At 42.8% G+C, this 144179-nt stretch overlaps 1 protein-coding gene across 2 annotated transcripts; it reads left to right on the plus strand.

Moving 5' to 3' along the window:
• Window positions 1–15846: 15846 nt before the first annotated feature.
• On the plus strand, window positions 15847–107751 carry LOC144496608 (mast/stem cell growth factor receptor Kit-like). 2 transcript variants are annotated; one of them, XM_078217211.1, is made up of 21 exons: window positions 15847–16024; window positions 36379–36618; window positions 41054–41344; window positions 52111–52247; window positions 57648–57810; window positions 60981–61167; window positions 62775–62890; window positions 65492–65606; window positions 67435–67622; window positions 71458–71564; window positions 71656–71782; window positions 74435–74539; window positions 74627–74737; window positions 80301–80442; window positions 91794–91882; window positions 94660–94787; window positions 95045–95167; window positions 96024–96135; window positions 96232–96331; window positions 102259–102364; window positions 106506–107751. In XM_078217211.1, the coding sequence occupies exons 1-21, from the start codon at window positions 15946–15948 to the stop codon at window positions 106662–106664; spliced, it is 2925 nt and encodes a 974-aa protein (XP_078073337.1). In that variant the 5' UTR covers window positions 15847–15945; the 3' UTR covers window positions 106665–107751. The 2 variants fall into 2 exon arrangements, with proteins under 2 accessions (XP_078073337.1, XP_078073338.1); XM_078217212.1 differs by having other exon boundaries at window positions 60987–61167.
• The last annotated feature ends 36428 nt before the right edge of the window (window positions 107752–144179 follow it).

Here is a 144179-nt window from a genome sequence, read left to right on the forward strand (position 1 = left end):
ATGTCTGGAATCTTACTATCATTCACGCCGGCGGGATTTTCCCATTCCGCTGCAGTGAATGGAGATTTGGCTGGCTGCCAAATTCTCTGATCTTGCTGTAGTGGGAGCGTGGTGTGAACGGCAGGTAAGATTGCACTCTTAGTCTAAACAGGAGCGTTATTGACAGTGCTGTTTAAAATGTCAACAGCACAAGCTTCCAGCTTACTTTTACTTCCCCTTTTTGGTAATCGCATCCAGACTTACTGACAGCACACAGAAGAGAGAAGAGTCAACAAACATGCATAATCAAACACTGAACATTCGAACAATTGAATAGTACATCTGGCAATTTGTTGTCGAAATAACATCATTGCTTTCACTTACATGACAACCTAGAAAAATGGTAATAGTTTAACAAAGACCCATCAAAACATCTTCAGAATAATCCTCAATATAGGCATTGAGATGCTTGAAGACACTAGTTACACTGAAAATGCAATGAAATGTAAGTTTGTCATAACTTAAGCTATAGGTGTTTCCATTGTGAGGGGACTAAGAACTCACCCTGTATATTTTTTATAAAATACGCATAGGTATTCTTATGGAAATTTATAAAATTGTAAAGTGGGCAAAGACCTTTTAAAATGGCTGAATCCGTGTTAGATGTGACCCCTGAACAAAAGGAACTATCTGGCAGTTTCAAAGAAAGTTACAAGTTGTTATTTGTGAAGAAATATTAACAACACATTGTGGTCTACAGAAATCAAATTCAAAGAGAATGGAAGGGTCATCCAGACTCGAAACATTGGCCGCGATTCTCCCATCATGACCCACAACTTTTCTGTCGGGTCACGGTGGGAGATGTGCGTCGCCAGCCTTGTATCAGGATTTGCGCTTGCGCCGGGAACACATATGCATTTCCCAGAGCCGGCGAACAGCCACCAGTCAGACCATGCTGCAAACCAGCGGGAAGACAGGTAAGCCATTTGAATCTGTTTGAATTGTATTTTAAATATGTTTAGCAGGTCATTATCGGGAACTTTCAGGTCCTGATCAAATCTCCCACCTTGCCAGGAGTACTCCATTCCAGTGGGGTTTAGAATAGCTCCCCATTTTCGGGGAACTAGTGGGAGACACTGTCGGAATGAAGGGGGAGCAATCGGGACCCTCCAGAGGGTCAGACAGCAGGGGGGGGTGGTGCCCCCTAGGCATGGGCACCCTGGCAGTGCCAGCCTATAACCCCTGCCACTGCCCAACAGTCAAAGTGCCCATGCCCAGTGGGCACCTTGGCACTGCCCACTGGGCATTGGGCAGTGCCATGGGGGTGGGGACTTGTGGGTAAGGCCCAGGGGCGATTTGTGGGGATGGGGGATCCCGCTGCCACTTTGCAGGCAGGATCGGTCTGGGATGGAAGGAGGGCAGTGATTGGGGCGGGCTGGGGGGGGTGTGGACTGCCAGGGGGGCCTGCCTCCCGGGGGTGGGTCTGACCCCAGAGGGGTCAATGGCGGGGGTCTGCCAGGGTGAGGGTGGTGGGGGGATCGCCACTGCTGGGGAGATGGGCTGTGCATCGGGGCATTCTGGGATGTGGGGGGGGGGATCAGGGCTCGCCCGGGAATTGGTGTGGGAGCTGCGATCAGGCTGTGGGGGGTGCTGGAGGGGCAGCACTGTGATGGTCCTGGGCGATTGAGCTGGCCAGCAAACGGGAAGTCTGACAGATCGGGGCCATTGAGCATGCGCAGAGTTCCAGAACTGTCAAACTCCAGCGTGAATAGGCCCCCCGGGTTTTTAATGAGGTTCACGACTGGGACCTCTGCAGTGCACAGAGTGCGGAGATTCAGGTGAGAAGCTGAACTGACAAAACAGTCAGGATTTAGAACAGTTTTCCCGCCAATTCAGCACTTTTGGGAGAATCACAGCCATTGGCGCTATTCTCTCCCCACAGATGCTGTCAGACCTGCTGAGCATTTTCTGTTTTTGTTTCACATTGCAATGAGTCTGGAGTCACGTGTTGGTCAAATTTCCTCCCCTGAAGAACTTTAGCATCAGCAATAACTTGCATTTTATTCCAGATTTATTTAGCTAATTGAGTTTAAAATCACCTGCTCTCAGGGTGACCATGAAGCCATGCCTTCAGATCCAGGCTTCTGGATTACTTGGCAAGCCACATTAGCACTGTGCTACATTGCATTGACTTAAACTTTTGAAACAAATAATTTTTATTTTAACGTAACGTCAGTGAGTCTGAGAAAGCCAATATGATATTCTACTTGTAAAATCTTAATTTATCTGAGGCTACAAATGATAAAAAAACTCAGCACATTCTTTTGTTTGCTATTAGAATGCCAGCAGCCTGACTGATTCTGACAGCTCTGCCCTCCCATTGATCCTAGAGACAAATCTCTATTAAAGTGAAGTAAAACTGGTTTATCTCGTGGGAAACTCATTGCCATTTTCCTGGGGTGGCCAATTAATGGCCAGAGGGTTGGTTTGCTGTCCAATTAGGGCCGGTGATGGGCTCTCAAAGCTGGAGGCCTTTCACTACAATGGTAGGATGCAATGGAAGGTAAGCCAGAGAATGGGCACTTCAAAATGGAGGACGCCCGCTCTCTCACTAACATTTTTTAACTGCAGTCAGGTGGGGTGGGCAGGGCTCTCCTGTACTGGGGGGCCTACCGCTATACCCAAACAAGGAGGAGGGGCCTTTAAATCTGCCTTGGATAGGTCACCTCCAGACAGCTAAACTGTTCCCTTCTGATTGTGGGGATATAGAAACCGACTGGGAAATCCTCGTTGGCCACCTTTAATTGGTCTTACGTTGCTACCCTCCCATGTGCAGTTGGGTAGCCCCAGCCTCCCCAACCTCCATAAATGGCTGGGGGTAGGATGGAGCTGGGGAGCTAGCATGCTGGCCAACAGGGTTATTTTGAGTGCCCTCCCCCACTTCTGCTCCTGGTCCCAAGAAATCTGAAAATAGGGAGCGAGGGGGAAGATTTTTTTTAGATGACCACGACAGTTTGGCTGTGATCTTGAAGGTCACAACCCTTCCATCAGATAGCCTGTGGTTGTATCTGTGTCCCAGCCAATGGCCATTACAGGTGTCTGGGGTCCCTTATAGGTTCCACTTATGGGTAGGAAGCTGTTTGTAAGCGGACCTGACCTCTCTGAAAATGGCTTGGCATCGGGATTACAATGCCAGGGCACTAGGGGACAGTGCCAGGGTGCTAGGGGACAGTGCCAGGGCGCTAGGGAACAGTGCGAGGGTGCTAGGGGACAGTGTCAGGGCACTGCCTGAGCATGCCCCTTCCTGGCTATGTGTACCCCTGGCATGGTTATCACAAAGTGACTCTTGTTGACATGACACACCAGTTAGAAGGGAAGATAAGTAGTGGGTTGAAGGAGCAGCATCAAGCCTGCTAACAATATTATAACGTATACAAATCAGACTCGTGTCTTCCTGGGTGTGAACCTCATCGCGTCATCGGAGGGGAGCGGAGAAGATAAATCATAGCCCCTAAATCCAAACCAGAATCCATTGAGGTAGAGGTGAGGTCTGGGCCTTAAATTATGGGGGCTTGACTGCACGAGGTGAAGTACGAGAGGATTCTGACCGTAATTACATGGTGAATATCAGTTATAGGGTTACTACAGGCTACTGGGAGCTTGTGGTGCAGTGGAAACTGCTCCCTGCTCCTGAATCCCACCTCAGGACTGGATGTCCAAGGAAGATGTGTTCATAGTGTGATCAAAGCAGGCTGAGTATCAACCTGAAAATCCTTCCAACATATGCAAATAACCGGTGATAGGAGTGGGAGAGATTTCTGGTCAGCATAGCTCCAGACCACATAGCTCCAGACCACATAGCTCCAGACCACATAGCTCCAGACCACAACTTGCATGTAAAAAGTGCATGTTATCACAAGCAACTTGGATTCCCTGAGTGAACTATGACACACCACCTCCCACACAAGCAATATATTTGGGCATTACACCTGTTGCTACAAATCAAAACAGACTGGCGGTTGTTTATTACTGTTGGTCACAAGGAGAAGCTGAGAACTATCAGTATTACGATTACTTATTGGTGCAATTTGAGGGAGCTATTATTACTTGCTGGCAGAGTCACATTTCCTCCTGCTTCTGGATTCCTATGACTCCCTCCCCGACTGGTTTTTCTTCGATCTGTCATTGGCTTCTCTTCTTTGACTGCTTATCATCCTGCTTTTCAGAACATCTTGCACAATAGCTGTTAGCATCAAACAAAAAGCCAAGATACTCAATCACAGCCAACGTGACCTTCATAAAGTAAATTGAGTAACATTTTCAAACATCAGATTACACTGAAATAAAACCAACATACTGCCTATGCTGGAAATCTGCAACAAAAACAGAAGATGCTGGATAAACTCAGCAGGTCCGGCAGCATTCAGATTACAGATTACACTGTGTCACCCACGCTGTCTGGTTCAGTTTCAACATGATGGGAGATCAGATGTGTAGAGCAATGACAGGGGCCATCACTGCTCTCATAGCTGCTCCCACACAGATATGTTGAGGGAATGTCCAGTGGCGTAACTGGAATAAGTAAAGTAAGAAGTCTCACAACACCAGGTTAAAGTCCAACAGGTTTATTTAAAGTCCAATAGGACTTTAACCTGGTGTTGTGAGACTTCTTACTGTGCCTATCCTAGTCCAATGCTGGCATCTCCATATCATGGAATAAGTAAAAATGGGACTGTTACCCAACATTGTGAATTCACAGTTCATTGTGAAATCTCAGTGCCGAGTCCTTCAATTAGGCACTTAAGTGCTTAAGAGGGACACCACACCACAAGACTGAAGGCGAACCCGACATGTACAGGAAAGCAGTGCTACTCACATTTAATCCCTGAGACACCATTACATTTTGATGGGCTTAGAGATAATTTATGTCAGTTAGCTTAATAATGAACCCAATAGACATCCCTCCACAATTGGGCAAGTTTCCCACTTTGGACCATTCCCGCCTCCAAAGTAATCACAGAAATCCCCCCGCCCCACCCCCGCGAGCTGGCAGAGGGTTTGGAGGCAGACTGCTGATTTTGCAGTTCTGGCAGGCATCCTCTGGCTGGCGGAGCCTGAGTTGGCCGTGGCTGGGCACTACTCAGTCACCTCTAGAGGTCACTGCTGGTGTGCTGGCCTGCAGGTCCCAGCACGACCCTCCTGAAGTCTGCTTCTGAAGCTGAGTCACAATTCTCTCAATGGAGGCGACTGTGCACTTGGTATTAAGGGTCAATGCAGGACTCATCTGATAACTCACCTGATGAAGAAGCAGTGCTCTGAAAGCTCATGATTCCAAATAAACCTTTTGGACTTTAACCTGGTGTTGTGAGACTTCTTATTGCGCCCACCCAATCCAACGCCGGCATCTCCACATCATGGCAGTACTCATGTTCTTCATGGACACCTCCATGGCACGCAGACCCTCATGGATCTCTGCCAGATCTCCCAGTGCACCCTGTTGCGCATCTGGTATCTGCCACCTGATGAATGTCTCCAGAGACTCACCAGCTGCTTCAGACTCAGCATGGTCCTGGTCTCCAGCAGTGCTCCCACTGTCATCTCCCTGCGACCTCTCTGCCTCTGCCAGTCCCTCACATGAGTGTGATGTACCCATATCACTGTGCACTATCCACAGCGCTGACGACCTAATGTTCATTGGCGTTATCTGTGAATATCTGCGCTAGTGCCTGGTTCTGAGAGTCAGTGTGATGCTGGTGCAGGAACGAGGTCTTTCTGGGAGCTTAATGGGGGGTTTTTGTGGTCACCTGCCATTCTTGCAGATGGTGTATCTGAAGAACATAAGAACATAAGAAATAGGAGCAGGAGTAGGCCATCTAGCCCCTCAAGCCTGCCCCGCCATTCAATAAGATCATGGCTGATCTGAAGTGGATCAGTTCCACTTACCCGCCTGATCCCTATAACCCCTAATTCCCTTACCGATCAGGAATCCATCTATCCATGATTTAAACATATTCAACGAGGTAGCCTCCACCACTTCAGTGGACAAAGAATTCCAGAGATTCACCACCCTCTGAGAGAAGAAGTTCCTCCTCAACTCTGTCCTAAACTGACCCCCCTTTATTTTGAGGCTGTGCCCTCTAGTTCTAGCTTCCTTTCTAAGTGGAAAGAATCTCTCCACCTCTACCCTATCCAGCCCCTTCATTATCTTATAGGTCTCTATAAGATCCCCCCTCAGCCTTCTAAATTCCAACGAGTACAAACCCAATCTGCTCAGTCTCTCCTCATAATCAACACCCCTCATCTCTGGTATCAACCTGGTGAACCTTCTCTGCACTCCCTCCAAGGCCAATATATCCTTCCGCAAATAAGGGGACCAATACTGCACACAGTATTCCAGCTGCGGCCTCACCAATGCCCTGTACAGATGCAGCAAGACATCTCTGCTTTTATATTCTATCCCCCTTGCGATATAGGCCAACATCCCATTTGCCTTCTTGATCATCTGTTGCACCTGCAGACTGGGTTTTTGCGTCTCATGCACAAGGACCCCCAAGTCCCTTTGCATAGTAGCATGTTGTAAATTTTTTCCATTTAGATAATAATCCAATTTGCTATTATTTCCTCCAAAGTGAATAACCTCGCATTTGTTAACGTTATACTCCATCTGCCAGATCCTCGCCCACTCACTCAGCCTGTCCAAATCTCTCTGCAGACCTTCTACGCCCTCCACACGATTCACTTTTCCACTTATCTTTGTGTTGTCTGCAAACTTTGTTACCCTACACTCAGTCCCCTCCTCCAGATCGTCTATATAGATGGTAAATAGTTGAGGCCCCAGTACCGATCCCTACGGCACGCCACTAGTTACCATCTGCCAACCAGAAAAGCACCCATTTATTCCGACTCTCTGTTTCCTGTCGGATAGCCAATCCCCAATCCACGCTAACACCCTACCCTCAACTCCGTGTGACTCAATCTTCTTCAGCAACCTTTTGTGAGGCACCTTATCAAACGCCTTTTGGAAATCCAAAAACACCGCATCCACCGGTTCCCCTCCGTCAACCGCACTAGTCACATCTTCATAAAAATCCAACAAATTCGTCAAGCACGACTTTCCCCTCATGAATCCATGCTGTGTCTGCTTAATCGAACCATTCTTATCAATAAATTCAATCATCGCCACTACGCTTGCTAGGCAGGCTGAGAAGACATGGTGCCAACTGCATTGGAACTTCCATGGGCACTCCGGCTATGACAGTTCACTTTCTGATGGGAGGATCCTGCAATGTTTCCCGTGTCTGTACCCGTATCTGGGACCTACCTACACCCTTACCTTCATCTGAGACCCTGCCTAATCACGAACAAGAGAGTGAGATGGCCAGTGTCAGCACAATTGGCCTTTATTGGCTTTTTTCCATAAAATGTATCAGTACTTGAGCAAAAATTGCAACTCACATGTAATAGTGACCTAGTTTATTCAGGACAGAACCTTTCAGAATGTGGGACATTGTGATCTATTAGTAATATTTTGTAAAATTCATTTATGGGATATGGGCGTTGCTGGCTAGGCCAGGATTTATTGTCCCTCACTAATTGCCCTTCAGATGGTGGTGGTGAGCTGCCTTCTTGAACCATTGCAGTCTCTGAGGTGTAGGTACACCCACAGTGCTATTAGGGGGGAATTTCAGGATTTTAACCCAGTGACAGGAACGGCAATACATTTCCAAGTCAGGATGGTGAACGACTTGGAGGAGAACCTCCAGATGGTGGTGGTTGTAGGTTTGGAAGATGTTGCATAAGAAACATTGGTGAGTTCCTGCAGTGCATCTTGTAGATGGTACAACACTGCTGCTACTGTTCATCACCGGTGGAGGGATTGAATATTTGTCGAAGGGTAGCAATCAGGCGGGCTGCTTTATCTTGGATAATGTTGAGCTTCTTTCATGTTGTTGGAGCTACTGTTCATCATCCAGGCAAGTGGTCAGTATTCCATCACACTCCCAGCTTGTGCCTTGCAGATGGTGGATAGGCTTTTGGGAGTCAGGATGGCGTGTCATTTCAAGCCTGTGGGAAGCCAGACATATATTTTGCTGCGGTTTCTCTTCACTGACCTCTTTAGCATAAATGCATGTCTCATTCAGTTCATTACACTGAAACAATAGCCCTGTTAATTGCTGTAATTGAAACATTAATAATATTTGGTATAATAGTAGCTATGTTATTCACTTGCTGCAGGATTCTTAGTCTTTGACTTGCTCTTGTAGCACAGTATTCATATGGCTAGTCCAGTTCAGTTTGTGGTCAATGGTAACCCCCAGGATGTTGATAGCGCGGGATTCAGTGATGGTAATGCCATTGAATGTCAAGAGACAATGGTTAGATCTTCTCTTGTTGGAGATGGTCGTTGTCTGGCAGTTGTGTGGTACTTGCCACTTGTCAGTCCAACTAAATGTTGTTCAGGTTTTACTGCATATGGGCACAGATTACTTCAGCATCTGAGGAGTTGTGAATTGTACTGAACATCAGGGAGCATCCCCACTTCTGACCTTATGATGGAGGGAAGGTCACTGATGAAGCAGTTGAAGATGGGTGGGCCTACGAGGCTATCTTGAGCAACTCCTGCAGCAATGTCTCAGGACTGAGATGATTGACCTCCAATAATCATAACCATTTTCCTTTGTGTTAGGCATGACTCCAACTAGTGGAGAGTTTTTCCCCGATTCCCATTGACTCCAGTTTTGCCAGGGCTCCTTGATGCCACACTCTGTTAAATTATGCCCTGATGTTAAGGGCAGTCGCTCTCACCTCATTTCTTGTGTTCCGCTCTATCGCCCACTTTTGGACCAAGGTTGTTGCGAGGTTAGGAGCTGAGTGATCCTGATGGAATCCAAACTGAGCGCCAGTGAGCACGTTATTTCTAAGTAAATGTTACTTGATAACACTGTTGAGGACCCCTTCCATCACTTTTCTGATGATCAAGAATAGACTGAAAGGGGTGGTTATTAGCTAAGTTGTATTTGTGGACAAGACATACTTGTGCAATTTTACACATTGCCAACTAGCTAGATTGGATGCTGTTATTGATAGATCTCCATTTTAACAAAACCCCAAAGTGAATAGCATTACTATTTCAATCGATATATGATCAACAACAACCAGATGAATGACACATCCAGTTGCTGGAATTTGTGGATGACCTTGTCCAATAGACATCTCTATGTGATGGCGTGTCATTTCAAGCCTGTGGGAAGCCAGACATATACTTTGCTGCGGTTTCTCTTCACTGACCTCTCTAGCATAAATGCATGTCTCATTCAGTTCATTACACTGAAACAATAGCCCTGTTAATTGCTGTAATTGAAACATTAGTAATATTTGGTATAATAGTGGCTATGTTATTCATATCATGTTGTCTCTTGTATCACAAGAATGATTGGCATTGTTCTGGCCTTAAAATGTTAATGAGGTGATGCATTTTGGCGGATCAAGTTTAGGTGTGAATTATACTGTAAATGGCAGAACCCTTAGGAATATTAACATGCAGAGGGATCTGGGCAACACAGGTGATTAGAAAGCATATGCCATGCTTGCCTTCATAGGCCGGGGCATTGAGTACAGGAGTTGAGAAATCATGTTGCATCTATATAAAACCTTAGTTAGACCACATTTGGAGTATTGCGTGCAGTTCTGGTAACCACACTACCAGAAGGACGTGAAAGCTTTGGATAGAGTGCAAAGAAGGTTCACCAGGATGTTCCCTAGTCTCAGGGGTGTTGGCTATGAGGAGAGGTTGAATAAACTAGGATTGTTTTCATTGGAAAGAGGCGGCTGAGGGGAGACCTGATAGGCGTCTACAAAATTATGAGAGGCATAGACAGGGTAGATAGTCAGAGACTTTCCCAGGGTGGAAGTGTCAATTACAAGGGAGCACAGATTAAAGGTGGGAGGGGGAAAGTTAAGGGAGATGTGTAGGGGAAGTTTTTCACACAGCGAGTGGTGGGTGCCTGGAACGTGCTGCCAGAGGAGGTGGCGGAAGCAGGCACATTAGCAACATTTAAAAGGCATCTGGATGGGTACATGAATAGGGAGGGAATGGAGGGATATGAACCAGGTAAGGGCAGAAGGTTTTTTTAGTTTAGTTAGGGCATCGCGATCGACATAGGCTTGGAGGACCGAAGGGCGTGCTCCTGTGTTATACTTTTCTTTGTTTTTTGTTGAATGCCACGTTGCTTAGAAGATTGTGGAAAGCACTGCAAGTCAGGGACACCCATGTCATAGGAAAAGATTAAGGGATATGCAATGTATCTAAACAACCAATCAATCAATCAGGATTTAAGTGCAACCAATATGATGGAATGTTGAGTTTTCATAAGAACTTAAGATGGAATATAAAATTATTAGTTATACAGCAAAAACAATTAGCAAGTACTAGTCCAGATCTGGCAAGACAGCTGGCATGCACAAATAACTATTTCTCTCTTCAATTCTCTTTTTGGTATTCAGACCTTCTGGAACGCCTCATGAACATTTGATTGGAGTCTTCCTTCAGATTATGAGAGGGTAGACTGGGCCTCAGTTTAGCATCTCATCTGAAAGAAGGCATCTTAAAAGTGAAGTACTCCCTCAGTACTGCATTGAAGTATCAGCATTAACTTTTGTGCTAAATTTGGGAGTGGGACTTAAATGCAGGACCTTTAGACTGAGAGACAAAATATTATCAATCGAGCCAATAGCCTTGCATCAATTGATGTGAGAGGTAGGGATATATAACAATGGTGCTCCCCTCCCAGACCCATACTGATTTATATTCCCTGGATTATAGGATGGTTAAGAGATGATTTGACTGGGGTCTACTGAAAGCAATTGATTGGACTGATGGAGAGAAACCTTCTCACTATTGGCAGAGTCTAGGGCAAGGAGATTTAACCTGGGCATAATCTTAAAACAGGAGAGAAGTTAGGAAGCAGTTAATGCAAAGGGAATAATAGAAATGTAGAACACTCTTGCACAAGAAGAAGAATGCAAGCTCAATTCATAATTTTAACATCTGAGATAGATAGATTTTTCCTGGCCGATGGTATTAAAGGGTATGATACTGAAGTAAGAGGATGAGTTAGGACACAGATCAAACATGGTCTCAATGACAGACGGAACAGGCTGTGAGGTTGAATGGCTGTTCCAATGTTCTGCTGTTTATACTTACATTACATATGAAATTATCTGGGGAGTATTTCGGGGAGGATTCTATTTGGGTATAAAGGTCTGTTTTAGCTCCTTACACCATTTCTCAAGTTTCTGCTAACCTTGCATCATAGTTACGATAGGTGATCAGGAGACATTCAGGACAACAGAGTATGTGCTAGTGCACACAATTCTCTGATATGTACTGCCAGAAGGGGTGGGGAACATTCATTTCTGTAGTATATGTTCAAAGAACTTCCCCTACAGATTTGCCATTGATTAAAGGTGAGTTGATACATTTTTCTTTACATTTCATTCCTTGCCTCATCCAAGTCATAATGGCAGTGGTTTGCCCTTATTATAAGTCATACCTTGGCTTTGCCCTCTGCTTTTGGGGCATCTTTCCCTTCAAGCACAATAGCCTGCTACAGTTGTGTGAGGATAGTGGTGCAATTGATATAAATACGTATATATATTTTTTATGTTTATGGGGAATATTTAAAATTCAACTTTATTTTACGGGCAATCAAAATGCAGCCCCGATTTTGGGAGAGCAGAATAATTACTTTGGATAAAGCTAATAGATTTCTATTTTTGGGTGAAGATTTCCCTTGGGGTTTTTGATTAGGTTGATTCAAAGGGTCGTGAGTTTTCAATCAGTCATATACATGGATTTTAGCAAGGCGTTTGATAAGGTCCCCCATGGTCGGCTTATGATGAAAGTAAGGAGGTGTGGGATAGAGGGAAAGTTGGCCGATTGGATAGGTAACTGGCTATCTGATCGAAGACAGAAGGTGGTGGTGGATGGAAAATTTTCGGACTGGAGGCAGGTTGCTAGCGGAGTGCCACAGGGATCAGTGCTTGGTCCTCTGCTATTTGTGATTTTTATTAATGACTTAGAGGAGGGGGCTGAAGGGTGGATCAGTAAATTTGCTGATGACACCAAGATTGGTGGAGTAGTGGATGAGGTGGAGGGCTGTTGTAGGCTGCAAAGAGACATAGATAGGATGCAAAGCTGGGCTGAAAAATGGCAAATGGAGTTTAACCCTGATAAATGTGAGGTGATTCATTTTGGTAGGACTAATTTAAATGTGGATTACAGGGTCAAAGGTAGGGTTCTGAAGACTGTGGAGGAACAGAGAGATCTTGGGGTCCATATCCACAGATCTCTAAAGGTTGCCACTCAAGTGGATAGAGCTGTGAAGAAGGCCCATAGTGTGTTAACTTTTATTAACAGGGGGTTGGAGTTTAAGAGCCGTGGGGTTATGCTGCAACTGTACAGGAACTTGGTGAGACGACATTTGGAATATTGTGTGCAGTTCTGGTCACCTCACTATAAGAAGGATGTGGAAGCGCTGGAAAGAGTGCAGAGGAGATTTACCAGGATGCTGCCTGGTTTGGAGGGTAGGTCTTATGAGGAAAGGTTGAGGGAGCTAGGGCTGTTCTCTCTGGAGCGGAGGAGGTTGAGGGGAGACTTAATAGAGGTTTATAAAATGATGAAGGGGATAGATAGAGTGAACGTTCAAAGACTATTTCCTCGGGTGGATGGAGCTAATACAAGGGGGCATAACTATAAGGTTCATGGTGGGAGATATAGGAAGGATATCAGAGGTAGGTTCTTTATGCAGAGAGTGGTTGGGGTGTGGAATGGACTGCCTGCAGTGATAGTGGAGTCAGACACTTTAGGAACATTTAAGCGGTTATTGGATAGGCACATGGAGCACACCAGGATGATAGGGAGTGGGATAGCTTGATCTTGGTTTCAGATAAAGCTCGGCACAACATCGTGGGCCGAAGGGCCTGTTCTGTGCTGTACTGTTCTATGTTCTAGGTGTTGGCGTGGTGATGAGAGGAGTTAAGTCTGTAGCAGGGAAAAAACTAAAGAGTTGCAGTTCAGGTCTGCTGAAGTCAGAGATGTGTGCAGGCTGTTCCTGAGAATTCACTCTCTCTCCACAAAATCTCTCTCTAAAAGCTTCAAGACTGTTAGCACAATTTATAGCAAGTATGCCTGGGTTTGCTAACTGTATTTATTTGAAAGTGGTTTTGATCTATGTATGAATGGGACTTATTTGGAAATGGAACAGTCATAAACTAGAAAGTAAGGTTGCTTCCTTTCATTTTAAAATATTATTCAAAAGTTAATGGTTAAGCTGAATCATTTGTTAGAGTTTATTTAAACTATGTTATTAAATAAAGTTTGTTTCATTATAAAAGATCCATGCTTCGTCAATGTAATCATCTCTGGAAAGAAATATCCTTTCCTCACATTTATGGCAAAAGGAAAAATTGTTGGGGTCTAGTCTAGCTTCCTAATGTAATTTGGGATTCTGGTCCAGGATCCCAACAGTTGTCTCATCTGTCAATTAAATGTTTTTTGGGTAAAGAAAACTTGCATTGATATAGTGTCTTTCAACACAACTGGATGTCTCAAAGTACTTTACAGACAATACAGTACATTTGGAGTAAAGTTTCCTTGTGATGTAGGAAACATAGAAGCCAATCTGCACATAGTAAGGTCCTACAAACAACAATGTGATAATAAGCAGATAACCTGTTTTTTCATCATGTTGATTGAGGGATAAATATTGGTCACGACATACGGAATGATTTCCCTGTTCTTTTCAATAGTTTCATTGGATCTTCTATATCTACCTGAGAGGGCTAAGAGGACCTTAGTTTAAGATCTTATCTGAAAGAGTGCATCTTAACATTACAGTACTCCCTCAGTACTGCACTGAAACGTCAGCCCTAACTTTTGTGCTGAAGTTTTGGGAGACTTAAACCCAGTGCATTCTAAATCAGAAACAAGGGGGCTATCAACTGAGCCACGACTGATGCATGACGTAAGAACACATATTGATGCTACTGCCTCCCAGTTTCCACACTGATTTACCTGTCTAGGTGTCTTCCATTCTCTCCTTCCTTTGTTTCTACTTTAAGAAACTTCTCTTCTCAGCGATTTGAACCTACATCTGAACTCTTTAGTCTCCTAAATGTTTTCTGTCCTCCTATTCTCATTCCATCCTTTGCATTAAGTTGTTAACCCATACCCACAGCTATCAGCTGGAATTTGCTATCTTTCATTGGTTCTCTGCTCATGAGGTCTTGAATGTCGACAATGTTGTGTCTGATCATTCCTCAATTCCTTTTCCATATCTACCAATTTCTCTGCCCTCATCATCCTTCCTTGGGGGAAAAAGCTTTTCCCTATCTTTTCCAATAATTTGCTCCCTGGTGCCTAACTCCCCTGCCACTGGGTCTCACCCATGCTTTTGTGCAAAACTCTACTGTAATGGACCTGCTTTAAGTTCATAGGAACTTAAAGTTGCTTTTGGTAACTTCTTCCGCACATAGTAACTCTCTCACGTTGCCTATCCAAGCGGTTTATCAGTAAAGTTGGATCAATCTGAGCTTTTCGGTTCAAACATTGGGTCTGGGCCCAGAAGAATATTGATCTCAAGGAAGGTCAATCACCAGAACGACCAATTTGTTATTCAATGGAAGTCTTTGGTATCAATGTGCATGTATTTTTACAGCTAGCCCTTGAAGATGCAACATGTAAAATGTTTTTCCATCATCCAGGATATCTAGCAAAAGAGTAATGGAACATTGATTGAAACTCTTTGAGTATTCTCTAAAGGATGTATAGTGCGTTGCCCGACTAAGCCTCGAATTTCAAATTGCAAATTGTGCACTGCCATTTAGGAGTGTTTGCTAGTCAAAGACCATCTGATCATTAATCAAGTGAGATTTACTTCACCCTGCTCTCCATAACTATCTGGGACTGAACCAGATTATTTGCAATGTTGGTATCATAATGACCCAAGATGATCTTCTGACTACATTTCAACACCGTCATTAGCAAATTTTATTTCCACCTCTGTAACATTATCCAACCATGCCCTGACTCAGCTTATCTGTTGCTCAATCCCTCTTCCCCGAGTCTTGACTATTTCAGCATTCCCTTGGTTGGCACAGTCTCCCATCTTCTGTAAACGTCAGGTTATGCTAAACTCTGCTCTGCTGCCCACTTCTTAACTCCTACCATTTCAATCCATCACCCCTGCACTGGCTGACTTACACTGCCTCCTGGATGTGGCTTGGTGCCTAATTTTGCTTTATAATGCTCCTTTGAAGCACCTTAGGACATTTGGAAGTTGTTTTTGCTGTTGTTGAGAAGTGAGTTCCTGACTGGTGAATCAGGTTCAGGAGTGCTGAATAAGATGGGCAGAGGTTGTGTACACTGGGGAATTGTATTGGAGAGAGGAGAGACTCACAGCAGGAAAAAGTTGAGCTAGTGCTGGTTATGGACACGAGGAGGAAATGAATAATAAACCAGTAATGTAGCTGATGCAAAGTGTCTGGGATATTTTGCACTGAAAAGTTATTGTGTAAATGCAAGCCACTTCTGTTGCCTTTAATCTTAATAACTCCGACCAGCAACACTCGGAAATTCGCCGAACGCTATAACCTATTGGTTCCTAAATAATTGTAGAATATTATCAATATTACTCTTTAAGGAAACCCACCTCACATGATCACTCTTCGTGGGAAGAACTTATTTTAAAGAGCCAAGTCCAAAACAATTTTTTCAGGGATGTGTGACGGTTATGCAAATACATCCACAGCAACAAAAGCAATAGTGTCGGAGTTAACGAACAGTCTGGAGAAAGGGGGAAGCGCGTCAGAGGCAGCACGGAGTAAAACTGGTGTGGGTAGAACTCGGCGGACCAGAAGGGTGCGCGGCTGGGATTTAGCGAGGCTCCGGGCAGGTGGTTCAATGGAATGAAGGTTCAGCCGGCTCCTGCTAACATGGATCAGCGCTGGGCTCCTGCTGTATTGCTCATTCTAATTGTTCATCAAGGTAAAGAGGCGATTGTTTCTGACTTTCGGAATGATTGATCAGTTTATTATGCTTGTGTATGTGTGAGAGAAAAGGGTGCCTTCCCTTTGATTGTTTGAGAAAGGCGTGTTTTAATTGCAGAGCAAAGAAATTTCAGATTAACGATTGCCCCACATGCTGATTATACCCTCCCGGAGATTGGTCCTTCAGAGGTTAACAAAGGGCATCTGAACAAGTTTGTTGCAGTTACTTTTTTTTCAGATAACGTACTTTTGAGAAGATGTGAAAATACTAGGCAGTTAAGTTTTAACAATAATTGGAGACTTGTCTACAGATTGTGCTCTGTGAACCTAATACCCCCGACTGCTCCTGTCTATTTGACTATACCGAACTCTATTTCCAATTCTGCCTCTTTCCGAGATGACTGCTCGCTGTGCTGAACGAGATAGTTCTCACTGTGAACACCCACACTCACACAGGAACTGGGTAGTGTACTTTCTTGATGTTGCAGGGATAATTCGAAATTAATCATTTGAAATTACTGCAGTAAATGGATAGAATAACCGGTGCAAAAGATTTTAAAAAATGAACAGGAAACTTTAGATAGAGAATAAATCATATGGAAGAGAAAGAGAGAGGATGAAGGCATGCTCTGAGTCCTGCTTGAAGTTTGTTGTCTTTTGACATTCAAAGGGAACCGGGAAGTCGGGTGCTGTTTTGGGTTGAACGGGAAATTCCGGTGGATTTAAACTTACTGGTGCTGCTTTGAACTCTTGCTCCTGGGCATCTGGGCTGAGGTGATGATACTTACGAATGAAGCTCCCGCCCTCAGAACTTGTCGGCTGCAGTGACCTGTTCTGCCTGTACCGCCAATCACCTCTTACGCCTATTTGTTATTGCACATAGCAATTAGGGCAGATTTCCCTGGCGTCAGCGCACGTTTTTGTCCAAGTCAGACGTGTTATTGAAAGCTCGACATTGGAAGGCAGAATTGTTCAGAATGTACAGTTCATGCGGGTTTCACACCAACCACCTCCCACTTCTCTTCATCTTATCGAATTGGCATATCATTCTATTTCTTCCTTGTGTTTGTGAATGCTATTCTATGCTTTAGAGTTAGCCTTTGATATATTGTAAGTTGCTGTTGTTTGATTATGTATAAAATATATTAATTTATAATCCTTTTATTGCTTTATGCTGGCTTGGTGTTTAAGTAATAATAAGCCACCTGCATGCAGCTTCTATGGACATAGAAACAGTTAGGTTTTCTCTTCAGCTGACCTGTTAATTTTGTTTTCAGCATTGTGTATCTTTATTTCCAATTTTCACCAACTTTGATTCTTTGATTTTGGTTTTGGTTTATATGCAAGTCAGTTGAGTATTGGGCACAGTAAATTAGAACACTATTCGTCCAGGGGATCAGTCCAGCTCATGTAGAAGAGCTTTTTTGCTGCCTGCCTGGGTCCAATTTAATTCATTTTTGGCCACTGTAAACTTGGGTCCTAGTGGGCAAGAGAACCAAATGTTGACATTTTACTTACAGAGACGAAGAGATGGCTTGGGTGTGGAACATTGCGAGAGTGTCCCTCTGAGCTTGGGATGGATTTTCATGATCAGGAAAGAGGATAAGGAGATTTATTCTGCATTGACAAATTCATACCGTGCCTCACTTTGAGGCAATTGTAATTGAAAGTACGAAAAATAGAAATGGTTGAAGGGGAATCATAGATCATAGAATCCCTACAGTACAGAAGGAGGCTAATTGGGCCATTGAGTCTGCACTGACCACAAATCTCACCCAGGCTCTATCCTCATAACCCCACATATTTACCCATGCTAATCCCCTGACACTAGCGTCTATTTAGCATAGCCAATCAACCTAACCCGCACATCTTTGGACTTTGGATCTTATAGAGGCTCCCCATTATTAAATAATAATTGGTGAAAGCATATTTCCACTGGCTGATTAATCGGCATCAAAGAGGCATAAATTCAACGTTTAGTCCTGGAAATAAAAAGGGGAACATGGGAAGATTTTCTTCAAAGGAGAAGTAATGATGAGGTGGAATACACCACCACAAATAACTGATGAAGGCAAATTAGTAACAATATTTACAAAGGAATTAGGTGAACACTTAAAGAATTAAACTATTAATGAATATGAGAATCATAGAATAGAAACCCTACAGTGCAGAAAGAGGCCATCTGGCCCATCGAGTCTGCACCGACCACAATCCCACCCAGGCCCTACCCCCTTATGCCTACACATTTACCCGCTAATCCCTCTAACCTACGCATCTCAGGACACTAAGGGGCAATTTTAGCATGGCCAATCAACCTAACCCACACATCTTTAGACTGTGGGAGGAAACCGGAGCACCCGGAGGAAACCCACGCAGACACGAGGAGAATGTGCAAACTCCACACAGACAGTGACCCAAGCCGGGAATTGAACCCAGGTCCCTGGAGCTGTGAAGCAGCAGTGCTAACCACTGTGCTACCGTGCCGCCCCATGAGGAAAGAGAAATGATAATATAATCCAGTAGGTAGGTGCTGTAGGAGAGCTAGCTTCTGGCAAGGCAGTGATCTGGACGACTGACCTTTTATTGTGTTGAAATTTCTACTATTCCTTAGTAGTAACACTTATCACTTTAATAGGTTCCTCTTGTCCCCACACAAAGGTCCAGTCACCTGTGTTAAATTCTTTCCTACTGAGGGGTAGCCTCAGGAACTCAATCCACAGACAGGCATCAGAGAACACAAGTATTCATTGCAGCGTTACTTGCTCCACACTCCAGACGACAACTGCCCTCTCAGGGCAGTTCCTGAGCAGATCAGCCCACACACAGGGTCACCTGACCCATTCCCTTAAAGGGGCCACACCCCAACACACATAGCAACCTGGTTTCAGTATCACTCCTATCCATCAGTGGACTCTCAGATCTGTTTCTTTACTGAGAACATGGCAAAGACATCAGAGATAAAGTACAATTTTTCAATGATAGACATCCAAAAAAAAACATTTTCTTGATTCGGTTTCTTAGATTTCATTCTCCCCTAACTTGCTTTTCATATCCAATTTTATTTGGGCCATTTTCAGTCCTCCATAAACAATAAACTGCATTTATACACCAAGGTTAATGGAGAAACATCACTGGGCTCTTCACAAGTGTTAAGGCAGGGAATTTTAACTAACAAAATGTGGGCTTGGGTTGGGTTTTGTTTTTATAATCTCAAAAACCAGAATCCCAACCTTAATCCAATTCCAACATGCATACTTCCAGTTTTAATGATGGCAGGATGATGGGTGGGTGACCAATTGGCCCAAAGGAGAAGATTGGCAATTAGCTTTTCAATGTTATTTCTGGTTGGTCAGGTTTACTGAGCCTCAGGAAATCCAGGAGTCACATTCAGGTAAGAGCTTGCTGGCTCCAGGAGGTGAATGCCTTTACACTCACCTTCTGAATCCAACATGCCTGTCTAAACCAAACAGAAAACCAGGCAGTCCCTGCCCTTCCCCATAAAACCGTCAATCCCATTGCCCCTACCCGAGTCCTCCGATACCACCCTCTCCAGACCTTCACCTTGACACTATGGTTCTTATTTACTCTGCACCAACTGGCCTCTGCTCCCCTTCCCAGGCCTCTAATCTATCCCTCAGGTCTCTGACCTCCCTCTCCCAACCACTGAACACCCTTAAAATATCAAATCTTCTTTCTTTGGATCAGTGGTGGACTTACACTTTGTGGGGGCCGTGCTCACTCTCATTTTTGCCCCCTCCATGATGTCACACCCCTCTGCCCAATGACGTTTGCATTTCAAATGAGCTTTTGTGCACAGTCCTAGTCACTATCACACTCTAATACTTCTCATGCACATTCAAACGCTCCCTCACATGCACAATCCTCTGAATCTCTCTCCCTCACTCACATACATACACTGTCACACTCACTCCTCTCCACCTCTTTTTCATACAGCCACTTGTGCACATTTCTGTATAAGTAACACATTTATTCCCTCAATCTCCCTCGTAGCAACAACCAACTGTATACAAAACTCCCAACCTCAATTTCAACAGTATAGCTTAATCCATTAACATCATTTGGAATATTAAACTCTGTAAAGTCATTGACAAGGGCGGATAAATGAAAGTTGACGTTTCTACAGAGGTCTGGGACAAAAGGCCTTAGTTTGAGTGAGGTAAGCACTTGTGAAGTGATGAGCAGGAACCAGTTTCGGAGAGCAAGTGAGGGGGGAAGGTTAGCAGACTAAGGAAATGCATCCAGCGAAGAGTTGTTTTAATGATTAACATGCACAAGCAGTGTGAGGGGGCGAGAACGCAAAGAGTGAGAGTGACTGAGTTCCAGTGGAAGGGAGCTAGGACAGGGTGAGAAAATATTACTCCTTAGACTGTCCAGGCGATGGCCTAGTGGTATTATCGTTAGAAACTCAGCTAACGTTCTGGGGGCCCGGGTTCGAATCCTGCCGTGGCAGATTGTAGAATTTGAATTCAGTAAAATAAAATCTGGAATTAAGAATCTAATGATGACCATGAAACCATTGTGAATTGTCACAAAAACCTATCTGGTTCACTAATGTCCATTAGGGAAGGCAGATACCTGGTCTGGCTTACATGTGACTCCAGAGCCACAGCAATGTGGTTGACTCTTAGCTGCCCTCAGGCAACTAGGAATGGGCAATAAATGCTGGCCAGCCAGTGACACCCATGTCCCATGAATTAATTTTTTAAAAAATCGTTTAGACTGGATTTTGTGTTTTTTTAAAAAAAGACAAAATTATGAAATTTTGCTCAGTAAAGCCTCAGAGCGGAGAAGTTGGAGTGGAAAAGTGAATGTAGCATGTGCCACACAGCCCCTTGCTGGCTTTCAGCATCCCCCTGGGTAAAGAGCCGACCACATGGGTTCACACAGGTAGAAGACGGCAGGCTGTTGTTTGAAGAGCTAGCCAGCAAATGAGGAGCCCATTCTCCAGGTGGTGTGTAAATAAATGTACAGCTTACTCTTACCGCCCCGGGTCCACACTGACAAATTGCTCCGACACTGAAATCCACTTCCAAATCCACCCAAAACATCAGTGCCAGAGCATCCAAGCACTCCCTGGGAAAGGGCTGCTCCCCAGGAGCCAGGACCTTACTGTGGCAATCTAGGAAGTACAAAACGGCCAACAGCAACAAGGAATACATAAGGATGACGATCAGGCATCTGTTGTTGTCAAGCAGATCAAGCAACTGTGGCCCTAGAAGGCATGGCTTCCGACTGAATCCCCTTGGCTTTGCCAGGAGCAGTCTGAGAGCCAGCAGCAAGGGCACTCGCAGAGTGGCAGTATTGGATTGGATGAAGGCTGCCATCCTGAGATAGGGCAGCAGGTTCATGCTCCATGGGGACAATGCCACTTTCTTGGGTCAGCAGCTCTGTTGGAGAATAGATTGCTGGTCTGTTGTGAGATCATGGAAATGCCTTTGATCACAACCACAGCCAACTCATGGCAGCAATCTGAATGTTCATAGCAGCAGGTGAATTTGCAATACTTCTGTTGGAGCAGCACTCAGACACTGGGTGGTTTCTGGCTGCAAAGGAAAGTGAGACACAGCAATCAGACGCAGCATCATGGTTGGGTCCACATGTCGGGTCCTGGTGTTGTGAGACTTCTTACTGGGTCCACATGTACAGAGATGGAGTTGGCTCCATTTCCATGCTGGAATGTATGGGCTCCAAGCTCAGAGAAAACACTCCTCCATGCTCCTTGACAGTGACAACAGGGACCCTGGCAGCCTCGCTAATGCACCAAGCATTCCTGTGTTCACAGCGCTGCCACCAATGTTCTCAACTGAGTTCTCAGCTGCAGAATCTGTGTGTGTCTGTTATATACCAGATTATGTTAGACTAAGTTGCACAAAGGTTTAACTGTAGAAACCTGTGATGAGATAGAAGGAAGTGACATATACTCACATGATCTGAGAGTCTAAGGGAAAGCAGCATGGCAAGAAACTGAGATTAAGGGAGTGTTCTTGTAGTTGTGATTATGTTGTTACAGTGTCTGTAGCTGACAGGTTTCAGGAGTTATTGCAACTTCTCCAACCCAACAACTTAATATTATAGTGTGTAACATTACTCTCCAAAAAAAGGGGTGGCTCGGTGGCACAGTGGTTAGCACTGCTGCCTCACAGCACCAGGGACTCGGGTTCGATTCCTGGCTTGGGTCACTGTCTGTGTGGAGTTTGCACATTCTCCCCGTGTCTGCGTGGGTTTCCTCTAGGTGCTCCGGTTTCCCCCCATAGTTCAAAAGACAAGCTGGTTAGATGCATTGGCCACGCACTTCTGTGTACTTGAACAGGCATCGGAGTGTGGCAACTAGGGGATTTTCACAATAACTTCATTACAGTGTTAATGTAAGCCTAGTTGTGACTAATAAATAAACTTTAACTTTAAAACTGGCACCTCTGCCACCCAAACCACCCCCCCCCCCACCGCCTCCATGCCATTCTTTCCCAGTGTTTCTTCATCATCAGTTTTTCCTTGGAGCTACTGTCATAGAAACATAGAAGCTAGAAGCAGAAGTAAGCCATTCGGCACTTTGAGGCTGTTCCGCTTTTCATTTTGATCATGGCTGATCATCGAATTCAATATCCTGATCCCGCCATCCCCCCCCATACTCCTTGATCCCTTGAGACACTATTGATATGTGATCAAGGAGAACCAGATGAATGACACCACCAGTTGCTGGGATTTGTGAATGACCTTGTCCAATAGACAGTGTTAGAAGGTGCATCATACATTTACATCTCTATGTGATGATGTGTTATTTCATGCCTGTGGGAAGCCAGACATATACTTTGCTGTGGTTTCTGTTCACTGACCTCTTTAGCGTAAATGCACGTCTCATTCAGTTCAATACATTGAAACAATAGCCCTGTTAATTGCTGTAATTGAAACATTAGTAATATTTGGTATAACAGTGGCTATGTTATTCACATCATGTTGTCTCTTGTACCACAAGAATGATTGATATAGTTCTGGCCTTAAAATGTTAATGAGGGGATGCATTTTGGAGCATCTAGTTTAGGTGTGAATTATGCTGTAAATGGCAGAACCCTTAGGAACATTAACATACAGAGGGATCTGGGCGTGCAGGTCCACAGTTCCCTAAAAGTGGCAACACAGGTGATTAGAAAGCATATGCCATGCTTGCCTTCATCAGCCTGGGCATTGAGTACAAGAGTTGGGAAATCATGTTGCAGCTATATAAAACCTTAGTTAGACCACATTTGGAGTAATACGTGTAGTTGTCGTCACCACACTACCGGAAGGATGTGGAAACTTTTGAGAGAGTGCAAAGAAGGTTCACCAGGATGTTACCTGGTCTCAAGGATGTTGGCTATGAGGAGAGGTTGAATAAACTAGGATTGTTTTCACTGGAAAGACGGAGGCTGAGAGGAGACCTGATGGAGGTCTACAAAATTATGAGAGACGTAGACAGGGTGGATAGTCAGAGGCTTTTTCCCAGGGTGGAAGTGTCAGTTACAAGGGAGCCCAGGTTCAAGGTGAGAGGGGGAAAGTTTAAGGGAGATGTGTGAGGAACGTTTTTCACGCAGAGAGTGGTGGGTGCCTGGAATGTGCTGCCAGAGGAGGTGGTGGAAGCAGGCACATTAACAACATTTAAGAGGCATCTGGATGGGTACATGGAGAGGGAGGGGATCGAGGGATACGGATCGAGTAAGGGCAGAAGATTGCTTTTTAGTTTAGTTAGGGCATTGTGATCGGCACAGGCTTGGAGGGCCGATGGGTCTGTTCCTATGTTATGCTTTTATTTGTTCTTTGGTGAATGCCACGTTGCTTAGAAGATTGTGGAAAGCACTGCAAGTCAGGGACACCCATGTCATAGGAAAAGATTAAGGAATATGCAATGTATCCAAACAACCAATCAATCAATCAGGATTTAAGTGCAACCAATATGATGGAATGTTGAGTTTTCATAAGAACTTAAGATGGAATATAAAATTATTAGTTATACAGCAAAAACAATTAGCGAGTACTAGTCCAGATCTGGCAAGACAGCTGGCATGCACAAATAACTATTTCTCTCTTCAATTCTCTTTTTGGTATTCAGACCTTCTGGAACGCCTCATGAACATTTGATTGGAGTCTTCCTTCAGATTATGAGAGGGTAGACTGGGCCTCAGTTTAGCATCTCATCTGAAAGAAGGCATCTTAAAAGTGAAGTACTCCCTCAGTACTGCATTGAAGTATCAGCATTAACTTTTGTGCTAAATTTGGGAGTGGGACTTAAATGCAGGACCTTTAGACTGAGAGACAAAATATTATCAGTTGAGCCAATAGCCTTGCATCAATTGATGTGAGAGGTAGGGATATATAACAATGGTGCTCCCCTCCCAGACCCATACTGATTTATATTCCCTGGATTATAGGATGGTTAAGGGATGATTTGACTGGGGTCTACTGAAAGCAATTGATTGGACTGATGGAGAGAAACCTTTTCACTATTGGCAGAGTCTAGGGCAAGGAGATTTAACCTGGGCATAATCTTAAAACAGAAACAGACAATTCAGGAGAGAAGTTAGGAAGTAGTTACAAAGCAACAAAGAAACATAGAAACTAAAAGCAGGAGTAGGCCGTTCGGCCCTTCAAGCCTGCTCCATCATTCATTTTGATCATTGTTGATCATCGAATTCAATATCTTGATCCCCCCCACCCCCGTTTCCCTTGATCCCTTTAGCCCCTAGAGTTATATCTAATTTCTTCTTGAAATTAGACAATGTTTTGGCCTCAACACATTCTGTGGTAGTGCATTCCACATGTTCACCAGCCTCTGGGTGAAGAAATTTCTCCTCACCTCAGTTCAAAAAGATTAACCCCTGATCCTCAAACTATGTATGACCCCTAGTTCTGGACTTCTCCACCATTGGGAACATTCTTTCGGAATCTACCCTGTCTAACCCTGCTGGAATTTTATAAGTTTCCAGGAGACCCCTCTCACTCTTCTAAACTCCACTGAATATAATCCTAACTGACTTAGTCTCTCATGATATGACAGATCTGCTATCCCAAGGATCAGCCTGGTAAACCTTCACTGTATTCCCTCGATAGCAAGGACATTCTTCCTCAAATAGGGACAGCAAAACTACACACTATACTCCAGGTGTGACTTCACAAATGCCCTATACAATTTCAGATGGTGGTGAGGTGCTATCTTGTGTCGCTGCTGTCTTTGTAGTGTAGGTACATCCACAGTGCTGTTGTGGAGGTTTAGAAGTTCCACTAGTTTGACCCTGTGGCAGTGAAGGAATGCAATGTAGTCCTAAGTCAGGATGGAATGTGACTTGGAGGTGAACTTGTGGGTGGCAGTGTTCCCAAGGGTCCACTGTCTTCTTCTTCTAGATGGTAGAGGCTGCAGGTTTGGAAGGTTCTGCAAGAATGTGACATAAACTCATAGGTAGGCAGCCTATAATTTTCTGAAGTGCACTTTTGCTACATTAGGACTCAGCTAAATCTACCCTCGAGTGAAAAGCTGCTTTTTCCATGCAGAAATTGATCTGTGTGAGTGTCATGTGGTATATGTCGTGCTGAGTGGTGCCTCCTTGTGGCAGCAATTATATAGCTCATAATGATAGTGGTAGAACATTTGCTACTCTGATGCTGGACCATTAATAGTGCTGAAACTACTCTTTGGGTCCATGTGAAGTGGTTTCTCGAATTGTAAAAGTAAAGATAAAGCATATTCAGAGAAGAAAGGCAGCAAGATCTGAAGCAAATTGGTATATTGATGCAAAACATAAAACTAAAACAAGATTGATCTATAAAGAGAGAGAATGCAGAGTGGTGCAGAGAAATCACATTGCAAAACATGCCCTGTTATTACCAGCATTGATAGAAAAGAGATTTTAACAAAGTTCTGAACAGATTTACACCAAATCGCTTATAACTGAGGTTAAGAAGCATTCTTCACAGTCCTATCTCATCCACATTTATATTTTTGACTCTGACGAAGGGTCGTCCAAACTCGAAACATTGGGTGGGATTATGCAGCCTCGCTTGTGCCGAAACCATAAAATCCTGCCCAAGGTCAACAGACCTTCCCATGTTCCACCCCTCGCCCACTCCGATTCCTGTGGCGGATGGATCAGTATAAGTTTGGCCTTTATTCTCTCTCCACAGATGCCTTCAGACCTGCTGAGATGTTCCAACATCTTCTGTTTTTGTTTTATATTTTTGGTTTATTCCTAAAAATGCCATAGTTTCTTTGTGCTGGAATGTTCTTCAATCACATCCTGGTTGCGGGTGTTTAATTTTGATTTATGCGCAGGTGATGAGTGAGCCACCTTCCAATTGTCATTCACAGAAAATACAGCCCCTTAGCCATCATATGCTATTTGGCAGCTTTTGTTTGTTGACCTACTGACATGATAATACCTGATAGTTGTAAACGGTAGCTTTAAGACAGTGAGAATATTATTCTAGGGAAATAATGGCCGTGGCTTCAGTCATTAATGAAAAGGAGACTGTATGGAAGTTACAATAAGAAAATAGCCCATTCCACCCACCCATTCCTCACTAACATTTAACACGGGCAAATAGTTCTAGTCATATTCACCCACCCTGATCTCGCATCTCCTCAACCCCTTTATTCTTAATCCATCAATGCCATAATGATGTGACTTGCGCATGAGTGATATCAATCTGTAATTTCATTGGCTGAAATATATTGAACTGTTTAAAAATACTTTTTAAAAGTAAGAAAAGGCACTGACTTAAGATTACTGCCGCAAGTCACCTGGCATCTGGTGTTGCAGGCTGTCCAGTTTCCTGGCATTCAGACACACCATGACACCCTCATTCAATTCCACACCAGCTGATGTCAAGAACTCCTTCAAAAGGTTTACTAAAAACTGCACATGGTCTCACATTTGTATTTCTATTAGGCTACCTTTCAAGTGGAGACAGGCTAGAATTTTCCATTCCGAAGACAAAGTATGATGGCAGATGTGAAAGATGGCCTGGCTTCTGTTAGGCATGATGGGTTGCAATGCTGGATCATCCGCTTTTTAGCTCATTATATATGCATAAATATGCAGCACACGTATCTCATGATGAAGTGGGTTGGATTTGTTTGCCCCACCGTTTCCTCATCAGTGGAACCTGCGAGTGCCTCAAGTTGTAAGAATCATGATAGCTTCAAGAGTATCTCGCACAGACCGCACAGTCTCCTTCTGGTGGTCAGACATCAGCTGAACTTTGAGAGAGTGGAAGCATTTTTTGTGGTTGAATCATAGTGGCTGCTGCCAAGGAGCTCTTAAAGCCACCTATGTGCAGTTGATGGCACCCTGCACCTGTGGGAATCCAGAGATGGTTGTTAATCCCACTGTTCTGATAGCCTGGCTGGCTTCACCCAGGGTGAACAGGAAGTATAGCTTTGCTAGATCAGGTATTGCCAACCTCTTGGATGTATTTATGAGCAGATGCATGGGATTATGCTGCAGAGGTACCCAGTGGAATGCTTGAACGACCCTCTTACAAAAATGTTCAGTGTAGCATTCAGAGCAATGGATGGCCGCCCAGTCCCTACGGAGTCAGCTCTTCCCAGAGAATGTGCAGACGTGAGTTACCAGATGCCCGAACAAGTGAAGGCATCTACGACACTGTCTCTCATTCATCTGTAGGTATGACTGGGAAAAAATAATAGTTACGGTACAGAATGGAGAGTTTTTTAATGTGGGCAAATGCAAGTGAATTAGGAGACATGAAATGTGTATATATGTATAAGTGTTCATTAACAAATCCCAAAAAAGAATGAGGATTTGTTCGGTACAGCAGCTTTGGTCATGCCAAATGCCTTTGTGGTATTGGTTTGTCAGCCTCAGACTCTTGGTCTTGATAGGGTGCTGCTGACCCATTCTGCATGTTTGTGTAACGTCAGTCATGGAGATCGAGACGCAAGCTTACCCTTTAAAAAAAAATCATATCTTTATCTGGGAGGATTTTTAACTCAATAAAAACGAACCCCTCTTTGTTTTAGACTTAGGAAAGCCTGCCATATTTGTTTCTTTGCAGTTAGTATGTAAATATTAAAACACAGACATTCAGTAAATACCTTCATCCTTTTTTATTCAAATTCATAAAAAACCTGTCATGGTCAGTCTAGGGGAGTCATTTTGACCTCTCGGATTTTCTTGACCCCTGTGGTGTGGTTTCTGGCGGCAGAGGTGGTTCGCCATTGGCCAGCGGTGGGATCTTCCGGTCCCACTGAGTGGTTTATGTGGCTCACCTGCCCTGCTGCCGGGTGACTCGCTGTGTGTGTGTATTGAGGGGCGGGGGGGCGGAGGTGTCACCTTCGGCGGGACTGTAAGATCCCACTGGCGGAAAGAGCTGGAAAATCCCACCCATGGTTTCTGCCTCAACCACTAACCTTGAAAGTGAATTCCAGTCTCGCAACTCTCTGCAATAACCTTTCTCTGACCTTTTGTTCTAAATTTCTTACATTTAATCTTGTCGTTCCTGACCCTTCAACAACATGTATTGACCTGCTTCCATCTAACCTGTTCCATTATTTCCTAATTTAAGCATGTTTGTCATATTGTCCTGTTATCTGAATTGATCTAAATCAAGGGAGAAGAATTTTCAGCCTTTCTTCATATAATGTTTCCTCAAAGCTGACAGAATCCTAATGAATCTGCAGTGTACTTGGACAATATTTTGAAAGTAGATTATATTACTAATCACATGTTGCCACTTTTGAGAAGGGAATATCCATCAGGAACATTAAAAAGAGTGGACATTTCCATCTGGAAGTATATGTTTGGGTTGGATGTTCTAATGTTGTTGTTTATGGGTGGAATCATGTCTACAGGCAGTAAGCAGATAGACTAGTACTGAGACAAAGCTTTTAGACAAGGCAATGAAATTACATATTTAAGTGTTGATGGAGCAAGAACTGTACCAGAACGTCTGACTCCATGTAGGAGCTTATTTGAGTTTGTAATGCAGTGATATGAGAGATTGAATCTGTGGCTTGCGATTGAAAAAAGAAAGACATGCATTTATAAAGTCCTTTCTACAACCATCGGAGCTCTCATAGTTCTTTGCAGCCTATATCTAATCTAATTATTGCAAAGGTTATTGGGGGTAGATGGGAATGTGGAGCTTGAAACATAACCAGATCAACCAGGATCTTATTGAATGGCGGAGCAGGCTTGAGGGGCCAAGTGGCCTATTTCTGTTCCTATTTTGTATGGTCATATGTTCGTATTGCAATGTGCAAATGCAGTATTTACTATATTTGTCTGTATTTAGAACCGACAGTCATCTAATATACTGTTTGTACTGTCAGATAAAGACAGGGTTAGGCACAATGTTGGCAATACATATTTGGCAATACAATGTTTGTCGATTACATATTTGAGATAGTGCTAGTTCCAACTGAGCCTTATTTTGAAATTTATTGATGACACAAAGCTGTGTGGCCAGTTGAGTAGTGTTAGAGAGATCAATACCAGTTGTCAAATGACTGGGAAAAAATAATAGTTATGGTACAGAATGGGGAGTTGTTTTTTAATGTGGGCAAATGCAAGTGAATTAGGATACATAAAATGTATAATATATATATATATATATAAAATGAATAAATGTTCATTAACAAATCCCAAAAAAGAATGAGGATTTGTGTGCAATGCAAGGTTCTAATCAGTAATAAGCTGTTTTCAATCAGGGCTAATTGAGGAGAGAGATATAACTTGGGATACTTGAAAACAAGTCAAACCAACATATTGGTTATTTTAATCCATTATTTTAGATTACGATTGTGATCACATAAACAATCCTGTAATACAGTTTGGAAAAAGTGAGTATCTGACAAATTTCCCCATGTACAGTTTAAACATTCTGCACTTAAAAGGGCATCGATGTATTTCAGAGTTTTAGGAGAAGTTCAAGGAGGGTAATTTCAGCCGTAATTCAAAAGGACCCATCTATAGATTGACATAAGTGTATCATTCACTCAAACAGTGCCTGCCAGTAAACAGCCACTCTGCTGTTTGCCAGTTTACATCCTGACATTCTGACATCAGTTCAACAGCTCAAATCTTTAGATGAGTTTTGGAACAGTTCTGACCGATGCCAATCACAGGTAAAAATGCACACTTGACTGCCAGCAGTGTTTAAAGCCAGACTTCCAATGCTGGCTGCCACCTGAAGCCTCCATTGTAGAAAACCTGGCTGACCTGGGCACAGCTCAGAAGAGCAAAGCCATGCCCCCTAGCTGGCGTTTACTGGGAAGTAAGAATTTAAATGTCCCAATGTTAATTCTGCTATTTCCAATTCCATTTCACTGTCGGAAATACGATTTTCAGTATAAACAATCTTTAGTCAGCATTTCTAAGTCAGATTTCTTGCCATTCTTTGAATGAATGAATATGCAAAGACTGAGGAAAAACTTGTGGGTTTAAGGTTGCCCAGAGCTGTCAACTTCTCAAACTGTATTACCTTGTCTCCATTGACAGTGCAACTACCGCCGCCATTATTCCCTACAAAGTTCACTCCCTCCCTCAACTCCCCAATGTTCACCCCCTCCCTCAACCCCAATGTTCACCCACTCCCTCACCCCCCAATGTTCACCCCCTCCCTCACCCCCCCCAATGTTCACCCCCTCCCTCACCCCCCCAATGTTCACCCCCTCCCTCACCCCCCCAATGTTCACCCACTCCCTCACCCCCCAGTGTTCACCCCCTCCCTCACCCCCCAGTGTTCACCCCCTCCCTCACCCCCCAGTGTTCACCCCCTCCCTCACCCTCCAGTGTTCACCCCCTCCCTCACCCCCCAGTGTTCACCCCCTCCCTCACCCCCCAGTGTTCACCCCCTCCCTCACCCCCCAGTGTTCACCCCCTCCCTCACCCCCCAGTGTTCACCCCCTCCCTCACCCCCCAGTATTCACCCCCTCCCTCACCCCCCAGTGTTCATCCCCTCCCTCACCCCCCAGTGTTCACCCCCTCCCTCACCCCCCAGTGTTCACCCCCTCCCTCACCCCACAGTGTTCACCCCCTCCCTCACCCCCCAGTGTTCACCCCCTCCCTCACCCCCCAGTGTTCACCCCCTCCCTCACCCCCCAGTGTTCACCCCCTCCCTCACCCCCCAGTGTTCACCCCCTCCCTCACCCCCCAGTGTTCATCCCCTCCCTCAGCCCCCCAGTGTTCACCCCCTCCCTCACCCCCCAGTGTTCACCCCCTCCCTCACCCCCCAGTGTTCACCCCCTCCCTCACCCCCCAGTGTTCACCCCCTCCCTCACCCCCCAGTGTTCACCCCCTCCCTCACCCCCCAGTGTTCACCCCCTCCCTCACCCCCCAGTGTTCACCCCCTCCCTCACCCCCCAGTGTTCACCCCCTCCCTCACCCCCAATGTTCACCCCCTCCCTGACTCCCCCAATGTTCATCCCTTCCCTCACCCTCCAATGTTCACCCCTTCCCTCACCCTTAATGTTCACTCTCTCCCTCACCCTCAATGTTCACTCTCTCCCTCACCCCCAATGTTCACTCTCTCCCTCACTCTTCAATGTTCACCCCCTCCCTCACCCCCCAGTGTTCACTCCCTCCCTCACCCCCAATGTTCACCCCCTCCCTGACTCCCCCAATGTTCATCCCTTCCCTCACCCCCAATGTTCGCCGCCTCCCTCAGCCCTAATGTTCACTCCCTCACTCTCCAATGTTCACTTCCTCCCCCACCACCCAATGTTCACCCCTTCCCTCACCACCCAATGTTCACCCCTTCCCTCACCACCCAATGTTCACCCCCTCCCTCACCACCCAATGTTCACACCCTCCCTCACCCACCAATTTTCACCCCTCCTCACCCCACCTAATGTTCACTCCCTCCCTCACCCCACCCAATGTTCACTCCTTCCCTCACCCTCCCAAAGGCCACTCCCTCCCTCACCCTTCCAATGTTCACCCCCCCAATGTTCACCCCCCCAATGTTCACCCCCCCCAATGTTCACCCTTCCAATGTTCACCCCATCATCACCTCTGACAGTGCTGTTCCGCTCCCTCACCCCCGACAGTGCCCCTCCGTCTCCACCAATAGTGCTCTCTCCCTCCTTCATCCTCAACAGTGTTGTCTGCCTCTCCTCTCGCCCCCAACAGTGCTCTCCCCCTCCCTCATCTCCGACAGTGCTGTCCTCCCTCTGTCCCTCACCCCCGACAGTGCTGTCCTCCCTCTTGAACCCCCGACAGTGCTCTCCCCTTCCCTCACCCCTGACATGATATCGGTGCGGAGGGAAAATTCACAAGAGGCATTATATCGTTGAGAATATTGCAGACAATATCTGGATTAAGGATAATTCTTCCAGTAGAAGGAGAAGCTATCACTGTATGAATATTTCATGTTGCTGTATTCTTCCGACTTGGACCAAGGGATATCTGCCACATCAGACAATGTGTAGCACACATCCGTATGAAACAACTTGTTCACAAGAGACAACCTCTTGATCTCTTTTCCTGTGGAAAGGGGGCATTGTTGGATTGGACTCTCAATTTTCACTGGTGTTGGAGTTTGAGTGAAGAGCATTATAGATGACATTGAAGTACGCATTAGGTCTCTTCATCCCAATTCTGTGGCCAGGGGCCAAATTTGGCTCAGCAGTAGCTCTTTTGTTGCCGTTAGTAGATTGTACTTTCAAGGCTGATTCGAGTAATTGAGTACATGTTCTAAGCTTCCACTCCATTGCAGTACTGAAGGAGTGCCACCATATTTGAGCACTGTCTTTTAGATGAGATATTAAACTGAGACCTGCCTTTTTTCTCAGATGAACATAAAAGAATGCATGGGATTATTTGAAGAAAAGCAAGGAAGTCCTTCAATGCCAACATTTATGCCTCAACCTCGTGAGCAGATGATCTGGTCATTTATTTCAGTGTTGTATGTGAAACGTTGTGTGCAAATTGGCTGCCATGTTTCCTACATTGCAACAGTGACCATACTTCAAAGGCTTTTCATTCAAAAGCATGCTGGGGTGCTGTAGATAAATGCTTGTTCTTTCTTTACATGTACTGAAATGTCCATGACATCTCTTCTGAGTGCCAACTGTAACCTCGACAAACGATCGCCAGAAACCCTCGAGACTAACCATGAAAAGTGGTTTTGCTGCTTTGACATCACTTCTCTGAGGTTTCTACTGATCTCTTGCCAGAGTTATGATAGATGTTGGGCAACGTGCTGCATAAATTCGAATGCAACAGATTTACACTCAATTCATCTTTGTCTGATATTTAATCACAAAAGCATCTTTCTGCATGTCAGTAGCCTTTTTCAGATGACAGTAATAATGTCTTTACTGTGATACAGAGCCGAGAAATTGGAGAAACTTTGGGTGGATGAGAGGACCAGAACTTCCTTTTGCATCCACAGATGTCACCCCATTGAGATATTCCCTCATACCACCTGCTCAGCCTGGACATAGCAATATCTGTTTGTTGCTTCTCTCTGCTACCTTCAGCTTCAAGAGAAATGTGCTATGTAGCTTAGGGTGCGGTGAGAGAGTCTGTTTGAAAGTGTAATGATTGCACACAATGCTTCAAATGGTACTTCACATAGAGGTATGGCACTTCACAACTCGGCTCTGTGCCATAGTTAATGGGCCCCTCAAGAACTGAGTAATATTGTTTCTACTGACTTCCTCCTAACACCAGTGACCTATACCATCATTTGCCCACTGCAACGATCGTTGAGTGTGTATTGTTCGTAGTTTCAGCTATTTTGTGGCATGCGCTGCACTGAATGTAGTTCATAAGATTTGTAGTGTGCACTATAATTCAGATGGTACAGTTGGGATTCACAACATTGATGTAAACATATAATCTCTGTGCAAGTATCTACTTAAGAGCAAGATTAAAGGTTATAGGTAGCATCGTCACCAGACATATTTAGCATATTGGTACTGATCCACCATAAGAAAGTACACTCTTATGTCATCCTCCATTAATGTGCATGATGTTCTTAACTTATTGCCTCAAATTGCCCCCACCAACCACAACTAATGGTGGATTTGTAACCACCAGTACACGTGTTACACAGCTCAAAATATTTTCTCTGGATATGTTCCATTTTTGGACGGCTAAAATCTTGACTTGCTTTTTGTTGGATTCTCTTCTCAGTTTAATTGGACATAGCAAAAAAAATGCCATATTCCATAGCCTTTATGAAATCCTAGTGACAGCATTATCGACTGGAATGGTAATGAAGACAGTGAAGATGTACATTGAATAGTTATTATGGAGTTCACCTTTGGAGATCAGGAAACAATTATACTGAACTTTCCCTCAGCAAATTAAATACTTGGGGTCAAGTTTATGTTAGAGTAAATTGTACTTTATTTGTAGGTTAAGCATGTTTGAGAGTGAAGTGACCTTTTCCATCCTATGCTTTCTAATTTTCAACGATTGAAGAATTGAAATAGTAATTTGTGTTGTAAATTATATCTACCAGAGCACTAAGTGCCAGAATTGAGAGCAGGTGTGGCATGCTTGTTAAGCTACTTCAGGTTTATGCATGAAATTCTTTGCATGTCCTAATCTATACTTGTATAAACAATGTTAATAAGCTCCCTGTAGATATTGTTTGCCCCTGGGGAATCAACCTAAGTCTGCGTAGCATCCTGGCGTTATGTGAACAAATGTTTTCTCCTTAGAGACTAAATAATAGGGAACAATATGTTATTTTACATTTTTCCACCTGTCAAAAAATGTCCTGCAAATCCAGCACCAGGGACCTGGGTTCGATTCCCATCTTGGGTCATTGTCTGTGTGGAGCTTGCACGTTCTCCCCATGTCTGCGTGGGTTTCCCCCGGGTGCTCCAGTTTCCTCCCACAGTCTGAAAGATGTGCTGGTTAGGTGTATTGATCCGAACAGGCGCCGTAGTGTGGCGACTAGGGTAATTTCACAGTAACTTCATTGCAGTGTTACTTGTGACTAATAAATAAACTTTAACTTTTAAAATATTTGTAAATAATAATGAATAAACCCACACAAAAGTCAGTGTAATATACATTAGTCTTTATTTTAACAAATAAACACTCCTCTTGATTTATGAGGGTCAATTTCAAACCTTCCCTCCATGCTTGGCAGCGACAGTGTCTGCAGACTTAAGGAGATAAGATGGCAGGAATTTCATGTGGCATTCCTGTACCTTACCATTTGTACTTGCTCCTCTTCCATCCCAGAGGAGAGTAGGTTTAATATAAATGACAATGGCACATCCCAGTGACATCAATGGTGCACACATGCCATTTTAGCCATGAGCTGGATTATGACTCCATGTTCATTTGACAATTGGCTGCGGCAAGAATCTTACAGACCAGGCAACTCCTTTTGATCATAAGTTTTAAAGTTTCTGGAGTCCCAGGAGGAACAGGGTAACCTTGTGCTTCTCTGGCTCCAGCCATCCTCATCCCCCACTCCATCCCCCTCGATCGTGCACTTTCCAAACTGCTCTCCTGCTCCCAATTGCTACTTACTTGGTGGCAGCCTGACCCTTCACCAATTTTCACATGTGTCCATTAACAGTAACTTCATGTCTTCTCACTTGCCACTCACCTGAGGAAGCAGCAGCGCTCCGAAAGCTCGTTATTCCAAATAAACCTATTGGACTTCAACTGGTGTTGTAAGACTTCCTACTGTTCATTTCTTCCAACTTTGGGTGAGAGTCAAGTGTCTGGGCATGGGAACTAGGAATTAAAAGTCCAGCTGGAGAATTCCCTGCCAACTTCAGCCCACAGCCCTGATTCGGTTCCTGATTTAAAAGTAACCCTATCTTTTCACAGCAATCAGAATAGAATGTTAGCTAGTCTTGAGCTTGTGTACTGTTGTTACCAATTACAGGTTTGAAAAAGTGCCACCAGAAAGCTTTGGGCCACTGTAAATGGCTAAAATAGGTTGGAGCTTGTTATGCACAAGACATTTGTAATGGATTGTACATTACATTTATATAAACCAACAGAAAAAGAAACTGTGATCCTCAACTGTGTATTGTAATGTTAAAAAAAAACATTTTTGTGGCACGACTGTCAACGCAAAATGTTAATGATGTGTGTGCTTAAATATCACATGGAAAGCAAAACCATTTATCTGCAATGATCACTTAATGTTAGTCCTGACTATATATTGCTCAGTATATTCTGAAACCGGTTTGGAAATAGCACATGAAATCAAAGCCAAAGAGAAGTTTCAATGGGAGGAGTATCTGTCTACATGTGCCTCTCTCACGACATGTGACATAAAAAAATGAGTTGATCAGAAATAAAACCGGTAGAATATTAAGTAGCTGCTCTCAGTAATAACATTCTTCCATTTCTTTTGCAGGTGTATCTATACCCTTGATCCAACCAAAGAATAGCACATTGATTAAGAAAAAGGGCGATCGCATTAGTCTTCAATGTAATGACTCACCTGGCGTAAGATGGATAACTCCATCAAGTGCAAAAAAAGCCATCAATCAAAACCGAGTCAATATCAAGTCAGCGCAACCAAGGCATACGGGCGAATACATATGCCAAAATCGCATTTCTTTTGAGAACAGCTCCCTCTACATCTTTGTGGAAGGTAACTAGGTCCTATTAATAACAGCCTTTTTGTTGAGTGGTTTCTGAGAGGTAACCATCTAGGTACCTCGGACGTATCAGTTTGATTTTAGTTTGCCAGTGTTAATCAGTTGAAAATGCTGACGGAGTCATGCTAACCTCACGAGAATGGTACTATGTTAATTGCATTCAAATTTCATGGACAGGCCATTTGCATAATTACCTACAAATCCAGGTGTTGAATTGGACAGGTAAAGGGAGCAGATCAATGGTGGAACCAGAATACTGCAGGCAAGTGAAACGGGGACCGTTCAAGGAAATTGTGACAATAGCTTGAATAATATTCCAAAAGGATATTTTGTTAGAAAAGTTCAAAATTCATCTCAAACCTTTAGCAGCTTTTGTTCATGTTCAACAGGCCTGAGATCAAGAAACAACAGGCTAAAATGAATAAAAAACAAATTCAAGATGCAGACAGGAGTCTACTGACACATGAGGGAATGACGCAATACCCTGTGGAAGTGGTGCTGCATGAGATGATTATAGAGTGTGCCACTCTAGGGCATTATCCTCATTTGTTTGCACAAAAGCTTTTCTAGAAGCACATGGAGGTAGATTTATATTGCCCAAACTGACCAGAATTGTGACGAACAATTAGGTTCTTATGATCGACTGCGCCAATTTTTAAAATTTTAGTTGCACTGGCATTAACGGGTCTTCAAATGGAAATCCCCCTATTTGAACAGCTTGAAAGAGAGGTGTAGTAACCTAAGGTGGTTCAATGTGGCAAGGAGCAAACTAAAGGGTTTATTGATTGAGAAGAACTATATACAACGAAGGGTTTAACGGCGCAACTACTCAGGTCTACTCCTAACAACTCCCCGACTCTAACTGCAGCCTCCAGCTGGGGAATGCACACCCTCATTCCTCCAGGTTGGCATGCTCATGCTCCATTGGTTCCGACCCAGTCACGTGGCCCTGCGACGGATTGCCCATTAAAGGGGCCACACTGTTACAAGAGGGATCACTGAGGGAATGTCAGGCAGGTCAGATTGTAGGTGGATTACTGTGTGGCCACCTACTGGCTTTTAGAACACCCACCTTTTGTCAGTTCACCGACAGCAACAACAACCTGCATTATTATAATGCCTATCATGTAAATAAACATTCCAAGGTGTTTTATGGAGGTTTAAAGAAGACTCTTATTTTTGTGTCTGGGTGCCAGCATTTGCTGACAGGAATCTGCAGTTCCACTGCCTTCAACAGTTAACAGTAAAAACCAGTGCAGGATGCCTCAGGTTTGCTTGTTTTTCTATGTTGAGGTGTGAATATGCCTTGAGCATAAAGTTCTCGTAATTGTGTTTGGCTGCGCATGAACAGAAATTATGGGAATACATGTTTCCTGTTCTTGTGGGTCTGGCATTTGATGTTGAAACTTAAATATACATTTTTCACCTCAGTCCAGTGCTACTGACACACAGAAACACAGAAAATAGGAGCAGGAGTAGGCCATCTATGCCTTCAGGCCTGCTCCATTATTTATTATGATCCTGGTTGATCAGCCAATTGAGTAACCTGTTCCTGCATTGTACCCCATATCCTTTGATTCACTTCACCCCAAGAGCTATATCTAACCCCTTCTTGAAAACAAACGATGTTCTGGCCTCAACTGCTTTCTGTGGTAGTGAATTCCACACATTCACCACTCCCTGGGTGAAGAAGTTTCTCCTCATTTCAGTCCTAAATGGTTTATCCCATATCCTCAGACTGTGACCCCTGGTTCTGGACTCCCCTGACATCGGGAAGATCCTTCCTGCATCTACCCTGTCTAGTCCAGTTAGAATTTTATAGGCTTCTATTAGATCTCCCTTCATTCTTCTAAACTCCAGCGAATATAATCTTAATCGACTCACTCTCTCCTTATTTGTCAGTCCCTCCATCCCAGAAATCAGCCAATGACGGGCTGCCCCCGCCGCCATGAAACACATGGCAGGTTGTGCAGCAAATCCCACCCAATGAGAACAGATATAGAGGTGAGAGTCACACTCGATAGCAGAACTCCTCCATACCAATAATCCTTTTTTCTAAAGGGTGGTGATGATTTGTGAACTGAAGTGTTCTTATTCTGATAGTGCATGTCAGTTTATTTGAAAAAAAAACAGATTTCTTCGGGAGTAAATTGCCTCCATTTTATCAGAGTTTATTTATTAGAAAACTCGAGGACAGAAAAGAATTGACAAATCACTATGTATTCTGCACTTTGATCAATGGCCGGGATGTTGCCAGACTTTGGCAAAGGAAATAGAAATCTGATGTCCTCACATGGTCTGGTCTACATGTGACTCTAGACCAAAAGCAATGTGGTTGACTCTTAAATCCCTCTGAAATGGCCTTCCAAGCCACTCAATTATATAAAACTGCTAAAAATTCTAAAGGGAATGAAACTGGATGAACCACCCAGCATCGCCTCGGTACTGAAAATGACAATGGCAAATTAAGCCCTGTTGACCCTGCAAAGTCCTCCTTGCTAACATCTGGGGGCTAGTGCCAGCATTGGGAGAGATGTATCACGGACTAGTCAAGGAACGGCCTGACACAGTCATTCCATATGTACACGGAATCATACCTTACAGGTAATGTTGCAGACACCACCATCACTGTTCCTGAGTATGTTCTCCTAGCAGAGGTTGTGGCACAGTGGTATACAATCGCGAGGGAGTTGTCCTGGGGGTGCTCAACATTGAATCTGGATTCCATGAAATCTCATGGCAGCTGGGCAAACAAGGGCAAGGAAACCTCCTGACGAGCACCATGTACTGTCCCCCCTCAGCTGATGAATCAGTATTCCCCCATGTTGAACATCACTTGGAGGAAGCACTAAGAGTAGCAAGGGCACAGAATGTGCTCTGGGTGGGGGAACTTCAGTCTCCATCTCCAAGAGTGACTTTGGTAGCACGACCACAGACTAAGCTGGCTGGCTTCTAAACACACAACCCTGCCACAGCAACCTCTGCAAGACGTGCCGGATCATCGACACAGATGCCATCATCTCACGTGAGAACACCATCCACCAGGTACACGGTACATACTCTTGCAACTCGGCCAACGTTGTCTACCTGATACGCTGCAAGAAAGGATGTCCCGAGGCATGGTACATTGGGGAAACTATGCAGACGCTGCGACAACGGATGAATGAACACCGCTCGACAATCACCAGGCAAGACTGTTCTCTTCCTGTTGGGGAGCACTTCAGCGGTCACGGGCATTCGGCCTCTGATATTCGGGTAAGCGTTCTCCAAGGCGGCCTTCGCGACACACGACAGCGCAGAGTCGCTGAGCAGAAACTGATAGCCAAGTTCCGCACACACGCGGACGGCCTCAACCGGGATATTGGGTTCATGTCACACTATTTGTAACGCCCACAGTTGCGTGGACCTGCAGAGTTTCACTGGCTGTCTTGTCTGGAGACAATACACATCTTTTTAGCCTGTCTTGATGCTCTCTCCACTCCCATTGTTTTGTTTCTTAAAGACTTGATTAGTTGTAAGTATTCGCATTCCAACCATTATTCATGTAAATTGAGTCTGTGTCTTTATAAACTCTGTTTGTGAACAGAATTCCCACTCACCTGAAGAAGGGGCTTAGAGCTTCGAAAGCTTGTGTGGCTTTTGCTACCAAATAAACCTGTTGGACTTTAACCTGGTGTTGTTAAACGTCTTACTGGCTTCTAAAAGACATATCTGCCAGACTGTGTCTGCGGTGTGAAGGAAAGACATACTTGTCTTCATCCTCACCAACCTGCAGATGCATCAATTTGGGATGGGCAACAAATAGCAGCCAGGCAGTGACATTCATATCCATTGCTGCAACTTTAACACAAGTCAATATTTTGTGAGTCTAAAATGAAGCACATCAAGTCGGTGGATTGGCCATGCTAAATTGCCCCTTCGTGTCAATGGGATTAGCTACGGTAAATGCATGGGGTTATGGGTAAAGGGGCTGGGTGGGATTGTGGTCGGTGCAGACTCGATGGCCGAATGGCTTCCTTGTGCACTGTAGGACTCTGATTCTATAATTCTCCACTGTGGCCAAATTGCCACAAAACGTGACAAGCATATTGGACAACACCATCAGATCATCCTGAGACATAAATAGGACACATGTAAGGAGATGGCATATGAAAATAAATCTTCTGACAACTTAAACTCTGTGACTTATATATCCATTTCACTTCTTTTCAATTTACCCATTCTTGAAATGTTAATAATTTACTTCTGTACCCAGGAGCTCTGATAGTATTTCACATCTTACCGATTAATAATCTTTGCTTTGACAGCCACAGTTTATGATAACATTGTGAAAGTCATGAAACCTGAGTGCTGATGCTATTGTAGTTTCATACATGTGAGCATTTTGAAACTCTGTTTTAAATTTAATATTTTCTCTGTTTTTTTAAGATGCTAGGAATTTGTTTGTGGATCCATCACCGTGGCAGATGTTTGTTAGCGGAACAGAAGGGGCTGACGCTGTCATTTCTTGTCGAGTTACAACCCCAATGATTGAAAACCTCAGATTGGAGAGAGCTACAGGAACACCCATGCCTGAAGACCTGACCTATACCCCTGATATCTACACTGGCATAATCATCAACAATCTGAAAATACATTTTGAAGGGTATTATGTGTGCACAGCTGTATTCAATGGAATAGTGAAAAAATCAAAAAGGTTTAAACTGCAGATAATACCAGGTAATTAAGACTTTAGACTCATATACGTAGCATTAATGCAACAAGAAACAATCTACAATAAAAATTGCTAATTGGAGGCAGGCCAATTTCAATGGGTTGAGAATGGACTTAGATAAATCAGGAAAATCTGTACGGAACCAGTAGAAATGGCAGAGGTGCTTAATGAGTATTTTGCCTCGGTTTTCACAGAGGAGAAGGACCTGGGTGGATGTACTGCGGGCTTGCGGTGGACTGAAAAGATTGAGTATGTGGACTTTAACAAAGAGGTTGTGCTGGAATCTTTGAATGGCATCAAGATAGATAAGTCGCCGGGTCCGGATGGGATGTACCCCAGGTTACTGTGGGAGACGAGGGAAGAGATTGCAGAGCCTCTGGCGATGATCTTTGCGTTGTCGATGGAGATGGGAGAGGTGCCGGAGGATTGCGGATGTGGTTCCTATTTTCAAGAAGGGGAATAGGGATAGCCCAGGAAATTACCGACCGGTGAGTCTAACCTCAGTGGTTGGTAAGCTGATGGAGAAGATGCTGAGGGACAAGATTTATGAGCATTTAGAGAGGCTTAGTATGCTCAAGAATACTCAGCATGGCTTTGTCAAAGGCAGATTGTGCCTTATGAGTCTGGTGGAGTTCTTCGAAAATGTGACTGAACACATTGACGAAGGGAAAGCGGTAGATGTGGTTTATATGGATTTTAGCAAGGCGTTCGATAAGGTCCCCCATGCAAGGCTTCTAGAAAAAGTGAGAGGGCATGGGATCCAAGGGGCTGCTGCCCTGTGGATCCAGAACTGGCTTGCCCAAAGGAGGCAGCGAATGGGTATAGATGGGTCTTTTTCTAAATGGAGGTCGGTCACCAATGGTGTGCCCCAGGGATCTGTTCTGGGACCCTTGCTGTTTGTCATTTTCATAAATGACCTGGATGAGGAAGTGGAGGGATGGGGTTGATAAGTTTGCCGACAACACGAAGGTTGGTGGGGTTGTGGATAGTCTGGAGGGATGTCAGAAGTTACAGAGGGACATAGATAGGATGTAAGACTGGGCGGAGAAGTGGCAGATGGACTTCAACCCAGATAAATGCGTAGTGGTCCATTTTGGCAGGTCAAATGGGATGAAGGAGTACAATATAAAGGGAAAGACTCTTAGTACTGTAGAGGATCAGAAGGACCTTGGGGTCCGGGTCCATAGGACTCTAAAATCGGCCCCGTAGGTGGAGGAGGTTGTTAAGAAGGCGTATGGTGTGCTGGCCTTTATCAATCGAGGGATTGAGTTTAGGAGTCCGAGGATAATGATGCAGCTATATAAGACCCACGTCAGACCCCACTTGGAGTACTGTGCTCAGTTCTAGTCGCCTCATTATAGGAAGGATGTAGAAAAGATTGAAAGGGTGCAGAGGAGATTTACAAGGATGTTGCCTGGATTGAGTGGCATGCCTTATGAGGATAGGCTGAGGGAGCTCGGTCTTTTCTCCTTGGAGAGACGTAGGATGAGAGGAGACCTAATAGAGATATATAAGATGTAGAGAGGCATAGATCTGGTGGACTCTCAGAGGCTTTTTCCCAGGGTGGAAATGGCTGCTACGAGAGGACACCGGTTTAAGGTGCTGGGGGGTAGGTACAGGGGAAATGTTAGGGGGAAGTTTTTCACACAGAGGGTGGTGGGCGAGTGGAATCGGCTGCCGTCAGTGGTGGTGGAGGCAAACTCAATAGGGTCTTTTAAGAGACTCCTGGATGAGTACATGGGACTTAATAGGATGGAGGGTTATAGGTAGGCCTAAAAGGTAGGGATATGTTCGGCACAACTTGTGGGGCCGAAGGGCCTGTTTTGTGCTGTAGGTTTTCTATGTTTCTATAAATTGGAATCAAGGTTTGGCAGATAAAACTGTCAAGGAACAATGTGTACCTTTTAAAGAAGAAATGGTTCTGGTATGGTCCAGGCACATTCCCATAACGGTGAAGAGTGGAGGTCCCTGGATGACTAATGAGATTGAGAGTAGGGTGAACCATAAGAAGAGGTGTGTATGATAGATGTCAGGATGCTAATGCAAGCAGAAACCAGGTTAAACATGGGAAGTTCAGAGGACTAGGGAATTCCAAATGTTACAACTTTGTTCAGGGAAACGTGTGAGGATAGATCCAGCAACTGCAGGTCAGTCTGCTTAACCTCAGTGAGTGGAAAGGTTTAAGAAACAATATTTCAGAACAAAGTTAACACTCACTTGGGTAAGTGTGGATTAATTAAGAAAATCAAGTAGGAAATTGTTAAAGGTTAATATGTTTAACTAAATGGATTGAGTTTTACGATATAACGGAGAGGGTTAATGATGTCAGGATCATATTTACAGACTGAATAGGAGCAAAATGATTACACAATCTACATTTTATCTCAGCAGTGTAGAGCAAACTGCACTGTGAGCAGCCACCACAGTAAAATAAATTGAAAGAAATACTCTTGTATGCCAGGATTCTACCGCCCCGCCCACCACAGAATCAGAGCGGGTGAGGAGCGGACAACGGAAATGTCCGTTGACCTCAGGCGGAAATTTTGTGGTCTCATTCGAGCGAGGCCATAAAATCCTTCCCATAATCGCTGGGTGGAAATTGGAAGCAACGTTGATAAAATTTTCCAATTCAGAGCACAAACAAGAAATGGCATCATTATAGTCATCAATGTCCTGGGTAGAATTGAAACAAGGAACGTGCACGTAGCCCACAAGCAGACAGGCATAGTGAGGACCCATGTGGGTACCAATAGAAACACTTCTATTTGGAGTATGAATGGAGTTAAAGAAATGATTCAATTTGAGAACATGTTGAGCCAGGCAGAGGAGGGTGTTGGTGAATGGGGGCAAGTTGGGCAGAGGCAGAAAGATCTCAGACTGTCCTGGTGGGGTTGAAATTGTAGAGAGATTGGATGTCTATGTTAAAAAGGAGATGGTTAGAGATAGGAAATTGGAAACTATTAATGTGATGGATGACATCAGAAGCATCAGGGAAGTCCTGTTAAAACTATAGCAAGGCACTAGTCAGACCACATCTGGAATACTGTGAACAGTTTTGGTCCACTTATCTAAGGAAGAATGTACTGGCATTGGAGGCAGGCCAGAGAAGGTTCACTAGGTTGACCCTGGGTATGGAGGAGAGGTTGAGTAGATTGGGCCTGTACTCATTGGAGTTTAGAAGAATGAGAGGTGACCTTATTGAGACATATAAGGTTTTCAGGGGACTTAATTGACAGGATAGATGCAGAGAGAATCTTTCCTCCTGTGGGAGAGTCTAGGACCAGAGGTCCTCTTACACTCCATTATAATGCAATCCCAAATTAATTTGTCTTTCAGGTTTCATATGCACAATTCTTAGCTAGTTGATATAAATTGTTATTGAAGGAATCTATGCTCTTTCCCAGTCTTTGGGGATGTCTACTGAACATTGCCCTTTCCATGATTGTATTCCTTCTAAGGCTGAAAGATGTATCAAAAACTCTTACAACATCTTTGTATGTTGCCAATTGTTTATGCCCCGATTCGTCATTATGTTATCTGCACTACTGTCTGTGGTATAGAGAAGGGCCTTGGCCTGTTCCTCGTTAGGCTTCTCTGCTCGTCTCGAAGCGATTCTATACTTGCAAAACCTACAATGCCATTTCTGGGCTTGATCTTGGCCTGCCGTGCATTTGAAGCTCTCTGGTGAGGGTAAAGTGTTCACCATGGCTTTTCTTCATCCTAGCCTTTCTTTGAGTTCTGTTGATGATTTTCTCATGCTGCCTCTTCCCTCACAATGGTTTTGCTTCCTGCTTTTTCAGTCACTGGCCGATTAACTTGGTGTTTTTTCCATTTTCCATTACCACCATCTGTTATCATCACTGTGGGTCTTAGCTTAGGTTTTCCTTGGTCAGGATTGATAGAGACTGCCGGAGACAAAGCTGTTGGTAAACTTTACCTTTTATTAAACATCTCTCTAACTACATACCGGATAATGTTCAGCACGAGGCGTCACATAGAACTATTACGCAGCATGCTCTGTTGTCATGTGATCTTACATCATTAATGTTACAGACTGTTTTATTCACGCATTTAATATGAACCATTTATACTACAAAAGAAGTGAATGTAAAAGTGAAGGTGATTGAAGAAAAGTTTAGCAGTATGCCAAGCAAAAAATTCATTGCAGTGGAGGCATAAAGCAATGAAGCTGTGGCCTTGGCTAAGGACATCTCATTAGAGTGGAAGGTATTGTGAATATATGGTAAGGGCTGAGATTAGAGAAGAGATGGAGTCAGAAGGAAATTAAGGGGAAGAAGGATTCAGAGGGGCGTTGGTAAAGTTTGTAGTCCTTCAAGCCTGAAAGATAGAAAATATATTTTTTTAAATGTTGGGTGGGGTGAAGGCTGAAATGAATGTGTGGACCAGAACAGGTTTGAGTCATCTTACATCCTGTTTCTTTCCAAAGTCCAGGAATTGTTCTTCTCCTGTACCGGCTCAAATCACGTTAGTGAACACTGACCAGGAATTGAGCCATTGAATGTTATGGTCTTTAGGGTCTACAGTACTGAAATTCACACTGTGCATTGAATGATCAAGGTGATGAAAATATCAGATTTATGTGCAGCATTGATTGGAGATTGATGATGAAAATAATAGACAAAGAATTTTATACAAATGTGCACATTACTAAAATATCAAATTGCAAGCTTGTGTATGCAAAGTGTTATCACCTTAGACAGATTATGTGTGCCCAGGAATGACTGTTAGTGCCCTGTACACACCAATTCTGCACAGAGCCTGAATATCTTGTGTAAGGGTACCCTGTGTGTATGTGTGCGCGTGTGTGTGTGCACACTACATTTAAGTGTGTGTTTGTGCGTGTGTCAGGGTGGGAGGGAGGGAACACCCTTTACAGAGAGTGTGACTGTGCTCTATATGCATGTGTGGGTGCCCTGTACAGGCTGCATATACCCTATGTGTGTGTGTGCCCTGTGCAGTGTGTGTGTGCCTTGTGTATGGGTACCGAGTGCGGGTAGGAAAAAAGAAGGAATAGAATTTCAGTTATATACCTCCTTTTTGGGGTGGTAAAATTCCAGCTAAGAAGTTTAGAAAGGTGATTTTTCTGCTGCTTATGTTCTGTAAATGAACTGCACCCAGTTACATCGAGCATTGCACAGATCAAACACGTTGATGCCACCAGACTTCCTCGCTCATATTTTCCTAGTCCTTGGTTTATTCTTCATGATTTTTGTGAGAAAAGTGCTAGAGTCCACCTTCTGAAACTGGTGATGGGAGACAGCAGGATAAATACAATTATGGTTCTGTTATTTATAACCTTCTTCCCAGGCCTCCTGCTCCACCAGGCAATTTGTGCTACAAGTTATATGCTAGATGGAGCCACAGTTAGCTCAGTGTCAAATTATTGCTTGCTTTCCACTTCTTCTGATGCCTTTTGTTGGTTAGTGGCTTATTTAGGCTTGAACTTATGCAACTGAGGACATGCAGAAAATGGGTTGTTTATTGAGTTCCATAGCCGGACAGAAAGCACAGGATCATTTCTGATTCCATTTGGAGTCCGGAACAGAGGCTTGTAAGGGCATCAGTTTGTCCCTGGGCCATTTATTGAATGCTTGATTTACCCAAATGGAATGTGTTGATAATGGAGCTGGCCCGAAAAAAATCACAGGATCTGATCTGCATCCCATGCCGGCTTCTGGTTGTAATTCACAACTCTGTTGTTGTTGCATTTTAAGATCATCTCACCTATCAGTTACCTATTCTACTGCATGGCTTCACATCATTATTCTCCACCCAAATTAAACTATGGGAAACATTGTCCTTAACAGAGGGTTTCCTAAGATGTTCTTAGTGGAAGTGACGTTGCAGAAAAATAGCATTTGAGATTGTTGTGCCTTGCAGTGCCAGGCATGGGATAGAGAGATGAAGAATATGTTAACAAGAAAGCGCAAGCTTGTAACAAGGAAAAAACAAACTCCTCAGATGCTACACTCTATCCACTTTCCTGTATGCCTCAGAAACCTGGACAATAAATAAAAATCTGTGCAATAAATGTGGGCCGGGATTTTCTGGCTTTGCTGCAGTGCGTCCCTCCGTGGCAGATGTGTGAGCAAATCAAAAGACCATTGACTTTGACGGGACCGGAAGATCCTGTCCATGGATGCTGAGACATCTGTTAAAAATTCCACGTGCAGTGTATAAGACCAATGAAGAGGTGCTGGAAATAGCAAGAATAAGAAGAACTCTAAAAAGTGGCATCCAGAAAACAAAATGTCAGTATTCTGGCCATTTGATCCGAGCGAAAATCTGTAGCGGTCTCTTCTAGAGGAACCATAAGAGGGCTAAACCTTGGCAGAGTTGGATAATGGACGTGACAGAGTGGCTGCAGAAGGTCTATTGTGGATGTGTGAGGATGGCACAGGACAGAGGAGAGTGACCTATCATGACGGCAGATCTACAAGTAACAACACAAAGGCATTGTCAGGCAAAGATGAGGGGCAGGTCTGGGATATCTACTCTTGAGTTTGTAGGATTCACATTTACAAGATCCAGAGCAGGTGTTGGAATTGGTTGTGTACTCACATGTTGTGGTGTAATATTACAGACTCTAGTCTGCTTCTCACTTATGAAATTTCCTTTTGCATCCAGTGTGGGTAACTGAATCCCACTGTATCTTTTGAGATAGTAAGAAGTCTCACAACACCAGGTTAAAGTCCAACAGGTTTATTTGGTAGCAAATACCATAAGCTTTCGGAACACTGCTCCTTCGTCAGATGGAGTGGTTATCTGTTCTCCAACAGTGCACAGACACAGAAATCAAGTTACAGAATAGTAATTAGAATGCAAATCTCTACAGCCAGCCAGGTCTTAAAAGGTACAGATAATGTGGGTGGAGGGAACATTAAACACAGGTTAAAGAGGTGTGTATTGTCTCCAGACAGAACAGCTAGTGAGATTATGCAAGATCAGGGGGAAAGCTGTGGGGGTTACTGATAATGTGACATACGACACACGACAGCGCAGAGTCACTGAGCAGAAACTGATGGCCAAGTTCCGCACACATGAGGACGGCCTAAACCGGGATGTTGGATTGATAACACATTATCAGTAACCCCCACAGCTTTCCCCCTGATCTTGCATAATCTCACTAGCTGTTCTGTCTGGAGACAATACACATCTCTTTAACCTGTGTTTAATGTTCCCTCCACCCACATTATCTGTACCTTTTTAAGACCTGGCTGGCTGTAGAGATTTGCATTCTAATTAGTATTCTGTAACTTGATTTCTGTGTCTGTGCACTGTTGGAGAACAGAGACCACTCCATCTGACGAAGGAGCAGCAAGCTCCGAAAGCTTATGGTATTTGCTACCAGATAAACCTGTTGGACTTTAACCTGGTGTTGTGAGACTTCTTACTGTGCTTACCCCAGTCCAACGCCGGCATCTCCACATCATGTCTTTTGAGATAGACAAGACTTCCTGATTTGGCCTTGGCTTCTTTACAGTGTTGCATAATTGAAAGGTCTCAATTAAAAATGAGTTTCACTTAGCTTTAAAATGTATAGAATAGGCGTTAATTTCCAACTGCCGATAACATTGGGCTATTCTTTTCCAAAAAGTATACTTCATTCATAAAATTTACAAAAGTACATCACAGTTCAAATTTGAAATTACATAAAGTGCAGTACAAATTAGTTTCTTTCAATACAGTACACGAGGTACATCACTCCACTTTCATTACAGGTTATATTCACAATGTAGATTTACATTTCATTTCAAACTTTCTGTGTTGCATACAGCCTGAGAGGTTTTACACAGGTTCCCGTCTCCCTTAGTTTATTATGGTGTGAGGGTCTTAGGCCTTTGCTCATTGGGCCTTTGCAATGGTTGCCCCAAGCTTTAGTGTGTCTGTCAGCATTCGAATGTGACAGACTGCAACACTTGGTCGTCTCCAGATTTTTGCGCTGAAAACTGAGCTCATATAATGCTGTCCTTATTTTTGCAAAAATGTACTTTATCTGTAAAATACCTGACAGAAATTACAAAAAATTCAAAATGGTCATCACACAAGTGCAATTGTGGTGGTTTTAAAATTAAGTCTGTGGACCTCAGAGGCTCAAACAAAGAGATTTATTCAAAAAATGTTAACCCTACAGCCTGCTATTTTGCACTGCCCATTTTATTCATTCATTCGTGGTTTGCTCGGCCGTTTTAGAGGGCAGTTGAGAGTCAATCACATTGCTGTGGCTCTGGAGTCATATGCAGGCCAGACGAGGTAAGGATGGCAAATTTCCTTCCCTAAAGGACATTTGTGAACCAGATGGGTTTTTCCGACAATCAACAATGGTTTCATGGTCATCAGTAGATTCTCAATTTCAGATTTTTTTCATTGAATTCAGATTCCACCATCTGCCGTGGCGGGATTCGAACCCAGGTCCCCAAAACTTTGGCTGAGTTTCTGGATTAATAGACCAGCAATAATGCCACAAGGTCATCACTGCCACGCAAACAGCTAATGATACATGATTGGTCTCTTAAAGTGCCTCTATTCCACTGCAAGGCTACAAGTGAGGAAACATTAGAAATACTATGAAAACACATTTTCCTCCCCCTTTAAATCAAAGATCCATGACACAACAGTGTAACATTAACAATCAATGAACTGTCAATAGGTTAGATGTTTCGTAGGCTGTCGCTCTCTGTGTGGTGAACCCCAGACATTGGTGGGACCATAAGATTCCACCACCAGCCAGTGGCAGGCCCCATCTGCCGTGGAAAAATATGGAATGGGGGAGGCGATGGAAATTCCCGTCCATTATGTTTTTAAAAAATTTCTTGCTTGCTGAAACCTCTGGCGTCTTTGGTTGGGGTTGGATGCTCCGTGGTTGCCTTAACCGGAGTTGAAGTAGTGTTCTGAAGTTGCGTAGTGTTCTGAGGTTGATGTTAACACTACAACGGGCTGTCATGTTACACTGCCTATTTGCCTGCGCAAATGGCCAATGATATCATCAGATAAAGTCATGTCAACGGTCTCTTAAAGTGCCCCTGTTTCACTGCAAGGTGCTAGTGAGGATACGTTAGAAATACCATGATACACAACAGCAAGAATATTCCGGTTTTCTACATACATCATGTTTGTACTCTGAGGTGCTTCTGTACAGTCAAAGAAACATCACAGATATTTCAAAATGGTCATAATACTATCCTGTACCATACTAAGAAAAAGAAATAAGTACGTGAATTGAAACATGAGCCCACAGGTTATATAATCTAGTTGTTCACATTTCCCTGTTACAGTGTAACTTTTGCTGTTCAGTCATAACTTTGCATGCTTTGGAGAAAATCCAATCTTTTGTGTCTTTTTTTTCTTCCATTGTCACCCTGAGCTGATACTTGCTGGGTCAGTGAGAGTGGCCTGAGGTCAGATGTAAAATAAATGGCCTCAAACTGGGAAAGCATTTTAAACTTACAAAATCACCCTGTCCAGGTTCGTTGCCTCTCAGTAACAGCATAATTTACATAGGTTTCAATCTTGTCTACTGAGCATCATGTCATTTACCAAAACTACCCAGCCCTTCCTGCTGGCGGGATCTTCCGATCCCACCGATGGCAACCTCTCACAGTAAATTCCCTGGCAGTGGAGGGTGTGGGGCACACAAAACCCCATAGTCATTGGCGGGACCATAAGCGGCAAGCCCCTTCTGCTGCAGGATAATACGGCACAGGGGTGACAGAAAATCCTGTCCATTATGTTTTTTTAATATACAATTTCTTCCTGATAATTTAAGCTTCATGACCTTGAAGCATTATGATCTATGCTGTATTGGGACAATACCTACAGAGTGGGATTCCCAAACAACCTGAAACCAAAGACACAAACCTCTCATTCTGAGCCTCGGTCATTTTCATAGGCAGGGCGAGCAGGCTGTTCATCCAAATGATCACACCTCCAACAGTATAGCACTCCTTCACTACTGAGACCAATGTGCTAGCCTAGAATGTGCTCAGCTTCACAATGAGACTTTACGTCACAACCTCCTGACTGAGTTTGCGGGTACCGCTAGCAAATTAGCTAAGCTAAGTTTGTAATATTAAAGAGACATTCCAATTGTGATTTATTTTTTTCTGGACCACATTAGTGAGTGATATAACATTTTAGAAAAGCAACATTTGTGGAAGATTGCAGGTTTGACCTATTGGATATAATATGGGGAGGACCCCTGTGTGTGAAAAAACTGTTACTGCCTTGTGGGAAGGACAAAAATAAATATATTTTTCTTGCCGATATGTGAGGCATTTCTTTGTCTGAGAAAAGTGTGTGAAACACAATATTTCATTAAACCCTACAAAATCCCTATCGGAAGGAAACACAATTTCTGTCACGCGTGTCTGCACAATGCTGAGTTGAGGAAGTTAGCTCTCTTGTGAATTTTTCAGTTAAATCAGCAAAATTTATTGTGGAATATGCAAGCTTTCGATATTTTCTGCCTTAAATGTTAACGTCCACATTTAAGGTGCAAAATGTGTTTTTCAGCAAGTATTTTGCAATAATTAAAATAAATATTTAATTCCATCAGTTAAATAAATATTTAATTGCATGAACCAAAAGGTGAAGACTCACAATGTTTTGCAAATTCAAGTACAAAGTGCTTTCTGTTGGCTCCCAGTGGGATGTACATTCACTGCTTTGGAGCAGAAAGAGGCAGTTATTGGTGCATTATTCTATGTCAGCAATAATAACTCGTAAATAAAGTGTTCATGTAATGTTTTAGTTCCCAGGAGTCCCCCAGAAATCACCGTGCAGATAAATAAGGAATTGCTGAAAGAAGGAGAGAAGTTTCAGATGGCGTGCATAATCAGAAATATAAACCACGCAGTAACCGTGAATTGGATTCATCCACAAAACTCAGTAAGTACTTTAACATTTCCCTGTGATGAAAACAGAAAGCACTGGAAAAACCCAGTAGATCGGGCAGCATCCATGGAACGAGGAACAAAACAAAATTCATGGCATGCCTCACAGCACCAGGAAACCGGATTCAATTCCGGCTTTGGTTAACTGTCTGTGTGGAGTTTGTACATTCTCCCTGTGTCTGCGTGGGTTTCCTCCCACAGTCCAAAGATGTGTAGTTAGGTGGATTGGCCATGCTAAATTGCCCCTTAGTATCCAAAGATGTGTAGGTTAGGGGGATTAGCTATGGTAAATGTGCGGGTTAGGGGGGATAGGGTGGAGAGGAGACTCTGGGTGGGATGATTTTTTGGAGAGTCGTTGCAGACTCAATGGGCCAGATGGCCTCTTTCTGTACTGTAGGGATTCTATAGTTCTGTGATTCATTCTCCAAGTCTCGCTTGTGAAATAACATTGTTGCTGCCCGTGCTAATGACCTCCCATTCCATGCACATGGGAACCAGACTTGTTATGTGAAGTCACAGGAGTGGAGGGGATGAGTGTCCTGGTCTGTTCTCTCACACAACTCTGGTCATGTTGTGCATCAGTGACTTGCATTTTGGTTCAGCTCCTGGACCAGCCGTGGTGGGGAACCACACTTTGCAAAGCACCGGGTCAGACCACATCTGGAGCACTATGTACCGTTCTGGGCACTATATATCTTTGAAAGACCTTGGAAGGTGTGCAGGTCAGATACTAGAATATTTCCAGGGCTTAGATTAGGAGAAAAGATGACATAAACTTCTCTTCTCTTCTCTGGAATAAAAAAAATTAATCGATGTTATGATTGAAGTTATTAGGATTTTGAATGAAGTTGATAAGTTGGTTGGGATATCGAGCACAAGGGCTCATGACCTGAAACTCAGAGCCAGAACATTCAGGAGAGAGGTTAGAAAAATCTTCCGCACACAAAAGAGCGATAGAAGCATAAGACTGTCCAAGAAAAATCAACTGTAAATGCTAGCTCTATTCACAATTTTAAATTTGAAATTGAGAGATTTTTACTAGCCAAAGATATTAAGGGATATGGAGGCAAGGCGGTACAGATCAGCCATGATCTCATTAAATGGTGGAACAGCCTCAAGATACTGAATAGCTTTTCCAATGTATTAATAACACAAACAGCTAAACCCTATTTGTTACTATGTACATGGATTGTTAAAAACCCCAGCCCTTCTCGAATCAATTATTCCCCGTGGTGACCATGTATTGATATAAAAATAAATGATATGAGGAAAAGTGGTAAAAATGTTTTGCTCAACTGGGAACATAACAAGCCTGGCTAAATGAGACACACACTAATATCACAAATTGGTTGCAAAACCGTTGAGTAAGATATATGCTCACTACACCCTTGTGAAATTGGGAGTGATTCATCTAAAGCTTTTCAAAATTCTTCCATTTCTTTCTTGCAGAATGAAGGTGTAAACAACTATCTTGACTAGAATTTGTTACAGATCTGCATGGTGGGCCTTTGCAAGTGTGGAAAAGCAGATTATCACAGATTAATGATACAGACTGTAAACATGAAGACAAGGAGCTAGTTTGGGGAGGGGATGGAGAGCACTGGGTGGTCATGTGAATAAAATCGCATGTTTTTGACTCATTGATGCCTTTGCTCGGTCTCTTTCATTCTGCTGCACTGTGGTGGTTTTGACCACAGTTAGAGGGACGCAAAGTAAATGAGGCAGCAATGGAATTGCTGAGCTGAACTTAGAGAGATGAGCCACTATTTTAACCCACCTGCCTGGTTTGTATATTGGATGACCTCTTTATACCATGCCTAATACTCTCCAAAACAACTTATGCAACTCTTTTTATGCTTTTTCCACTCTTATGAACTTCCCGCATTTCCTTCCTACAATGTAAAAGCACCGAGAGCCTCTGGCAATATTATATAATTAGTCAATTATGACTGAATCTCATTCTTTTGGTGCCTGAGAACCATTCCTCCAATCTTTACCGTGTCGCCCTCATTCATGGCACCACATCCTTACTGGGTCAGGCTGAGCAAAGAAATGCCACAGTGCTATACTAATCATACCCTGTAGATAGACTAATAACATTTCATTATTACATTTAATCCCTCACTGTGGACTAATTGCACAATCAACTTAAACCTCAGGCACAGCTAAGCTGAGATTTTGATGAGGCAGCGCAGTTTAAGTGAACATCTGTGCCCTAATAGAGCTCAGGTTGCTGTTCTTAACTGAAATAATGAGTAAGTTACAAATTAATCACATTGTTCCAATTCTCTCATCGGGACCGATACTTTAAAATCGAAATTAGAACTGTTACCACCATAGCTGGTGCTAATGCTGGGCAAGTCAGGTTTCAGATTGAAATCCACCTTGGTTGATTGTAATTTTTTTTGTATTGTAGAAACATGGTGGGATAGCTACTGAACATAAAAGCACAGAACTCCGCTGATAATTTAAAAAACTTGAAGAATTTCAAATGTTTATTTAAAAGAAAAAGTAAAACTTCAACACACAAAATAAAAGATACACAGTTAGATAAGATCTCCCAAGATAACGCCCCAAAAATGCCGACACAAGAAACTAACTTTTTGGCAACAACCCTCATAGATTCTTAAATGCAAAAATCCAGGAAAATGTTAGCCAAATCTAAAAATTACCTTTCACTAGATGCAAAAATACATTCAACAACTTTTGATGTGGTTTTTCCAAAGACTGATTCAAACTGCTCCACAAGTTGTTTTCTTAATTCGCAACTTTCCTAGCTTTCCAGAAACTTCAGTACAATAAACCTGGGGTGAGATTCTCCTAAAAAAAATTCTAGGTGCCAAATTCATGTAAAAACTGGAGTAAATCCGTTGGTTTTTTCAGCGGGATTTTGAAAATGAATCTCTCACACTTTGTGCATCACAGAGTGCCCTAGCGTGAATAGTGATAAAAGTGGGCAGGGCTTATTCCTGCTGGAGAGGCTGGCAGCATAACATTGAGCGGGCCGCTCCACATACGCCAATCTGTCAGTGCTGAAATCGGCGCTATCTGTAGTAGCCCCAGACTGCCGGCCTCCCAATCGCTGGCCAGCTTGGTCGCTAACCAGCCGTGCGATACCCTCATTTCCGGCCCTCCCATGCTCCCCCTGTGGCCCAGGTCACTGACCCCCCAAAATGCCCAGGTTAGCCTCGACACCTCCCCCGCCCCCAGCCCACCCTTGATGTACCCCCTACCCGCAGCCCCGATCTCCTGACCACCCCCCCCTGCAGTCTTGATCCCCCCCTCGCCTGGCAGCCCCAATCCTCCCAGCAGGCTGACTCTCCCTGTGCAGAGTGCAGAGTGGCAGCAGGAACCCCCAATCCCCATCAATTGCCCCCAGAGGCCCCACCCCCATCGGGCCATGCCCTTATTAAGCCCTGCCCCTTGTCACTGCCCTATGACCAGTGGGCAATGCCAAAGTGCCCCCTGGGCATTGACACTATGCCCCTTGGGCAGTGCCAGAGGCCCCAGGCTGGCTCTGCCAAGGTGGCAATGCCCGGGGGCACTCCCCCCCAGTGCCCATTCCTCTGGGGGGCCTCAATTGCCCCACTCCACTCCAGTCGGGTTGGGCCGCCAGCTCCCGGCAAGTGGTGCACTGTGCTAAACCCCACTGGAGTGAACCACTCCTGGCGGGGGGAGGGGGAGTGGGGAAGAGGCCAGCAGGCCCAGAGACTTCAGTCCCGGCTTTGCTAATCATATTTAAAATACATGCAAATTAGTACTAACATAAATTATGCAGCTCCGCGTCGATTTCTGGCGTGGAGCTGACAGCGTCGGAAACCTGGCTGGTGAGGACGCGCGGAGGCCGTGGCGCCTGGCAGGGAGCCCGCAAAACGTTCTCTGCTTGAATTTCCTGGCCCGCTGCGCTACAAAAGCAATGCTGCGAACTGGGAGAATCCCCCAAAACACCTTCACTCTTCATTCCTTCGACGCCACAGACAATTTGACCCAAAAAAACCTCCTTTGCTTAACCCAACACGCATACAGCTTTCCATACCTACACAGAATATGTACGTAATACATAAAAAATATAAGCCTATCGTCACAGAACCTCAAGTGAAATGCTGAAAGGATGATATTACGGTTTAAGATTTTACGGTTACAGCAAGGCTAAAATCACTATTGACAAAACACTATTTTTGTAGGCAAATTATATTTTGAACTTCAGAACCTGTGGTCTGACAGTAAGATTTCACAATCCATCATTCTCTAGATGCATGCTTTATATTAAAATCAGTCCCATTGTATACATTATTAGTTTATGAATAATAATGAGTTAATATATTTGTTTTGATTTTAGTCAAGAAATTAAACCAAGTAGGTTAATAATCCCAATGAAAAATCTGACCATGTTAATTACAAAAACAGAAATTGCTGGAAATTCTCAAGAGTTCTGGCACAAGAACAGAGGATGCTGGAAAAGCTCAGCAGGTCTGCCAGCATCTATTCAGAGAGGAGCAGACTTAACGGTTCGGGTCCTTTGACACTTTGTCAGAACTGGCACCAGGGTTAACATTTCAGGTCAATGACCTTTCAACCATATTAACTTCCAGGCTACTATCTTCTGTTTCACTCTTTTGGTTTGTATCTTTCTTTGCTGTATTTTGTTTATCACTTTGAATCTACAAAGCAAATGGAGAAGATGCGCAGTAAGGTTCTTGGACTGATCACTCAATTATATCAGTTTCCAAGAGTTTATTTAGACTGTTATGAAGGTATTATGCCAGAAGTTTCAAGTAATTAGGCGTTTGGCCATGCAGAAGCATGAATAATGGGATATATATGTTATGATTGAAGTCTAGAACTTTGTGCTTGAAGAACGTCAATGACTTAGGCTACCAGCCTTATCTGGGATTCCAGTTGATTTGTTACAGTGTGTAACTACAGGGATTTATGAAAATCATCCATACGTTAAGACAAGAAATTCCACAAAACAGAATATAGTAAATAATTATGTTACGGGGGACAAGCTTTGTCAAGTTTTGTGAAGTGTACTGTTCGTTAGAATGTAACTGGTGATAACATTGTATCGGATGGAATGTGACTAATGGTAACAAGCTGTAAGGGCCAGTAAACCATGGAACCAATTATAGAATGATGTGATCAGCTGACCAGCTGACTCAGTATAAATAAGAACCTGCTGGGAATTGGAATGGCCCAGGGCGAGGCCCCAAGTTTGGAGTAATGAAGTTTCTTTATTAAACCTTTTCTTTGATTTATAAGTTGGAATAAGTTTTGTCATATTTTTATTGTCTGCATTTGAAGAGTTCCGTCTGGATGAACACTGTTCACTGTTGTTCAGAAAATAACAGACTGCATGAAATAAAACTATTGTCTCTCATATATTACTCCCCAGGCAGCTGAAGTGACAAAGTCATCCAACAACTTTCCTAAATACTATCAAACTGTACAAACATTGTGTATTGATTCAGTGACAGTCAATGACACAGGACGTTTCACATGTTTCGCCAGGAATGACTTTGGTGTGTCAAATGCTACAGTGTTTCTCCAGGTCGTAGGTAAAGTACTTCATTACAATTCAGCAGGAGATAAATGTTACTGAAATAGTGGATTCCGAGTTTGTAGGATATGTTTAAAAATGTCAATGTAAAGTAGTTTCTTTTCAGCATCAACACAAATTATGTGCCGTAACTTAGATATGAAATTATTCAAAGTTTATTTGAAAAGTTATTCTGTCCAATTTTAGCTAAATGAAGTTTAAAGTGGCAAATGAACTCTGCAGAATATGGCTCTATTTGTAACAGTTAATTGTTATCTTATAGGTTAATATAGCTTAGATATTACTGTGACTGGTTAGATCGAGTCTATAGCACAGAAACATGTCACTTGGCTCAATTTGTCCATGCCTTAATTTCTGCTCCACATGAGCCTCCTTCCATCTCTTGTTGTTTAACTGTTATAATTATCTTATATTCCTTTCTCCCTAATGTCTTATCGAGCTATTGAATCATTAAAGGAGAAGCTAGATGAGCAAATGTAGCACATCAGTGTTAAAGTTCTCTTTGATATTTAGAAACATAGAAGATAGAGTCAGGAGTGGGCCATTCAGCCCTTCGAGCCTGCTGCACCATGGCTGTTTCTCTGTCTCAACACTAAACTTTCACAGTCTTCACATATCCCTTGACACCTGTAAAGTCTAGAAATCTATCTATTCTCTCCTTAAATATATTCAGTGGTTTGGCCTCCACAACCTGCTGTGGTAGAAAATTCCACCACCCTCCTCGTCGCAGTCCTCAGTGGCCTACCCTGTAACCAGAGACCCCTTGTTTTAGAGCTCTCAGCCAGAGAAAACATCATCACTTCATCCAGTCTGTCCAGCCCTGTCAGACTTTATGGCTGGAATTTTACTGCCTTCCAGGATGGGTGAGACTTACAGAATGGAATTCCCAGTTGGCCTTGGGTGGGATTTTATGAGCCTCACCCGAGCGAGGTCGTAAAATCCCGTCCTATATGTTTCAAGATCCTCTCTCACTCTTCTAAATTCCAATGAATACAGGCCCAGTCAATCCAATCTCTCCTCATATGACAACCCTGCCATTACAGGAATCAGTCTGGTGAACCTACTCTGCACTTGCTCCTGTATTCAAGTCCTCTTGCAATGAAAGCCAGCATACCATTTGCCTTCATAACTGCTTGCCGTACCTGCATGCTTGCTTTCAGTCTCTGGTATACTAGGACACTCAGATTCCTTTGTACATCAACATTTTCCAAAATATCACCATTTAATTAATACTCTGCCATTTTGTTTCTCTGGCCAAAGTGAATAACTTCACACTTTTCCACATTACACTGCATCTACCAAGTATTTTCCAACTCATTCAACTTGTCTAAATCACATTGCAGCCTCTTAACATCCTCCTCACCACTCACCTTCTCACCACGTTTCATGTCATCAGCAAACTTGGAAATATTACTTTTGGTTCCCATATTCAAATCAGTGATGTATATTGTGAATAGCTGGGGCCCAAGCATTGATCCCTGCAGGACCCCACTAGTCGCTGGCTGCAACTTCGAAAAAGACTAATTTATTCCTACTCTTTGTTTCCTATCTGCTAACCAATTCTCAATTAATGCCAATATATTATGCTGCAGGCTAATGGTATTATCACTAGACTAGTCATCCAGAGTCCCAGGGTAATGCTTTGGGGACCCAGGTTCAAATCTCCCCATGACAGTCTAATAATAATCAAAGTCTCATGATGACCATGAGACCATTGTCAATTGTCTTGAAGACCCATCTGGTTCCCTAATGTCCTTTAGGGAAGGAAATCTGCCATCCTTACCCTGTCTGTACTACATGTGACTCCAGACCCACTGCAATATGGTTGACTCTTAAATCCCTCTGAAATTGCCTTGCAAACCACTCAGTTGAAGGGCAGTTACTGATGGGCAACAAATGCTGGCCTTGCCAGTAATGTCCACATCCCATGAAATAATTTTTAAAATTATGCTTTAATTTTGCACAAAACCTCTCTGAAAATCCAAATACACCATATCCACTGGTTCACCCTGATCGAGGAAGTGTAGCGAAGGTTTACCAGGGCTGATTCCTGGGATGGCGGGACGGATGTATGAGGAGAGATTGACTAGGTTAGGATTGTTTTCGCTGGAGTTCAGATGAATGAGAGGGGACCTCATAGAGACTTATAAAATTCTTACAGGTCTAGCCAGGATAGATGCAGGGAGGATGTTCCTAATGATGGGGGAATCCAGAACCAGGGGTCACAGTCTGAGGATTCAGGGTAGATCATTTAGGACCGAGGTGAGGAGACCCAAAGAGTGGTGAGCCTGTGGAATTCATTACCACAGGAAGTAGTTGATGCCAAAATATTGAAAGCATTCAAGAGGCAGCTAGGTATAGCACTTGGGGTGAATGGGATCAAAGGTTATGGGGAAAAGCAGGATTAGGCTATTGACTTGGATGATCAGCTATGATCTTAATGAATGGCGGAGCAGGCTCAAAGGGCCAAATGGCCTCCTCCTGTTCCTATCTTCTATGTTTCTATATTAATTACACAACTGTGGGAGTTCAAGAAGGTGACTCACTACCACCTTTACAAGGACAGTTAAAGATGCACAATAAATGCTGCCCTTGTCAGTAACATTCACATCCGAAGAACAAAGAAAACAAAACTTATCCTTTTGTAGTTTTGTTAGTAACAGCCTAACTTAAAAATACGTTAGTACTCTGAACTTTAGAAACCACCAGCTCTCTTCTTGTATGTTATAATTCTCCAGAAAACTGTTTTGATAAGAAAATTCAGATGTTCACTGATACAAACAAACCAATGTAATTAGGAATCAAATAGTTAAACATTGTGCTCCAAGAAATGATACAGTGGATTATTTCCTGCAAAGCTCTGATCTGAGTTCCCTGTTGCTCTGTCCTGGACCTCTTGGTCCAGTTGGCACTGAGTGCAGTATAACTCTGAAGGTAATAGTAAAATAGAGTTTGAAAGTAATTGTATGTCATTACACCATAAGCAAAAACTATTAATACATGTGTACAGCTTTCCTGTGTGTTTTTTCTTAAATATTATCATTTTAAACAGGATTTTTTATCTATTATAATTAGTGAAGAAAGATTTTCAAAAGTTGCTTTTATAAATATTATTAAATGTTTGACATGATCTTTTCTCTTGTCTTTCCTTTGTGTGGTTTCAACCAGCTGAAGGATACATAAAGTTGTTACCTCCAGAGAGCAGTGTACTTCATGTGGACAATGGAAAAAACCTTGTGCTAAAGGTGAAGTTTGATGCCTACCCAGCTCCTGAACAACAGTACTGGATTCACATGAATGAGACATTACTTAACACTTCGGATCATTTTATTAAACCTGCAAAAGTTGGAAACAGGTACCCAACATCCAAATGTGATTGCACTCAAGTAAAACAAATGTACAATACTCTTGAGTTGGAATGTTTTTTTTACCATGAATGACAATAGTTGACATTGGTGTGCCAGTTGCTTTATCTTTGTGCTGTAAGATGATAGTATTTTCAAGTTAGCAGGCTGTAACTAGTGAAACTACACAAGGATCAATTTTGTTTTTCTTGTTCTTCGGGTGTGAACATCACTGACAAGGGCAGCATTTTCCCAGTTGGGTTATGATCCAGACATCAGCCTCAGTTCTGGGTCAGAAACCTTGGAGTGGCCATGGTGGGACATTACTGACAAACTTCCAGGAGGTGCCTATCAAAGAACCTCCTCCAGAGGCCCTGTGCAATTTACAGCGGTGAGAAGCCCAGTGAAATAGGATTCCTAATTGTGATGCCCAGTCAGTAACCCTAATGGAAGAGGTGGATGCTGCTGAGACAGGCAGGAGACCGTGAGGGTGCCTCACAATGGAGCTGCTCTTTGCAGGATTATAGATGTTTAAAAATCCCTCATGGTCATAACTGTCAGGCCATCGTTGTAGAGGAAGATCACCCTTGACAGAATAACTTAGGTTTGAAGCCAAGGCCATCACATCCCAGAGGTACTGGGCTGATGGAGAGGAAGTGTCGGTGGCCCCATGGTCTGCATAAGCGAGGTGCCAGCATTGGACTAAACCTGTTGGACTTTAACTGGTGCTGTGAGACTTCTTACTGTGCTTACCCCAGTCCAACACCGGCATCTCCACATCATGGTTCCATGGTCTGCCATGGGGAGTCCAACTCAAGTTTATGGGCTCCAGCATCATTGGGGACTATTAGGAAGATCCCGGAGGCAGTGGCATCTCTCTTTCAGTTGGTCCAACAATGGGACTGATTGATTCCCTGCAATGGCCCTCCTACCTATTTTTTTTACCAGTTTGCTCTCAGTCCCACGTCATAACTTGCTTTCATGGAAACAGGTTCTGCCCAATGAGTGAATGATCACCCTTCTCATTTCACCATGTGTTGCTAATCTAACCATTCAAAGTTATTGGGATGAATTTTTTGAACAGCAGCAAACAAATGGTACCAGCCATTTGCTCCATTTGCACCAGTCCATAGACTTTCTACAGGCTTTTACAGGCAAAGCTCCTCAGCTAAATAGCCAAGAAGTGCAGCATGCTTTACAGAGCATGTGAACCTCTGTGAATAGGACAGGCAACAGTTTATCTCCTGATCCAGACAAACTGAAGAATCATTATCCAGCAACATAATCTCCAATAAAGAGAGTAAATAGATTGGAATAAAAGAGACAGAAAGAAAAAGTTTAAAAAAATTGATTGCTACTTTTAACAAAATCAACAATACTTTAAATCTGAAGGAATGAGACTCCACATTTATAAAATGCAATTATCCGTGCCAGCAAATCTCTTTGGCAGTAACTTCATTGTTACTTCTATCACAATATCTGACTTAATAATTATTTTGTATAGATATTATTGAAAGAAATGTATGTGCCAAGCTCACTCTCAATATAAAGTTGTTGCTATTCTTGCGTTTTGATCTGACAGTCACTGTTCTATTATTACCATACATGTCATTCATAGATACATTAGTGAACTTCATCTCGTTCGAGTAAAGGGAACAGAAGGTGGAATCTATTCATTTTTTGCTTCAAATTCTGATTCAAACTCATCAGTTTCGTTTGATGTTCACATAAATAGTAAGTTGAAAATATTGCTTGTCACGTGACAAATGTTCGGAAGCGATCATTGGTTCATTTCAGTCTGAATTTTCACTCAGGGCACAGAGTTGGGACAATTTCCAGCTGCGCAAACCAGACCTGGGAAAAGTTCCCCAGGGATATTATCGGTCGGGTGGCGGGAGGTGAGAGGTGGTATTGGAGGAAGAGGTGGGCTAGTGGAAATGGAAGTTGTGGTGTGGAACCCTAGAGAGAGGTTGGAGGCTGCTGGGTGTGTGGGTGAGGGCTGAGTAAAAGGCCAGCTTTGCTGCCTTGGCACTTTTTTGAGACTATGAAAATAAGCAATAAGAGAAAGAATAGCCCTCACCCTTGACACACTCCCCTTGTCCTGTCAATTCCAACCCATACCACCACGTGGCCCCCATCTCTAAGGATCCTCATACCCTCCATGACAACCTCTGCCCCTCTACCCACACCCATGACCCCTCATATCCATGCAAATCTATACCCCCCCACCCATCCCCATAGCCCCTATGCCAACCATGCATCAAATCATGCCAACTGATGCCTCCCACCCATAACATTTTGCCCTTAAAGCTATCATGCCAACTCGCCCAATATCAACTATGGACAGATCTCAGGACCCATGCTGAGATTGAATAAAGTTTTCAATTGTCTATTTCAACTCACTATTTAAAAAAAATGTAACACTGTCATGGATATGAAATACATTCACTATATTTAAATTCCTTTAATCCCTCATGAAAAACAAACATTTGTATTCATAGTTTCATCTCAAAGATAGCCATGGGGAATCAAACCCTAGTTGGATGGAGTTCGGTCATTCCACCAGACGAAGATCAGAGATGGCCACAGGGGTTGTCAGGTTCAGATGCAGGCTGTTTAAAAGGCTTGTCTTTGAACTCTGGGATCTTTTTCCAGTTCTTTCCTTAAATTCTAGGCCCTTTAGCCCTCACACCTCATTGTACCCTCTCCAATACCCCTTGCCACTATGCCACCTCAATGCCTCCATGTCCATAGCCCCTTATATAAACCATGCCCCAACCCACCACTTTTCCCTTACACCCTTGCTGCCTAGTCAGTCACTATACACCATGTGCAGACCTCAGGAGCCGTGTTGAAATTGAATAAAACAAAGATCGAACTATCTATTACAGAATTTACAAAATTAAGAAAAAACTTCCATTCATGAAAGTTCACTGAAAATTCTTATAATTAATCCTTTATAAATAAAAACAAGATTTGTATTCACAGCCCTACATCCAAAGCAACTAATCTTCTACTAACCTCTTTGAACTGTCAATCAGACTGTGAGGTTAGGGCCCCTGCTGAGATAATTATAGGTAATGGAAAACAGCCAAACATTAATGATGACATAATGATAGCCCATGGGGAAATTTCAACAATTGGCTATTGTACCTATTAGACCGGGTTTTTATTCAACTCTCACTGACACAGGTAGACTTTCTTTTATATTTTTAACAGTCTGGGGATTTAAATAACTTCATACTTTTTAAAATTAAACCTGCCCTTCATTCCTCCATGTTACTGTAAATTAAAGACACAGTCCCAAAACAAGATAATCCAAAACATTTAATATTTTGAACAAAAAAATCCTATAAATTTGTCAAACAAATTACCCATGTGATGATCCCTTATGCTATCCCTCAACACTTTGAACACTCAAAGTTAAAGCTCAAAAGTCTGAAATGTGAGGGTTCATCTCTTGTCTCTTTTGTAAAGGTAGGAATCTCATTAGCTACTTACCAACCCTTTGGAAATTTTCCTGATTCCGCCTGGACTTTGAAACATACTAAGAAGCAAATCAGAAATTCCTTCAGTTAATTCTATCAACTTCTTCAAAGGAAAATTTCAAAGCCTGGACTCACAGTTCCTTTAACTTTTTAAACTTTTCTACAGTACTTTCCATGCTGACACAAAATATTTTTTCCCCCAAATCCAGTATCTCTTTTCCCTTCCTGTGTTCAATGAAAAGTCACAAAATATGAATTAAAAATCCTACCATTTTGCTGTCCTCAGGCCCCATCTCCCAGTACTAGTGGTAAATGATCCAATTTGCATGTTCATTCTTCCTTCCATCTGGTATACCTAAAAAATGCTTCATTTTTATGTCTGAGATTGTTCTCTGCATCTCATCAGTTACTGGTGTTCCCCAGTCTGCTTTTATGACCCCCTATTCCATTAATTCCTTGTATATTTAATAATTTCTGTACATTTTCTTTCACCATATCATCTTCCATGACTTCCATGATAGTATATATGATAAATATGATAATAGATAATGTATATTATTTTATATATTATATCATATAAATATATAATATATAATTTACTGCATGGCCCTTGTTTTGTGATGGTCTAGATTGCTAAATGATGTAAATAGATTATGTACAACATACTTGTCTCATGTAACAATATGAGTAACAATTCAGAACACTTGATTTAATCCTCACCATTGTATATGCAATTTTTCAATAAAACTTGACATATTCATTAATATAGTATGCAACATTGACTCTCAGATATGTTCAATCAGTTGTCAAGAGCATCAGTAATGTTAGTTATTCTGCTACATTGCAGGCAGCCCAGAGATAATTACTGTTGAAGAATCCAAGCCAGGTAAAGTTCACTGTGTAGCAAGAGGGTTTCCAAAGCCAAAAATCAAGTGGCTTCACTGCCCTGGACCACAGAAACGGTGAGGAATCTGAGCAATCATTTGCCTTATTTAAATGATGGAAGTGGATATTATGGATGTCCTTGCATTTCTGTTCAGAACAATAAGATTTACAATTATTTTGTAGTTGTAATGTCCAATGTTTTTGGTCATGTTACTGTCGAATGGTATGGGAGGCTTGTTGCATATCTGTAATTGACTTGTATGAAATACATTAGCAGAGAAAACAGAATTAAACAAGTATATAGGTTATAATATTAGTGCAAAGAATCAAAAGTAAAAGATCCAAATGTGCAATATTTTTCTTTAAAATACTCAGACAGATATTAAAGCCATAATGGTGAACAGTGATCACCATGTTTTCCGCCAACATTTAAGTATTTTCAAAACGGTTGAAAGCTATTTGTCCATTTTCCTGGTGGTAACAAACTGACGTGAAACGGGATTGTAATTAAACGGATCACTGAAGGGGAAATCTGCTTAGTTATTTGTTCAATAAGAGGATTATTGTAGTTTTGGATATGGATCTGGGAAAGAGATATTACAGTCTGAATTATTGGATGTTTATGTGAAGCTTTTTGTTAGATCTCTTCTGCCTTTGTTAGCCGAGATGCTTCAGGTTACTCTCACCAGTGAGCCTCCAGTTCCTTACAGCTTTGACAGCAGACCAGATTCTCCGACCTGGCCCACAGCTGGGATTCTTCAGTCCCGCTGGAGTGATGGGAGATTTGGCTGAGTGCCAAATTCTCCATTCTCGCTGGCAGCAGGGTGCGAATGGTCAGAGAATTCTGGCCAATGTCTTTGTTTGCTCAGATAGTTAGATGACTGCGGTAACAAATAGAGAATGCTTTTATACCACTGCACCTATCCTGTGCCCCATTTATAACAGCTTACTCACATCTTCAAAAGAGAAGTGTCATAACATTAGAGTTTCAAACTTTAACTATCAAGCTAATTTATCGAACAGCAAGAAGCGAAGTAATGGTAATAAAATATTAATATGTTTATAGTAGATATACTATACTTGCTTCTGAAAGACAAAACAGTAAATGTCCCCAATTTCTAACCAAAAGTAATATTTTATGCAAATATACTATACATATACAATCTTAAAAGTGTTACCACCAGTGGAATTGAACTGTCCTAACTAATCCACCTCTTTGAACTGTCCTGACTGACTCAATGATTTAACAATACACAGTCACAAACACCCGCCAAATAATTGTGCATTTCAATTACTGTCACCTAATTTGGAAAGTTGCTGCCAGTCATACATATAATTAAATATGTGATGCAATAGGAATTTGTTTGAATTGCCCTGGTTTCCTCTTCCAGCTAGCAACCTCAAAGACAATTGAACAATTTTCACAAAATTTGTATTGTGTTAGGCTGTGGCCTTGTTTCTGAATGCAGGCAGTTTTTAAATGGCCTCGTCTGGCATTCCTGCCGCAGTTCTTCGTGGGAACCCATGCAGAAAAACCACAAGAAGGCCAATTTAACTATTTCTTCAGGGTGTCTGCTGACCTTTCACCTAAATTGATGGACTAGGAGAGAGAGATCGTGAGAATTTGATGTCCATTCTCCCCCCTTATTGTCATTTAGTTGAAGAAAATGTTACCTAAGCTAAAATTAAACAGTTTGTCATTTTGGCAGATTGTCATTAACAATAGTATTAGAAACCTTTGAAATACTCTACCCCAAAGAGCTCTGAATGCAATACCATTGAATACAAATGGGGACAGGGTCAGAAGGTGGAGTTAAGATCAGCCATGATCTTGTTGAATGGTGCAGCGGGCTTAAAGGGCCAAATGGATTACTCCTGCTCCTATTTCTGATGTTCTTATTGCAGGTGCTCAGACACAACTACAGCAACAGCAGAAGAATTACACGGGACAAACAGAATAATACATCAGCCCCGTTTTGGAAAGATTGAAGTCGAAAGCATTCTCAATACCAATGAATTGGATAGCAATATTACGGTGGAGTGTCTGTCATCCAACAGTGTTGGCGAGAATCATGCAACCTATCAGATAAAAGGTGGTATTTGATTTATTATTGTCACATGTATTAGTATACAGTGAAAAAGCATTGTTTCTTGCATGCTACCAAATAAACCTGTTGGACTTTAACCTGGTGTTGTGAGACTTACTGTGCTTACCCCAGTCCAACGCCGGCATCTCCACATCTTGCACGCTATACAGACAAAGCATACCGCATAGAGAAGGAAAGGAGAGAGCGTAGAATGTAATGTTGCAGTCATTGCTAGGGTGTAGAGAAAAATCAACTTAATATGTGTTAGGTCCATTCAAAAGTCTGATGACAGCAGGGAAGAAGCTGTTCTTGAGTCGGTTGGTACATGTCCTCAGACTTTTGTATCTTTTACCTGACAGAAGAAGGTGAAAGAGAGTATGTCCAGGGTGTGTGGGGTCCTTGATTATGCTGGCTGTTTTTCCGAGGCAGCAGGAAGTGTAGACAGAGTCAATGGATGGGAGGCTGGTTTGAGTGATGGACTGGGCTTCGTTCATGACCCTTTGTAGTTTTTTGCAGTCTTGGACAGAGCAGGAGCCATACCAAGCTGTGATACAACCAGAAAGAATGCTTTCTATGGTGCATGTGTAAAAGTTGGTGAGAGTCGTTGCAGACATGCCAAATTTCCTCAGTATCCTGAGAAAGTAGAGACATTGGTGGGCTTTCTTAACTATAGCATCGGCATGGAGATACCAAGACAGGTCGTTAGTGATCTGGACACCTAGAAGCATGAAGCTCTTGACCATTTCCACATTGTCCCTGTTGATATAGACAGGGGCATGTCCTTCACTATGCTTCCTGAAGTTGATGACTATCTCCTTCATTTTGTTGACATTGAGGGAGAGATTATTGTCATTGCACCGGTTCACCGGATTCTCTATCTCTTTCCTGTACTCCATCTCATCATTGTTTGAGATCCGATCCAATACTGTGGTGTCATCAGCAAACTTGAAAATTGAGTTGGAGGGGAATGTGACCACACAGTCATAGGTGTATAAGGATTATAGAAGGGTGCTGAGGACACAGCCTTATGGGGCAGCGGTGTTGAGGATGATCATGGGAGGAGTGTTGTTGCCTATCCTTACTGACTGATCTGTGGGTTAGGAAGTTCAGGATCCAGTTGCAGAGGGAGGAGCCAAACCCTAGGTCACGGAGTTTGGAGTGGGTTTTATCGGAATAATGGTGTTGAAGGCTGAGCTTAGTCAATAAAAAGGAGTCTGACATACATGTCTTTGTTATCTAGGTGTTCCAGAGTTAAGTGTAGAGCCAGGGAGATGGCATCTGCTGCGGACCTGTTGCTGTGATAGGTGAACTGTAGTGGATCCAGTCAATCTGGGAGGCCGGAATTGATTCATGCCATGATTAATAATATTCTGAATGAAAGTATATATCAAACCCAAGTGAAACAATGCTTTTCTGTTAAAATATCAAGAATGAGTTAAAGGTGCTTTCTGACATATCCTTAGTGGTTTGTGGGTTGAAATTGCAGTTTATAATAATAGCAACAAGATGAAGGATGAGATTTTAGAGTTATTTTAGACAGTGCATCTTGCGGTGTCTGGCAAATGTCTGAACAACTTAATGCATTACCTTTCCTTGCCACTTTAACTCTGTTGCTCTGTGGACCTCCTGGGTTTTCCAGTCTTCTCCATGTAAGATGCTGCTGTAGGCCCACGTCAGCAGTTGACCAATCGGATTTCTCACCCTTCCTAATGGTGCATGTGAACATGATGATTAGTGTCCCTTCTATTTAAATGAGGTTGACTGCTGACACCTTTAGGTGGGTGATCACTCTGCCTATCCAATGTATACCAGTGATGTAAATCAACCTGCTGAGTACTATAAACAGTGCAGAGCACAATCATTGTCGGGGTTTATGTTTCTCACTGGGTTTTGGAAAAGTGTTCATCTGTGATTAACCTGAATTAAAATATTTCTTGCCAAACTCCTTGAGAAAACATAAGTATATGTAGCTATTCATTAGAAAAAGTTCCCACGCTTGATCTCGGGTGGGGAATTGTGGGGGTAAGGGGGCGTATGTGGCATCTCAGTTGGTAGCCCCCTTTAGATTTGGAGACCCTTCCCTCAGGGACCTGGGAACTTTGGCTGTCCCTCCTCCCTGGCCTACCCACAAACACTGAGATCGCCTCCAGCCTGATTTTCCAGGTTATACCCTATCCTCCCACTCACAGGAACCCTGGTATTTACCTGAAGTGCAATCATGGGACTTAGACTCAGGCACAGCACTGCAGTACCCCTTCTGACCACGGCAACACTGTGCCTGGAGGGGGCTGGAGGGTTGTTGGCCAATCTGATTGGCTGACAGCTCTCCAAGGTGAGCCTTCCAACCAAGGGTGGCAGGAAGACCCACCTGCTGCCAACCAATGCTCAATTGAGCATAAAATGGTAATGGGCCTGTCAGAGTCAGCAGAGAAGCATCCCTCACTGACTCTCAGAATGGTGGGCATCAAGCACTCACCATTGTAAAAACAAAACTCAGGTCTTTAGAACTGGATTCTTCCATGAACATCAGAATTTGACATTGGGCCCATATAAAGGTGGTGAACATGCCCATGTTATCAGCACCCCATTCAAGTGACCATCAAATAAGTGGACTCCTAACTGGTCACCTCCACACTGAATGTCCTATTAAAGGTGATGATTAGGCTCCCAATGATGCAGACCCAATCAGGTGGCCTGCAGTGATGTCAGGCTGGCAGCCCATTGGAAAGAGACCTGAATAGAGTAGGGCCAACAAGTTGGAGGGAACTCTCTCTACAGGCCTGTTCACTGATGGGGCTGTGACATTTTATCCCTGGGGCACAGAACCTTCAGCTCTGATGGTCCTTGTGTCTGCCACATTGAGGCTATCTTGAATTAGCTGACGGCCTCTGCATGTAGTGTGGGATTGCTCCGACGTTGGTAAAATACTGGTGCGAGTGCAATGTGGTCTCCAAATGAGATCTTCTTGGAATATTGACTGCCTGCTTCCTTGGAGCAGGTAGCTAACCCAGTTCCCGGGCCGTACCTGGGAAATCTCCTGAGAAATGCGAATGAGTCGGGGAGCCATCACAATTTAGCTTCCATTTATTTCCACCCCTACTTCCCCCTGTCATTATCAGCTCCAGCTCCACAGTGCTGAGACGATCTTATCCATTAACACCAAGCCAGTGAAACCTTTACAAATCTCATATAACCCATAAGCCACCGACATGAATGGCACTACCGCCAATATTGGCTCCTTAATAGCGTTAAACAAACTTGATTCCATATCAATAGTTTCTGTTGCAGTTTTTCAAGACTACCTAAAAGTAAATAATCAAAGTTGCTTAAACCTGGACTTTGGCTCAGTAGTTCACTGGTGGTTGAGATAGATTTTCACTGTTGCACCTTGCTGACCTTTGTTTCAATGCACAGCCTTGATATGACAGCAATCAAATAGATTTGATTGTGGATTTTACGGAATTCACTAATGAGGGTTATTTTCCCAGAATATATCCTCATGGTGGCACAGTGGTTAGCACTGCTGCCTCACAGCACCAGGGGCCCAGGTTCAATTCCATGCTTGGGTCACTGTCTGTGTGGAGTCTGTATGTTCTCCTCGTGTCTGTGTGGGTTTCCTCCGGATGCTCTGCTTTCCTCCCACAGTCTGAAAGATGTGCTGGTTAGGTGCATTGGCCATGCTAAATTCTCCCTCAGTGTACCCGTACAGGTGCCAGAGTGTGGCGACTAGGGGATTTTCACAGTAAATTGATTGCAGTGTTAAGGTAAGCCTACTTGTGACACTAATAAATAAACTCATTTTCATTATGGTAAAATAATTTTTCTTCTTCACTTTTTACAGGAATACCAAAGACACATCATCTCTTTACTCCACTGTTGACCCTGTTTGCAGCAGCAGCAGGCATACTGTGTGTTATTTTAGTAATTCTGTTTTACAAGTATCAACAGGTAAAGTGCAATAAGGTTTCTAATAATTCAGTCACTGAGTTGCTGTGTACATTATAAAAATAAACATTAATATGATCGCAATTGTTTTTAGAAACCCAGGTACCAAATTCAATGGAAGGTAGTTGAGGGAATACATGGGAATAACTACACGTACATCGATCCAACACAGTTGCCATACGATGATAAATGGGAATTCCCCAGGGATAAGCTGCGTTTTGGTTAGTTGGCACTTTCCTTGGTCTACATGAATTATTCTCATATTAAGAGTTCAATTAGCCTGTGTTAAATTAACAATAAACCCATTAAAACAATAAATCTTAAACAAAAACAGGTTAAACTTAATGCTTTGCTATTCAGTCGAAATATCATCCTTGTCTTAGAAATGAAAGTATCTGGAATGTTCAGACCATTTAACCAGGACAACACACGTGAATGGATTCTCTGGATTGAATAGGGAAAGCAGGTTTGAGTTTGGGGAATATGTTATCAAGATAATGCACATGATTTTCAGCAGAGAAGATCATAAAGGTAGAGTAACAGGAGATTGTGTTTTGTACTATTGGGACAAAATGTAGAAATGATTATTAGTATGAATTGAATGAGTAGTTGAGCAAGAAAAGAAATAAGACTAAACAATCAAAAAAACACAGAACAAAGCGGAGGCAGAGGTCATGATCTAAAGTTTAATCAACATTGAATCCAGACAAAAGATGAGGTGTTGTTTCTCAAGCTTGCATTGAGTTTCACTGGCACACTGTAACAGACCATGGATTAAAATGTCAGAGTGGAAGCAAGTTGGAGAATTAAAATGAGCAACACAAGCAGTGAATACAGAAAACTAAACTGAAAGAAGTACGAGTAAATCACTGTTTCACTTGCGAGGAATGTTTGGGTCCTTGTCCAGTGAGAAGAGAGGAGCTAAAAGGACAGGTGTTGCATCTCCTGTGCTTACATGGAAAGGTGCAATAGGAAAGGGTGCTGGGCATGATTAAGGAGTAGATCAGGGAGTTGCAGACTGAAGGGTCCCTTCAGAATACTGTAAGATATGTTTGGCAGTGGCATCGCACTGGAAGTAGCAGAAATGGTGGAGGATGTTCCATTGAATAAGAAGGCTGATGAGGTGGAAGGTGGGAACAAGAGGAATTCAATTGTGGTTTTGAGAGGGAGGGGAAGGTGTGACAGTAGAGTGCAGGATATGGATTGGACATGGGAGGGTCCTGTCAACTGTAGTCCGTGGGATGACCCTCAGTTGAGGAAAAAGGAAGACATATTGGAACAGTGAGTATGGAAGCTTACATCGGCTGTGTAGATATGACAGAGAGCAGGTTATTAGCACAAATAAGATTACTGGCGAGGACTAATAGGACAGAGTATTATCAGAACAGACTTCATAATGGAGTTATCAAGGAAAGGACACAGATATCATCACAGGATATGGGTTTAGGATTCAGGATGAAGGGAATGGAACATGTTATTGGGATACTTCATAAAAGGTTAAATCTCTCAGGATCCAAGGTGAGGTAGCCAATTGGATACAAAATTGGCTTGACAACAGAAGACAGAGGGTGGTTGTAGAGGGTTGTTTTTCAAACTGGAGGCCTGTGACCAGCGTTGTGCCTCAGGGATCGGTGCTGGGTCCGCTGTTATTGTTATTTATATTAATGATTTGGATGAGAATTTATGGGGCATGGTTAGTAAATTTGCAGATGACACCAAGATTGGTGACATAGTGGACAGTGAAGAGGGTTATCTAGGATTGCAACGGGATCTTGATCAATTGGGCCACTGGACCGATAAATGGAAGGTGATGCATTTGGTAGATCGAATCGGGGCAGGACCTACTCAATTAATGGTAAAGAGTTGGGGAGAGTTATATAATAATGAGGTCTAGGGGTACAGGTTCGTAGCTTCTTGAAAGTGGAGTCACAGGTGGACAGGGTGGTGAAGAAGGCATTGGCATGCTTGGTTTCATTGGTCAGAACATTGAATGCAGGAATTGGGACATCTTGTTGGAGTTGTACACGACATTGGTTAGGCCACACTTGGAATACTGTGTACAATTCTGGTCACCCTATTATAGAATGGATATTATTAAATTAGAAAGAGTGCAGAAAAGATTTACTAGGATGCTACCGGGACGTGATGTTTGCGTTATAAGGAGAAGCTGGATAGACTGGGACTTCTTTTCCTGGAGCGTAGGAGGCTTAGGGGTGATCTTATAGAGGTCTATAAAATAATGAGGGCCATAAATAAGGTAGATAGTCAATATCTTTTCCCAAAGGCAGGGGAGTCTAAAACTAGAGGGCATAAGTTTAAGGTGAGAGGGGAGAGATACAAAAGGGTCCAGAGGGGCAATTTTTTCACTCAGAGGGTGGTGAGTGTCTGGAATGAGCTGCCAGAGGCAGTAGTAGAGGCAGGTACAATTTTGTCTTTTAAAAAGCATTTAGACAGTTATATGGGTAAGATGGGTGTAGAGGGAAATGGGCCAAATGCGAGCAACTGGGACTGGCTTAGTGGTAAAAAATGAGCAGCATGGACAAGTTGGGCTGAAGGGCCTGTTTCCATGCTGTAAACCACTATGACTCAATCTTACTATCATCCTGAGAGTTATAATCAGTCATTTTACAGAATGATTGTTAGATCTGGTACATAAAGATCCAGTAGGTAATTTTTATTAATTTCGACATCTTTTCAATTATTCGCATTTGTGTAAAAAGTTGCATAATCTCTATTTAAACCACAATAAATTCAATTTATTTCATCCATAAAGATAAAATCACTGTCTTGTGAATAAAACAATACAATTTTAGGCTTTTATAACTTGATTATTCTGATAATTCACATATGATGAAAATGCTTCACATTCCCAGGTAAAACTCTTGGTGCTGGAGCCTTTGGGAAGGTTGTGGAGGCTTCTGTTTATGGGTTGACTAAGGCTGACTCCATTATGACTGTGGCAGTAAAGATGCTTAAGCGTAAGTATACATGATATACATTTTGTGTGAAATGTAGATTCATGACCTATCATCTCCAGGGTGACAATAACATGTCTGTCTTTGCAGCAAGTGCCCACTCTACAGAGAAGGAAGCCCTGATGTCAGAACTGAAAGTCTTGAGTCACCTTGGGCAGCACATCAACATTGTCAATCTGCTTGGAGCGTGCACCATAGGAGGTCAGTTCATATAACTCAAATGAACCATATTTACAATTTTTATCTGAATACAAAGTTACCTTTTAGGGTAGTGAAATTTCCAACTGTTATTCACAGGGTAGCACTGTCATTTCTGAGTTCAGTGGCTGTAGATCCAAGTCCCACATTAGAGCATCTCATACATTCAAGAACTGGACTGAGGAAGTGCTACATTGTTGGAGGTGCCGTCTTTGAGATATGTTTAACTGAGACCTTTGTATACCCTCCACTTTCCTCACTCCTTCAGATGAAGGTAATAGGCCACACGGAATTATGCAAAGAATAGCAGAGGAGTTCCCATTCCCGGTGTACTTGTCTCTCAGGTAAAGGTCAAAGTTCAGTTGGCTGGACAGCTGGTTCGTGATGCAGAGCAGCGCCAACAGCGCGGGTTCAATTCCTGCACCGGCTGAGGTTATTCATGAAGGCTCTGCCTTCTCAACCTTGCCCCTTGCCTGAGGTGTGATGATCCTCAGGTTAAATCACCGCCAGTCAGTTCATCCCCTCAAAGGGGAGAGAAGCCAATGGTCATCTGGGATTATGGCGACTTTACCTTTTACTTACCCCTCAATCAAAATTGCCAAACCAGATAATCTGGTTATTATCACAGCCTTGCTACTTGTAGGGAGTTGCTGTGCTCAGGTTGGCTGCCATGTTCTCTATGTTACAACAGTAACTACTCTTCAAAAGTACTTGTTGGCTGTAAAAGACTTCGCGATGTCCTGAGGTTATGAAAGGTGCTCTTAAGTACAGCTTATAGTTCAATATCCCTTTGATACCCTCACATATCAAAAGATTATCTGCCTGAATCTTGAAAGTTTCAGTTGACTCCATATTCATTTTTTGGGGAGAGTTGGAGATAATTATTCATAATATTGCATTTTATTAGTGAATAATTCCTAAATCATCGCACCAAAACATGTTCTTGTCAGCAATTAAGAATAGATGTAAATCAATGAGAGAATGGATTTAAACTTTAAGAGCTCATGTTATGAATATATGCTTCTGTTTAAAAGCTTCACTTGATGCTATTTCATGCAGGACACTCCCCATAGTTTTCAGGGATTATAATGGAGCACAGTCTCATACCTTCACTTTGCTACCATGTGGAACTATTTGTCCACAATATTCAGGGAGTGCAAATTTTGTACATTGGTCCTTTGTAAGTCACCCTGAACCTAGACAGGCCATGAAGGCAAAGGGTTGAATGTCCAAGGCTTTGACCTTTCAAGCCCCAGTGTGAGATGAGTGGTGGGAGTGATCTGTTAGTTGTACACCCATTCTGACTTTCCTTTCCATTGAAATTAATGAATTGATAATGGGCCATTGACTATCAATGCTCACTTTCCACCACTCCCACCTCCTCCACTGAAAATGGAAATCTAGGCCTTGGCCCAGAGGAATTACAGCATTATCTGTTATTCCTCCTCCTCACACAAGCTATAAGAATCAGGCAGTTTACCTGATCCCCAGGAGTGGAAGGGTGGCTAGAAAAATGCAGTGTGTGGTCCACCTGCTGCACTCCACCCCAGCCTCTCCAACCCAGCCCCCCAATCTCACTTCCTTCTCTGGGGCCTTCTAGCCAGGCCCTGCCATTACCCTTCAGTCCAACCTCCATTCGTCCTTCTTTGAGGACCGACTCTAACCTATATTTTGGGAGTTAAGATTGAGCCCAAAATACCTAAATATTTAAATTAAAATTGTTTCTGAGGTGTCCAGGGAATACAATGGAGATCTCCAGTTGTTTCATTCCACTTTGCTCCAGAGTCAATCCAGGCATTAATGTTGATTTATGCAATCAGTATTGTTATGTATGCCCCCTATGGACTAAGGATGCATGAAGACTCACAAGGTAGGCTTGATATCTTGAACACTGGGAGCTCTTTATTGAAGATGTGCACTATTCCACAGTCAAATCTAAGACTGAACAACAGGGTCCCACACTGGGAGGAGCTAACTCCCCAGGGGTCACCTGACCCACACTCTTAAAGGGGCAGTATGCACCCCCAAACACCAAAATACAATATACACATATATCACAAGTATAGTGTCAGTATGAAGTAAATCATAGTTGTTCAATGTAAATTAATCCACAGTCTGAACTGCTATAGTATAATTCTGGCTTATTTGCAGCATCTAAAATCATTTTAACTTGAGGATTTATTAAGAAAATCTATAAAGAGACAAATGTGCACAATTATTCCAAAAGGTCTTGGGCAGGAAAACTTGTTTGCAGCAACACTCAGGCTATGTTGATTCCCTAGGGGCAGTCAGGCAGCAGCATAAACTGTTACCTACTTGGCCAGCATGTCTTCCCAATGATATCACTGTGAGAACGTGCAAGTAAACTGAACACTGCTCTTTAGTTGTTGGTCTAGTAATAAAATAGAACATAATGGGGGTATGAATGGATATTGCAGTCCCCGGGTAACAACACCCACTGATGTCTCAAAGGTATTCTTACTACAACCACGGCTTCTCCTTTTTAACTTCAACAAATCTTTAATGAACAAACTGCACTGCCCAAATTTTGGTTTGACTGTGATCCTCGGATATTTGGTTACCATTTGGTGGTTTACTCGATGTCAAATTCAAAATTTTGCAATGGAGATCTTTAGTAGAGAATAAATATTAAATCAATCTGGAGCTTTAGATATGGTCATTCTATTTTTACCTTTTTTGTGTTTACACTTCTGTATTCTTCATTTTGCCACGGTCAACCTGTAACTGGATCAGCACTGACAATCAAAGGAAGTGTGTCTGCCAAGGCAAGAGCAAGTAGCAGCGAGTGCAACAAATTTTTCAAATGTGATATTGAAATTTAATATTTCTGAGAAGAAACAGCCTTTGTAACGAAGCCCCATGTGATAGTCTCTCAAACCTGTGTGGGGTTACGGGGATAGGGCGAGGGGGAGGGCCTGGGTAAGATACTCTGTCAGAGTCGGTGCAGACTCGATGGGCTGAACGGCCTCCTTTTGCAATGAAGGGATTCTATGATTCTATGGATTCTATGACTTGTATCTTTATTACTATCACAGCATGGCACCTATAGCACATACCCAGGAAAAAATGCTTAGACTTCAAGTAGGAAAATTACTTTTCAAAGGTGGAATTTCTACAGGAATTCACCCAATAAATAAACTTTAACTTTAAAACTTTAATACTGTATCATATTCACAATCCTTTGACTTGATTTAATTTGATTTATTATTGTCACATGTATTAGTATACAGTGAAAAGTATTGTTCCTTGTGCACTATACAGCCAAAGCTAAAGTTTAAAGTTTATTATTAGTATCACAAGTAGGCTTACATTAACACTGCATGAAGTTACTGTGAAAATCTCCTAGTCACCACACTCTGGCACCTGTTCGGGTACATTGAGGGAAAATTTATCATGGCCAATGCACCTAACCAGCATATCTTTCAGACTGTGGGAGGAAAATGGAGCATCCAGAAGAAACCCACACAGACACGGGGAGAATGTGCAAACTCCACACAGACAGTGACCCAAGCTGGGAATTGAACCCGGGACCCTGGCAGCACTGCTAACCATTGTGCCACAAAGTATACTGTTCGTAGAGAAGGAAATGAGTGAGTGCAGAATGTAGTGTTACAGTTATGGCTGGGGTGTAGAGAAAGATCAATTTAATGCAAGGTAGGTCCATTCAAAAGTCTGGTGGCAGCAGGGAAGAAGCTGTTCTTGTGTTGGTCGGTACGCGACCTCAAACTTTTGTATCTTTTTCCCCATGGAAGAAGATGAAAGAGAGAATGTCCGGGGTGCGTGGGGTCCTTAATTATACTTTCCATATGCATTTTGATTAAAGCTTTAAAATCTAACTGAGCGAGAATTACAGGGGCCTGACCAGCATGTGGACTGCATTGTTTGTCTGCATTCCATGAGACTTACAAAATTTATGATGTGCTGAGTGAGCTTAAAGGTATTTTGATACGTGACTCCAGCACATAGTCATTGAGATCCACAAGCCTTGTGTGCCTCTCCTCCTGGTTTAGGTTTAGTCATGTCTCTGCTCCTGAAAGAAACCTTTCCAATTAAACTGGAGACCAATAACAACTTGTGTGGCTCAACAAAATCTCTTTTTTTTTTACTTGGTCGGTTTTCTGTAGGTCACCTGTCTTTTGTGGGGCTCTCATGCATTTGTTGTCAATTGCTTGACTTTTGTGTGAGAAAATTACAAAATGAATTTCTAAACTAGGAAACTAATATTCCATTTAAATAGAGTACAAATTGGTCATCAGCCTTACTTGAAAGTGATTGAAAAGGCCAATCATCATTTTTGACTTTCGATTCCCTGATCTTAGAGATGTCACCTGTTCTGAAACTTCTAAAGTTATCTTGGGGCCACCGATCTTCCTTGGTTGATCTCAAATTAGTAAACTTACTAATTTCCACAAATAATGCTGGCCAACTTTCCCATTTGCTGCTATTACTTCATGATGGCCATATTTGAACATGTCTGCAAAAGGGGTTTGTCACATTTCTGGTATATTATTAGTCACCTGTTAACTGTTCTGGTTAATGTTACACTTACAATACCTGCGTCTCAGCAGGAAGTGAGATGTTCATAATCTTGAGATATGAGAATGCAACAATGGCCTGAATAAAATGGCGGGAAGAGGTAGGGGTAGACGGCTCTCACCCCACCACTCCACTTTCTGGAAGCGGAGTGGGTGTGGAACAGACTGCTCCACACTTGCTCGCCCTCCAGCAATAATGAGCTGCAAGCAGGCTTAACAAGGGCCAAGTGGGACTTCTGCCTCCTACTGGGAAGTGAGTCCTACTCTCTGGAGCTGCCTGCCAATCAGATTGGCTAGTAGCTCCATCAGTCCTGGCAGCACCAATGGCTGCTGTGGACTGCTAGAAGAGGAGTAAGAAGGCCCAAGGACCTCCAAAGCTGGTGAATCTGGAATCTTAAATGGAAGGGTTTGGGCAGGTCAGGAACAAGGCCAGTAAGAGGGGGCAGGGAGGGGGGATGTGGGGCTGGCGGGGGGGGGGGGGGGGGGGTGGGGTTGAGTTTAAGGCTTTCGGCATGTAGGAAGTAGGGGGCATTTCAACTTAGATGGGCAGCCCCCTCTGATCTGTAAAGAGCAGCCCCTAAAGATTGACCCCACCCCCACTTCCTTACTGACCTTTGATGAACGTAGTTAGGAAATGAGGCTGCCCACACCCACCCCACTGTCCACTCCCAATGTTTTATGCATGAGGAAGTATATTATCAGGATCTATTAGCTTGAAAACAAGTCCAATTGACCCTTGATGGTCTATTTAAATATGGCAGGTGAGCTGCTGTTTTCAGTGCCGCTCCCCACATTATGGGCGTGAGCTTGGGGGTGAGTGGGAAGGTGGTGGGGTGGGCACCTGCACCCACCCCCGCCCTATTTTATGTGCCTCCTCGCCAGAGACATACCTGATGGGGGAACATAAAATGCAGCCCAATAATATGGGGGTTAGACAATTTCTGGGGGCTTCAGTTAACCCTGAAAAATTCTTCCGTAAATGATAAATAGATTTACCATAAATGTTCCAGGTCCAGTTCTGGTAATCACTGAATACTGCTGTTTTGGTGACCTTTTGAACTTTCTGAGGAGGAAACGAGATTCATTTGTTTGGCCAGAAAATGGAGAACAGAATCTGGAGAAGACACTATATAAGAATATTCCAAATCTGAGGTAAACATAAAACTAACACTATAAACTTCTCTGAAAAGTTCTTGCATGTGCATGTTTAATTGTTATGTGCCATACTCACAATAATGATCTTCTGCAGGATCCTAAATTCAATTCTTAATGATAATATCTGTTATGTTTTGTGGTTGTTGCCCAGAAATTCCAAAACTTCAAAAAACCCCAATCTTGATATGTTTTCACATCAATTGTGTTTCATTTTGATTCCCCAGCTTTTTATTTCAAATGCTTTAATGTTGAGATTAATGGTTGGTTATTAGGTGAATCTCATACAAACAACAACAACAATATGTAAGGATCTAATGCTTGATTTTAATGGCATCCAAGGAGATCTTCAAAATGATCCAGCCTAATTTTGGGCCTGATAAAAGGTTATTCATTTTAAACATTAACCCCAGTACTCAGTCTCCACATATAATGAGACTTTTACTGGTCCACATGAGGTAGTGAGGGTGGCAAAACTGAGGGGTGTCATGGCAGATCGGCTCCCCAACATTGTCCTGCCTTTAAGGAATTTTACTGACAGCAACATCGGCTTCGGGTATGCTTCCCACACAAGGAGGCAGGAAGCAAATTTAAACATTCAAATGCCCTATTCAGGGCAATTTTACCAGGTTGTCAACTTTTAGCTGATGGCGAGTTAGGTTGATTGGCCATTCTAAGTTGCCTCTTAGTGTCAGGGGGATTAGCAGGGTAAATACATGGGGTTATGGGGATGGGGGCTTGGTGGGATTGTTGTTGGTGTGGACTTGATGGGCCAAATGGCCTCTTTCTACACTGTTAGAGATCCTATGATGTTTCTATCAGTTCTGCTAGATTTATTGGATAGCTATTCTAAAAGCCATAATAACTTTGTTCAAGGCAACATGAAATAAAAATAAAAACGTGCAGGGATTAATAAAAATCTTTTGTGTTTGCTACTAAGCAGAATTTATAGCATTAACAATATGTATAATTCAGTTTCAAACGGTGGTCACTGTCATGCTAACTGACTACTGAATCAGTCGCTCATCACTGCATATTCGTTGCAAGCAAATTTCCAAATTGGGTGCTGACTCAAGTCTAGTTGATATGCCAACAAATTTATTATTCAGAAAAATACTCAGATGAACTATTTGATGCATATTGACAGGAAACACAAGTGCAACTTTTATTTCTGCTGACTTGAGAACTCAGGCTGCATATTGCTTTTAAAGAAGCTATTTGTCAAGATGGATGAACAGCAGTGTCACTGTCTATTTGCTCAGTTGCTTATCAAAATTGTATTGGGCCCTGTTGATATTACATTTAATTTTAATGGTATCCTGGGGTCAAACTGCTGTTTCACAGCAGGACCTCAGCACAACTCTTGACAATGTGAACAGGATGCCATATAAACTTCCAGGAATAGTGGCTCCATTATATTACAGGATTGCTCCCTAAGGCAACAGACCATCCTGAAATGGGCCCCTTCATAACTGAGAGTGCCATTAATGGCAAATGTAAACAACAGCAGTCTGTTTAGGTGGGTTTAGTCAGTTATTTTTGAGATCTGGTCATGAGCAGGATGAGCTCTGAGCTAGTCTGTACAGTGTTATGGTTTGGGTTAGCAACTCCAAAGTGTTTTATGAAGCCCACCTGAACCACACGTTTTGCATCTTGCATTTGGTTCGGATAAGCATGAGATGTTTCACTTCAGGTATGACTCAAAAGACCCAGTAGGGAGCTTTTATCAAACAAAGTTTATTTAAGAATACAGTTAATATGTATAGCAAGAAAATTAGCAAGAATTTTTTAATCAATTACAAACAAGAAACAGAACAACCACTATAAATGTTTAAACCTTAATGAATACATATAAGCTGTTCTAATCAAAACCAACCTCCATAGACAAAAGACCCTTTTCACAGGTTTAACACAGCACAGGCCAATGGTCACATGATGCTGGGATCAAGGCCGTTATTTGAATTCTGCAGTCCAATGCTCTTGAGACTCAGAACAGTTTGGAGACAAGACAGCTTCCCCAGAAACCCCAGAGAGACTTTTTTCTGCACCATGGCAACTTTAGCTTTCAGCGAACTGGTAAAACTTTCAAAATAAAAACAGAGAAGGAGACTTCTTTCAGCTATGCTTCTAACACTGCAGCTGAAACATGACCTCTTGTCACCTGACCTGCCCACAGTTTTTCACTCCTTTTCTCGCCTCTCACAATGACATCACCTAAGACTGTGATCATGATTTTTTTTAAAAAGTGTCTTAAAGGGACACTAACGTCACAACAGGACAATGAGGTTATTTTTTTATCCCATGTGGAACTTTTCCCAATATTGGGGAAGATTGATGACACAAAGGCAGCTTGCCCATGCGGATATTTATCTAATTACCCTTAAAGTCACACATTGGTCTCAATCACTGCCTGTGGCAAAGTATCCTATCTTCCAATAACAGTCCACATAAAGACATTTCTTCTAACCTTCATACTCTCTTAGCGAAAATTCAAACTGATTACCTTAACTGAATCCCAAACAAAGCAAAATTTTCCCATTCACTCCATCAAAACGCCTCAGAATTTTAATAACCTCAAGTAAACTTCACTCAGTCTTCAATCTTCCAGTGCAATTGTCCCAATATCACAATGCTTTCCTCACAATTCCTGTTCCTGCTATCATATTGCTGAATGCATGCTGCACATAATGGTTCTTCATAATGGTTTGTGAAATATTGAACAGAAATTTAGGCTACCCCACAGGCAGGATTTCAGGCAGGGGGCCCATAGAATTCTCTGAATGTCCTTCCCTCACATATCTGCAATTTTACAGCGGTAGGTGAGGTATAGCATGGTCCACCTGCCCTCGCCCAAATGGAGGCCAAATTGGTGGCCACTTAAGGGCCGTTTCCCACTTGGTGCAGTTCAGCTAGCAGGAGACATTCAGGTACAGGGGTGATGCCTGGCAGATCACCTTGCTCGGGCATCTATATTTGGCACTCTTTCTGGTTTGAGGCACCTTTGCCAAAGGTCTGCCATCTGCCACCATTACCACCATCCACCCCCTCCACCTCTTTGTCCCGAACCGTGTGCTCTCCCTGTTTGGGTTCTGTCTCATCCTGCCCCTTCATCCAGACCTCCAGCCATGACCTCTCCTTCTGTCTCTACCACGAGACATACATAAAAACATATAGAGAAAATAGAAGCATGAGTAGGCCCTTCGAGCCTGTTCTGCCATTCTTTATAATCATGGCTGATCATCAAATTCAATACCCTGCTCCCTCCTTCCCCCACATATTCTTTGATCCCTTTAACCCCAAGAGTTATATCTAATTTCTTCTTGAAATCACACCTTTTGGCCTCAATTACATTCTGTGTTAGTGAATTCCACAGATTCATCACTTTCTGGGTGAAAAAATTTCTCTTCACCTCAGTTCTAAAATGTTTACCTTTTATCCTCAAACTATGACCCCTAGATCTGGACTCCCCCTCCATCAGCAACATTCTTTTTGAATCTATCCTGTTTAACCCTGTTAGAATTTTATAAGTTTCTATGAAATCCCCTTTCACTCTTCTAAACGCCAATTAATATAATCCAAACCAACTTAGTCTCTCCTCATATGACAGTCCTACCACCCCGGGAATCAGCCTGGTAAACCCTCTATAGCAAGAACATTCTTCCATAAGACCATAAGACATAGGAGCAGAATTAGGCCACTCGGCTCATCGAGTCTGCTCCGCCATTCAGTCGTGGCTGATATTTTTCTCATCCCCATTCTCCTGCCTTTTCCCCATAACGCCTGATCCCCTTATTAATCACAATCCTATCTATCTCTGTCTTAAAGACACTCAATGACTTGGTCTCCACAGCCTTCTGTGGCAAAGAGTTCCACAGATTCACCATTCTCTGGCTGAAGAAATTCCTCCTCATCTCTGTTTTAAAGGATCGTCCCTTTAGCCTGAGGTTATGTCCTCTGGTTCTAGTTTTTCCTATTAGTGGAAACATCCTCTCCACATCCACTTTATCCAGGCCTCGCAGTATCCTGTAAGTTTCAATAAGATCCCCCCTCATCCTTCTATACTCCAACGAGTATAGACCCAGAGTCCTCAACCGTTCCCCATACGACAAGCTCATCATTCCAGGGATCATTCTTGTGAACCTCCTCTGGATCCTTTCCAAGGCCAGCACATTCCTCCTTAGATATGGGGCCCAAAACTGCTCACAATACTCCAAATAGAGTCTGACCAGAGCCTTATACAGCCTCAGAAGTACATCCCTGCTCTTGTATTCTAGCCCTCTCGGCATGAATGCTAACATTGCATTTGCCTTTCTAACTGCCAATTGAACCTGCATGTTAACCTTAAGAGAATCTTGAACAAGGACTCCCAAGTCCCTTTGTGTTTCAGATTTCCTCAGCATTTTCCCATTTAGAAAATAGTCTATACCTCCATTCCTCCTTCCAAAGTACATAACCTCACACTTTTCCACATTGTATTCCATCTGCCACTTTTTTGCCCACTCTCCTAGCCTGTCCAAGTCCTTCTGCAGCCCCCCCGCTTCCTCAATATTACCTGTCCTTCTACATATCTTTGTATCATCTGCAAACTTAGCAACAGTGCCTTCAGTTCCTTCTTCCAAATCGTTAATGTATATTGTGAAAAGTTGTGGTCCCAGCACTGACCCCTGAGGCACACCACTCATCACCGGCTGCCATCCTGAAAAAGACCCCTTTATCCCCACTCTCTGCCTTCTGCCAGTCAGCCAATCCTCTATCCATACCAGGATCTTACCCTTAACACCATGGGCTCTTATTTAACAGTCTCGTATGCGGCACCTTGTCAAAGGCCTTCTGGAAATCTAAATAGTTCACGACCACTGGTTCTCCTTTATCTAACTTCCTTGTTACCTCCTCAAAGAACTCTAACAGATTTGTCAGACATGACCTCCCCTTGTGCTGTGCTGACTCAGTCCTATTTTATCATGCACTTCCAAGTACTCTGCGATCTCATCTTTAATAATGGACTCTAAAATCTTGCCAACGACCGAAGTCAGGCTAACTGGCCTATAATTTCCCATCTGCTGCCTCCCTCCCTTCTTATGCTGCACACAATACTCCAGGTGTGGCCTCGCCATCGTCTTATACAATTGCAGTAAAACACCCCTATTCCTATACACAAATCTTCTCACTATGAAGACCAACATACCATTTGCCTTCTTTACTGCATGCTGTACCTGCGCGCTTACTTTCAGCGACTGATGCATGAGAACATCAAGGTCTTGTTGAATATCCATCTTTCTCACTTTACACCCATTCAAATAATAATCTGCTTTGTTATTTTTGCTACTGAAGTGGATAACCTCGCATTTATCCACATTATACTGCATCTGCCATAGATATGCCCCCTCACACAGCCTGTTCAAATCACACTGAAGCATTTATGCATCCTCCTCATAGTTCATCCTCCCACCCAACTTTGTATTGCCTGCAAATTTCCCTCACCAAATCATTAATATATAATGTGAACAGTTGGGGTCCTAGCACAGATCCCTGTGGTACCCCACTAGTCATTGTCTGCCATTCAGAAAAAGACCATTTTATTCCAATTCTTTGCTTCCTGTCTGCTAACCAGCTTTCTATCCATCCCAAGACACCATCCGCAACCCTATGCGCTTTAACTTTACATTGTAATCTGCTATGTGCGACCTCGTCAAAAACCTCCTGAAAGTCTAAATAAACCACATCCACTGGTTCTCCCTAGTCAACTCTACATCCTCAAAGAATTCCAGTAGATTTGTCAAGCATGATTTCCCATTCATAAATTCATGCTGACTTTTTCTGATTATGCTACTGCTTTCCAAGTGCTGCGCCGTGAAATCCTTGATGATGGATCTAGCAAATTCCCTACTACTGATGTCAGGCTCACTGGTCTGTAGTTCCCTGCTTTCTCTCTACCTCCCTTTTAGCAACTCTCCAATCTGTAGGAACCAGTCCAGAGTCCAAAGAATTTTGGAAAATGACCACCAATGATCTACTATTTCCAGGACCACTTTCTTAAGTACTCTGGGATGAAGATTATCAGGACCTGAAAATGTATCCACCTGCAATCCCATCAATGTCCCCAAAACCATTTATCTACTAATACTGATTCCCTTCAGCTCCTCACTAAAACTTGTATTTCTCTGAACTTCTCGTATATTATTCACACCTTCCTTTGTGAAAACAGAAACAAAATGCAAATTTAGTTCCTTTGTCATTTCTTTGTTCCCCGTTATGAATTTCTCCCATTTCTGACTGTAAGGGGTCTACATTCATTTTTGTCAATCTGTTTCTTATCACATACTTATAGAAATCTTTACAGTCAGTTTTTATATTTCCCGCTAGCTTACTTTCATATTCTATTTTCCCCTTCTTAATCAATTCCATGGTCCGCCTTTGCTGAAATTTAAACTGCGCTCAATCCTCAAGTCTATTGCCATTGCAACGCCACAACTACCTGGTCAAATAGGCTATGGCACTTAAACTGATGGGACTGCTTTTACCATAGAATACCATAAAATTCATCCAGTGCCGAAAGCAGCACATTGAGTCTGCACCGACACACCAGAAGGAGCATCACACACAGGCACTCTGCTCCACCTTATCCCCTTAACCATGTGCATTTACCATAGATAACCCACTTAACCTGCACATCTTTGGACAGTGGGAGGAAACCGGAGCACCCGGAGGAAACCCACACAGACCTGGGGAGGGAAAACGTGCAAACTCCACACAATCACCCAAGGCTTGAATTGAATCTGGGTCCCTGGCACTGTGAGACAGTAGTGCTAACCACTGTGACTCCACATCACCCTTTAAATTCAAATTTCACCATCTGCCATAGAACATAGAACATAGAACATTACAGCGCAGAACAGGCCCTTCGGCCCACGATGTTGCACCGACCAGTTAAAAAAAAACTGTGACCCTCCAACCTAAACCAATTTCTTTTCGTCCATGAACCTATCTACGGATCTCTTAAACGCCCCCAAACTAGGCGCATTTACTACTGATGCTGGCAGGGCATTCCAATCCCTCACCACCCTCTGGGTAAAGAACCTACCCCTGACATCGGTTCTATAACTACCCCCCCTCAATTTAAAGCCATGCCCCCTCGTGCTGGATTTCTCCATCAGAGGAAAAAGGCTATCACTATCCACCCTATCTAAACCTCTAATCATCTTATATGTTTCAATAAGATCCCCTCTTAGCCGCCGCCTTTCCAGCGAAAACAATCCCAAATCCCTCAGCCTCTCCTCATAGGATCTCCCCTCCATACCAGGCAACATCCTGGTAAACCTCCTCTGCACCCTCTCCAAAGCCTCCACATCCTTCCTGTAATGTGGGGACCAGAACTGCACACAGTACTCCAAGTGCGGCCGCACCAGAGTTGTGTACAGTTGCAACATAACGCTACGACTCCTAAATTCAATCCCCCTACCAATAAACGCCAAGACACCATATGCCTTCTTAACAACCTTATCTACTTGATTCCCAACTTTCAGGGATCTATGCACACATACACCTAGATCCCTCTGCTCCTCCACACTATTCAAAGTCCTCCCGTTAGCCCTATACTCAACACATCTGTTATTCCTACCAAAGTGAATTACCTCACACTTCTCCGCATTAAACTCCATCCGCCACCTCTCGGCCCAACTTTGCAACCTGTCTAAGTCTTCCTGCAAACTACGACACCCTTCCTCACTGTCTACCACACCACCGACTTTGGTGTCATCAGCAAATTTGCTAATCCACCCAACTATACCCTCATCCAGATCATTAATAAATATTACAAACAGCAGTGGCCCCAAAACAGATCCCTGAGGTACACCACTTGTAACCGCACTCCATGATGAATATTTACTATCAACCACCACCCTCTGTTTCCTATCCGCTAGCCAATTCCTGATCCAATTTCCTAGATCACCCCCAATCCCATATATCTGCATTTTCTGCAGAAGCCTACCATGGTGAACCTTATCAAACGCCTTACTAAAATCCATATATACCACGTCCACTGCCTTGCCCCCATCCACCTCCTTGGTCACTTTCTCAAAAAACTCAATAAGGTTAGTAAGGCACGACCTACCTGCCACAAAACCATGCTGACTATCACCTATCAATTCATTACTCTCCAAATAACTATAAATCCTATCCCTTATAATTTTTTCCAACATCTTGCCGACAACAGAAGTGAGACTCACCGGTCTATAATTCCCGGGGAAGTCTCTGTTCCCCTTCTTAAACAATGGGACAACATTCGCTAACCTCCAATCTTCTGGTACTATACCAGAGGCCAACGACGACCTGAAGATCAGAGCCAGAGGCTCTGCAATCACTTCTCTTGCCTCCCAGAGAATCCTTGGATAAATCCCATCCGGACCAGGGGATTTATCTATTTTCAGACCCTCCAGAATATCCTGCACATCCTCCTTATCAACTGTAATACTGTCTATTCTACTCCCCTGCAACCCAGTGTCCTCCTCAGCTATATTCATGTCCCCTTGCGTGAACACCGAAGAGAAATATTGGTTCAATGCTTCACCAATCTCCTCCGGTTCCACACATAACTTCCCTCTGCCATCTATAACTGGCCCTAAACTTGCCCTAACCAACCATGGTGAGATATGATCCCAGAGCATTACCCTGGGTCTTTGAAATACTAATCTGTGACAATACCACTATGCCACTGGCATAGTCTCAGCAGTGGCTACCGCCCCTAGCTCCAACTGGTATCTCCAAATATTGAGATCCCTAAACAGTGGGACCTTTAAGACTGTTTATAAAACCTCCAAAAACTTGGAAACTGTTTGGTATCATTGTGAAGACAGAAGCAACAATAGTGATTCTGTTGGATTCACAAAGAACAGTGTTGGCTGCTGACCAAGTGTGCTTTGTCCTCCCATCCTCCCAAATACTTCCCTTGCCCCTTGACTTACCTTTGCACTTTGGTCGGGGCAGAAATTCGTAAAACGCCTGTAGATCATTTGATTTATTCTGATGAACCCTGGTGGCAAATTTACTTTGGTTTTTGGGCCATTCTGTTCTTTGTTTTATACATTCATGGAATGTGGGTGTCACTGGCTAAGCCAGCATTTCTTACTCATCCATAATTACCCTTGAGAAGGTGGTGGTGAGATGTTGCAGTCCATGTGTTGTAGATACACCCACAGTGCTGTTAGGGAATGAGTTCCAGCATTTGACCAAGTGACAGTGGAGGAACAATGATATATTTCCAGGGTCTGGATGGTGAGTGGTTTGGAGGGGAGCTTCCAGGTTGTGGTGTTGCCATGGTGTTCTGGCATGCTGCAACTACCAGTCATTGACAATATGCTCACTTTCGGCTCCTGAGAGATTTTAAGCCCGATGAATTTCAATCCCGACAATTTCTGTTTATCCATATCCTTCGGTCCGTTTCCAAGATCTTTCCTGTCTGTGCATTGCTGTCAGTTGCTATTTGTCTGAAGGAAAGATTATGATATGGTATCTCATCATGGAATCATTTTCCTATCAGATTCAGGTTTTGCTTCTGTTAGCACTCAGTAGTTCTGACTGAACGATTGGGAGAACTTTCTATATACTCCATGAATGCAACTAGATTTGTTGTGCACTAAGTTATACCAAAAAGTGTTCTTAAATTGGACCCATGAACAATAGGGCAATGCTTTGAGTGAGCGCATTCATCCCACCATTTCACTGTTTGCAGGACTGGAATATAATGAATTAGGAGCAGGAATAGACTCTTTGATCCATCGACACGGCTCTGACATTCCATAAGATCATGGCTGATCTGATTGTGGCCTCATTTCTGGCTAGTCTGATATTGTTTACTCCCTTGTGAATGAAGAATCTATCTAGCTCTACCTTAAAAATATTCAATGACCTTGCCTCCACTATTCTCCAGGGAAGAAAGTTGCAAAGAAACATGACCCCCTGTCTAAAACGGGAGATCCCTTATTTTTAAACTGTGTCCATGACATTCATGATTGGAAATTGAAAATGTTCACATTTTTAAAACATTTTCCCGAGTTAACTTGTAAATGATGATTGCTGCACCTCTCTGTAATTTAAAATAACATATTTAATGTTGGTTTGAAACTTAGAAAATTTTACAGATTTCTAGATGGCATGACATTAATTTCTATACACAAATAAAATCATAGAATCCGTACAGTGCAGAAGCAGGTTATTCGGCCCATTGAGTCTGCACTGACAACAGTTCCACCCAGCCCCAATTCCCGTAACCCCATGCATTTACCCTGCTGATCCCCCTGACACTAAGTGACAATTTAGCATGGCCAATCAACATAACTCGCACATCTTTGGAGTGTGGGGCGGCACGGTGGTGCAGTGGTTCGAACTGCTGCCTCACAGCGCCAGCGACCCAAGTTCAACTCCGGCCTTGGGTGACTGTCTGTTTGGAGTTTGCACGTTCTCCCCGTGTCTGCGGGGATTTCCTCTGGGTGCTCTGGTTTCCTCACACAGTCCAAATTGCCCCTTAATATCAGGGGGATTAGGAGGGTAAATATGTGGGGTTAAGGGGATAGGACAGGACTTGGGTGGGATTGTTGTTGGTGCAGGCTCGATGGGCTGAATGGCCTCCTTCTGCACTGTAGGGATTCTATGATTCTATGAAATGGGAGTATTTGGAGGAAACCCACTCAGACATGGGGAAAACGTGCAAACTCCACACAGCCAGTCACCCGAGACCAGAATTAAACCTGGGTCCCTGGCATTGTGAGGCAGCAGTGCTAACCACTGTGTGACCGTGCTACTTACCAATAATCCTATGATATAATTCCTTTGTTGTCTGTTCACAATCCAGGTCTAAGTCACATTTAGCATTTTACCTCATGGATGGACCCTCCCGTCATCCAATGCAACCTCAGGGAAACATTACTAACTCAAGAAAAATTATTGCACTTGTTTCTCAAACAATTCCTTTTTTTCATTATAAGGAAATGGATTTTATTTGTCCATTTGACATTTCAATTTCCCCTACCTCTTCTTTCAACTATTTTTTCTTCATTAAATCATAAATTGTGGACCACTACAATTTTTGATTAACTCCATATTCATTCTATCCTGATTTTCAGATATTGTTCACAGTTTGCAGATTAGTATGCATATACTTTTTTCTTGATTTTACAGACTTTGTTCACAATTTACAAACTGCTTTGTATACACTTTTGAATTGGCAAACCAAAGATCCTAAAAACCAAGCGATCCTCTCCAGCACATGAAAACAAAAATACCATTGATTTGCTTCAGTGTTTGTTGCAAGTTTATAATCCATTGGTTTATTTCAATTTATTCTTCGCTTGCTATAGAAACAGTTCTGGATCATACATGGAAATGAAGCCAAGTAGTATGATATCTCCACAAAAAACTACGGACAAAAGAAAATCCCCGAGCAAGGGTAAGTTATCTGTGTGTGTGAGTGAACTACTCGTCATTACAATATTTTTGCAACGTGATTAAGTGAGTTGTGAATGTGCAGAGCAAACCAGTTAGTAACCAGGCATGAAGTTCAATGTTACAGAAAGAAAATGGCGCAAGATCCCTGAACACAGGAGCTGAGGATGTGGGAATATTTACTGGTCTTATTTCATCATTTCCTGTGATCTAAATGAATAAGGACATGAATCTGATCAGTGGTGCACAGTTCTATAGAAGGGCCATTGGGACTCAAAATGTTAACTGTGTTTTTCTCCCCAAAGACGCTGCCAGACCTGCTGAGTTTATTCAACATTTTCTGTTTTTATTTCAATGGTGACAAGGGGCTGGAAGATGGCCTGACCTGCATTTCACCAGCTCACTGCTGCTTGCCTTCATTTTCAGAATTGTCCACCATATATGAGTGGGCAAATGGGCGATAATGATGGAAGTGGCATCATGCAGTACATTTTCTGTGATTAATTCCTTAGCAACAATAAACATAAACATGTTTCTGACATCCACCATTTTGGAGATAATTGAAATGTTGAAAATTCTTGTAAAAGAGTGTGCAATCTCTCAGTCCATGAAACTTTTGATTTATTTTTTTTAAAAGCAGCCTCTTTCTTTAACAAACCCACCAGAGGAAATTATCTTATCCAGCTGCTGCAGGTTCCCCATACCTGAGGCCTACAGCTGCCATCTGTCCAGATGGGCAGCCTATCGCAGGCAAGAGTCTAGTTGGACAATGCCCAGAATTATAGCCAATTCTCCAGGGCCAAGAGAGGAGAGGATGGATGGGTGCTGACTTCATGCTGCATTTTCACCAAAGCAGAAAATCTCATCTTGTGACTCAAGACCTGATTCAAACTTTGAAGGATTTCAGTTTAAAGGGAAAAAAAGAAATATTTATAGAGCATTTCACGATCACCAAACCTCTCAAAGCACTTTACAGCCAATAAGTACTTTTATGCAATCTATGAAATACGGCAGCTAACTCAGGCTCAGCAAACTGCCACAACCAGTAACAGTATAATAACCAGATACTGTGTTTATTGACAAAGGGATAAATATTGGCCAGGACACTGGGAATAATTCCCCTGCTCTTGATCAAAATAGTACAATGGTTTTTCCCTAGCATCCACACAAGCAGGAGATGTAGTCTTGGTTTAACATCTCATTCGAAATACCCCCCCAAAAGTGCAGTGCTCACTCAGTACTGCACTGGAGCGTCAACCTTGCTTTTTGGCCTGTAGCCCTGGATTGAGACTTGAAACCAAAACCTCATGACAGAGGCAAGTGTGTGAACAACCCCACCACAGCTGACATATAAACTGGTGGTGGTGTAATGGTAATGCTCCAGGCTAATCCTTTGGGGACATAGGTTCAAATCCTACCCTGGTAGTTGCTGAACTTTGAATCCAATTAACAAATCTGGAATGGAAAGCTATTCTCAGTAATGGTGACCATGAAACTACCATCGATTGTTGGGCAAACCCATCTGGCTCACTAATGTCCTCTAGGGAGGATATCGGTGCTCCTTACCTGATCTGTGACTCCAGACCTACAACAATGTGGTTGACTCTTAACTGCTCTCTCAAATGGTGTGGCAAACCACGCTGTTCAAAGGTAATTAGGGACGGGCAACACTCACATTCCTGGAAAGAATTCAGACAACCACGGCAGCAGCTGTGTTGCAGCAGCAGCATAAAAAAGCAAGTCGCTTTGAAAATGTCAACTTTAATGCTTTTGTTTTTTCTGCTGCATGTGATTGCTGTAATATTGACCTTTATTTTACCATATAGCTCATAGGTCTATGAAGGCAAAATTTGATTTGAAAGTTGTGATCATCCTTCCATGCGAGTAACTTATGGTCAGGACTTTACAGGCACGCATGCCATGGCGGAGCTGCAAAACCCTGGTTGATGAAACTGATATTGGAAGTTGTGAAATAATAAATAGTTCAACGTTATAATCCCAGTTTATAAATGTGCATATTTACATACTATATCATTACATCAATGTGACACATTTAAAGATACAGTTTATGTAAGAGTTATATAAAGAAAATAGGAAATTAGAAAAGTATGCAAACAGCTGATATTTGCATGCATCTGATTTGCAAATGAGTGGATTTTGATTTCGCTGTACCTGCACTTTCTGTGCTCAAAATTCACAGAAGTTCACAAACTGGCTGCATATTGCCTGCTTTACAGCAGTAACCACACTTCAAACTATCCCATTGACTGTAATGTACTTTGGCCTGCCCTGAGCTTACGAGAAATGTTGTATAAATTCCATAAAGGTTGTTTACCTGAGGCTGCCAAATCCCAAGATCCAATGCAAAAATGACCCTGTACATTTGGGCAGCACGGTGGCACAGTGGTTAGAACTGCTGCCTCACAGCGCCTGGGACCCAGGTTTAATTCCTGGCTTGGGTCACTCTGTGTGGAGTTTGCACATTCTGCCCGTGTCTGCGTGGGTTTCCGCCAGGTGCTCCGGTTTCCTCCCACAGTCCAAAGATGTGCGGGTTAGGTGGATTGGCCATGTTAAATTGCCCCTTAGTGTCAGGGGAATTAGTAGGGTAAATTTATGGGGATAGGGCTTGAGTGGGATTGTGGTCAGTGCAGACTCAATGGGCCGAATGGCCTCCTTCTACACTGTAGGATTCTATGATTAATGCAATCTTTATTTTAGATTATACAGAAGAGGCATTTTTAATTATTGTTTTGATTTAACATCAAATACTTTGTTTTCTAGAATCGTACAGTGATAAGGAAAACAACAATGAGGTCACTGAAGAGGATAACCTGGCTCTGGAAATCGAAGATCTTCTCATCTTTTCCTATCAGGTTGCAAAGGGAATGAACTTCCTCGCCTCGAAGAATGTAAGCTTACATCATTCGCTAAACTGTTGGTTAAAGACCATTTCAGACTCACTGGGCGGAATTTTACTGCCCCTCCTGCCAGTGGGATTTTTCAGCCTTGCTGAAGTCAATGGCCTTTAGTACAACTCGCCGCATTTTCTGGTGTCACTCCCGCCGTGACAGGGCAGCAAAATTCCACCCATAATTCCGTTAAATGTAAATATTATTGATTTTGTTTGTTTTGCAGTGTGTTAAATTAGGTATTTCATCTATTCCAGTGCATTCACAGAGACTTGGCTGCAAGGAATATTCTTCTAACCAATGGACAGATTGCAAAAATATGCGACTTTGGGCTGGCTAGAGATATCAGGAATGATTCCAATTATGTGGTGAAAGGCAATGTAAGTCATTCTGGAGAGCTGACCACTGGTGTATGAGACACCACTACCAGGAACTCTGACACATACAGCAATAGACCATCAGGACATCTGAAACATAACTGTGGGGACTCAACCACATATCAACTCCTGACCACTTAGAGCACAGACAGATGTTTACACTGGACTATCAGGGACTCAGACACATTTGGTCCAACTATGCTTCCACATAGTCATCTGTTAAGTTATTTGCTGGCAGCAATGATCTTGATTAACTTGTTCTCCCATCCTCTTCACACCTTGCAATATCCGACATATCCTTCAAAATAGTCTGGTTAGAATCAGCATCTCAACTTGTCCAGAATAACTTAAACATTTGAAGCATCAATATTGATTGTGGGGAGGTGATGGCAGAGTGGTATTATCGCTAGACTATTAATCCAGAAAATCAGCTAATGTTCTGGGGACCCAGGTTCGAATCCTGCCATGGCAGATTGTGGAATTTGAATTCAATAAAAATATCTGGAATTAAGAATCTACAGATGACAATGAAACGATAGTTGATTGTCGGAAAAACCTATCTGGTTCACTAATGCCCTTTAGGTGAGGAAATTTGCCGTCCTTACCTGGTCTGGCCTACATGTGACTCCCGAACCACAGCAATGTGGTTGACTCTCAACTGCCCTCTGAAATGGCCTAGCAAGCCACTCAGTTTCAAGGGCAACTACAGATGGGCAATAAATGCTGGCCAGCCAGCGACGCCCATGTCCTAAAAATGAATAATCTGACAGAGTTTTTAATTCTACTTTGTACTGATGATGTTGAAAATATGATAACTGTGTCCCCTGACTTTGCGTTGAATGATCTTTTTTCAATCCAGGCTCGTCTTCCTGTGAAATGGATGGCTCCAGAGAGCATTTTTGACTGCGTGTACACATTTGAGAGTGACGTCTGGTCTTACGGCATTTTATTGTGGGAAATTTTCTCATTAGGTAAGATTGCAATTCCTTCTATCTTTTCAATTTAGTACCAACTGCAATAAGTGTATACAAATCTGTGGTAAAATGTTTACTATCATTCCACTATAGGGAGCAGCCCTTACCCTGGCATTCCGGTGGACAACAAGTTCTACAAGATGATCAAGGAAGGCTACAGGATGCTGAGTCCTGAGCTTGCATCTGCCGAGTTGTAAGTAATTGATTTTCTCCAACTAGTTACAACACAAGCTGCCTTTTTTTTGTGGATATCCTTCCCTTTGTGCGTAAGGGCTTGCTCAGACAACAGCTTGACATGTTGCCAGACTTCAACAGTAATCATTATCCAGTTTAGTAATTAATTGTCAATGAGCCAGAGTATGCACATGTGTGATACTTCATTGTTTGGTGCTGGAGATTAGCACTTTTGTTCAGGGGGTGGGAAGTCATGTTGTTCTACATCACTTTAGTCAGATGTTGCAACCTCAACCTCCAGCCAGCTGTCAGTTACAATAAAAGCAAAGTTTGCTTACGAGTTGTGCGTGTGATTTTTCTGACCATGTAAATGAGGTGACAGCTGACTACAAACGCTGAACATAATTCCCCTTTTGCTTGTGTTCCCTTGTGATCATTACAAATGGAGGCAAGCTGAAGATTAAATATACAAACAATGGCTAGCTTGTTCAACCGTCTAAATCAATGGGACATGATAATATTCTTATCACAATGAAGCTACTTAATAAGTTTCATGTTAATAGGAACATTTAAACGTTATTTTGGTTAAGTAGTAGATCTTCTAATTTAAAAGATTATGGTTTCAAAGCCTGCTCCAAGACTGCACACATAATCAATATAGTACTGATGACTGCTCTGTTATTGAGGTCAGATGTGTTTTAAAATAAGGCTCTGTCTATTTGGATGTATTCAAAGGACAGTAGGTAAGATTCGCCCATTCATGTCACTTACATTAATCACCAAGGGGGTACCAATGCAACTAAAAGCAGATCAACTGCCTAAATTTGCTTCCACATTTACCTACTAAGCAACAACTACTATACTTCAATATCATTAATCAACAATTTAGAATGCCCTGTGGATATGAAACAACAAAGTAAATTGTTTGAGATAAAATGTTTTCACACAGTGGGTGGTTAGGGTCTGGAATGCACTGCCTGGAAATGTGGTGGAGGCAGGTTCAATTCAGGCATTCAAGATCACTTTAGATGATTACTTTGAATAGAAACAATGTGCAGGGATACAGGGAAAAGTTAGGAGATTGGCACTAAGTCGCAATGCTTATTTGGAAAGCTGGTGCAGACACAATGGGCCAAATGACCTCGTTCTGCGCCATTATATACCCATATTGGTGTGTGTGGCGGGGGGTGGGGGGGCTGCGGGGAAGGGTGATTTCCAGCTTTACCAGCAAGTTTAAGCCCTGCCTCCCCAGCTAGCTGTGTAATCCTCTCCAGCTCTTTGAAAGTACACGGAGTGCTGTTTAGTCAGGCTTGAAAAGGCAGCTGTGAAGCCAACGAGTTTCACACAGCTTTTCACGCACAATCCAATACTCTGCACAATTTTGGGAAAATTCTGTCCCAGGTCTAGCAGCGCCTCCTTCCTCATTGGATTGGAAACATATTGCCGAAGAAAGTTTCCCTGAACGCCCTCTAGAAACCCAGGTCCTTCTCTGCCAATTACACTACTATTATCTGGGTGGCACGATGGCACAGTGGTTAGCACTGCTGCCTCACAGTGCCAGGGACCCGGGTTCAATTCCGGCCTCGGGCCATTGTCTGTGTGGAATCTCCATGTTCTCCCTGTGTATGCATGGGTTCCTCCGGGTGCTCCGGTTTCCTCCCACTGTCCAAAAATCTGCAAGTTAGGTTGATTGGCCATGCTAAATTGCCCCTTAGTGTCCGAAGATCGTACATTTGGGAAATTACCAGGGAAAATATGTGAGGTTATGGGGATAGGGTCTGGGTCTCCCATTGTAAATACTTTCGGAATTTTGCACCTTTCTGTAATTTATTTGCAATTCTTTCTTTTTTAAAAAATTGAGCAACCAAAAATACAATAATGAGTGGTCAGTGCCAATCTCAAAAGTGAAGATCATGCTTAACCAGCCTTACAGAACCTTTTGAAAATGTATCAATGAGTAGACAATGATAATGTAGTAGATATAATATATTCAGGTTTAAAAAGGCCTTCAACAAGGCAGGACATATTAGACTCATGGCTGGTCAGAGCATGTGGAGGACAGCTAGCAGAAAGGACAGGAAGCAGACTACAATAGAGAAAAGAAAGGGAGCAAAGGTTAACGATAACTGTGCAGACTGGCAGAAGTAGGAAGTGGTTTTCCACAGAGATCAGAGTTGAGACCACTGTGCTCAATTTACATTAAATAGTTTGGACTCAGGAAGTGGGAGTACAATTTCTAAATTTATGACCAACACCAAATATGGGGATATAGTTAATACAATGTAACAAATCACACAAAATACACAATCATTAATAAACTTACACGATGGACATTTTATCGAAAAATGAATTTCAATCTAAGTAAGCGGTTGTGTATTTGTTTAGGAAGAATAAGGAGTTCACATTCTGCTTGAGTGGTAAAAGTATGGAGCAGCAAAGAGACACCAGTACACAAATCACTGAAAGTAGTCCATAAATGGAAAGCTAAAGATTTGGGTGTATTGAAAATGAGGAAAATATGATTAAACCTGAATTGAACATTCATTTGACCACACTTGGAGTGAAATTTTGATAATTTTCCTGCAATGTGCCTTAGAAGCATAGATACATAGAAGATACGAGCAGGGGGAGGCCATTTTGCCCTTCGAGCCTGCTACACCATTCATTACAATCATGGCTGATCACCCAACTCAATAATAGCCTAATCCTAATTTTTCCCCATAACCTTTGATCCCATTCATCCCTAGTGCTATATCCAGCCATCTCTTGAATTCATTCAATGTTTTGGCATCAACTACTTCCTGTGGTAATGAATTCCACAGGCTCACCACTCTTTGAGTGAAGAAATGTCTCCTCACCTCTGTCCTAAATGGTCTACCCTGAATCCTCAGACTGTGACTCCTGGTTGTGGACTCCCCCACCATTGGGAATATACTCCCTGTAACTATCTGTCTAGTCCTGTTAGAATTTTATAAGTCTCTATGAGATCCTTCCCCCCCCCCGCTCTTTTGTCTGAACTCCAGCATAAACAATCCTAACCTAGTCAATCTCTCCTCATTCATCAGTCCCGCCATTCCCGGAATCAGTCTGGTAAACCTTCGCTGCACTCCCTTGAGAACAAGAATATCCTTCCTCAGAAAAGGAGACCAAAACTGCACACAATACTCTAGGTGTGGCCTCACCAAGGCCCTGTATAGTTGCAGCAACACATCCCTGCTCCTGTACTTGAAACCTCTCGCAATGAAGGCCAACATGCCATTTGCCTTCTTTACTGCCTGCTGCACCTGCATGCTTACCTTCAGTGACTGGTGCACTTAGGATGTTTTGCCATGTCAAAGGCACTTTTCAATACAATTAGTTGTTGTTGCTTTATTACAAAAAGAGTGTAGAGCCATCAGAGGGCAAAAGAGGTTCACAATATTGATACCAGAACAGAGATATTGGGCTGTAACTTCCGAGGTCTAGGGCAGTGTATCTGGAAGGGTATTCCAAAGATGTGTTGGGGTACAGCCCCACCAGAAGTTCGCAGGTAAATATTGCACAGCAATTGTCCTGCACTGGGATGTTTCTGATTGCGTTCCAGCAATAGCTTCCCAGAAAAAGTAAGAAGAATTAAAACCGCTTCTAACTTCTGATTAACTATCGCAGTAATCCTTTCCGACTCCCCATGCCTACTGAACTCCGATCAGATGCCCTGACAAACCTCTATTTATTCGACTATTAACTAACTTAACAGAAATACACCTGAGACTGAAATAAATACTCATCAATCAGTTGCTTCCTCTGCGTTGAGATCATTTTATTTTACAAGCAGTTTAACTTAACTATTTTGACATAGCTGCCTTAAACTTATTTACTGAAACATGGGAATCCTTCATTGTTACTATCACTTGACCTGAATATTTCACCCATCAATTAACGGCCAGTCAATGTGAAATGTGGGCTGTGAAAGGCTGAGCGCTATCGGGGAGGATGGGAAGAGGGCGCGCAGTGGGATAGGAGAGGGTGCGGGCCTGCGCTTCCAATCTGCTCCCTCAGGGGAAAGCCGCTGCTGAGCTGTCTCAGCAAGCTGCGACAAATAAGTGTCCATGTTAAAACTATACTATGAGTATCTGGGCAGCACAATCATACACAGACCTTAGTCCCCAGACACAGTTGTTAACTATGTTTCAGCCCTGATCTTTTACTCCACTCTGGATCGAGGATGCAGCTTAAATGTAAAGGCCACTTGGCCAATTGGCCCACCCGCTGACCGTAGAGATGGACGGGTAACATAAAATTCCAGTTAGTTGGGGTTTAATTCATTTAAATTGCCTTTTTAATTGTCAGCGGGTAGACTTCTGACTTTTGCATGTTCCTGCTGATCAAACTATCGTGCGGGTGTGTGATAACATCGGTACACGCACCTGACATCTTCTCGCCCGATTTCACACACCTCTGTGTCGGGTGCATACCCAAACTTTGGATATAAAATTTGGCCCTTGTTGTTTAATTTTAACCTTATCTCCAGAACTGATGAATTAATTAAACACTGGTTATATTACATGAACATAATTAATTATTTAGTTTTATGATTATTAATTGATGTAGTCTTACTTAATAATTGATTAAAATTAAATTTCTAGTTTTCTAGGCCTACTGTTTACCACACTCTGCATGAGTCCTTTCTCCAGAGAAACAAAGGCTAAGGTGTGACCTAGTAGAAGTCTTTAAGATAAAGGAAGTTTATGATAGGGTCAACAGGGTAATTGTGGAGAATGTTGCTACTTTTTAGCAAAATTTGAGGCCTTAAACATCACATAGTCACTAGTGAATCAATAGGGAATTCAGAAGAAACTTCTCTATACCAATCTGTGAAACACACTGCCACAAGGAATAGCTGAAGTAAATAACATAGAAGCAGATGTTTTAAATGTATTTACTGGATGTTGGTTTCACTGGCTAGGCCAGCATTTATTACCCATCCCTAGTTGCCCTTGAGAAGGTGGTGGTGAGTTGTCTTCTTGAATCGCTGAAATGCCTGCAGTGTAGGTACATCTACAGTGCTGTTAGGGAGAGAGTTCCAGGATTCTGACCCAGGAGAAGCCAGATAAGCATTGTGAGGGAGCAGGGAACAGGAAGGATATGCTGATAAAGTTAGATGAAGAGGGATGGGAGAGGCTCAGGTAGACATTTCTGTTGGGCAAATGGGTCTCTTTCTGGTCTCTAGACTTGATATAGTTGATTTAATTCAATGAGCTCTGAGAACGGGTTCCATATCTTCCTTTTAAAAAATGGTTGGTAATCTGACAAATTCAGAACAACAGGAGAGAGAAAAGAAACATTCAAAACGCTAAATACTTCTATCATAAATTCAAACAAAAAACCCCGTAGCTTTTCCCCCTCTGACCTTTCTTAGGCACCTTGTCATCATTGTTTCAATGGAAGCTTTTTTCGCTCAAGATTCAAGATTTAACATGCAAACAAATTTGGGGTGGCATGGTGGCACAGTGGTTAGCATTGCTGTCTCACAGTGCCAGGGACCCGGGTTCAATTCCCAGCATGGGTCACTGTGCGGAGTTTGCACATTCTCCTCATGTCCGTGTGGGTTTCCTCCAGGTGCTCCGGTTTCCTCCCACAGTCCAAAGATGTGTGGGTTAGGTGCATTGGCCATGCTAAATTGTCCCTTTAGTGTCCCTGGATACGTAGGTTAGAGGGATTAGCGGGGTAAATATGTGGGTTTACGGGAATAGGGCCTGGGTGGGATTGTTGTTGGTGCAGACTCGATGGGCCAAATGGCCTCCTTCTGCACTGTAGGGATTCTATGGTTCCTATGAAATTAAAAACGAAAATAAAAACTTCCATTATGTCCTGTGCAAAAAGTTGAATTACACCAAACTACTGTCTTCCATTAACTTGTTTCCTATTTAATGTTACCATTTACAGAGTAATATTTCATTTCCATAGGTATGAAGTTATGAAAGCTTGCTGGGATTCTGATGCTTTAAGAAGACCTACATTCGAGCAAGTAGTGGAGATGATTGAAGAGCAGTTGTCAGACACCTCGAAACATGTAAGCAGCAGAGTGTGTGGGCCCAGCAGTGGTGACTACAATATGTGTGGGCAGATATCTCCCAGAGTGGTTGGTTACTTCCTGAATGTGGTAGCTGGTAGATAAGTTATATCCAGCCGCAGCCTGTTTGTGGAACTCTGCCATCAGCAGTAAATTAAATTGACAATTTCTAATTGCATAAACAAAACCAACAATATCAGGCAAAAAGGAAAACAAGGCTGCATGGAAATTCGACAATGAACTCATAGCTCCAGGTCACCACAATGTGAGAAAGGGCCTCTAATTTTCACAAATGGTGGCAATAACTGACTTTCCAATATCATAGACTTTAAATGTTCTGAAATGTATCCTGCTTTCAGTCTCTAGCTGCTAGTTTATAAATGTTGGCATTGTAGTAAATCCTGAACTTACTGTTAAGTAATTTATTACCTGCTCAATTGAGACAGAGGGTTCGATGTTAACCTGAAGGTGGTTTCAGTGTGTGAAGATGGGGAGTTTGGGGGAGGGGGGGTTGGGGGCATGGGGAATTCATGGAGGTGGGTGGGCGGGTGGGGGGGGCGGTGGGGGTGGAATTGTGGAGGTCAAATCCAGAAGTCAGTGTAGCAGGTCAACATCTGCAATCTCAAAACTGAATTGAAGCAGCTCATTTTGACTTTGGGGCTGAATTCTCTTGAGAAGGAATGAAGTAGCCAACTTGATTGGTAACTCTTCCACTAACATTCACCCCCTCCGTCACTGACACATGGTGGCAGCAGTGTGTACCATCCACAAGATGCACTGCAGCAACTAACCAAGGGTCCTTAGACAACACCTTCCAAACCCACAACTGCTGCCATCTAGAAGGATAAGGACCGCAGATAGCTGGGAACACCACGACTTGTAACTTCCCCTCCAAACAACTCACCATCCTGGCTTGAAAATATATCACTGTTCCTTCACTGTTGCTGGGTCAAAATCCTGGAACTCCCTCCCTAACAGCATTGTGGGTGTACCTATACCACAAAGACTGCAGTGGTTCAAGTAGGCAGCTCACCACCATCTTCTCGAGAGCAACTTGGGATGGGTAATAAATGCTGACCTCGCCAGTGACTCCCGCATCCTGTAAAAAAAGTGAATTTAAAAAGTCCTGCCGTTGTGGTTGAAAGTGAGAGGCAACCCCGCTTTGGTCAGCACCGGGACTTAGGGCAATATATTACCAGCAGTGGCCAGTCAAGAGGTGAAACGCACTTTATTTCAACAATGAGTGAACTACAAAAAGTCAGAGTGTGGTGATTGTCTAAATTGTGACTTTCTCATGATGAAAACAGATCCCCCTCTATCCAAGCCTTCACATATACAACAGGTGGCACAGGACATGCAGCCTGCACCAGTACAGATACTCACACTTTTGATGGATCTCCTTAGACAGTTTGAATTTTCACTTGGCGATTCACATCGCACAAGTGAGCACGAGCAGATATTGGTGGCTGGAACAATGCTGCGGCCACTTTATTTCCAAACTCCACTCAGGTGGGCACTAAAACTAGACCTCATTGGTGGGCTTCCTTACAGACACCATGAGCTAAGTTGAAGTGGATATCCTTCATCTCCTAGGAGCCACACTGTAAATCTGTTTCTTGGAATGAAAAGCTCTCGTGTATGTTGGACTGATGCAGTATGAATGCCTGTTGACAGCGCTGGGGCAATATGGTACAGGCTTCCATGAACCTCACCAGCTGCGCATGGTTGGAATGTGATAAAACTTCTGGTTACTGCGATGGTGTCAGGTTGTCATGTGTGTAATCAATAGTATCTATTCAGCCAAAGAGGTGAATCCGAGTACCTAGAGCCCGATTTTATCATTTTCATTCTAAGTGCTAAATCTGGGTGCAATTCAGATCCGACTTGGAAATCTGCTTTCAGGCGCCCCTATTAGCACTTAGCTGAAAAAACAATCACAGGTCTGAATCGAGCTGTGGGGGAGGGGACTTAGCACGCTCAAAATGATCGGAGCTCTGAACTGCACATGCGCAGTTAGGAAAAAATGCGCCCGTGTCAGATCGCTCCCGTGCCGCAGAAAGCAAGAGAAAGCGGCCCGGGAGCGAAAAGCGGGAGTGATGGCCCCCACAGACATCACTGTCCCCCTTATCCACCCATCCACCCCCGCTGCCCAGACCAATCGCGACCCGCTGCCCCCTTCGCCCCCCACCCGCAGAGTGGCAGCGGACCCTCCCTGCTCCCCCCCATTCCCCCACCAGAGATCCATCTGGCTTCCCCCCACCCCCTCACCAGATAGATCATATCTGCCTCCCCCCTCCCCCCCACAAACCAGAGAACGATCGGGCCTCACTCCCTCTCCCCCTTCCACCCTCCCCCCCCAGAGAATGATCTGGCCTCCCTCCGCTCCCCCCCCCCCCCACCCAGAGGTACATCTGACCCGCCTCCTCCTCTCTCCCTACCCCCTCACCAGAGAATGATCAGGCCCGCCTCCCCCTCCCTCCCCCCCCACCACCGATCTCAGTCAGAGAGCCGTTGGAAGCTCTGAACTTACCTCTGCAGCAGCTGGAGCACCCGAAACAGACTTTTATTTAGCATGTCCATTTCGGCGCGATTCCGGATTGGCGAATGCGGTGCTAAAGGGGGAAATGCTGATAAAGTTGGGCGGGCAGTTCATTAATTCAATTGAAATGCATGCAAATGCATTTAAATCGCTGTTGCGCCCGTTTCAGGCGCGAATCGGATCGCGGCCATTCTCGGGCCTCGGTAAAGTGGGCATCTGTGCGGATGCGGGCGCGGATCGCGTTAATGGCCTCATGCCCGACTTTACCATGTTTTCGCACCCGTTTTCGGGTGCGACGCAATGGTAAAATCGGGCCCCTAGTCATTCTAGCTATAATCAAAGGGGTGGTTTGGATAACTCACAGCCCTCGTAAACAATCCATTCATTATTTGCCTTAAATGTAAATATGCAGCCATCTTCAACACCCTTGAGATATATCTAGTGGTGCCCTGAAATGAACCAGAGATACCTTCAGAGCCAATTAAATATGCACATCCACCAGGTCTAGCAGGGAGAAGGCCTTCTTCTTTAAGGCTGACCTTTCAACAAAATCCTGTACATTAGGCACAGTAGAATGATATGACATTGTCCGCTGCCAAGATTGAAATTTCCAAGTATCTCTCATTAAAGTTATGATTTTATCTAGACTTTGCAACAGACACTTACGCATGGTCTATGGCTTGGATTTTCCGACCCTGGCCCAGTGGGTTTTGCTGTGGTGGATGTGGTGAGCCAGCCAGAAGTCCATTGACTTTGGCGGGATCAGAAGAACGAAGATCCCATTGGCGGGTGGGCCTGGAAAATCCCACTCTATTTGCTGTTCCATTTCTGATCCTGTTCTTTTCAAAGTCATCTATGCTACGTGACAACTCACAGATTTTTTGAATTTTTAATGGGGCATAAATGGGTGCTGTGAGTTAGAACACTGTATTTCACTTGAATCAGATGATTACTATGGCACTGATTTGGTGATGTAAGTCTAATTTTACTCTGCCTGTAAGATTGCCAAGTCAACACAGTTCCTAATTGGCACAAATCTATACTGGGAATGTGCCAGTAATTTGGCACTGGCTTAAAATGAGCGATATCACTCAAACAGGCTATAAACTTGGTTGTGGTGGAAAAGCAAATACCCCATTGTTGTGACAAGGAATACTCTTGGTTTGGAGGATACGTTCTTGGGGCGCAGCAGCACAAACCTTTCTTTGTACCCAGTCCTACTTCTGGTGAGAAAACAGTTTGTTAACCCGTGATGATATTTCTTACCTTAGGAATAGCATAAGTTAATAACTGGCCATTGGATAGTGCAGTTTTAAATTGAGTAAGTATTATGAATACAGAAAGACAGGTAACTTTATATTCAGTTCTGTGGCTCTCTCTCCCTTTGTGTTCCCATGTAGACCTGAAAGCTGTATGTCACTGTAGGTCAGTGAAATCTTTAACAACTGGGGCCTCTTTTACCCATTCATCCTCTCAGGATTGGAACTGACACAAAAGCTTAGTGTACTGACAGTAAGATACACTCATAAAGAAACAGACATGCATCAGCTCTACAAATGCATGTAATAAATCAGTGATCCGTTTCCCTCCTTGTTTTTACAGAAGTATTCAAATTTGGAATCTAATTTTACCACCAGGCTTAAGTTCTCCAGCCACTCCTCACGTCTCAATTCAGCCGGCAGCAGCAACGCTTCTGACCAACCGTTACTAATGAACGACGACGTGTTCTTTGAAGATGAAAACAAACAGATGCAAAATTGACTTTGAGCAAAGGAAAATTCAAAATATGTCCTGCTGAAACTAATATACAGACAAATGACTGAATTTGTATTTTATTAACAGTTTTATGTCTGTTGGAATCATGAATTTTCTTGGAAACTACTGTATTGTGGTCCTGCGCGGCTAAGTTACATCCTCTGGGGTAACATACACCAGTGTGATTGTTTATTACTATTGCATGACTATTTGAGGGTGCTTTCCAGATAGGGAACACATCCTAGTTTTGTAGAAAATGCCATTGGAAATCTTATTTTTGAACTATATGCAATTGTGTTTATCATTTATTTTGCTGCAACAAATATTTAGAACATAGAACATAGAACATTACAGCGCAGTACAGGCCCTTCGGCCCTCGATGTTGCGCCGACCAATGGTACCAATCTAAAGCCCCTCTAATCTACACTATTCCAATATCATCCATCTCGTTTCATTTGCATCGAAGCAAGATTCTATTGAACTAGCCAATTTCCCCAGTGAATAATAAATGGTCAGACTGAATTCATGGGACCTGTTCAGCAACCAGCTAGCTCTTTAAGATGGGCAGATCAGCACCAGAGATGAAATGGAGCCAATTGTCTAATCTAACTACCTAAGCTTTGATTTTCTGCATTATGTACATTTTGTTGTGTATTCTAACATGCTCTGTTGCTGAGCTGGTCCCAAAACCAATAAATTCCTCAGTTTAAAGCATCGCCCGAGTGAAAAAAGAATGTGCTAAATTTCGGACATGACTTTTGTCCACGTAACCTTCATAGACAATGTTCATTGGCATTGTTATTACAAGGAAGCAATATATGTAAATTGAAATGCTGTGAGTTTAACGTTTTGTCAGTTGATAAGTGTACATATATATTATTTTACTTGTTTGTTTGTCTCCAGCATCACAGTGGGTGATTCTAATGCCTAATTGGAAATCTCACATGAATACAGCAATTTGAAGAAATGGCAAACAAGGTTTTTCTTTATTTGTTCATGGTGTCGCTGTCTTGGCCAGCATTTATTACCCATCCCCCATTGCCTAATAAATGAGGAATTCCTCTTCCAAGAATTCAATTAAATATCAGTGTTGAAAGCTACTGTCGTAGGTTGTCTAGCTCCACAAGGGATGAGAATGAAGGATGGTATAAATCCTGTCAAGAGGACTTTATTGACATAAGCATTATCTCACACCACTTACATAGCAACTACATAACAGATATGTTTGCTGATTATCACGAAGGGTTTATTCATGACAGCAGAAATTAGACTTTAAAGCACCTTTTTGTTGATTTTCCTTTAGCTACTGTGTCAATGCTGATGGTCTTTGATTAAGTTGTTATTGTTTAAGGAAGTAAGCCTGGAATCCAGTCAACCAAATCTTTGTTTGGAATTAGTTATAAATACTTAATTAACTTTTTAACTAAGCTTTCACTGTACAAAAACTGTAACCATAACTAAACTGGTATAGTTATAGTAGCTTCAGAGAAAAGTAATCACAATATATGCATGCAATGGAAAACTGTTGCTAAATACAGCAATGTCATTGTATTGTTTGGATTTGGTTTAAGGCATTACTAAGTCAGTAAACAGTGTATTTTGTTTACCCAGTGATGTAGGTTGCACCATGAAATTGTAATCACGTTACAGGTCATTGTACTGATATGACATATGTGTGAGTCATTACCTGACTTGGAAAGCAAATAGCAATTCATAAATAACCTTAAAAATGAGATAAATTAGCCAAAATGGTATAGAAGGGATTTGATCAGTTTTGATTCTTCCTTTTGAAATGAATGAACAGTAAGTTCTGCAAGCTTCATTCACCTCAATGTCCAATGTATCAGTATGAGCTCCCAAAAAGCAAAAACTCCTTACCTTGTACATAAATTCAATACAAAAACTCAAGAAATACAAGCAAGAGTAGGCCACCAGGCCCTTCAAGCCTGCTCGGCCATTCAATATGATCATAGTTGATCTGTACCAGCCTCAACACCTTTTCTGTACCATTTTCCCATTGCCCTCTATTCCTCGATCTATCAAATATTTATCCACCTCCACTTTAAATGATCCAGCCTCCACCATCCTTTGGGACAGAGAATTTCAGAGATTCACCACCCTCTGTGAGAAGAAATTTATACCCGCCTCAGTTTAACTGGTCCTTTATCTTGTAGCTATGTCTCCTTGTTCGAGACTCTCTCACTAGTGAAAACACCTCACCATCTGTCAAGTCCCCTCAGGATCTTATATAGTTGAATAAGATCACCCCTCACTCTTCAAAACTCCAAGGAATACCGACCCAGACTATTTAGACTCCCTTGATAGGACAGCCCTCTCATCCCAGGAATTAACCTGGTGAATCTCCATTGGCCTGCCTCCAATGTTACTATATCCTTTTTAAGGTAAGGGGACCAAAACTGTACGCAGTATTCCAGGGAAGGCTTCATGAACACCCTGTACAATTGCAACAAAACCTCCCTATTTTTAAACTCCAACCCTTTTGGAATAAAGGTCAAAACGCTGTTTGCCTTCTTAACTACTCTTTGGACCTGCCTGCTAGCTTTTTGTGATCCATGCACCAGAACACCTTGATCCCTCTGTACTTCACTCACCTGCCACCTCTCTCCATTTAGATAATAATCTGCCTTTTGATTCTTTCTACCAAAGTGCATGATCTCACACTTTCCCACATTGAACTCCATTTGCCAGGTTTTCACCCACTCACCCAATCTATCTACATCCCGTCAGAGAATCACAATATCCTCATCACAACATACCCTTCTACCTATCTTCACATCACTGGCAAGTTTGGAAAGCTTACATTCTGTTCCTTCCACCAGGTCATTAATGTAATTAGTAAACAATTGCTAGCCAAGGACTGATCCCTGCTGTATTCCACTAGTTACTCTGAAAAGGCCCCACTTGTTCTCTGTTTTCTATGTGACATGATGTGGAGATGCCGGCGTTGGACTGGGGTAAACACAGTAAGAAGTCTAACAACACCATGTTAAAGTCAAACAGGTTTATTTGGTAGCAAATACCATTAGCTTTTGGAGCGCTGCTCCTTCGTCAGATGGAGTGGAATGTGACAGTCAGTGACATGTCAGTTCTATGTGACAGTCAGTTTTCAATCCATGCTAACACACTTCCTTCAATTCCACAGATGTACCCTTCAATTCTTCAATTCTAAATTAAAGGCTTAATCTAAATGTGAATTATCATGTGTATGCCAATACATGAGATATGTTTATGTTTACTGTTCTTTGGACTTGTCAATTAAAAGTGGTTAACGTTGACTTTGGAGGCGTTAGTTATGATCTTTCAAAAGTCACTGGAGTCAGGGAAAGTCCCAGAGGATTGGAAAATCGCTGTTGTAACCCCACTGTTCAAGAAGGGAACAAGAAAAAAGATGGAAAATTATAGGCCAATTAGCCTAACCTCAGTTGTTGGCAAAATTCTAGAATCCATCGTTAAGGATGAGATTTCTAAATTCTTGGAAGTGCAGGGTCGGATTAAGACAAGTCAGCATGGATTTAGTAAGGGGAGGTCGTGCCTGACAAACCTGTTAGAGTTCTTTGAAGAGATAACAAATAGGTTAGACCAAGGAGAGCCAATGGATGTTATCTATCTTGACTTCCAAAAGGCCTTTGACAAGGTGCCTCACGGGAGACTGCTGAGTAAAATAAGGGCCCATGGTATTCGAGGCAAGGTACTAACATGGATTGACGATTGGCTGTCAGACAGAAGGCAGAGAGTTGGGATAAAAGGTTCTTTCTCAGAATGGCAACCGGTGACAAGTGGTGTCCCGCAGGGTTCAGTGTTGGGGCCACAGCTGTTCTCTTTATATATTAACGATCTAGATGACGGGACTGGGAGCATTCTGGCCAAGTTTGCCGATGATACAAAGATAGGTGGAGGGGCAGGTAGTATTGAGGAGGTGGGGAGGCTGCAGAAAGATTTAGACAGTTTAGGAGAGTGGTCCAAGAAGTGGCTGATGAAATTCAACGTGGGCAAGTGCGAGGTCGTACACTTTGGAAAAAAGAATAGAGGCATGGACTATTTTCTAAACGGTGACAAAATTCATAATGCTAAAGTGCAAAGGGACTTGGGAGTCCTAGTCCAGGATTCTCTAAAGGTAAACTTGCAGGTTGAGTCCGTAATTAAGAAAGCAAATGTAATGTTGTCATTTATCTCAAGAGGCTTGGAATACAAAAGCAGGGATGTACTTCTGAGGCTTTATAAAGCACTGGTTAGGCCCCATTTGGAGTACTGTGAGCAATTTTGGGCCCCACACCTCAGGAAGGACATACTGGCACTGGAGCGGGTCCAGCGGAGATTCACACGGATGATCCCAGGAATGGTAGGCCTGACATACGATGAACGTCTGAGGATCGTGGGATTATATTCATTGGAGTTTAGGAGGTTGAGGGGAGATCTGATAGAAACTTACAAGATAATGAACAACTTAGATAGGATGGACGTAGGGAAGTTGTTTCCATTAACAGGGGAGACTAGGACGCGGGGGCACAGCCTTAGAATAAAAGGGAGTCACTTTAGAACAGAGATGAGGAGAAATTTCTTCAGCCAGAGAGTGGTGGGTCTGTGGAATTCATTGCCACAGAGGGCTGTGGAGGCCGAGACGTTGAGCGTCTTCAAGACAGAAATTGATAAATTCTTGATTTCTCGAGGAATTAAGGGCTATGGGGAGAGAGCGGGTAAATGGAGTTGAAATCAACCATGATTGAATGGTGGAGTGGACTCGATGGGCCGAATGGCCTTACTTCCGCTCCTATGTCTTATGGTCTTATGGACTTTAAAGTTGCAAGTCCTCATGACAAAAGCATGTGAAAAATGTGGATCATTGAACCATTTATAAAAATCAGTGTAACAAATATTGGCCGAACAACTTGGATGTGTCAGAGCTGAACGGCGAGTTCTGAAAATTCCTCTTTATTAAGCCTCTGTGGAACCAAAAGAAATTGGAGTTTAGAAGAATGAGAGACAACCTTATACCTTATTGAAGTATATGAGATCCTGAGGGGACTTGAATTAAATATCTTTGACGAAATAAGAGGACAACATTTTTTAGCAAACATGTTAATTTAGCATTCAGTGGATGCTGAAAGGATTTCCCCTTGTGGGAGAGACTAGAATTAGGGGACACGGTTTAAATTAAGGAGGCTTTCACTTCGGATGGAGGTGAGAAGAAGTTTATTTCTCTCAGAGCATCATGATCCTTTGGAACTCTTTTCCCCAGAGAGAGGTGGAGACAGGGTCATGGAATATTTTTCAGGCAGAGGTAGATAAGATTCTGGACTAACAGGGGAGTAAAGGTTATCGAGAGTAGGTGGAATGTAGAACTGAGGCCACAATCTGATGAGTTAGAACCTTATTGCATGCTGGATCAGGATTAAAGGCCTGCATAGCCTAAAATTACTTTTATGCATTGGCTGGTATTTTCCACCCCCGCCCCTGGTGGCATGTTTTTTGGCGGCAGAGTATTCCGGTTCTGCCAAAGTCAATGACATTTTGTATGGCTCACCTGCCCCACTGCCACGGAATCCGCCGTGGCGGGGGGTCGTCTATGTCAAGTCCAAACGGCCCCATCGACAGGAAAGGCAGGAAAATCACGAGTCTCCTTTTTATTTTCCTTTACAGTGACAACCTTATTAACTCGGTGTTGTTGCAAGATTCGAGATTCTTTGGGCCGTTTTTTTTCTAGAACGGGCAATAATATCCATTTTGGAAATTCTAGCTCACAATTGTCATTTCACAATGTTGCTGCAAGTTAATGATAGCTTGAAATACGATATTATTGGACCAGGCATTGATAATGATGCTATGCTGTTGCTCCTTCAAAGACTAATTTACAATGTTGTACTTTAGCAAAGGATCTTCTTGTTGTTTAATGTTTGTTTGTAGCAATAATTGGTTTAGATTGCAGTCTGTTGCAAAATATCCAAATTCCTAGCTTAGAAATTGTGTCAGGCAATCTATTGCTGGATAGAATTCAAGCATGAGTGTGCTGACGGGTTCAGATTCTATTTTTGCACAGTGCACTTTTGTTTGAATGAACATGTTTGCTTAAAAAATGTTGTCCCCTTATTTCAAGAAAGATATTTAATTTCTTTGCAAAGTAACAGGTAAAAGGTGATTGATTACTCACTGACAGATTTGTGTAGTGGCATCACATAACCCAAAGATTTTAGATGGATTCTTTGAGGAAGAAAGCGTTGAAAGGTATGAGAAAAGTTGGCCATAATTCTCTGGCTGTTCATGTCAGTGGGATCTTCTGGTCCCACCAATGCGGGATTCCCGGCGGCAAATGGTGCACCACCTCCCGCCACGAGAATACGCTGTGGGAAGGCCAGAGAATCCCTCTGTTGTCTGAGATAACTGATGCATGCTACATATTATGGAAATATATCTTGGGTGCTTGTGCACCGAAGGCAATAGTGAAGCAGTCACCTGTTTAACATACTGCTCAATTTTCCTTTCCACTGATGCCACCGATCCAAGACAAGTTCACTATCTGTACCTGTCCTTCAGTAACCTGATGACTGTATTACTAATAGTGGTGCATGAAGCTGAAGTGTTAGGATATCTGCATAAGTATTTTTATGAGGAGCAGTGTAGCATATTTCCCTTTGACAGATCTAGCTGAAAATGCATTTTGTCCAAGATTAATATTTCCTTAAGCAGTCCTCAAAATCAAAATCTAAACATTTAGATGCCCACCACGAGCCATGGTGACCATTTGGCTCTGTGGTTGCCCACACTCTGATTTTTCTTTTGCTTTCCTTCTTATCAATTGGCACAAAGGCACTGAGTTGCTGACAGCCAGGTTACAGCTAAATGTTGTGTCCAGTCTGCAAGTATACAATGGTGTCAGGGAAAGTTTGCAGTCAATTGATCAGAATGTCCACTGCCAGTTTCAGTGCCCCCACATAAGCGTGCAATCAATTAGTAGTTGCGCCAGTCAAAACTCTTTTAGGATAGCCCTCTGCTCCAGGGCCCAGTGATAGCTTCTGACCAAAGGAATAATGAATAATCTTTGCAGCAAAAACTATTTCTCTGCTCCTCCTTGACAGGCAATCCGTGCACCAACTGGGCAAACACTGCTCCCATTTACTACCGATAATAAACTGCCCACTGATCGGCCCTGGGGCTGGTGCCTGGTCAGTGTTGGTCACTGTCAATGAAAATAAAAATGTGACTGATTCAATGACAAATAAATATTTCTTTCTGATGGATAGTTTGACCTTCATGTATATATTGTACATTGCATTTTTAAAACTTACACAGCTACTGTATGGTTAGACATGGTATAATTTGGAATATTGTTTTCACAGAAACATTTAAATAAAGGATGCTGTTGTTGTGAAGAAAGTATGCTGTATTCATTAAACTTGCAGTTTTTGTTAGACCCGTGTGCCACAACTTTGATGGTGTGACAGTTTCCAGTTTCACTCCACTCAGGTGTCGATGCTGATATCAGGACAGATCTCAGAACCCTTGGCAAAATTCCTCAGTACGTGCAGTCTCTTACAGACAAACAGATGGTTTGTTAATCGCCCATTGGTTCTTTTGCAGCTGTATATTTTATATGGAACTGATTTCTGTGACTTCACATGACCTTGGACTTCTTCACAAACACCATTAAATGTGTCCATTTAAAAAAAAATCCTTGTTCCAGACATCATTCCTTGAATCAGAGAGCTGATATGCATTCTATTCCCATGATTATACTGAGGCTGCTATTGAACATGTTGCTGGCAGGCATATAAGAGTAACACACAGGACTTCATTTTCCCATTTTGTCACTATGCACTAGAAACTGGCCTCTGCTCGCTGACTTCCTTTGACAACATCTTACTGGACCTGGAACTTGACATGCAGCGAAATACTGCTGAGATGGTTTTTTCTGACTTTTTTGTTATTATGCGGTGCTATTATTTTTGGTATATTTCAGCAAGATAGCCTTACAAGAAGTGTGTCACGTACAGTTTGATCACTGCCTCATTTACTTTAAATAATCTGATAACTCCACCCAAGACTGTAAATGTTGTTTCCCATCAGAGGTCTTATACCCTTATACCAGTGCTTAGAGATTTGGATATCAATTTTTTCTCAAAACTCCTGAATGAACATCATGTGAGCCACTGAAATATTTTAGGGGGCTGGCCAAAATCTGAGACCACTCTAGTTTGCATTAGATTGACCTGGTATTGTTGAGGCAATTTTAACTTTTATTCCTTGGTGAAAAATGGGCGACAGTGAATTGACATCCCATCTTACTACACCTTGCCTCATTTTCTATTGAAGTCAACAGAGCATCATAGACTGCATGTACTTAACCAACACACAGAAGGCTCATCACCACAAAGGATATCTAGGGATGGACAATGAATGCCAGCCTTGCCAGCAAAGCCCACAATTGGAAAGGAAGCCCTGAGCAACCTGTTCCGGCTCTATTTCTCACCAGAAAGAGATTCTTTTCAGTCAAATATGCAACTTGTTTATGAGCACAGACAGCTTGTCATTGCCTTACAATAGGCATGTGTCACTTTTACACTGCAGCAGTCTTTAATACCTTTCCCACCCAGACTGACAGGCTGGCTGCTGGGAGACAGAGGTTATCCCATCATTAACTGGCTCATGACCCTTGCCGGGTATCTAGACATGGATGTTGAGCACCAGTATAATCAGACACACACAACAAAGGCTCTGATGTCGCCAAAGAGACCAATTTGGGGCATTAATTTCTCCTATCTGATTGGGCATGTGTGAAGTACAGTGCCCTCTCTATGCCTGAAAACAGGTTCTGGCTCTCAGTCCGTTTCTCCAGGACACGGCAGTTGCTATCAAACTGGTTCATTTTCACATTCTACTGATATTTATCCCAATCGTCAGAACTCTACAATTTCAAAGTTGCTTAATGATCTGACAATTCCATTTTTTCTCATGTCAAAAACAACTTTGAATGAATAGAAGTAGCCTGCATGTATACAGAAAGCTTATCCCAGTAACGCTTTCAAGTTAAATGGTTAACTTGGAGAAGAATGAATCAGTCTCGATTCAGATCTATGGGTCAGCACAACCTGACCTGCAGCCAACTCTTTGAATCTAACTGTCATTTCCACCAATCTCATTAGTACAGGTTGAAACTTGAATTAGTTGTTCTTTATTGCAATTGAAATGAAAGTTAAAAACAAACTAAATCTGTACCCAAAGTTTGAAGAATTATTTTGATTTGATTTGATTTATTATTGTCACATGTATTAACATACAGTGAAAAGTATTGTTTCTTGCGCGCTATACAGAAAAAACATACCGTTCATGGAGAAGGAAACGAGAGAGTGCAGAATGTAGTGTTACAGTCATAGCTAGGGTGTAGAGAAAGATCAACTTAATGCAAGGTAAGTCCATTCAAAAGTCTGACAGGAGCAGGGAAGAAGCTGCCCCTGAGTCGGTTGGTACGTGACCTCAGACTTTTGTATCTTTCTCCTGACGGAAGAAGGTGGAAGGGAGAATATCCGGGGTGCGTGTGGTCCTTAATTATGCTGGCTGCTTTGCTGAGGCAGCGGGAAGTGTAGACAGAGTCAATGGATGGGAGGCTGGTTTGCGTGATGGATTGGGCTACATTCACGACCTTTTGTAGTTCCTTGCGGCCTTGAGCAGAGCAGGAGCCATACCAAGCTGTGATACAGCCAGAAAGAATGCTTTCTATGGTGCATTAAGTAACGCCTTTCAGCTAAGGAGACTCAATGCAGAGCAGACGTCAGCCAAGCCCATAGAATACTGAATTAGATAGCCAAAGTAGTAAAAAGAAGTCATAAAAGATCGTAATATGTGTGGTGATCTCATCAGGAAACACTTTCCTTACTCTGTCCAACTCTGATCGTTGACAGTGCATGGTTTTAGTTGAGTGCCATCAATTCATATAGGAAGTCAGATGCTGACTACATATCATCTGGAAGTTTTTTTTCACTTGCACTCTTGAATGTATTTACTGGATTAAAAGTCTCACACAATAGGAATGATACACGGTTTTTGAAAGAATCATTTCTTTGTCCCTTCCCCATCAATAATTTAACTTTCTCTCAGTGAGTCAGCATTGGCTATCCAAGTTCCAGGGCGGTGTTCTAGAAGATATTCATAGGCCACCAATAACAAGGCCCAGTGCTGTATCTGAGTGGAGGTGATAGGGGGAATTGCTTAGTCCTCTTTGAAAAGGCCCAGTAAGAGATTATGGTTGATAGCTATAAAAAAACTATTTAAAAAAAGATGTATTGGGGGAACTTTTTCACACCAAGTATGACCGTCAACCCTCCTTTCTCAATTTGAGAGTACCTGTGCTCCACATCCGAAAGGGTGTGAAAGAAACATACGGCATGGGCTTTTCCGTCCCATCTTTTCAGCAATGTGACAGCACTGCCCAACCCTGTACGGGGAAGCATCATAACTCAATAGAAGTTCTTAGGATCAAAATGGGCCAGCTGGTTCGATGACATTAGCTGACTTTTAACTGTAGAAAAACTGTAGCAGGGTGTGCAAGTAGGCCTGCATGGAAACCAAGTTCAGGATATATTTTCCATAATCAGTTACTAATCCCAGGAAATATTTCAACCCCATCGTGTTCCTTGGGATTAGTGCTTCCTTGATGGCCTTTATTTTATCCTCTACTGGATGTAACCCCTTGCCATCTATTCGGTAGTCTTAATAGCTTACTTCAGATGCTTGTAAAATGTATTTCTCCCTCCTCAAGCAAACTCTCGCTCGAGGAAATCTTTGCAAGACTTTTTCTAAGTTGGCTAGGTGCTCCTGTTCTGAAGCCCCCATGACCAAGATGACATCTACGTATACTGCTACCTGGGGTAGCCCTTGAACGATGTTCTCCATAACTCTTTGGAAAATGGCACACACTGACAAGACCCAAAGGGCAAATGAGTATATTCATAGAGTCCCTTATGTGTGTTGATTATCACATATTTCTGAGACAATTTGTCCAATTCAAGCTTAAGATAGATGTGGCTCATGTCCAACTTGGGGAACATCTTGCTGCATGTTAACTTAGTTTACAAATCTTCGATTTGGGGCATGGGGTACCTATCGAGTTTGGAGACCCGATTGACTGTTAGTTTATAGTCCCCACAAAGACAAACTGAATTGTTGGGCTTAAGAACAGGGACTACAGATGTAGCCCATTCTGCAAATTGTACAATCCTTATTATATCTAAACTTTCAAGGCACCCTACTTCAGTTTCCACCTTCTCCAGCATGGAGCATGGGACTGGTCTTGCTCTGAAATACTTCAGTATTGCGTCGGAGTCAATGTAGATCTTGGCCTTGGCCCATTTGATTTTTACCAGGCCCTCCTGGAAAACTCCAGGGTATCTACTAATAACTAGGGAGACGATGGCCTAGTGGTATTATCGTTAGTCTATTAATGCAGAAACTCAGCAATTGTTCTGGGGACCCGGGTTTGAATCCCCCCATGGCAGGTGGTGGAATTTGAATTCAATTAAAGATAAGTAAAAATATCTGGAATTAAGTATCTACTGATGACCAGGAAACCATTGTCGATTGTTGGAAAAACCCATCTGTTTCATTAATGTCCTTTAGGGAAGGAAATCTGTTGTCCTTACCCGGTCTAGCCTACATGTGACTCCAGAGCCACAGCAATGTGGTTGACTCTTAACTGCCCTCCAAGGGCACTTAGGGATAGGCAATAAATGCTGGCCACCCAGCGATGCCCGTGTCCCACGAATGAATAAAAAACTATTCACAGTCCCCCCACATCTAGCCCGAAGGTCTCCAATCAGTTCAGCCAGATCTGCTGGAGCCAATCTCTCCTTATAAGGCTTGGTCCATGCCCCTGCTCAAGGATGAATGGGAGATGAGCTGATTTCTGCCCAAAAGTTACTGGGGCCATTTTGGTGCCTTTTATTTATAAAGGTTCCTCTGTGCAGGTGGCTAGTCTGACCTTTGTATCATTCAAACTCAGGGGTTAGATGCCAGATTAGAGATGCTCATATGTCTAATCTCCGATAACGGAGACTGCAGCTCCTGTGTCTACATCCATCTTCATGGGATGGCCATTCAACAGTAATTCTACCATTATTGGAGCAACTTTCAATATTGGAGCAACTTTTGTCTTAACAATAAACTCAGTTGAAATGTCCCTGTCTCTGGAAAAGGGGATCCTGCAAGGTCCTGTTGAGTACTGGCCTTGGCTTTTTCACTAGGCAGCATTTTGCCTGTTCCTGAAACTTTATCTTGGCTGTGTCCTTTGACAGTGCTTGCAACAATCCATCATCTGGCAACTGCACCTTTCTGGAGTATGTTCTCTTATATTCTTGGAGTGGCCACTGCCTTTCCTTGACCGTCTGGTGGTGATATTAGGGTTCCTATATTGAAAAGGGGCCTTTAACACATGATTAATGCAAGCACTGTCCATTGAGGACTGTTTTATCAGGTCCATTTCCCTAGTTGGAGGACATTGCTCTCTAATGCTCCCTGAAGTTCCTTTTCCTGCATTCTCAAGGCTATGTCAGTGGCTTTTTTTAAAGTCCAAATTGGGGTCTTCCAACAGCTTCTTTTGGGTGGTTAGATCATTTAAACCACATACAATCTATCTCGCAACATTTCATTGAGAGGTGGTCCAAATTTGCAATATTCTGCCAATTTCCGCAACCTGGCCAGGAACTCATTGACAGATTCCCAGGAGTTCTCCCAGCCATGTTGAACTGATACCGCTGGAGGATTACAGCGGGCTTTAGTCCTGGTGATTTTTCATCAGATCTAGTAGCTCATTAACTATTTTGAGTCAGAGGCATCCGGATAGTCAGACATTTTAATCATGCTGAAGGTTGGGACCTCGCATGCCATCAACAATATCACCTTTTGTTTTTTGTCTCCTTCAATATTGTGAGCACTGAAGAAGTAATGCATGTGCTCTATTTATTGGGCCCAGTCTTCCCACTTGCGTCATAGCGTTCAAGTTTCCCAGAAAGATTCATAATGGCTTTTTCTTACCAGAGAAGACTCTTGACTTATGGACGTTGTCTAGAGGGAGAGATGGAGAAAACAAATCTCCTCCTCGCCAATGTATAATTCAGCCAAACACCAGTTTCCAGTCACCAAACACCCTTTTCTACGCACCAAAGAGAAGGGCCGTGCCTGCGGCTTACAGCTAGTCTACACCTTGGGATCTACAACACCAGTCTGGGTTGAGCAGCCTGTTTAAAAATCCCCCGCTGATCGCTTCTCATTGGGCGAGCCTCCACTTGCTTGATAAGGACGTTTGCACTTCACGAAGCCCAGAGGACAAACAATTGGCCATCATAACATACTATGACATTCATTGCAATGCTGAATAACAAATGGATAATAGATGCACCATGTAACCCCACTCTCCCCACCCATTTTCCCTCAGGAATGACACCAAATCTTTCTTATGATTTCATTTTTGTGGAGTGAGCAGGAGCAGGAGTTCTCCTTCGGCTCTATTTGGCTGCTCCAGGGTTTAGGCCCCTCCATGGTCTCCTTTGGACCTAACTGCCCACTTGTCATTCTTACCAACCAGAATGCTAACACTGTCCAAGCAGAGATCTGCAGTAAGCTGTCTGTTCAGGGCTTGCAGCTCACTCGAAGCAATACTAATGGGGCCTAAGCCTCAAAATAGTTCAGGCCTCTCTGCTGGTCAAATGGTGATAGTTAAAGCATTCCCCATGGAGCGGACACTTTAAAGTGAGTTTCCTTTACGTCATGCTCCCAAATGCTGTTTCCTGTCAGTCACATCCATTATTTCTGCTGAGGCCACCATCAACACTAACTTAGTTGGTTAAACATGACTCTTGAGGTTTTTGCTGCAATGTGTGTCAGCTGTAACTCAATTGATAAAACTCTTGTCTCTGGTCTATAGCATTGTTAGTTCAAATCCCACTGCAGAGCTTGAATATAAAAAGCAAGGCTAACACTCTAGTGTAATACTGAGGAATGGCAGCACTGTTGGATGTTCTGCCCTTTGGATGTGACATTATGTTGAGTGTCCTCCCCGATGAATATAAAATAACGAATTGCACTATTGAAAAAAAATACTTTTATTGAAGATTTTCCTCCATTTTTGCTATCCCCAGCTCCTCTTGGGAAATCAGGTGCACGGACACTCCTCCTGGACACTCAACTCCTGTCCCATCTCCTTGAACTAACCAGGATGCCCGACATACCGGATAGCAAGATTTCCAAGGACTGAAGGTGAGTTTCCACCAAGGAAACCTTTTCTCAACTGACAGGATTCTTTCCTCCCCTTCATCCATTTTCTTTTGGACATCTTGCAGTTCATCAATCTGAGCACCAATGATTTGTGCCAGGGAGCTGAGACCGTCATCCACAACTTTACCCACAATGGCAGCCACCATCTCAATGCCCATAACATCACCAGAGTGTGAGCCCGCTCACCAGATAAACCACCACTTGAACAAGGTCCCACCCCGGCTGTCTTTGACTGTCTTGATCAAACGAGGATTTTCTTGACTTTACCTGGCTCCCCATCTCCCCAGCCTAACCGGGATCTTCTAAGAATATAGCACACAGTATACCCGCCAGGATTAGATCGTTATGGGTTGTGCATCTGGATAAATAAAAGGATTAAAAAATGAATAGTGCCAGAACTAGTGAAAATGCAGCTGTTCCTGCCCTTACATCATGTGACACCCCCCCGCACCCCATTGCCCCCATGGCACTATATTGAAGAGAGCGGGGGTGGAGGATTACTCCTGGTTTCCCGTTCAATATTTATTCCTCAATCAACATCACAAAAGCAGAGTATCTTGTCATTATCACATTGCTGTTTGTGGAAGTTTGCTGTGCACAAATTGGTTGTTGTGTTTCCTGCAATGCAACAGTGACTACACTTCAAAAAAATACTTGATTGGCTGTGAGGAACTTTGAGATATCCAGTAATTGGGAATGCCATTATCAAGGCCAGTCTTTCATTTTTTGCCAGCTCGTTCCAGTTTGGTGCTCCGGCTGCCTTTGTGATGATCCAAGAGGAAATTGCAGCAGGCAGATTGTAATCGGGAACTGGGTGATTGCTCTGCTGTCCTGCTTGGCAGAGGCAGTAAAAATCAGGCCTCTTGTCAGATTGGCTTTTCGTGATAAAACCATGGGCTTCCCTCGCCACCGCTCAGTTTACAACGGAATGACAAAACTGTGATGTAAATTATTGTTTTTCTATACCTATGATGTGGAGATGCCGGCGTTGGACTGGGGTGGGCACAGTAAGAAGTCTCACAACACCAGGTTAAAGTCCAACAAGTTTATTTGGCAGCACGAGCTTTGGGAGCGCTGCCCCTTCATCAGGTGAGTGACTCACCTGATGAAGGAGCAGCGCTCACAAAGCTTGTGCTACCAAATAAATCTGTTGGACTTTAACCTGGTGTTGTGAGACTTCTTATTGTTTCTATACATAGCAAGAGCTCCTGAAAGCATGCAGCAAGTGATGGGGAAATATATCCCTTCCTCCCTGGGATCAGCTGTCTCCGTTTTAACCGTACTCGAATAACTGCAGTTTTTGGGTTAGTACCACAAATAGAAAACCAAAATATTTCAACACCAAAAGAAAACAAATTGACCAATAAACCACCAAACGGCACTTAATAAAAATAAAGCTAAAAGGGTATTAAAGGGCACAGTGTTGTTCCAGTGTGAAGTCAGCTTTGGAATATAAATAGGGCCCTGAGTTCTGGCTAAATGATTCCAATTCTCCATTCAGCTTGAGAGCCACTGTTGGTGTTGCAGTGGACCGACCTACAATTCTGCTTCACTGGGAGATGGCTTGCTCCCTGGAGCTCACTGGTTCAGTGGAAATGAGCTCTGAGGCCCATTAACGTGGTTCTCTCAGGCCTCTCAACTTAGGCAAAGGGATTAGTTTCTGAGTCCCTCAATGCACTGAAAAATGAGTTCACAGATGGTCTAAGCCAAAGTTTCTTACAACTAGAGATCTCAAGATCTTGCACAGAATGAATGTTGTGATGTAATCAGGGAAACCGTTTATAAAGCAATATATGAGATGTGATGATATGAGCAAGATTTTATCTTCACTGTTAGCTTGGGCAGCAGAGGTAAATGCTCCTGTTCGCAGATCCAGTTGACTTCAATGTACAATCATCATCAAAGTGATGGAAGGGGTCATGGACAGTGCAATCAAGAAGTATTTACTCAGCAATAACCTGCTCATTGCTGCTTGGGTCCCACCTTGGCCATTTAGGCCTGATTTCATTACAGCTTTGTCCCAACATGGACAAAAAGAGGTGAACTCAAGAGATGAGATGAGAGTGACTACCCTCTTCATCAAGGCATCAGTTGTCCCAGGGTGGCATCAAAGAGCCTTAGCAAAATTGGAGTCAATGTGAATCAGGGAAAAACTCTCCACTGGTTGGAGTGATAGCTAGTACAAAGGAAGATGGTTATGGTGGATGGAAATTGGTCATCTCAGATCCAGGACATTGCTGCAGGGTTTCCTCAGGGTAGTATCCTAGTCCCAACCATCTTCCACTGCTTCATCAATGACCTTCCTTCCATCATATGGTCAGAATTTAAAATGTATGTTGATGTCTGCACAATGTTCAACACCATTCATGACTCCTCAATACTGAAGCAGACTGTATCCAGATGCAACAAAACCTTAGGCTGACAAGTGGTAAGTAGCATTCGTGCCATACAAGTGCCAGGCACTGACCATCTCCAACAAGAGAGAATCCAATAATCTCCCCATGATATTCAATCCCCCACATCCCAGGGATTACCAGGGGCCTGAAACTGAAATGGATTGGCCATGTAAACACTGTGGCTAAAAGAACAGGTCAGAGGCAGTAAATTCTGTGACAAGTAATTCATCTTCTGACTCCCTAAAGCCTGTCCACCAAGCCGAATCAGGAGTATGATGGAACACTTGCCACTTGCATGAATGAACACCTCCATGCCAACCTATACCTTCTACCCGTCCCCTTGTCTCTCATGCCTCCTATGCTTGGTCATTGAATTTATTTAAGACTGAGTTATGTTGATTTTTGATAGACATGTAAGTCAAGGGTTATGGGGGGCAGACAAGAAGGTGGAATTGAGACCACAACCAGAATAGACATAAACTAATTGAATGGGAGAGTAGACTTGAGGGACTGAATGGCCTACTCCCCTTCCTATTCATAGAACCCCTACAGTGCAGAAGGAGGCCATTTGGCCATTGAGTCTGCACTGACCACAATTCCGAGGCCCAACCCCGAAACCCCATGTACTTACCCTAACTAGTCCCCCTGACAATAAGGGGCAATTTAACACGGCCAATCCACCTAACCCGCACATCTTTGGACTGGGGGAGGAAACAGAGAACCCAGAGGAAACCCATGCAGACATAGGGAGAACATGTAAAGTCCACAAAGACAGGGAATCGAACCCAGGTCCCCGGCGCTGTGAGGCAGCAGTGCTAACCACTATGCCCACTATTATGGTATTAGGATACAGACATCAATACAGGTAGAAGAAGGGCATCCAAAAGGAAACTGGCAAGGAATATTGAAATCAACACAAAGCATTTTTACAATTATATTTGGAAAAAGAGGTTGTTCAGGAGCAATGTGGCCCATTGAAAATTAGCAATAGTGATAACACAAATGAAAATAAGGAAATAGGAGATATGTTGAATAATAGCCTTGCGTCACTCTTTACAGCAAAGGAAGATATCAATAAGCAGGAAACACCGAGCAAAACTAGTACTGAATCAGAAGATGGGATTTTCCAGCCAAGCTCGCTCCAAAACTGGAAAATCTCTCCTGAGATCAACGGATCTTTCCATGGTGCGCCCCTCGCCCACTACGATTCCCGTGGTGGGCGGGATGGGAAAATTCACCCCTGAGACTCTGCAAGTTTAACACAAACAAACTGATAGTAATGAGGAAAATAATGGCTCTAATGTGTGACAAATCCCCAAGGCTAGGACTTGAATTAAATTGGTGAGAACATTGAAGATGCTCAAACTATAATCTTCCATGATGTAGAGTTGCCGGCGTTGGACTGGGGTGGGCACAGTAAGAAGTCTTACAACACCAGGTTAAAGTCCAACAAGTTTATTTGGTAGCATGAGCTTTCGGAGTGCTGCTCCTTCATCAGGTGAGTGCCTCTGAAAGCTCATGCTACCAAATAAACCTGTTGGACTTTAACCTGGTGTTGTGAGACTTCTTACTATAATCTTCTAAAGTTCCCTCGATTTGGGAGCTGCTCCTCTGAATTGGAACATTATGCATTTCTCTGCTATTTTAAGAAAAATAAGAGAGAGGAAAATCAATTAAGGATTAAGGATAGACATTCTAAACACTTCAAAATATCTGAACCGATCAGAGGGAGCCAGCATGAATTTGTAAAGAGTTGTTCATGAGTGATGGATCTGATAAAAACGTTTCAAGAGATGACAAGTGACAGCTGTAGTTCAGTTGGTAGCACTCTCAAGTCCAAATCAGTAAGTGATGGATTCAAGTTTGATTTTGGAACTTGAGTATAAAAATCAAGGCTGATGCTCCAGTACAGTACCGAGGAGTGCTGCAGTGTTGGAGCTGTCATCTTGCAGATGAGACATTAAACCATGAGCCTTTCTACCCTCTTAGGTGGACATGAATAATATAATAATAGGAAGGCAGATTAGTACTTGAATGGGTGTAAATTGAGAGAGGTGTATACTCAACGAGATCTTGATGTCCTCATGCATCAGTCACTGAAAGTAAGCAGGCAGTAAAGAAGGAAAATGGTATCTTGGCCTTCAGAGTGAGATGGTTTGAGTATAGGGATAGGGATGTTTTGCTGAAATTGTATAGGGTGTTGGTGAGGCCACATGTGGAGTATTGTGTGCAGTTTTGGTGTCCTTATCTGAGGAAGGATGTTCTTGCTATAGAGGGAGTACAGCAAAGGTTTACCAGGCTGATTCCTGGGATGGCAGATCTGTTATATGAGGAGAGACTAAGTTGGTTAAGATTATATTCACTGGAGTTTAGAAGAGTGAGAGGGGATCTCCTAGAAACTTATAAAATTCTAGTAGGGTTTGACAGGGTAGATTCAGAAAGAATGTTCCCAATGGTAGGGGAGTCCAGGACTAGGGGGTCATAGTTTGAGGATAAGGGGTAAACCTTTTAGAACTGAGGTGAGAAGAAATTTCTTCACCCAGAGGGTGGTGAATCTGTGGAATTCATTACCACTGAATGCAGTTGAGTCAAAACGTTGTCTGATTTCAAGAAATTAGATATACCTCTTGAGGCTAAAGGGATCTAGAGATATGGGGGGAAGGGGGGAATCAAGATATTGAATTCGATGATCAGCCATGATCAAAATGAATGGCAGAGCAGGCTCAAAGGGCCAAATGTTTCTGCTTCTAATTTCTATGTTCCTATGAAAGATACCTTGGCACTATTTTGAAGAGCAGGGGAGATATCTCTGGTGTTCTGGCCAATAAGTGTCACTTAATGAATTTGCTGCTGCCTTTCCTGCATTACAACAGTGATGATACTTCACAGGTATTCCACTGGCTGAAACATGCTTAGGAATGCTCTGTAATTGTGAAAGGCACTTCATAAATGTGAGTCTTTGTTTCTTTCTCTTTTAAAGATAAAGTCGCCAGAGTCCCAGATGACCTTAGGCTGCCCTTCTCTTTGAGAGGGAGAACTGACTGGTGATGATTTAACCTGAGGATCACCATACCTCACACAAGGGTTGAGAAGCCAGGCCTTTGTGAATAACCTCAGCTGGTATGGGAATTGAACCTGCATTGTTGGCATCACTTGGCATCTCCAACCAGCTGCCCAGCTAACTGAGCTAAACCGACTGGACAGGGAATGTCTGAAAGTTATTTGTATGGACTGCCAGAAGATATTTGATAAAGTTTTCATAAAATACTGCTAGCTAAAGGTGAAACTCATGTAATTGAAGACAAACTATTGACCTTATTAGGAAATTGGCTGAAGGGAATAGAAATAGTGTTAGGTATTTGGCTTGACTGAATGCGCCTAATGGTGTCCTGCAAGGGTTTATGTTGGGAACTCAACGGCTCGCCCTATTTATTAATAACTTTAATGATGAAATAGAAAGGCCAGTTTTCCGATGACACAAAGATAGCAGTGTTCTAAGCAATGTAGCTGAAAGAACATAAATATAAAGATCTATTGATAGATTAAGGAAATGGGTAGAACTGTGGCAAATAAATTTCAATGTATGCAAACGTGAGCTTAGAATTTTGAGCTAAAAGGGACAGAACAGGGTACTTTCCAAGTGGTCAAAAGTTCATAAGAGTCGAGGTCTGGGAGTACACATACATAAAGATCATTAAAATATCACAAACAAATATAGCAAATAATCAAAGAGGGTAATGGAATGTTGGCTTTGATATCTATAGGAATACAATACAAAGGAGAAGGAGTCATGCTTCAGCTAACAAAGCATTGGTTAGACCAACCAAGAGTACTAGGAGATGTTCTGGTCACTACATCTAAGGAAAATTATATTGGCCATGGAAGGACTGCAGTGTCGATTTGCAGATTGGAATTACAATGAGAGACTACAAAACCAAGGTTGTATTCTCTGGAATTTAGATGGTTAAGGGGTGACTTGATCAATGTTTTCAAAATATTAAGGAGAACAGATAAAGTAGATGGAGAGAAACTATTTGGCCGGGATTCTCCAACTCGCCCTCGGCTGGAATTCACCGGACCCGCTGAAGTGAATGGAGTTTTCGCTGAGCGCCAGGTTCTCCATGCTCACTGGCAGCAGTGGCAGGCATATGATATTAAAGAATTCCAGCCTTTATGTTAGTTGAGAAGTCTACAATTGGGCCATAGTGTAAAAATTCCAGCCAGATCTTTCAGGACTGACATTATTGTGGGATTCTCCCGTCTCCCTTGCCCTGTCCCAGATGGGGGTGGGAATCTTAACTCAAGGTAATTAACATCCCCACAGATATTAAATAGCTGCATGGTCATGGGACTGGGTAGGAGCAGAAGATATACCTCCACTTCATCAGCCACCCACGGTTCCTGCTCGCTGGACATACAATCTAGCCCCATGTCCCTTTGTTTCTATACTTCCATGTTCCATTAAAGAGGAGATTCCCTTTGAAATTTCAGCATTCAGCTGAAGTACAATAGCGATACAAGGATGATCTGACACTAACTGGTTCAGCTATTTAATAACCTGCAGATTAGAAACTTGATCTAAAAAATGTATCCTTTTAAAACTCAATAACAAATATATTGGTATAGTGATGACAATGCAAATGTGTTCCCTTAATTGATGACCAACTGGATCTTGTGAAAGTGTGAACTTCATTTCCAGTTATGATTTATTAGTTTTCCCCTTTGCACTATGGCGGTTTCTGGTTTGTGGTTTTCTAAACATTACACCCTCTGCTCTAGCTAAGGAAAGGAGTAAGAAAGGCTGCCCACAACATGGAACAGAGACTGTTTACTATTCCATAATGTGGTTAAGATTTTGAAAAAGAAGGAACTAAAATCGCATGGCTTGATAAGTTTGGAAACAGAACTCCGTTTATGTAGTTGCATTATAACTACAAGGACCAATGTTATCTTGATAATAAATAATAGTTCAAAATGGAAAGTAAACCAGTCAGTTAAAGGCATTAGAAATACAGTGGATGTAAAGCCAGATATATCACAGAATCAGAGAATCTGAATGCAGAAGGAGGCCATTCAGCCCATCCTGTCTGCACTGGTATCCGAATGAGCATTTCACCAAATGTAATTCTCCTGACTCTCCCCCGGTAACCCTGCAGATTGTTTCTATTCAGATAATCACCTCATTCTCTATTGAACGCCTTGATTGAATAAACTCTCTAAGTGCATTCCAGGCCCTAAACATGCACTGTATAAAAGTTTTTTCTTACATCGCTTTTGCTTCTTTTGCCAATTGTTTTAAATCTATGATCTTGAATTCTTGATCCTTTCACAAGTGAGAACAGTTTCTCCCTATCTAACCTGTCCAGACCCTCATGATTTTGAATATCTCTATCAATCTCCTCTTAGCCTCCTTTTCTCCAAGGAAAAGAGACACAACATCTCAAATCTTACTTCATGACTGAAGTTCATCATTCCTGGAACCATTCTCATAAACCTCTTCTGTACTCTCTCTAAATCCTTCGTATCCTTCTGGTATTGTGACACCCAGAACTGTACACAGTACTCCAACTGAGGGCCAACTAGTGTTTTATACAAGTTCAGCATAACGTCCTTGCACTTGTACTTGATGGGTGGGATTTTATGGCCTCGCTCATCCCAAAACCACCAGAGGTCAACGGACATTTCCATTATCTGCCCCTCACCTGCTCCAATTCCACGGCGGGCGGGACGGTAAAATTCCAGCTGATGTCCCTATTAATAAGGGTTAGGAAACTGTATACTTTATTAACAGTTCTCTCAATCAGCCCTGCCATCTCCAATGATTTGTATGCATATAGACTCAGGTCCCTCTGCTCCTGTACCCCCTTTAAATCAGTACCCTTCACTTTATACTGTTTCTCCATGTTCTACCTATCAAAATAAATCACTTCATAGTTCTCTACATCGAACTTCACCTGACACCTGTCTGCCCATTCCACCAACTTGTCTATGTCCTTTTGATGTCCTTTTGATGTTCTCTCCTCCCAATTATTATGATATTATCCTCCCAATTACCATTGCTTTCAAGTCAAATGTAATTCTTGGATTTTGATGCCAAATATAGGCTTCCTTTTAATAACAGTCTTTTATTGGTGGAGGAGAACAAGCTTTAGTAGTACATGCTGTTAACAGATATCTTTGTAATGTATGAGGCTTACATTAACACTGCAATGAAGTTCCCGTGAAAATCCCCTAGTTGCCACACTCTGGCTCCTGTTCAGGTAGACTGAGGGAGAATTTAGCATCGCCAATGCACCTAACCAGCACGCCTTTTGGACTGTGGGAGGAAACCGGGGCACCCTGAGGAAACCCATGCAGACACGGGGAGAACGTGCAAACTCCACACAGACAGGCACTCAGGCCAGAAATTGAACCCAGGTCTGTGAGGCAGCAATGCTCACCACTGTGCTACCATGCCATCTCATGCCACTGTGCACATGGCACTGAATAAGTTGCTATTGTGAAATATAACATTGGTTTGTTGGAATACTTTGGCTTGTGTTACCCTCATGATAGCTTGAAATATCAAACCTTTCCTCAGCGGTAAAGTGCAAAATTCTGAAAGCACATTTGAGTAGGATTATTGGAAAACTGGATTTTCATGCAGGTCCCCTCAACCAATCTTTTTCTAGGTAGTTTTCCAACGCATTTTCATGTATTTAGTTTCAAATTGAGTGGAAAAGAAATCGAATTATAAATACAACATTGCACTGACAGGCACAGAAGTTGTGTTTAATTCACAAATTTGGCATATTTCCCAATGAGCAAAGCATATTTCTAATGAGGTCTAAACAAAAAAGCCAAGCTCACCAAGACAGAATAATTCAGTGGTGCTTGTATGTATCTGGGCCTAAAATCTGAACCTGTAACTGCATTTTTCAACGGTTATCAGGTTTGTGTTATCCGGAGCACTGGAGCATGATGAAGGTGGTGAGGTAATAGCTAAACCATTCTTTCATGCAAGTCAGTACAAGAAACTGTTTGTTTATCTTGTTGTAAAATCTGGCCATGTCACGTGTAAATACAATATCATTTGTCATATATCTGATTGGAAAGCAAGTAAAATTATCAAACAGTTTTAGTGTTCCCTTCTGCAGGTAGGGAAAAGATGAACCGGCCAAATATTTTCAAACATTAAAAATAAATATTTCAGATTGAATTTCACGACATTTATTCCATTACTAATTGGCTTGGATGCCATATTTGTCTTCAAATTTCTTCCCGCGAATCCTTAAATAGTCCATCTAATATTTTAGTGCAAAGGCAATTAAATCCATAAGATGGAAGGCCTTGTGGCTCAGGGGGAGGGCCCCATTCCTCAGAGCAAGAAATTCTGGGTTTGAGCCCACCCAGGACTTGGTGGCTATGGAAGGTACATTCAAAATGTGGCCAAACATGTTCATTATTACTTCTAAATCCTTCCAATATGCCTACGACAGGCCGTAAGAGTGCGAGAGGTTCCTGCTCAATCAGAACAGCGTGGTGGCCACACTGCAACTTGCGTTCAATTTGTCTGTAATCAGCTGATTCATATTAAAGTAAAAACCAGAAGAAGTGGAATCCTGTTGGTAATTTCTTCATTTGGAGGCCATTTTGATTTATCGATGCCTTACATAACACAATTTTGAGGAAAATTGCTTCAGAGAGTAGACAAAAACAAAGAGACAGTAAGCGCAATCTTCATTTGAAAATGTTAAAAGGTACAAGAAAGTGGGGATGTTGGGGATTTCCATCAGCTTGGAGACATGATCACATCTTATTAATTGGAGTCCATTCACTATTATTATTGCTACTGCTACTCTAGTGTGCAGAGTTATTTCATAATGAATGAAATATTTAAGCCGAAGCTCTTGCAATGGGCTGTACTCCATCACAAAGTGTCCCCCGCACTTCAAGGGACTGCTAACGAGAGAGAAATCCCTGGGCTGTGCTTCAAGAGAGTGATAACAATCAAGATCCAATCATTCTACATCAATCAATTACATTTATTGCCTTGTAGCACCAGTCAGGTGCAATTATCTCTAGAACTTCAGCTGGGGCTTGAGGAAGGTATCAGACTTAAAGGTTAGAAGAACTTAAATTCAACAGAAATATTTTACACCAAATGTAATCAGATTTAAATGCTTTTGTTATTGTCAGAGTAAACATTCAATTCAGATCCTTTTGATCCTATTCATTATGAAATGCAAAACAAATAATTCATGTGCTCAGTTATTTCACATCGGGGTGAAGACAATTCTGAATTAAGACTATTGGTGCACTCAGTTTTTGTGTGCTCTCTGTTTGGTTTTGGACTTGATAAATAGTGGCAGCCTTTTCTTCTCCCTGTTGTGAAAGCACTGAACTCCTGCATCATTGCTAACGGTGGGATGATAATACAAGTGCTTTCTTGTAGGCTTTTAGCACGTACGTTATCATGTTGACTTATTCTGCAATGTTTCTTGATAGTCCTGTGTCATGGAAAGAACAGACCAGACTTTGTAAGGCCAATGCACTTGCAAATAAAAGCTGCAGACGAAATTGAAATCACCATCTGTGAAGATTTGTAATTGAATATTTCCTTCCGAATGTTTGCTTGCCACATTGTTACCCTATTGAAATGCTCTAAGGATTGTGGTAAGACAGCTGAATCACAGCACATACCTTCTGTGATGTAGATGAGGTCATTTTCATTGAAGCTTTATTTGCTGGACCTTATCTCCTGCCAATATCCTTTTGAAGGAAATGAAAAACCTGCATAATTACAGCTCGAGTCTTTGAAAACTATTTTGGTTTAAATAACATTAGCTAAAGTGAAGAAAATGCTCGATTTATTCTGAAATTGATAAATGAATTGTTTTTGCAAATTCTTCAAAGCAGCTCTATTTATTGCCAATAGCCTTGTGTTTCTGCTACTTACAAATTAATTATTCATTAAATCTTGAGCCGAGTCAAAAAACCCCTTCCAGTAATATTCTATCCTTATCTCTGATTTCCTGTCCCTGTGCCTAGGGTATTACAATATCCTGGACACATCCCCTCATTTAAACCTCACCGGAATGATGATTTACATGGTGTGTCTAATTAATGAGTGCCGTGTGCCATTGGACGTGGGGCCCATTGCCTAATATCTGCTTACATTGAGATCATTGTAAAAGGATAGGGAGGTTAATTCAAAGATCCACTAGGACAAAATTCAGCTCAGTGGTGCCCTGTGGTTGGGTGCGATATGTGCAGTTTGAATTCCAAAGTGGTGTGCAAGAGAGACACAGCCTTCAGGACCAAGCTGCCTCGCACATCCTATTGGTGAAGGTGCCATCACATGTACAGAATATTCACCCGAAGCATGCAGAATAGGCAGATCATGGTGTCAATCTGCTTTCAATGTTGATTTGGCATAGCATTATCGTTTTGGAGCAGTGTTCCAGATAACGCAATCTCTTAAACATGCATCTCTGAACAAGTGCTCAGCAGCAGGAAGGAACCCAAAGAGTGCTTCTTAAAGGGATTATCAACTACTTTCATGTTGGTTGACGATGGATTTCTAGTAGGCATTCTCCATACAGCATGAGTTGAAGAATGAGAATAGTGGATGTAAAGCAGGACAAGTTGCTTGAAGAGTGAAGAAAAGGAGATCGGCGGGGTGTGTGGGAGGTCTCTCAAAAGGAGAGTATATCCATCCAAATATTCTGGGAGCAATTATTCTATCTGGACAGTAGTATTGAACAGTGTATGAAATGTCTTCACTTTGATAATACATCCTCACCGAAATCTCCCATCTTTGCAGCTGTCGCTCCATCTTCAGAGCAGAGCAAGGACCACATTGCTAGTGGTGATAAAGGTGACCATGCTGAATAACTTTTATATAGTTGGCTCCTTCCAGGTTGGTTCATGCGATATCTGCAATATCTTGCAGTTTGCCATCCACTTTGTGTAAGGGAGGCCACTGAGGTTTTTTGTTCATTGAAAGCTGAATACATTTTATTCTCTCTTGCCAAGAATGAACTGGGTGTCTTTATGTGTTTTGCAGGTTTACTGTAGTGCAGGACACCCTTGACTGCATGCACATCATTTTGCAGATGCCACATGTATAAAACTGTCCTATCCTACAGTTGAAGAGGATTTCACTTGCTGAACACCCATCTGGTGTGTAACCATGGACAGAAAATCATACAGGTCAATGCCTGGCATCCTTGCTCCAGTCATGATGCTTTCAATCTGCGGCAGTCTCTCATACTAGCTGCATTTAAGCTGGCAAATTAAAGGATGGTTACCGGGTGGTGAGGGCAATCAACTGACCACATGACTGATGATTTGGGTGGTTCCCATGCACGCATGGACTGCATTGCATACAATGCAAACCATACTGCCACATGATATATGATATCGAGCAGACTATTGCCGCATTGAAACACTTCTGGTGCCTGGTTCTCTCTGGAAGTAGTTTTATCTTCTTATGTCAGATTTCCAGCATTTGCAGTATTTTGCTTTTGTATTAATATTTTGAGTACTATTCCCTCAGGTAGAAAAATTAATTAAGAGAAGAAAGCAGTAACATAACTGGAAAAGAAAGAGGAGAAAGCTGAAGTGCAGGACAGACGTCTCAGCATAATGTTAATCTCATATCTAGGCATTAGCTAAACGTAACTGTCGATACAAGTTATTGGCATGGTTTCAATATTGTCATTTTCAGAACAGCATCTGCCATTTTTTTACCTCTGTCTTTCTTGCTTCTCCTAGGGATTTCATGCCCTTTTTTTGGTTTTCACTTTTTGTGCAGATGGATTTGGCTTTTGTCTTCAGCTCCAAGTCCTGTTGGTCCTGTGCATGGGCCTGACCAATGTAAAACATCTAAACCGCACATGTTTGGCTTTTTCCTGGCCGGCGCTCACATGGGAGGCCTAAGGTCCATCGGGTCTTGGAGATGTTGACCACAGAGCTGAGGATGAAGGTTAGTTTTGGTTTAATCATATGAATCTTTATTCATTTTGAATCTTTTTTTGCGGCAAACATAGGGGGCGGTGGGGGGGAGGGACCTTCGGAGCACACCAGCATGCTGCGGCAAACTGGTTGGGAACCACTGGTATAAACATTGGGCGGAATTCTCCCATTCTGCCTGTAGTGGGTTTGGTGATGGGCAGGATTGGAGAATCCCGTGGGAGTGGAAAAGTCAGAAACCCACCGACATAAAAACAGTTTGGGTTAATGGTGGTGTGTGAGTTCTCCCACTGCCTGATGGCTTGAACGCCATTTGCACTTATTTATATCTCATGAATGCTCACTAGAACAGCTGCCCACCAGAATCTCGTCAGGCCTTCCAATCTTGCGTCAGGCCAATGGGAAATCATGTCAGCCTGTAGGAAAAATAGTCACATGCACAAGGTAGAGCTCAGTTTGCTCGAGACTTTGAGGTGAGTGCAACATACCTAGCCTTCCTGCCATAGCGCTGAGCCATGTCCTGCTGCACTGAACACCACTCTGCTACAGACTGGTTCATCCCCTCCAGCTCCATGCTGTGCTGTGGGGCTCATGGATCGTTCACAGCGATGAGCCAAAGTTTAACTGGGGCTGGGTGCAAGCTGTTGGATTTGCTGACAAAGGCAAGGCAGGAAATGTGGAAGGAAGCTCTGCAAGGATGGGGGTGGGGGTAAGGACAAGGGTGCACAATCACAGGCAGAGGGGCAAGGAGGTGGATGACGAAGAAAGGTGAAGTGGAGGGAATCTGGACCTCGACAAGTCTGCATGGAATATCCACAAACAAAGGGGTGTCAAAGGGAAACCACATTGTTTACTGGAAGAGGATGCATGCAGATTTCAGGTGGGGTGGGCAGAGATCCACGTGGGGCTTGAACAACTTGCAGGTGATGGGCTTGCGGGGAGGGTGGGAATGTCTATCACGGCAATGACTGGATCCAGAATATCTGCAGGGATGGTTGCTGGGAGATAAAGGCTTAAACAGTGGCTGATGTTTCCAGTACTTTGCTCTCAGACTCACGCTGAGTAGAGATACAATGTTGCTCACAGCTCCCTCATAGAGCATAGAAGATGCCTGGACCACTCAGTTGACTCTCTGCAATATGCAGCAGAGAGGATTTTCTGCATGATCACAGTTTGCTGTGCCTTTCACAATCTGGTTATGCTCAGAGTTGTGCCCTCCTCAGAAGGACCAGAAGGTAGAGTTGAGAGGTGGGATGGTGGCGATGTGAAAGTGTCACTGAGAGAAAATGTGTCCCCCACAAATGATGCGTGGAATCTGTGAAGACAGTTGCTGTTTAAGTACATGATGCCATGATGAGAGTTTAATAGTGGAGGGAGCTGCGAGAGGACTTACCTTGGTGGAGCTGATTAGATCATTCATCCGCTTCCCGCGCTGTGTGGTGCTTCTGGCACGGTCGCCAGCCACACTGACCTCTTGGACAACAGCCTCCTAGGCCAGAGAGGTGAGATTGGTGTGCTTCCTGGAGACCTCCCTTAGGTAGAGGATATGTCTCTGCACTGGGGAGGCAGTGGTATGGTGGTGTTGTCATTGGACTAGTATTCCCAGTGTACAGAGACCCAGTGTAATGCGCTGGGGACCCGAGTTTGAACCTCACCATGGCAAATGGTGAAATTTGAATTCAATAAAAATGTGGAATTAAAAGTCTAATGATGGCCCCAAAACCATTATCAATTGTCATAAAAACCCAACTGGTTCACTAATGTCCTTTAGGGAAGGAAATCTACCATCCTTACCTGGTCTGGCATACATGTGACTCCAGATCCACAGCCCTCAGGGATGGGTAATAAATGCAGGCCCAGCCAGCGATGCCCAGATTCCATGAATGAATAAAATAAAACCCAGCCTCCTCAAATCATGGCCTTGAGGCATGGTGATTGAGTCAGAGTACAGACTTCTTCTTAAGGCTGCTAGATTTTTGCCTCTGGGTTCCAGACATCATCCATGGTCTTGTGAAGGCAGATGGGCTGGAGAGAGTGATATGAGTGTGCTATACTGGTATTAATATATGGCGCCTGGACCCTCAAACCTGCTAGCTAGTGGCAGGCGGACGAATCAGCTCCCGACCTGCCAGTTGAGTTGAAGAGATGCTCGCTTGTCCATATTTAGTTAAGTTCAGAATTGCAGAATTGGGAGCGAGTTCACATCATTCTGACTGTAGGGAATGGCGCTGCCAGAACTACCTGCACTTGGAGGATTTTGTCCATTACTACTATTTCTTTCTCAATTAAGACAATAGTGCGATGTTCTATATAATTTAATTGCTAGTGTATTTATAAAATGGTTACTCTGCAATATATTACTGTACCAATTTCTGAATTAATATAAAGGAAGTGTGAACGCCTAGTTTTGAGCATTTAATCTATTTGAGTAATTGCCTAAAATATATTCAAACTTTTTATATGTTGTATTTATTACTTGGTAGGCAACACACAGGCAATGATCCATCAAATATGTTGTTAACATATCAAAGTTGAGTTTTATAAAGTCAGAAAAGGAAGAAGATTCATTACGTTTAGTCACAATGTATTAAACCGTCTTTTTTCACATTGATTAAACAAGGAATATTTTATTTATCTTTTGCCATTGTCAATGACTGACAGAAAATGACCGTCTATGAAGAATAAATAATTTCAAAACATCAATCCAAGCAATGATAATCAAGCTACAATGATCAGTGTCAATTAGAGATGAAAGCTTTTGATAAAATCCCATATAACAGGTTAGTATGCAAAATTAAAGCACATGGGATTGGGGGTAATTATATTGGCATGGATGGAGAATTGGTTAGCAGACAGGAAACAGAGAGTAGGAATAAATAGGTCTTTTTCCAAGTGGCAGTGACTAGTGGGGTCCCGCAGGGATCAGTGCCTGGGCCCTACCTATTCTCAACAGACATCAATGATTTGGATGAGGTAACAAAAAATAGTATTTCACAGTTTGTTGAAGACATGAAACTCAATGGGAATGTGAGTGGTTAGGAGAATGTTAAGAGACTTCAAGGTGATTTAGACAAATTGAGTGAGTGGCAAACATGTGGCAGATGCAGTGTAACCTGGATAAATTTGAAGTTATGCACTTTGAATGGAAAAACAGAATGGCAGAATATTATTTAAATTGTGATAGATTGGGAAATATTAACATACAAAGGGACTTAGGTGTCCTAGTATACCAGTTACTGAAAACAAGCATGCACGTACATACAGCAAGCAGTTAGGAAGGCAAATAATATGCTGGCTTTCGTTGCAAGGGGACTTCAGTACAGGAGCAAGGATGTCTTACTGCAGCTGTACAGGGCCTTGGTGAGATCACACCTGGAGGAGTATGGTATGTGGTTTTGGTCTCCATATCTCAGGAAGGATATACTTGATTAAGAGGAAATGCAGCAAAAAAATCACCAGGCTGATTCCTGTGATGGGAAGATTGTCATATGAGGAGAGGTTTGGTTGACTGGGTCTATGTTCACTGAAATTTAGAAAAATAAGAGGGGATCTAATTGAAACATATAAAATTCTGACAGGGCTAGACAGCCTGGATGCAAGGATGTCGTGTCCACTGGCTGGTGGGTCTAGAACATGGGGTCACTCTCTCAGGACACAGGTTAGGCCATTTAGGACTGAGATGAACGGAAATGTCTTCACTCAGAGGTGGTGAACCTATGGAATTCTCTACTGCAGTAGGTTGTGGAGGCAAAGTCACTGTCTGTATTTAAGAAGAAATTAGATAGATTTCTAGACTCTAAAGGCTTCAAAGGTATAGGAGAGAGAGGGAATATGATGTTGAGATAGGGAAGTGGTCTCCTTTTTAAGGAACCTTTTTAAACACAAGATCACTTTTAGTATCAAAATGCAGCACAGGATCTACTCTTAAAAATTCTTAAGAACTTTAATTTTACCCCAAAGTGTACTTATACATAACACTCACTAATTCTCAGTGTGACACCTGTGCTTGCACATTGTCTGTGAGTGCTGTGAGGTCTGCGTCACAGTTGAGATGGCCAGTCTCATACAGTCCATCAGATGGGTATCTGTGAAAGAGTGCGATATGTGGACTTGATGATTTTCATCTGGGATAAAGCCACCTCACAGAGGTATGTGGAATCAAAATAGGCCTTCACTTTGAGTGCACACAATGTTAGAAGAGGGTACTTCTCTCTGTTCACAAGTCACCAAAAGCCTTTGTCCCCTGACCTAGCTTTCAGCTCTGTCATTTTGCAGGGTGATTATTTCCATCTCAAATCCATTGCTTTGTTCGAACACCTGCTGGAATTTTGCTGGCAGTTCTTCAATGTCCACTTGAATAAAAGGATTTGAGACAAATATAATGACTTGTTCCACCTTGTCTAACTCCTGAAATCATCTGTTGAATTCCTGTTCCAATTTGTTCAGGTGGTCACAGAATCTGTTTGGATAGAACCCTTTCTATTTGACCTATTATTGGATTTTCTCCAGATTTGGGAAGTGCTTTTTGTTCTTTAACAGGGAACACCAACGGTCCAGTTTCAACTTGAACACATCACCGCATTGATCATGTTTAAGTTTAAAGATTATTTATTAGTGTCACAAGTAGGTTTACATTAACACTTCAGTGAAGTTACTGTGAAAATCCCCTAGTCTGAGGGAGAATTTAGCATGGCCAATCCATTTAACCAGCATGTCTTTTGGACTATGGGAGGAAATCAGAAGAAACACACGCAGACACGAGGAGAACGTGCAGACACTGCACAGACGGTGACCTGAGCCGGGAATCAAACCCGGGTCCCTGGTGCTGTGAGGCAGCAGTGCTAACCACTGTGCCACCGTGCCACCCCAATCCATGTGTGACAGGACTCTGTCCCTCCTCTGCAGTCATGGTTCAACTCATTCAATTTTGCACCTATCTCCGTAAGAAACATCAAGTCTAGCAACACACATTATCTGACAGCTCGCTTCACACCTCAGCTCTTGATTTAAGAAAGGTGACAATTTCAAGGAGCAGATGTAAAAATCTCTGGAGGACTTTTCATTGACTTAACCACCTCAAATCTGCATGAAGGATTAGCTCACCATAGATGGCATCAAGCTCATTGAGAACAATTTCAGCAAGTGATGTTGCAGAGCTCTGTCATGAATTGAGGTGATGATCTTGATCTTGACAGCCATGATCAAAATGAATGGCGGAGCAGGTTGGAAGGGCTGAATTGCCTACTCCTGCTTCTGGTTTCTATGTTTCTAACTGTCATTATATGAGAAAAGCAATAACCTTGCTGCCTGGCGCTTATCGGTGGATAACACAGTGATAATTGACAAAGGAGGGGAATTCAGGATCATTTCTGTGAAGTGCAACAAAGCCTGCGTTAACACCCTGCATTGACGGTGCACCATCAGTTGTGATTGAAAGCAGTTTCTTAATCGGAATGTTTTTCTCAGTCACATATCTTTCAAATTCGCTGTAGACATCCTCGCCTCTTGTCCTCTCTTTGAGTGACAAAACAGTGAGAAAGTCCTCCTTTGTTGCTGCATCTTTGAATGCCACGCGAATGAAAACAATCAGCTGAGTCGTATCCCTCTTGTTACTGACTCATCAGACTGCAGTGAGACACATTCACAGCCTGATAAGTCTTGGTGTTTTTGCTGAGACACATCATCGGATAACAATTCCACCCTTCTGGCCACTGTTAAAGCACCAGGCGATATGCTCTTGATGGCTGTCATCATTTCATCCTTGTTTTTAAAGTCTTTGAGCAAGGTATCAGCAGCAACCATCAAAGCCTCTATGAAAACTTCGCCATCGGTGAACAGTTTCTTATGTTTTGCCAGCTGGTGGCTGATATGAAAGGTGCCGTTGTGTTAGTCTTACCTTTAGCCACAGGTTTTGAAAAGAGTGACTGTTGAGCTTGCAATATTCGCTTTAACTCCCCAAATTTCTTTGTCCAAATGGCGCTGTTTCAAGGGAAATTTTCTTGAAATTTTGCATGCATTGCCTTGTAATGCTGTTCCAAATGATCTCTTCACTCAAGGCTACACTCTGTTGACAAATAGTCTTGCCCTTGACATTATAAAAAGAAAGTCACTTTCCCATTCCGAGTGGAAATGGTAGGTTTTTGCCCTCTTGGAGGTCCCTGGCTCCTCACTCTTCATTTTGTCTTCACCCAGCTTAATCCAGGTGTTGGTGCCTGTGATTCGCTCATTATCATGAGAAGCCCGAGTTTTGCACATTATTGGCAGCCAATGACGGTCGACTGTTCAAGACTCCAAGATGGACCTGCTGATCATGGTCGACTATTTGGAGACCAGGGGGGTAAAAGGTCAGCCATGATGGCATTGAATGGCTGAGCAGGCTCAAAGGGCCGACTGGCCTCATCTGTTCCCATTTTCTATGTTTTTATTTTGCTGTGATATTTATGTAATAAATAACGATCCTTTGATTTGACACCTCCCAGTGAATAGATAAGAGGTTTCATGATCCGTTGCTTCCAGCAGAGTGCCATCCTTGGAGAGAGCATGAACCAGAGATACGGGCAACTTTCCAATCCTTGTTCTCTGCATAAAGTCACCGCTGTGATGTGTGACGTTCTGGATTCTATGCAAGTTAATTCATCTGTTGAAGGAGGCAAATGAATATCACCAAATCTATCAGAAAATAATATTCTGCTCAATTTCTCCCTGACTGATTATTATGGAATGAAAGGTTCAGATATCTGAATGACTCCCTCCCAACTCAGTGATTTATTTGAATTGTTCAATTTTCACAAAAAATTTAGCTAAAACGATCTCTGCCTTGTTCCAATATTTCAAATTTCAATATAGCTGTTGGGGCACTTCTGTCCAATAATTGCCATTTCTCTAAAACTACTGAGTTCATCCATCATCGCATTAATTATTGGCAAATAAATCTGTGAACGAGCTGGAGCACTAAATAATTCACTGTTTAATCTCCCGAAATTAAAAGCTCTGCGAATACTGTGTTAATCTTTGTAAACACAGGGTACAGAAGCTCAGAAAGGGATTAGACTGAAGTTAGTGCTTGAACGGCTGATTACAGTAGTTCAGCAGTTACAAAGAGGAAGCAAGAAGCTTGTCGAAATGGCAGAAAAATGGATCCAAACTTCCATGAACCACAGCTGCTCGGGAAATGGGCACCCTTCTGTGGTTTGATGTTCTCTGTTTTAGGGAAGTGCGCCACTGCACACTTTGTAACGCTCTCTTACATTGAGATCACCCATCTGCAATCTGCCCAAACATGAAGACCACAGCTAGTCTAAGAATAACTATTATCTTATCTGGAGAGTTACAAGGCTTCCTTCTACCTTCTATTGCTATCCAGCTTATTTGCGCAACAAAGGACACTTGCATAATTGTGTAGAAAAAAAATAAAACAAGCAGTTAGAAAACAATTCTTCTCCAGCATTTTTGGATTAACACAAATCTTCATTTTTCCATAGTCAATCCAAAGTCAGGCATTAAAACAATATGTATCTTCATAGAATAGAATATCATAGAATCCCTACAGTGCAGAACGAGACCATTCGGCCCACTGAGCCTGCACCAACAACAGTCCTACCCAGGTCCTATCCCGTAACCCTCACATATTTACCCTGATAATTCCCTGGCACCAAGGGGCAATTTAGCACGGCCAATCCACCTAACCTGCACTGTGGAGGAAACCGGAGCACCCGGAGGAAACCCACGCAGACACGGGGAGAATGTGAAAACTCCACACAGACAGTCACCCAAGGCCGGAATCAAACTCGGGTGCCTGGCACTGTGAGATAGCAGTGCCAACCAATGTGCCACCGTGCCGCCCAATCTTCTCGCAAAACATCAAGCATTTTAATTCCCTGTATTGTTTTTCACGTTTCATGACCTTGTTATTGATCAATCAAAGTGACTATATTTGATTCAAATATTCCATACATTCTGCTTTTTGGTTTTGGAAAGAAAGCAGCGAGCATTTTCCATGTGGAAAAAATAAGCATCAATATCTGAGTTTCTTATATTTTGGAAAATAAAATTTTAACTGTCAGGCAAATTCACTAAAAAGCTGTGATTTCATAGAAGTGGGTTTGTGGGTTAATCCTAGCCTCTGGTCACTGTCTGTGTGTGGTTTACACGTTCTCCCTGTGTCTGTGTGGGTTTCCTCCGGGTGCTCTGGTTTCCTCCCACAGTCTAAAGATGTGTAGGTTAGGTGGATTGGCCATGCTAACTTGCCCCTTAGTGTCCCAAAATGTGTAGATTAGAGGGATTAGTACGGTAAATATGTGGGGATTCTGGCAAAGGGCCTGGATGGGTTGCTCTGCTTGAGAATTGGTGCAGACTCAATGGGCCAAATGGCCTTCTTCTGCACTGTAGGGATTCTATCCTATTCTATTCTATCAAAAGAAATTTATCGAGACTCACACATCTTATCACTCACCCTCCCCCATCATGAGTTTTATAATGCACAAAGAGGAAATACTACGATTCCCAAGCATACTGTTTAATTCCCAAAGGGACTGACACACACGTTAGAACTTAATACATGAAAAGGTTATTTCAAGCTGAAAGACATTTGTGTGGTTGAGAAGCGACAAAGTGGAAATTAAAGTGCAGCTACAGCAGGTTATCTGGAAAATACTGCTGATCGCCAGTGTTGTGTGTTGATTGATAGTTTGGAAACCTGTTTGATCGTCATCGGATGTTTCCAAATTGAAGGTAATTCAATCTTAATATTCTTATTAAATACAAAGTGTGTCTGGATTCTGATATGGTATACCGATAGATTCAAAATAAGTCAGGTGGATCTGCTACAGGTATGTTTTGCAAAGATATGCTATTGAATGCAGAACTACAAGATATATATCGTTCTGTAAGTGAAGATATATGAACACCTGATGTGGAACTTCATATTCAAGAATTTAATTCTGCTATTGAAATCATGTGAATGCAAATAGGGAGCCTAATGCCTGCTTCAGGACTCCCTCTTGAAACTGAACTGCTCTGAACCAATAGTTCTTACAGGGACTGTTGGAGTCTGTGACCAGGTAGTAATTTATGCAGTAAGTGCTCACCTCAAAGATAGAGTGCTTCTTCCACCTTTACAGCAGTCCCAAAGGCTGTCACCAACCCAGGATCCACTCTAACTCATGTACCCCATTCCAGGACCTTCTGATACTGGTGTTGCAGCAGCCTGGAATTGAACAATAGGCAGCTCATCAGTTTCATTTGAATAACATTGAAAGTCTAATTTCAATTGGGTTTCAGGCCTACCTGTTCCAGTGGAGGGATTTTCCCATTGTCCACCAATACAAAGGAAATTGAATGTGGTGTAAAATGAGTGACTGCTGACCCATGGGTCTCTGTCCAGTGGGGAATGGGCTGTGACACAAGGGAATTAAATGAGAGAAAAAAGTAGATTTTACTCACCAATTGAGCGGGCAACAATTATCTTCTCACAATTCAAAACCATGTTTCAAGCACTGCATGTATGAGGTGAACCTTGTATACTCACCACTCAGGTGTAAAGCTGTAGGGCACACCAGGCCATTGGACTGAGGTCTTGTCCTGCCACATTTCCTCACATAGATCAAAGAACAAAGAACAAAGATCATAGAACAATACAGCACAGGAACAGGCCCTTCAGCCCATGATGTTGTACCGAAGATGACTTAAGATGACTCTAATGTTTTGAAAAGGAAAACTGAAAGGTGGCCTTGCTGGATGGTGATTTGACCTTGCTTTGAATGTTGTTGATTAAATCTGTTGGCTGCAGCTTTGGGGTATACAACACAAAGCCTTTCCACACTAGGAGAACCAATCCTGAGGCAGCTTGGTGGACTGTCAGATTGCAGTTTTATTGGGATAAAGTAATTTGTTT

The sequence above is a fragment of the Mustelus asterias genome, chromosome 1 (genome assembly GCF_964213995.1).
Source record: "Mustelus asterias chromosome 1, sMusAst1.hap1.1, whole genome shotgun sequence".
NCBI lineage: Eukaryota > Metazoa > Chordata > Chondrichthyes > Carcharhiniformes > Triakidae > Mustelus > Mustelus asterias.

Excerpts from the sequence above, each read along its gene's own strand:
- LOC144496608 (XM_078217211.1), top strand. The coding sequence starts at position 15,946 with ATGAAGGTTCAGCCGGCTCCTGCTAACATGGATCAGCGCTGGGCTCCT. Across the intron at positions 61,168-62,774 it reads CCTGCAAAAGTTGGAAACAG|ATACATTAGTGAACTTCATC; the intron begins GTACCCAACATC and ends TGTCATTCATAG. Across the intron at positions 80,443-91,793 it reads AAGAATATTCCAAATCTGAG|AAACAGTTCTGGATCATACA; the intron begins GTAAACATAAAA and ends CGCTTGCTATAG.